At 44.9% G+C, this 144179-nt stretch overlaps 2 long non-coding RNA genes across 3 annotated transcripts in view; both read right to left on the reverse strand.

Moving 5' to 3' along the window:
• Nucleotides 1-47561: 47561 nt before the first annotated feature.
• Nucleotides 47562-115789, reverse strand: LOC139277007 (uncharacterized). Of its 2 annotated transcripts, none has more exons than XR_011596013.1 (3): nt 115709-115789; nt 115076-115186; nt 47562-47961 (listed from the first exon to the last, which is right to left on the reverse strand). It is a non-coding gene; the product is annotated as an uncharacterized lncRNA (long non-coding RNA). The 2 variants fall into 2 exon arrangements; XR_011596012.1 differs by lacking the exon at nt 47562-47961 and adding an exon at nt 113974-114051.
• Nucleotides 115790-131172: 15383 nt separating this feature from the next.
• LOC139277008 (uncharacterized) overlaps nt 131173-144179 on the reverse strand; it is a 17022-nt gene continuing 4015 nt past the window's right edge. The window contains exons 2-3 of the long non-coding RNA XR_011596014.1: nt 132195-132350; nt 131173-131907 (exon numbers count right to left, since the gene is read on the reverse strand). This is a non-coding gene — a long non-coding RNA (uncharacterized lncRNA). The remainder of the gene's footprint in view (nt 131908-132194; nt 132351-144179) is intronic.

The raw sequence follows: 144179 nt of genomic DNA on the forward strand, positions 1-144179 counted from the left end.
CACAGAACTCGCGGACATCTTCCCTGAGTCCCGGCCACCAACCTGCCTGTTCCATCCGTTGCTAAGTGGTCTCAGGTCCGGGGTGTCCTGCTCGTGGGCCAGCTGAAGGAATTCTCTCCGGTGTTGTTGCGGTACTACCCATTGCTCCCCCCTGAACAGCATGCCTTCTTTAATGGCAATTACTGCAGTGCCGTACGGGCCGTCTACCCTTTCCCCTTTAGCTAGCATGTTCAGGACAGTTCTGAGGATGAGGTCTTGGGTCTGAATCATTTTTAGGTCCGGGAGCAAAGCTACCCCTGCCCTCCCTGTCATCTCAAACCTGCCCCTGACTGCTGCAATGGGGCCTGGTTTGTACGGGTCCCAGGGCTTGCCCGTGCGAGCACCTTGCTTGGCCAACATGAGAGCCTGCTGGTTTCCCTCGCTACGGGGTTCTGTGGTGGAATGTGCCTTCACTTTATGTATGTAAATATTCCCTTCCTCCCCTACGGCTGTCATGATCTTTTCCAGTAAGGGCTTAATTGCCAGGGGTCTCCCGTCTGCGGATGTGTATCCACGATGGGACCAGATAGCCAGGTACTCCGTACACAAATTGCATGTGAACATACTGTCCGAGCAAATTGTGTATGGGGTAGGGAATTCTTCGGGTGTGTGACTACGTACACCACCGCAGACAGTTCGGCGTGCTGGGTGCTCATAGTGCTGGGGAGTTTGATCGCCAGGGCAATGCCTGCCTCGGGGTCATAAACTCCGCAGCCTGTGAGTCTGTTCACCCGCAGATACCGTGCTTGAACCGTCCACATAGATCTCTCGGCCTGTGGGGTGAAAGCCTATGTTAATTTCCCATACCTCTTCTACGGAACACTGGTGGGCTATCCCTGGATAGATCATGTTGGCTGCGAGTCTTGGCTCGCAGAGACCCTTTACCCTTAGGTCCATTTGAGAGAGGAGCAGGGTCCAGCGAGCAATGCGGGCACTGCTCACTGTCCCGTCCTTGATTCTCCCGTCCAGGAGCATTTGGGTGGGGGTAAGGAGTGTGATAGGGGACCCCCTGTGAAGATCAGTGATCTTTTCACAGCCCAATGAGTGACTTGGAGGTGCCTCTCACAGTTGGAGTATCCCTTCTTCACGTCCGGGAGTATCCTGGAGGAGTAGACCACTGGTCTCAGCCGGCCGTGCCGCTCTTGGAGCAGTACTGCGCTCAGGCTGTCCCCACTGGCTGCTACCTCCAGGAAAAACTCTTTACCCCCATCGATGGCCCCTAGAGCTGGCGCGGTCTGCAGGTCTTTCTTGAGTTGGATGAATGCTGCCTCGCAACCTTCGTCCCAATCCCACTCCACTCCCTTGTGTAGGAGTCAGAGCAGAGGGGCTGCGGTGGCTGCATAATCCTCAATGAAATCTCTGCAGTACCTGGTTAGCCCTAGAAAAGATCTTACTCCTGTTACTGTGTTGGGTGGGTAACTTCTGCACTGCTTCCCTTCTAGCTTTGTCAATGGCCCTTTCCCCAGCACACACAGCCAGTCCCAGGAATTTTACTTCCTTCAGGCCGATCTGTGCTTTCTTCTTTCAGCAGCTCAGCCAGCAGTGGGCCATGCTCCTCCCCCTCATCGGTGAACAGGAGCAGGTCATCCACATACTGTACTAGCTGCTGGGGTCTGCTGAAGCTCTTTAAACAGTTGGCCTTACACTGGTGGAAAATACTGGTGCTGTTGTGGAAGCCCTGAGGGAGACAGTTCCAAGTGTATTGCTGTCCCTTCAAGGTAAAAGCAAACTTGTACTGATCTTCCCGTTGGAAATATCCAGCACCGGGAAGATTGTCGCGGAAGCTGGGATAACTCCAATGAGGTCGGCGACGGCAACAAAGGTGGATGCACAGGCGGGGATGTTACGGTTGAGTATGCGATAGTCCACCATGGCTTTCCAGGAGTTGTCCGGTTTCTTAACCGACCACAATGGAGAGTTCACATAGGTAGCTATTGGTCTCAATACCCCTTGTTTAACCAAAGAACCCAAGGCTGTTTCCATGTCTGCCTCCGCCTCCCTGGAGAAGTTATACTGTTTCTGTGGTCGGGTCATGGGATCCCCATCTATGTTAACCTCGACCTCATTTATTCTTCCACAGTCGGGTTTGTGAGTGGCAAAAGCTACAAGGTTTGCCCTCACATACTCTTGGTACTCTATCGAAGTGTTACTGACCAGTGATTCAAGGTTGTAACCCTCCTTTGGTTTCATGGTCCCTTTACCCCGTTTTTCTGGGATAACCGTCACCTCATTCTCCTGTCCCGTGCAGGCTGACCCCCAAAGACAGTGGTTTCTTAAATCCACTAAGATCCCGTGGCCTAGGATGAAGTCAGCCCCAGGATCCCTCTCCCTTCCTGGTCCCACTTCATCAGGACACAAGTCCACTTAGTGTGGAGTGTACCTAAACGAATGGAGAGCGGAACGGAGAATGAGCCAGTCTGCTCCGTGCCTGTGAAACCCACCAAGTTGTAGGGGACCCCGCTAGAGAGAGGTGAGGCGGCGGGGTTAGCTGCATAGACAAGGGTGCTTGAGGCACTGGTATCCAGCAGGTAAGTCCCTTTCACCTTTTCCACTTCCATCTGAATGGTCAGTCTCTCCCACGCATCGTACTCGAGGGAACACAGGTGGACAGGCTGTGCCTGTCCTAGTCACGGTTTTGGTTGGGAGGGGGCTGGAGAACTCTTCCCTGTGCTACTCTTCCATGGATTTCTACAATCCTTTCTCCAGTGCCCACTCTTTCCGCACTCGAAGCAGGTACGTTTTGTATCGGAGGGGTTAACCCCCCTCTTATCCTGACTAGGCCTGACCTCGTGGACCCTTCCCTTAGGTGGGTGCTCTTCCGTCCCCTGGCCGTTCCAGTAGGCTAGGGTCAGTTGCCTGACCACCCCCTGATCAGTGGCCTGGGGATCTCTTGGGTCAAACCAGGCCTCAGCCTTGGTTCTTATGCGGGGTAAAGTGTTTCCTACCAGGCTTCGGAGCCAGTGGGCTCTCTCGTCCCGGCTTAAGTGATTCCGGTTGAGGTCCCCTCCACAGGTGCTCTGGTACACAGGCCACAGTCTGTCTGCGAAGGCCTGTGGGGTTTCCCCTGTGAGTTGCACTGTTTTCTCTACTCTGCAGAAGGGACTCCCGTCAATTACAGCTCATGGCTTCTAAAATGTCTTCCGGGATGGCGGCAAATGTTCTCTGCCCCCTTTTGCTCTCGGCAGAGAGGGACTGGTACAGCTTGCCGTCCAGTGAGAGCAGAAGCATTTTTGCTATCTCGACATCATCGCACCCGTTTATATCCCCTGCCTGTTCTACTTCCATAAAGTGAACCGAGGGGTCTCCCTTTGGAGTGAGCTTTCCCAGTGACTTATCATAGCCCTAAGCTGTTGGGTAGAATGGGGAACCACAAACTGACTTTCCAGGGGCCCTTGACCCCCAGCACTGGTGGATGGGCCAAACTTCTGTTGCTGGACCGGGCACATTGGCCCTGGTTCTGGCTCTTCCTGTTCTGGCTCACCTATCCCGCCTCCCTGCTGCCAAGCCGAGCTGAAACTCGGTGCCACAGGTGGTGGTGGTGGTTCGCTATCCCTGTCCGCCCCACAACTCGTTCGCCCCTCCTGCTGCTGAACCGGTGTAGTCACCGGTGCCACAGGTGGTGGTTGAACAGTTTCCTCCTTCTCTTCCAGGTCTACCTGGGCCGTACCAGGGCTTATTAGGCATACCATGCCTTTTGCCTTGGATAGAGCAAGGGTTAAACCTTTGATTTGTTGTTGGCAGGGACCATGGTCTCCTGACTCAAACCCGTTAGTGCTGGCTACTTTATATGCTGCCTGTACATCTCTCAATTTCTCCTCCAGCTCTTTTACTTGAAGGGTGAGGCGAGTGCTTTCCTCCCGCAGTATCTTCTCATTATTTTTAGCCTCGGTAACCTGACACTGAAAATAGTCCTGATTGTTCTTAAACCTTTCCATTAGTTGAGCCTTTCCCTGTTTTAGCTTATGGAGTTCTCCCCATAACCTTTCTTCTGCCATAGCCCTTTCCTGTGAAGTCTCTGCGCATTCCCATAATTCTGCCTGTAGTGACTCAACGGTTTAGTCTAGGAGTTAGACCTGTCGCTGTAGACAGACCAACCAAATTGCCTTTTCTACCGATTCTTTATGGTCCTTGCTTGCTGTCCACTGGGCTGCAGCATCTCCCGGACGCTCAGCGTGCAATAGACCAAGCACCCATTCTTTAGTGACATTGACTTTCTTATACACGTAGGAGGAAACCCTCTCTTCCAACTTGGTTCTTTCTCCCAAACCAACACTCTCTGCATCGCATCCCTTATACCAGAGTCCTGCCGCGGTCTCCATTTTGTAAGGGGTGGTCCCGGGGGTCAGGTTCACCTCTGACCTACTTGAGCGGTTCGAATTGCTCCCACTCCCTTGGGTTCTAGGCTCTGGATTTATTTGCGGGATGTGATAAAGTGCAAAAGACCACTGGTTTGGTGCAAAAGAACTTTGATTTTATTAGGGATAAGAAAATACAATGTCACACTTATAATTACACTAATAAAGAACAGTACATCACACATTCAAAGGGGTTGCAGTGAAAATTACACCTCCCACCTTCCAAATACCTAATACTGGCTAGGTTAGACTCCAGAGCAGACAGGGACTATGCTTCCCAATCCTTTCTGGTCAGTTAGCGGTAGTTCGCGGTTTCAGAGTTCGTTGGATTCTGTAGGTTCTGCTTGCCGTACCCCGAACGTCGGAGAGGACTTCTTACTGCGCAATCTTCAGTTGGGTTGAGTCCGCTGATGCGGTAGGGCGCGTTTTGGATTTGTGGGGTAAGTACCCATTTTCTTTCACTAGAAATAGGTTTCAAAGTCCTTTTAGGTAACGTTTTCACCTGTTGGTAGTCAGGCCTAGATTGTAGAGTGGAAACTTTCGATTCTTCGGCTTCTTCCTTGTGAAATTTTGTTTCGAGGTTGGTCGATCGCGGTGGTTTTTATTGGTACCATGTTGGCTATGGTCGGTTACTGCCGCGATGGTGATGTTCTTCCTTTCTTTTCGATTTCAGGACATCGAGGCTGGAGAAGTTAGTTTACAACTGTCGCGTTGGCTTCTCTCCCTTCTTGATGGCATAGGCATAGTATGGCATACCCTTTGTTAAAACAGGGCCAGTTATACTGTAGGAGCTGTCCTAATCTTCGTGCCAAATCAGACCAAAATTCTTTGTTTAATTTTGGCGGGCTTGACATTGCTTTGTAATATTTTGGCGGGCTCATTAAAAGTTAATATGTCTCAGGTGGGTTGATCTTCTAAATCTGTTTCTTAATGGAAATATTAGCTTGGTAATCACAATGTTCTTTGTGCTTTGTTTTGCATGCAGGCTGAAGTGGGTCTTTTGTTCTTATGCATTGGCTGAAAATGGCTTTCCAGGTTCAGGTTGATGGCTGGCCATCTCTGAGTTAATTGTTGCAATGTTAATGTCTCTTGTGGAGAAGGGTTTTTGAGTATCCATTTTCCAGACAATTTACTTTAGTCTCAATGCCCCAGACAGTTTCAATAATCAAACTGGCTTCTTTAGTTCTCTAGACCTGCCCATAGACTTAATTTGTCTTGTAAAATCCTAAATTCGATTAAAGTTCGTAGTTTCTTCCATGAGCATTTTAGGACTTCAAACTTTCTGGTAGATAGTTCCAAATTATATTTCCTTTCCAATGAGTCCAAACACTGGGGGGGGGGGGGGGGGGGGAGGGTTTCCCACGAATTTTGCCCTTCTCTTACAACATTCAACTTTTCTTTAAATAATTTGTGTTCAAAACGCACAGCTTAGTAACCTGGGATCCCCAATTTATATGTAGAAATGAAAGCATACTTCTGGTAGAAAGGCCAGGAAATAGCACCAATGTCAACATTTTATTGTAATAAGATCCCCATATATTTCTGGCACCTGACACTAACCCAACCAGGAGTGCACACATATTGTCAGCAATTTTTGCAGGTGTTTTCCAGATCGGCCTCCATAACGTTGGCCGAAGATCCACAGAAAGCTCCGAGAAATGACAAACTGCATTTACAAATCATATCCAATCATCTAATTTGTTTTTATAAAAACAACAAGACAGCACAGCACAGTGCTAAATGATACATAAGATATAATTACCAACACAAGCAAGTTGCTGAGGCCACTCAGGATGACATAGCTCCCATTTTTCCTCACAATGAGAGAGAAAAAATCAAAAGACAGAATACTCTTGACCACACCTATTAGCAGCTGACTTTAGCAAGGTACTAAAAGAAGCCTGGCATTACAGTACCCAAATGACCTCTGAGCCAAAGTGGTACACGATGCCCATGGCCTAAAAGAGAGGAGAATTGTCTTTATTTAAATGAAGCACACCTTCATATGGGATATGCATTTTACTTGCCTGGTCTGATCTGTCACAGAAGCTTTATATTCAAACTTGGCATAAAAATGCTGGAGTGTGGATACTCAAGCAAATTGTGTCATGCATAGTGTAAAACATGGGCCAAGAGCTTCCGCTTTGGGTGCAATCGGCAATCAAGGCGCAAATTGCGCCCAAAATTGCGCTAGTCTATATAAATACAAGTTGCTGTTGTAGTTATAAGAAGTGTTTTTTTAATCAAGTTTCTACTCAAACTCATTTGCATATCACCGAACGTAAAATCTGCCATGAACTAACACAATCGGGCAGCGTTTCAGAATACAATTTTTTTTAAATTGCATTAAAAAATGCTCCTTTATATATTTAAGAATGGTAACTTGGTGCGGTTTAATTAAAACTGCTGAAAATGGGATTATCACAAAAATAAGTTTTATAATTAGTGTTTGTTCCACCATGTGAGTAACCCAATGTTAAATAACTGAAACTGACTTTAAAAAAAACTCTACGGAACCATTTACTAGTTACATTGGTGTATAGTAGTCAGTTTCTTAGTAAATTTTTTTAAAGTTTCAAAGCTTTTAAAATGTGCCTGTTCCTGTCCTTGTACCTAAAAAAAAGCTTCATTTTAAGAGCCTTCTTGAAGGCTCGCAAACTGGTGCAATTAGGAGAAACTCACAATTATGATTAATTCGTCCCAGGACGTGGCCAATGTCGTGGGCAGCGCCGTCTTCTAATGTTTTTTAAACTAGCGCAAAAGCTCGCGGAACTCTATTTGCGCTGAATGTAATTTACACTTGAAGTTCCTCAATTTTTTGCGCTGGTTTGGCCGACTTTGAGCGAATTGCGTTGAAGTAGCCAGCACAATCTAACAGAAACTCCAGGCTACGATCTTTTCCATGTCCATTCAATGGTCCTGTTAATAGGTGGAAGCAGCCAAAGACTATTACTATTCACAGTAACAAACATAAAATGAGGCCCTTGATATGAACTGAGGAATAGCTAACACATTTATCAAGAATTGTTCTTATAATCTTATCTCACTAGTATTCTGTTTGTACTCCATCTTGTTTTTCAGAGCACCATCTGCTTGCTTTATGATTCCATACTGGATTGGGCTGCTTGTGCATTTATAGTTAGAATTTAGATGAAATTCCATCTACCTTTCTCACAAATCCCTTTCTTGTTAATGATTACCTCTAGAACACTGTTACTATTAATTCATAATCCTGCAGAGAAACGTTTTGGATTAAATTTTACATTCTGGCACAGGCTGGAGAGAAGTGAATTTGGTGGCCAATTTGGTAAGAGGTGGACATGTTCACCTGCTCACCTCATTAATATTCAGCAAATCAATTCCCGGCATGCATGGCGCCCATATTAGGAGCTCAAGGCTCTGTGGGAGGATGATACAGCTTTAAAAGCTTGCACTGGCTCTTAAATTGAAAGGGTTGTGGAGGCACAATTTATATTGCATTGATGCAAAAGATGGAACAGGCTGACGCAGAAACACCAAGGGGAAAAATTCATTATTGCCCCGTTTGGGGGCGGTAATTTTCAAAGCCGGGAAACTTAGCGCAGGTGCTAATGTTTCCCCGTTCTCAAAAAATTGGCTTTAGCACGTCAAGAAGAAATCAAGCACTCCACTTCCTTCTTGGAGCACTAAATGCCGTGCACGGGGCGTAAACCTCTGCAGCGCTGCACACTGGGCCGTGCAGCACAGCCGCATACAAAAGGCCCTTCCCTCCCTTAAAAAGAAGGACCATCATTGCAGGCTCTGCAATTTAAAATGAACCTACTGGGACCACCAAGGGAGCGGTGAACCCACTCAAGCAGAGTGGCGGGCTGAATGATGGTGGGCACGAACCCGCGAAGAAAACGGCATCAACAAAGGTTTTTTTTTACTTACCTTGGCCACCTCGTCTTTAATCATCGCCACAGTAGCGGCCAGCCACCCAATCCACGCCTCTGCGGCTGCTGGTGCTTTCATCCGGCGCTGTTGCAGGGGGAGAAGGTGAATTTTAAGTCTGGGGCGCTAACAGGGCAATGCACACAGCGATGACATCACGAACTCCGGGCGCAGGAAATCGGGGCGCGACGCCGTAGTGCCGGTGCTAAGTTCCCGCCCAATATGGCGGGAGTCGATGTCAGCGTGTGCCCGGTCACAAAGGCATTTGTACCCGGTTAGCGCCCCCGGGGGCAATTATGGGAGGCGCAAATGCACCCAATTTCTACCCCCAAGTACTTCAAGCATCAAGTTTGGAGCAAGTTTGTTGCATGTAAATATCTTGGCACCGAATGCACAAGCCCCCATAGAAGAGTGGTCCAAAGTGCACAGGAGGGTGTGCTAACCCATGTCAAGATACAGTCACCCCTGAACCAAATGGCTTAAAATGTTCAAATTTAAAGACTTTAGTCGAAGTGCTAAGGTTGGTCCAAGCACATTGAAAAAAAAAGGACACCAAGATATGCATGACATATTGTACTACTTTAGTCCCCTCACTCTATTCTTCACTCATGTCAATTCTTACTATGCATGACTATCTTGCCACAGGGCACCACTGACAGCCTCAACAACTACCTACAAAGCCACATTCACTCAAATCTTTCATGGGAAATGCACCCTATTTTCTTACTGATGCAGCTGCATGATGTTTGTCCATGTAACCACATGCACCATTGCTTGTAAAATACTTATTATATATATCATGCAGGCAAAATACTTATTATATATCATCATCATCATAGGCAGTCCCTCGGAATCGAGGAAGACTGGCTTCCAGTCTTAACATGAGTTCTTAGGTGGCTGTACAGTCCAATACGAGAACCACAGCCTCTGTCACAGGTGGGACAGATAGTCATTTAGGAAAGGGGTGGGTGGGACATATATCATGCATAAACATCAAAAATAGATTTGTACAGGATGTGGCCTGTGCAATTACCAGCCCCTTAGTTCTTTTAACATAAGAACATAAGAAATAGGAGCAGGACTAGGCCGTTAGGCCTCTCGAGCCTGCTCCTCCATTCAATGAAATCATGGCCGATCTTTCAGTTCAACTCCACTTTCCTGCACTATCCCCATATCCCTTGATTCCCTTAATATCCAAAAATGCATCAATCTCTGTCTTGAATATACTCAACGACTGAGCTTCCACAGCCCTCTGGGGTAGAGAATTCCAAAGATTCACAACCTTCTGAGCGAAGAAATTTCTCCTCATCTCAGTCCTAAATGGCCAACCCCTTATTCTGAGACTGTGACCCCTGATTCTAGACGCCACAGCCAAGGGAAACATCCTCCCTGCATCTACCCTGTCAAGCCCTGTAAGAATGTTGTATGTTTCAATGAGATTCACCTCTCATTCTTCTAAACTTGAGAGAATATAGGCCTAGTCTACTCAATCTCTCCTCATAGGACAATCCCCCCATCCCAGGATGGTAAGTATATCCTTCCTTAGATAAGGAGACCAAAACTGTACACAATACTCCAGCTGTGGTCTCACCAGGGCCCTATATAATTGCAGTAAGACGTCTTTACTCTTATACTCAATTCCTCTTGTAATAAAGGCCAACATACCATTTGCTTTCTTAATTGCTTGCTGTACCTGCATGTTAACTTTCAGTGATTCATGTACAAGGTCACCCAGATCCCTCTGAACATTTCCCAATCTCTTACCATTTATAAAATACTCTGCTTTTCTATTTTTCCTACCAAAGTGGATAACTTTACATTTCTCCACATTATATTCCCTTTGCCCACTCACTTAGGCTGTCTATAACCCATTGAAGTCTCTTTGCATCCTCAAAAAACCCTAATAGATTTGTCAAACATGATTTGTTGACTCTGCCAAATCTTAGTATTCTTTTCTAAGTGCCCTGTTACCACATCCTTAATAATAGAATCTAGCATTTTCCCTACTACAATCAGGCTAACTGGTCTGTAATTCCTCGTTTTCTCTCTCCCTCCTTTCTTAAATAGTGGGGTTACATTTGCTACCTTCCAATCCAGGGAAACTATACTAGAATCTATGGAATTTTGGAAGATGACAACCAATGCATCCACTATTTCTAAAGCCACCTCTTTCAAAACCCTAGGATGTAGGCCATCAGATCCAGTCCCATTAATTTCTCCAGTACCATTTTTTTACTAATGCCGATTTCTTTCAGTTCCTCGTTCTCGCTAGACCCTTGGTTCTCCACCATATCCAGCAAGTTTTTTGCATCTTCTTCGATGAAGATGCAAAATATTTGTTTAATTTCTCTGCCATTTCCTTATTCCCTATTATAATTTCTCCTGTCTCAGCCTGTAAGGGACCCATATTTACTTTCACTAATCTTTTCCTTTTTACATACCTATAGAAGCTTTTACAATCTGTTTTTATGTCTCTTGCTTGTTTACTCTCATATTCTATTTTCCCTTTCTTTATCAATTTCTTGATCCTCCTTTGCTGAATTCTAAAATCCTCCCAATCATCAGGCTTACTACACTTTTTGGCAACATTATAAGCCTCTTCCTTTGATCTAATGCTATTTTAACCTCTTGTGAGCTACAGTTGGATCACTTTTCCTGTGGTGTTTTTGTGCCTTAAAGGAATGTATATTTGTTGTATATTACGTATTAATTTTTTAAATGCTATCAATTGCTTGTCTACCGTCATACCTTTTAATGTAGCTTCCTAATGTACCTTGGCCAACTAGCCCTTCATACCTACGTACTTTGCTTTGTTTAGCTTCAGTTTCAGATTCAACTGAATCACTTTCAAACTTAATGTAAAATTCTATCATGTTATAGAATCATAGAGTCATAGAAGTTTACAGCACAGAAGGAGGCCATCTCGGCCCATCGTGTCTGCACTGGCCAACAAGAGGCTATCCAGTCTAATCTCACTTTCCAGCTCCAGTACATAACCCTGCAGATCACGGTACTTCAGGTGCACATCAAGTACTTTTTAAATGTGGTGAGGGTTTCTGCCTCTATCACCTTTTCTGGCAGTGAGTTTCAAACCCCCACAACCCTCTGCGTGAAGAAATGTCCCCTCAAATCCCCTCTAAACCTTCTACCAATTACTTTAGATTTATGCCCCTTGGTTGTTGACCCCTCTGCTAAGGGAAATAGGCCCTTTCTATCCACTATATCCAGGCCCCTCATAATTTTATACCCCTCAATGTCTTCCCTCAGCCTCCCCTGTTCCAAGGAAAACAAACCCAGCCTATCCAAGGTTATTCACTTTGGTAGGAAGAATAAAAAAGCAAATTATTATTTAATTTTAGAGAGATTACAAAGTGCTGCAGTACAGAGGGATCTGGGGGTGCTTGTACATGAAGCAGAAAAATTTAGTATGCAGGTACAGCAAGTAATTAGGAAGGCAAATGGAATGTTGGCCTTTATTGCAAGGGAGTTGGAGCATAAAAGTAGGGAAGTCTTGCTACAACTGTACAGGGTGTTGGTGAGAACACACCTGGAGTACTGCGTAAAAGTTTGGTCTCCTTATTTAAGGAAGGATGTACTTATATTGGAGGCTGTTCAAAGAAGGTTCACTAGGTTGACTCCTGAGATGAAGGGTTTGTTTTATGAAGAAAGGTTGAGCAGGTTGAGCCTATAATCCTTGGAGTTTAGAAGAATGAGAGATGATCTTATTGAAACATATAAGATTCTGAGGGGGCTGGACAGGGTAGATGCAGAGTAGATGTTTCCCCTCGTGGGGGAATTTAGAACTGGGGGCATAGTTTCAGAATAAGGGGTTGCCCATTTAAAATGGAGATGAAGAGGAATTTCTTCTCTCAGAGGGTTATGAATCGTTGGAATTCTCTACCCCAGAGAGCTGTTGAGGCTGGGTCATTTAATATATTTAAGGTAGAGATAGACAGATTTTTGAATGATAGGGTTATGGGGAGCGGGCAGGAAAGTGCAGTTGAGGCCAAGATCAGATCAGCCATGATCTTGTTAAATAGCGAAGCAGGTTCGAGGGGCCAAATGGCCTCGTCCTACACCAATTTCTTATGTTCTTATGAGGGTTGGTTTTTTGAGGAGAAGGGTGATGATGGCAGATTTGAGGGAGAGGGGGACTGTACCTGCACCCTCTTTCCACAGTAATGGTGCCAGTGCCCCATAAACTGAAACCCCTTCCTCCCACACCACTCTTTGAGCCACGCATTTAAACCTCTAATCTGTTTGTCCTGATGCCAATTTGCACGTGGCTCAGGTAACAATCCAGAGATTATTATCTTTGAAATTCTGATTTTTAATTTGGTACTAGCTCCTCAAACTGCCTCAGCAGAACCTCATTCCTAGTTCTATCTATGTCATTGGTTCCTACGTGGACCATGACAACTGGATCCTCCCCCTCCCATTCCAAGTTCTTCTCTAGCCAGGAGGAGAAATCCTTCACTCTGGCACCGGGTAGGCAACACAACTTCCAGACCTCCCTGTCATGGCTGTAGAGAATAGTATCTGTCCCCTGACTATACTGTCGCCTACCACATTCCTTTTTACTCCCCCTCATTTAAATGGCCTCCTGTACCATGGTGTCAGTCTATCCTCCCTGAAGTCGTTGTTCTCATCCATACAGGCAGCAAGTACCTTGTTCCTGTTGGACAAGGTCAAGGGTTGAGGCTCCTCCATCACTATATTCTGGGTACCCATACTGTCCTGACTCACAGTCACACCCTCCTGTCCCTGACAATTGACAAACTCTAAAGTACTGCTTAACCTAAGGGGTGTGACTACCTCCTGGAACAAAGTGTCCAGGTAACTCTCCCCCTCCCTGATGCATCGCAATGTCTGCAGCTCGGGCTCCAGCTCAACAATTCTGAGCCGAAGTTGCTCGAGCTGCAGGCACTTACCACAGATGTGCTTGCTTGGGATCTCATTGGTCTCCACCAATTCTCACATGCTGCAGTTACAACACATCACCTGCCCTGCCATCTCTATCAACATTATTTTATTTATATAATTAGTTACAGTATTTATTCAAACGATTACATTTACTTTTAATTTATAGTTTTAATTAGTTCATTTATTTTAAGCTATTAATTCAATCAAGTTATAGTAATTGATACTCTCCCAGTTCTGAATTTAACCCACTTACCTAACCTTTTGAGAGGGAGCACTTGGCCTACTTGACACAGATGCTGTAGAGCAAGTAGCGGATGGATCCCTCTCATAGGCTAAAGGCTGGTACAATTTTAATCTTCCTCTTTCTTCTCATAATGTCCATTTTCTTAATGGCTATTTATCACTCGCTCACCACCATTAATGCACAAGAACAGGAGTAGGAGTAGGCCATTTGGTCCTTCAAGCCATTCAATAAGATCGATCTTTCATCTCAACTCCGCCTTCTCACACTATCCCCATATCCATTGATTCCCTTAATATCCAAAAATCTATCAATCTCTGTCTTGAATATACTCAATGACCAAGCATCTGTAACACACAGGGGTAGAGAATACCAAAGATTCACAACCCTTTGAGTGATTACATTTCTCCTTATCTCAGTCCTGAATGGCTGACCCCTTATTCTGAGACTGCGACCCCTGGTTCTAGACTCCCCAGCCAGAGGAAACATCCTCTCAGCATCTCCCCTGTCAAGTCCCTTAAGAATTATTTATGTTTTAACGAGATCACCTCTCATTCTTCTAAACTCGAGGGTATATAGGCCTAGTTTAGTCAATCTCTCCTCATAGGAAAATCCCTCCATCCCAGGAATCAGTCTAGTGAACCTTTGTTGCACTCCCCCTAAGGCAAGTATATTAGGTAAGGAGACCAAAACTGTACACAGTACTCCTGGCGTGGTCTCACCAAAGTCCTTTATAATTGCAGTGATTTCTTTACTCCTATACTACAATCCTTTTGTAATGAAGGCCAACATACCATTTGCTTTCCTAATTACTTGCTGTTCCTGCATGTTAACTTGCTGTGTACAAGAACACCCAGATCCCTCTGAATACCAACATTTTCCAGTCTCTCACCATATAAAAAATATTTTGCTTTTCTATTTTTCTTACCAAAGTGGATAACTTCACATTTCTCCACTAGTGGGCCTGAAATTCCGATCGAGGTCTTCTCGCGGCAAACAACTGAAAAAGTTAAAAAAGATATTTGTTCCTGCTGCGCTCGCACGAACTTCCGATCCTGAGGCCTTCACTCCTACGCATCGAAGCGCGTGCATGTCGGGACGTGCGCAGGCCTGGAGCTGGAGTCACATGGCTCTGGGCAGCCAATCAAGGTACAGTATTTTCTGATTCATAATAATAGGAACTCCGTAAGTTGGAGTTCCCATTATGAATGAGAAACACCCCCCAAACACACAAAATACTAATAAAAAATAGAAAAATACACTACATAAGATTCATAAATGTAAGTTCTTATAAAAAAAACATTTTTCCGACTTTTTAAAAAGTTTTTTTAATTATGCCTTAAAATAAACTTACCATTGTGGGGAGGGTTTTTAACAATAAAATGTGTTTTTATCATTTTATTTTAAAAAGTTTTTGTGTCTTTTCAAACACTTATGCCTGTAAAAGTAGGCAAAACGCCTGCTTTTTCAGGCGCAAGATTTTTGAGGACATTTGCTGGGCAAGATATGCATAAATATCGGAAATCTTGCCCTGCAAGTGTCCTCACTCCCGATGTGTGCGAGATCTGTCAAGCCAAAAACTTTTGCACGCTGAAAACTGGCTTTTCCGATGCCTTCCCGGGTCCGTAGAAACTTCGTACGGACCCGGGACATTGAAATTTCAGCACCAATATATTCCATCTGACATGTTCTTGTCTACTCATTTAACCTGTCTATATCCCTTTGCAGCGTCTTTGTGTCCTCCTCACGGCTTACTTTCCCACCTCGTTTTTATAGTCAGCAAACTTGAATAGATTACACTTGGTCCCCTCATCTAAGTCATTGATAGAGATTGTAAATAGCTGAGGCCCAAGCACTGATCCTTGCGGTATCCAACTAATTACAGCTGGCCTACCCAAAAATTAGCCATTTATTCCTACTCTCTGTTTTCTGTCCATTAACAAATCCTCAATCCATGCTGATATATTACCCCAATCCTTTGAGCCTTAATTTTGTATCATATCATCATCATGGGCGGTTCCTCGAACGAGGATGACTTGCTTCCACATGAGTTCACAGATGTTTCAATGAAGGACCCGATGTTCCAGTCCTGAACTCCAATTGAGTGGGTGGAAGATGCCTGTGCGTGGATTTTTTTAACGTGTGATGACCGTTGCACACCAGCCACCACACGGGCTTGACAGAGCTAGGCCTTTATCCAGTGGCAAGGGTTAACCAGGACAACTGGAGACCTGCTCTGCTGCACGAACCCAGTGCACACACATATTGCAGTGTGGGCAGGCCTGTGCTGCCCCTGGGCCCTCGGCTCTTCTGGGCCCCTTACCCTCATTCGCCACACCTCTGCCACGATCTCTCACCACTCCTCCGCCACAAACATTCACCGCACCTCCGCCATGATCCCTCACCACTCCTCCGCCACAAAAACACTCGCTGCACCTCCACACCAAACATTTGCCGAACCTCCGCCACGATCTCCCACTGCACCTCCACACCAAATATTCGCTGAACGTCCGTCATGATCACCCACCAAATCTCAGCCATGATCCCTCATCACTCCTCCGCCCCGATCACTCGTCACAAGTCCACCATGACCTTCCCACTCCTCTGCTTTACCAGGGCCCCACCGATGCTCCTGCCCATGCTCCAAACAACGGTCTGGGTCCTAATGACATCACCCAGTCGCCCACCTCGAAGCCGTCGCACATTTGTGTCAGCTTGCGCTGGATGCTGCAGTGGCACCTTATCAAATGCTTTTTGAAAATCCAAATACACTACATCCACTGGTTCTCCCTTATCACTCAAAACAAGAATGTGAGACAAAGTAGAATCAAAGAATGGTTGTAATACAGAAGGAGGCCATTTGGCACATAAAGCCCATCTCAGCTCTCTGCAAAAGCACTTCAGCTAGTCCCATTCCTCTGCCCAAAGTCTCATGGAACTAATTCTACATTGGATTCAACCTTTGTAAGATATTTACTTTCTTCTCCATAGATGTAGAACATGAGCAATTTCATCAGCCCACTGCCTTCCAATCACTTCACTGTAGCCAGTGATATTTATTACTGCCCATCCAATCATCAGTTCAGATATATCTACCCTGAGGGCTTTCTTTAATGATAGTGATGGCAGTGCACCAGTTGAGTCACGGAGCACAAGTATGAGGAGGAGACAGTGGTGGAGACAGGTGCAGGAAGCTGTCAGTTACTGGAAGCCCTCCAGATTAGTGATGAAGGCTTGCAGCATTGGTAATTCCTAAATTACCTCTCCCCTTGCTGCTCTTCAAATGTTATTACATTTACAACATTTGAGGTTGTTTTTAAGCAACAGAAATGCCTTTAATGTCTTTAAAAGATGAGAAAGTGCTGTATAATGCACAGAAACATAGAAACATAGAAAATAGGTGCAGGAGTAGGCCATTCGGCCCTTCGAGCCTGCATCGCCATTCAATGAGTTCATGGCTGAACATGTAACTTCAGTACCCCATTCCTGCTTTCTCGCCATACCCCTTGATCCCCCTAGTAGTAAGGACTACATCTAACTCCTTTTTGAATATATTTAGTGAATTGGCCTCAACAACTTTCTGTGGTAGAGAATTCCACAGGTTCACCACTCTCTGGGTGAAGAAGTTTCTCCTCATCTCGATCCTAAATGGCTTACCCCTTATCCTTAGACTGTGACCCCTGGTTCTGGACTTCCCCAACATTGGGAACATTCTTCCTGCATCTAATCTGTCTAAACCTGTCAGAATTTTAAACGTTTCTATGAGATCCCCTCTCATTCTTCTGAACTCCAGTGAATACAAGCCCAATTGATCCACCATTCATTGTGCCACCAGCATGATGTTCTCAGTTGGGTTGAAGGCTGTAAAATAGTCAGTGGTACTCAATGCACCATAAAGCAAATCATTTTAAAATTCAACTAGCTCCAAATCAGCCAGGCATTAACTTCAATACCACTGCAAAAAATAGGAATAAAAAGATTATTTTATTCCATGTTGGGTAACAGAATAAAAGTTTTAAAATGTAACCTAAGTAATCAAATGATTCCTTAATTTTATTAATCACATTTTAGTAATTAATTATCTAAGCGTGTGGATTTTACAGAATGAATGTAATGCTGCCCTGAACATTAATTAGCAGTGATTTCCTCTGCCCCTCTCATCACAGCACACAATCAAACTGAGCTTGAAATTGATGCTGTGCTTTTACACTTAGGTCTGGTGTGTCATTTCCTTCTTTCAAATATTTTGCTTGGAAAGAAAATAATTGAAACATGCCTCGATGCCAATATCAGTGGGAGTCAAAGTAGTAAAACATTTGGTTTTGCAAGGGGGAAATACGCACTGTAACTATCTTTACTGTAAGTGAAACCATAATATTACTTTAATTGAAACCAACATCCCATGGGAACTTGTGACGTGTGAAAATAGTAAGTTCTATTAGAAGGTGCTTTGAGATATTAACCATCTGTTTCTCATTTTATGTGAAGATTTAAATTCAGTGTACTTAGTGTAGCAGGGAGGGGACTAGATTGTACAGGATTTGCATGCAGTCTTTTCACTTCTGGGACCAATATTTGAATCTTTCCCAGACAGATGAAAGTCTCCTCTCTCTGCCAGCTGGATTAGCTGTTTGTAAAGGTTTTTTATAAAATGGCTCCAAGGGACTGCCTAAGAAGAGAAGTGTAAAATGAGCTCAGGCTCCACACACCTCCATATAAGTATGGGCCCAGTGTAAAACTACCCACAAATTGCAATCTCATTCAAAAACAAGAACAAGAATGACTATAATATGGGAAGTGGAAAACTTCTTCTCTGATAGTGCAGGGATGATCATCTAGAGGCAGCTATACGATGCATCTATCTCAAGACACAGACTGCAGGCCAAATTCAGTCCTTGAACTCCTGCGATGCAGCCTATAAAGCTCTTTCTGGTTTCTTTCTTCTTTACACTTGGGCACAAAGCCGACTTTAAGAGCTTCTGGACCCGACGGACTGGAAAAGTCTGCTCCTTGATTGCTGAACTTTGACCAATCAAGGAGCAGCTTTTACTGGTCCTCTAGCCACAGGACCTTTAAAGAGCTGAAGTGTTCAATTTTTCAGGTTTCGGGAGAGAAGAATGAGGGAGAGGATGGGGAAAGCAAGGAATTGGATAGATACAGGAAGTGTAATTCTATGTGGCGCATTGGATGGGTATAGGAGTGCAATTCTATGTGGCGCACTCACTGTGTAGCTGGCCCTGAGCTCCAAAAAGATTTGGACATTCCTACTGTCGTCCATCTCTGACCCGTGAGTGCATAATGCTGACAATGACTGATAAATTTAGAGGCCTGTACTAATAATACAGGGAACAGAATTTCAAATCCCACCATGGTGAGAATTTGAATTACAATCAAAAAATCTGAAATAAAAATCTGGTATCAGTAAAAGTGATTATGAAGCTGTCAGACTGTCATAAAAAAAACTGGTTCACGAAAGTCCTCTAGGGAAGGAAATTTGCTATCCTTACCCAGGCTGGCCAATTTATGACTCCAGTCCTACACAAATGGTTGAAGCTTAACTGCCCTCTGACCCACCATCACCTTCTCACTGCATCGAGGATCGGCAATAAATGCCAGCCTTGCCAGCATGACACATCTCGAGAATGAATAAAAAAATAAAATCAAGATTACAGAAAAGGTATAGTAATAAAATATCTTCATATTTACTGTATAATAATATTAACTTTTATTCATATCATGCCTTTAAAGTAGTAAAATGTCCCAAGGCACTTCACAACAGTGTTACAGACAAACAGATAAATTTGACACCGAGCCACAGAAGAAATTAAGGCAGATGATCAAAAGCTTGTTTAAAGAGGTAGGTTTTAACGAGCATCTTAAAGGAGGAAAGAGAGGTAGAGAGGTAAAGAGGTTTAGGGAGGGCGTTCCAGAGCTTAGGGCCCAGGCAGCTGAAGGCATGTCCACCGATGGCTGAGCAGTTATAATGAGGGATGTTCAAGAGGCCAGAATTTGAGGAGCATATGCATGAAGTTCTATCTCAAATAACACAAAAACAAAGATGTGTTAACTATGGAAGCTGCAGCTACACATACCACTACTTCGATGACTAAAGAAAACATCTCTGGCCTTAAAGACTACTGTGCTAAATATAATATTTCACCAACACTGAATTGCATTATATTGCAGTTTAGCAGTGTATAAATCATGAGAAACAGTTTGATCTTCCCATTGTGAGAGTGTAGGGTTGTTTTGCAAAAGTATAAATGCAGTGTTAGAGATGCCAGCACATTCCATTTTATGATTTTGCAGCTTTTAAAAATGACACAGGTGATTCAGATGGGCAGAACTTTCTAATGGGCTGAGTACTGATGGAGTTGGGGGTGGAGAGGGGAGGAGAGGTGGAAAGTTGAGTTGAGAGACCCTTACACCTCCTCAAGTTAGCTACTATTAATTTCCTGATGAAATCTTGCAATTAATGACATTGAATAAAGTTCCCATAGTGATCAAATTATCCTTCCCTGCAGCATTATTACCAACACCAGCAGCACAAAAATGGTAGCAGGAAATGGTATCAATTCTTTTTTTATTGTTTTGCCTTATTTTTGTTCCACAGCTTGGACAGACCTGATGTAAAGATTCAAGTAACTATGGGTAAATTCACTGCATAGGAGATTAAGCCAGCTCCTGGAGGCCAGCAGTAGTTCAATACAGCGGCAGCCATTCATTCCACATTTCCCAAGGGATTGCTGGAAGCTGAAACTGTTCCTATAATAACAAGGTACTTTCACACATTAGCAGAAAGTTTCCACATGATTTGCTCCTGATTTTTAGGAGCAACTGGTGTAGAACGGAATATCTTAGAAATCGGAATTCTCGTCATTTAGTTTGCTCCAGTTCTAGTCAGTTAGAACAGTTTCACTTTGGAACAGAATTTTTTTTTCAAAAGGGGGCAGGTCCGGCCACTTACGCCCGATTTCAAAGTTTTGTGAGTGAAAACTTACTCCAAACTAACTTAGAATGGAGTAAGTGAAGATTTTTGTATGCTCGAAAAAACCTTGTCTACACTTTAGAAAATCAGGCGTAGGTTACAAATCAGGCGTAGGGAATGGTGGGGGGGGGGTGTTTAAAGGGAAGTTTACAAACATTAAACACTTCAGTTTTACAAATAAAGAGCCATCATCAATAATAAATGATAAATACATCAATAAATCAACCAATAAATCAATCAAAAAAAATTAATAAGAAATAAATTTTTTTTTAAATCAATAAATAAAACATTTTCTACTTACCGACTGAAGCACCGGGAGCCCTCCAACAGCGTGCTGGGATGCCCCCCTCAGTGTGTCTCTGTCAGTGTCTCTATCTCTCTGTCTGTCTGTGTGTCTCTCATTCTCTGTCTGTCAGTGTCTGTGTTTCTGACAGTGAGGGGAGGGGGAGGAGGGGGGTAGAGGGAGAGAGGGGGGAGCAGAGGGAGGGAAGGGGGAGGGATGGGAGAGAAGGGGGAGGGATGGGGAGAAGGGGAGGGGGAGAAGGGGGGGAGGGATGGGGGAGAAGGGGGAGGGATGGGGAGAAGGGGGAGGGGGGAGAAGGGGGGGGAGAAGGGGGGGGAGAAGGGGATAAAGGGGAGATGGGGGGGAAAGGAGATGGGGAGGGGAAAGGAGATGGGGGGGAAAGGAGATGGGGGGAGAAGGAGATGGGGGGAGAAGGAGATGGGGGGAGAAGGAGATTGGGGGGAAGGAGATGGGGGGGAAGGAGATGGGGGGAAGGAGATTGGGGGGGAAGGAGATTGGGGGAAGGAGATTGGGGGGGGAAGGAGATTGGGGGGGGAAGGAGATTGGGGGGGGTGGGGGGGGAAGGAGAAGGGGGATGGAGGCTGAACGGGCCGGGCCCGAGACTTCGGGCAGGGCCCGTCCCCAGCACCAGATTTACAGGTAGGTGGCGTTGGGTCGGGTCGGGGGGGTGGTGGGAGGAAGGTCGGTTCGGTTTGGGTCGGGGGGAGAGAGGGAGGAAGAGGGAGGTCAGGTCGGGGGGAGGGAGGTCAGGTCGGATCCAGTCCGGGGGCGGGGGGGGGCGGGGAGCGGGTGTCGGGTCCGGTCCGGGGGCGGGGGGGAGGGGGGTGGAGCGGGTGTCGGGTCCGGTTCGGAGGCGGGAAGCAGGAGTCGAGTCGGGTCGGGAGGAAGCAGGAGCTGGCCGTGGGAGGAGCCTTATTCACGCAGCCCCAGTGAGGCCATTCGGCCAGGGCTAGGGGCTGCATGTTTCGGGCCCCTCCCACACAGTTTTGGGCGCCTGGAACTACTGCACTTGCGTGCCCACTGTAGTGCGCATGTGCAGAGGTCCCGGCACTGTTTTCAGCGCAGGGACCTGCCTCCGCCCCCTACAGCTCCTGCTGCGCTGCGCCGAGGGCCAGAGGACCTGCAGGGAGGTGGAGAATACGGAGATTTTTTTAGGCGCACTTTGTGGCGCGAAAAACGGGCGTCCAGGTCAGGACTGCGCTGTTCTAGGCGCGGCTCGAAACTTGGGCTCATAGATGCCAAAACACAAATGAACCCATGTCTTTGAATCTGTACTAAATTAAGCAATAGACAGCCTTGGACTAACATACATAATTATCATTGTCTGATGGGGCCTGAATCAACAACCGCAGAATAGTAAACCAAACACCTCGACTACTACAGCATCAAAACAACCAGTCACATTACAACTTTATCAGTGTGTCCATCTCGAGTAAATTTGTGGTTTTCTATAATAAAAGATATATAAAAATACTTCTGTTAACTGACCACATGAATAAGTATCATTTAACCAATGCACTATATTTGGTTGCCACTTTTGATGACATTTATTAAAAGATATGACACTGTTACCCTAGACACTGCCTGTGTAGAACTGTTACACAGATTACAAATCAAATGACAACTCAAAGAACTGTAATAAGCTCAGTGACAGCACAGTTTCTGCATTGGACATATGTATTTGAGAAATAATTAATAGGGAAGACAGAGCAGTTAGATGAACCAGTATAACATTGTACAACAGCTTACAGATGCTTCACAAACTCTGAATAGTGTAAAGAAATGCCTCCACTATAAATAGCTTTAAAGAAATGTCAAGGAATCATTCAATACACAATTGATCCACAAAGTGCGAACATCTGGCATTCAGACCAGATGATCAATACATTCAGGACACAGTATCAGAACACCCTCTGGAGCTGAATATTGGAAAAATGTGACAGGTGTCAAGAGTGTGAGGTATTACCCCATTCACAGTACGCTTAGGATTTCCTCACATTTCATGTGCTAGCGAATGAATAGAATGAACACCTGCTCTAGACTCAAGGTGGAAAACATCCAGATACATTACAAGTTTGAATTACCTTATTCATAAAAATAATAAAAAGAGGGTGTTGGAGCCAGCCATGCAGCAAAAAAAAATGATTCCCAATCAAATAACTCACAATTTGAAAGACACAAGTGGACTCTGGTCTCCTCAAAAATGGAGGGATTTATATCACATTGCATTCAATGCTTCTGACTTTTGTTTTGGTATCTTTAGAATTTTTTTTTACTAGTTTTCTCCTTTGTTTCATTTTCCTCTCTTGAAGACTGATACTGGTCGGATATTGGCAGCCCTCCAGTATTTTGCCCAAGTGGTCGTTCTCCATTGTCTGAGCCAAGTCAGTGAACATCAGTAGGTTACTGAACCATGAAGTGCATCACAGCAAAGCCCAATCCTGTCTTCGTGTGATATATGCATACATTTCAGCAGGGTTCACCGGATGGTAATCACAACTGAATTCTGGCTTATTTTTCTCTGAATAACCCAGGGCTGATAAAGCCAAGTGCTGTTCCCAGGTGAGATCAGCTGACCCAACACTGACCAGGAATCAAATCTGGAAGTATATCAGTACATATTCTGAGTAACCACGAGAGGAGCTTCTAGCACATTCTGAGTAGGGGAAAATGATAGCAAGTATTCCAGCCCCCTTGAGATAAAAGCCAACGTTTAGGTTAGATTACTTGTTGTACCTGTACACTTGCTTGTACCTGCACACCCAAATTCATTTGCAACGCCACAGTTCCTAGTCTTTTGCCATTATGAAAATATTCTGATTTGTCTTCCTTGAACCTAAAGTGGATGACTTCACACCTCCTCACATTGAACTCCATCTGTTACAGGTGTGTCCACTCACTAAATCTATGACCCTTTCTAACGTGCTACTCCCATTTACATAACATACTGTGCTTCCTAACTTAGTGCCACCTGCAAATATACTCCTTCATCCAAGTCATTGATTTATAATCAAAAGCTGAGGCCAAGGTACACCTCCCTGGGGAACACCACTTGTCACATCCCACCAATCAGGGAATGTTCCCTTTATCACCTAACTCTCTGTCTCCTATTTCCCAACTAGTTACCAACCTATGTCACAAGGTTACCTCCAATTCTATGTGCTTTTATTTTCCCTAATAAGCTCTGATGTGGAATCTTATCAAATGCCTTCTGGAAGTCCAAATAGACAACATCCATAGACTCTGGTGGGAGCCTCAAGCATAAATGCGAATAGTGGTCCTATGTCCTTAGTAAGACCTCAATTGTATTTTAACTGGGGTCTGAGTGGGGAAGCTTCTGCAACTTTCTCGCCAGTCTAAAGTAGGTCAGCAGCTGGTGAGATGGACGAAGAGGCCCGCATAGAACTCAACCCTTTCCTGCCATTTCCAATTTTAACCTGTAAAGTCCTGTAGTCAGATCAGGCAGCCACCTAAATCAGGTGGGAGCCTCATGAATTTGTACTAACTCAGGGTCTTATTACATCAATACTGCGTTTCCTAACTTAGTGGCTTCCCCGCCAAGCTGAAGCATGTGTGCAGCTGGTCTGCAGACGGAATAGGCTCTTCAAGGTAAGTACAAAACTTCCCTTTGACAGGTCAAGAACAACAGGAGTGCTCTTCCGGGTCCCACATTGAAAGGCACTGCCTCCCCTAACCCCAGCCTCCCACCCGTGAGACCCTCTCAAAACTCCTGCCCCACCACAAATCTGCAATCCAGCAGATGGGAAGGGGGCTGGCATCATTTAAATGAGGCGTGGGAGTTAAAATACCCCAGGCTTGAAACTTAGGCCAGAGAGTGCCATTGGCACTCGCCTTTATCTTCCACTCAGCCGGAGCCCGCTTGGGGTTAAAATCGACCCCACGGTGTGGGTAATGGTTAAAATCGCAAGGGTTGAATAGGGGGTAAGCTGAAGACGGGAGTTAATTTACATTGCAAGTCAAATTGGAGATAGGGTGGGGAAGGAATGTTTATACTTTTTTTATTTATTCATTCACAGGTGAGCCACCTTCTTGAACCGCTGCAGTCCGTGTGATGAAGATACTCCCACAGTGCTGTCAGGGAATTCTAGGATTTTGACCCAGCGATGATGAATGAATGGCCATATATTTCCAAGTCAGCATGGTGTGTGACTTGGAGGGGAAATTAGAAGTGGTCGTGCTCCCATGCACCTGTAGCCACGGTGCTCCGGTGGTGGAAGGAGTGAATGTTTAAGGTGGTAGATGGGGTACTAGCTTTGTCGAGCTTTTGGAGTGTTTTTGGAGCTAAACTCATCCAGGCAAGTGGAGAATATTCCATCACAGTGCTGACGTGCCTTGTAGGTGGTGGAAAGGCTTCAGGGAGTCAGGAGCAATGTTCTCTCTAAGCTGCGCAGCCAGGCAGCTTTCTGCTGGTCCTGTGCAGCCTGAGACCAGCTCTTCCGATGTTAAATTTCGCGCATACAAGAAACTGTGAATGGGCCAAACTTCCCGTTAGAGGGGTCATGCACTCAAAACAATTGGGGTGAAACATTGGTCAGGAGGTGAGTCACTTGCCACAGAATACCCAGCCTCTGACCTGCTCTTGTAGCCACAGTATTTATGTGGCTGGTCCAGTTAAGTTTCTGGTCAATGATGACCCCCAGGATATTGATGGTGGGGGAAATCGACAATGGTAATGTCGTTGAATGTCAACTGGAAGTGGTTAGATGCTCTCTTGTTGGAGATAGCCATTACCTGCCACTTGTGTGGTGCGAATGTTACGTTCCTCTTATTAGGCCAAGCCTGAATACTGTCCAGGTCTTGTTGCACTGCATCATTATCTGAGGAGTTGCAGAACACTGTGAAATCATCAGCAAACATTCCCACTACTGACCTAATGATGGATGGAAGGTCATTGATGAAGCAGCTGAAGATGGCTGGGCCTAGCACACTGCCCTGAGGAACTCCTGCAGCAATGGCTTTGGGATGAGATGATTGGCTTCCAACAACCACAACCATCTCCTTTTGTGCCTGCTATGATTCCAGTCAATAGAGAGTCTTCGAACTGATTCCATTGATTTAAATTTTACTCAGGCTCCTTGATGCCGTACTCTGTCAAATGCTGCCTTGATGTCAAGGGCAGCCACTCTCACCTCACCTCTGAAATTCAGTTCATTTGTCCATGTTTGGACCAAGGCTGTAATAAGATCTGGAGCCGAGTGGTCCTTGCAGATCCAAACTGGGCATCAGTGAGCGGGTTATTGGTGAATAAGTGCCGCTTGATAGCACTTTCGATGAACCCTTCCATCACTTTGTTGATTGAGAATAGCTGCTGGGGCAGTAATTTTCTAGATTGGATTTATCCTACTTTTTTAGACCAATTTTTCACTTGGTTTGGTAGATGCCGGCCTTCAGCATTACAGCCGAAATGTTGTCGGGGCCCATAGCTTTCATTGTATTTAGTGCGCTCAACCGTTTCTAGAAATCCAATGGAGTGAATGTGTGGTGGTGGGAACCGCAGGAGGAGGCACCCCCTCTGCACTCGGCGGTACAATACCACCTTATATGAAATTCTGAATGAGATCCCAAACTGAAAGCATTCTTTTGCCGAGCACAAAATAATTGACCAAAAATGCTGGAAGAATAAATGAATTCATAAGAACATAAGAAATAGGAGCAGGAGTAGGCCATATGGCCCCTCGAGCCTGCTCCGCTATTTAATATGATCATGGCTGATCCGATCAAGGACTCAGGTCCACTTCCCTGCCCGCTCCGTATAACCCTTTATTCCCTTATCGGTTAAGAAACTGTCTATCTCTGTCTTAAATTTATTTAATGACCCAGCTTCCACAGCTCGCTGAGGCAGCAAATTGATTAACAACCTTCTGAGAGAAGAAATTTCTCCTCATCTCAGTTTTAAATGGGCAGCCCCTTATTCTAAGATCATGCCCTCTAGTTCTAGTCTCCCCATCAGTGGAAACATCCTCTCTGCAACCACTTTGTCAAGTCCCCTCATAATCTTATACGTTTCGATAAGATCACCTCTCATTCTTCTGAATTCCAATGAGAGGCTCACCCTACTCAACCTTTCCACATAAGTCAACCCTCTCATCTCCGGAATCAACCTAGTGAACCTTCTCTGACCTGCCTCCAAAGCAAGTATATCCTTTCTTAAATATGGAAACGAAAACTGTACACAGTATTCCAGGTATTTTATACTCATCAATACTTTTATACTCCATTCCCTTTGCAATAAAGACCAAGATTCCATTGGTCCTCCTGATCACTTGCTGTACCTGCATACTAACCTTTTGTATTTCATACAGCGAGATCGGGCGTCCCTTCGGCCTGGGATAGGGGCTGCGAGCATCGGGTCCTGCTCACAGCCCACAGTACGCGCTGGGAGGGCAGGAGCATGCGCGCAGCTCTCACTGAGAATGTACGCAGGTGCCGGCAGTGCTTTGTGCACTGGCCTGTTGCTCCGCCCCCCCCTTCAGCCCCCATGCCACGCCAGGACTCCGGGGACTCTGAAGAGTAGCCAGGATGGGGCCCCTTTTTTCTGCCGCCCTTTCCAGCATGCAAAGTCGGCGCGCTTGAGGTCAGTGCGCCGACAAAACTGCTTGGGGAAAATCTCGCCCATAATGTTGGAAAGTGTGAGGTTATGCACTTTGGCAGAAAAAAATCAAAGAGCAAGCCGGCCGGCCTGCTGAGTTCCCGAGCAGGTAAGGACTTCGCTTTTATTTTTTATTGTGTGGCTGTGCTTTAAATTTTTGATTGGGGTGTGGGAGGAGGAGAGTTTTTTTGGGGGGGAGGAGGAGAGTTTTGGGGGGGGATGAGGAGATTTTGGGGGGAGGAGGAGAGTTTTGGGGGAGGAGAGTTTGGGAGGGAGGAGGAGGAGTTTTGGGGGGAGGAGGAGAGTTTGGGGGGGAGGAGGAGGAGTTTTGGGGGGGAGGAGGAGGGTTTGTGGGGGGAGGAGGAGAGTTTGTGGGGGGAGGAGGAGGAGAGTTTGGGGGGAGGAGGAGGAGTTTTGGGGGGGAGGAGGAGAGTTTTGGGGGGGAGGAGGAGAGTTTTGGGGGGGGGAGGAGAAGAGTTTTTGGGTGGGGCGGGGGGAGAGATGAGACTTCCAGACCCACGAGCTGTGATTCCTCCGGTCGCTCAGTGCCCCCCCCACCCCTCCGAGACTCCCCGGCCTAGCAGCTGTGACTTCTCCGGTGCACGTCTTCCCTCCCCTATCCCAGGCTGAATGGCCTCACACACAGGCCGGCCCGCTGCCTTTCCCAGGCAGCCTTTAAAGATAAGGTAGGATTTACTTCTTTTTTAATTGTATTTTAATGGTTTGAGCTTTTCCTTAATGTTTACTGCTTGGTTGTTGAGGTCCACTCCAGTTCCCTTCCCTGCCCTATCCCTGCCCTAATGTCTGCCGAATGTGCGCTGCTTTTTCTTAACTGCCCACAAGGTTTTTCAGAGCTGGCTACATATGCTGACCTAAGTGGATTTGGAGTATGTTTTTGCTGGCCAAAGTGGCATAAATGGCCAAAACTGTTGTAAGTGTCTGGGAATGCCCACTTTTGAAAAAAAAACTGACCTAAAAAAAAATCGTACCTAACTGACTTACTCTGGAGCAAATTTTGGGGGTAAAATGGAATTTTCTAACTTATGCCAGAAAAAACAACTTACTCCAAAAAAATTGATGCAAGTCATGGCCAATGTTGGGCCCCAAACTCCATCTGCCAAATTTTTGCCCACTCACTTAGCCTGTCTATGTCCTTTTGCAGGTTTTTTGTGTCCTCCTCACATATTGCTTTTCTCCCATCTTCATATCATCAGCAAACTTGGCTATGTTATACTTGGTCCCTTCATCCAAGTCGTTAACATAGATTGTAAATAGTTGGGGTCCCAGCACTGATCCCTGCGGCACCACATTAATTACTGATTGCCAAGCCGAGAATGAACCATTTATTCCGTCTCTCTGTTTTCTGTTAGTTAGCCAATCCTCTATCCATGCTAAAATATTACCCCAACGCCGTGAACTTTTATTTTGTGCAGTAACTTTTTATGTGGCACCTTGTCAAATGCCTTCTGGAAGTCCAAATACACCACATCCACTGGTTCCCCTTTATCCACCCTGTTTGTTACATCCTCAAAGAATTCCAACAAATTTGTCAAACATGACTTCATAAATCCCTGCTGACTTTGCCTGACTGATTATATTTTTCGAAATGTCCTGCTACTGCTTCTTTAATAATGGACTCCAACATTTTCCCAACCACAGATGTTAGGCTAAATGGTCTATAGTTCCCTGCTTTTTGTCTGCCTCCTTTTTAAAATGGAGGCGTTACATTTGTAGTTTTCCAATCTGCTGGGACCTCCCCAGAATCCAGAGAATTTTGGTAAATTACAATCAATGCATTCACTATCCTTGCCGTTACTTCTCTTAAGTCCCTCGGATGCAAGCCATCAGGTCCAGAGGATTTATCCGCCTTTAGACTCATTATCTTATTGAATACCACCACCTTAGTGATGGTGATTGTGTTAAGTTCCTCCACCCCCGCTCCCCATAGCCCCTTGACTATTCACTGTTGGGACATTTTTAATGTCCTCTACCGTAAAGACTGATGCAAAATATTTGTTCAGAGTTTCTGCCATCTCCATGTTCCCCATCACTAATTTCCCGGTCTCGTCCTCTAAGGAACCAACATTTATGTTAGCCATTCTTTTCCTTTTTATATACCTGTAGAAACTCTTGCTATCTGTTTTTATATTTATGCTAGTTTACTTTTGTCATGTATGTAACCTTCATGTAATTGTAACCTTCATAACAAGGTTATACTGTATACACTGCATACTGTATACACTTAAGAAATGCACACCTTGACCACAGGGGGTGAACTTGTGGGAGACACTCCTCACCTGGTTATCCAGGTATATAAGGGGAGGTCCCACGCAGGGTCATCACTTCTTGGTCCTGTGAATAAAGGTTCAGGTCACAGAGTGACCTTGTCTGCAGAATGTGCCTCGTGTGAATTTATAGTAGTGTGCAAGGATAATACATTTGGCGACGAGAAACGGGAATCAACGACTCACGAGAATGGCTACCGGTAGCACAGAGGAACGGTACTGTGTTGGTGAGGACTTGGACGATTTCGGTGAGAGGCTCCAGCAGAGCTTTGTCACGAAGGACTGGCTGGGAGATGCAGCGGCTGATAAGCGAAGGGCGCATCTACTGACCAGCTGTGGACCTTAGACGTACGCGCTGATGAAAGACCTGCTCGCACCCGAGAAGCCGGCGGACAAACTGATCGGTGAGAACCTCAAACCGGCAAGCCGTATACACATGGCCCGACACCGATTCTATACACACCGACGTCGGGAAGGACAGAGCATTCCGGACTTCGTTGCGGACCTTCGGTGCTTGGCCAGCCTCTGTAAGTTCACAGACGCCTGCAGGGGGGAGATGTTAAGGGATAAGGGGTGTGTAAGAACATTACAACTTTCATAGTCTTTCTTCCCTTTCTTAATCATTTCTTTAATCATTCTTTGCTGGCTTTTAAAAGCGTCCCAATTTTCTGTCCTCCCACTAGTTTTGCCCAATTTGTATGCCCTTGCTTTTAATTGGATACCATCCTTTATTTCTTTAGTTAGCCACGGATGGCTATCTTTTCTTTTACACTCCTTCCTCCTCACTGGAATATATTTTTCTTGAGAGTTGTGAATTATCTTCTTCAATGTACGTCACTGTTCATCAACCGTCCTCCACTTTAATCTATTTACCCAGTCCACTTTAGCCAACTCTGCTCTCATACCTTTGTAGTCTCCTTTATTTAAACTTAGTACGCTGGTTTAAGATCCAACTTTCTCGCCCTCCATCTGAATTTCAAATTCAACCATGCTATGGTCACTCGTCCCAAGGGGATCCTTTCCTCGGAGATTGTTTATTAATCCTGTCTTATTACACAGGACCAGATCTAAGATAGCCTGCCCCTTGATTGGTTCTGTTACATACTGCTCAAGGAACCCGTCCCTTATGCACTCTATGAACTCTTCCTCAAGGCTACCCTGACCAATTTGATTTGTCCAATCAATATGGAGTTTAAAATCATTTATGCTTATTGCTGTTCACTTTTTACAAACTCCCACTATTGGTTTATACTCCGACCAACAGAGTTGCTACTGTTAGGGGGCCTATAGACTATGCCCAGCAGTGACTTTTTCTCCTTATTTTTCCTTATCTCCACCCAAACTGTTTCAACATCTTGATCATTTGAGCCAATATCGTTTCTCACTATTGCAGTGATTCCATCCTTTATCAGCAGAGCTACCCCACCTCCTTTTCCTTCCATTTTGTCCTTCCGAATTGTCAAGTATCCCTGAATGTTTAGTTCCAAGTCCTGGTCACCTTGCAACCACTTCTCTGTAATGCTACTAGATCATACCCATTTGTAACTATTTGTGCTGACAGCTCATCTAATTTGTTATGAATGCTGTGTGCATTCAGATAAAGAGCTTTTAAATGTGTTTTCTTACCATTTTCTCCTGCTACGGCCCCAGTTTCTGATACACTCTTATGCTTATAGATTCTGTCCCTTCCTGTCACGCTCTGGGTTTCGTTTCCCCCAATGCTACCCTGCTCTATTGCCTTGTTCTTTGAGCTTTTAGGTTTCTGCTCACCTGAACCGTCCCCCCCACTAATTAGTTTAAAGCTCTCTCTGCAGCCCTAGTTATTCGGGAATGAATCTAGTGTAAAATGTAAGGTATAACAAAATATAATTCTCCTGTGAATTTATTGTTTGGTGAAAGTCTTTTCTTATAAAGTTAGTATGTGATCAAAATGTCTCTAACCTTTTTTTAACATGTGAATAGTAAAAAGAATACTGGATTTTTGTCAGCATTACTTTCACTGAGAAATTCTGAAACAAGGAAGCTTCTCAACTAACCATAATGTACTGGAAAGCATCTGTACACAAAGCAAAACCAGCACTTTTTTATCTTGTTACTGGCAGTGGACTATAATTATACAGTAATTTTCAGAATGCGACTTCCTATTTTTGCTTTTATTCTTAATATTTAACTTGTCATTGTTTCAGTTTTAATGTGCATTATCTTCGAAACACATTTGATTGCAAATGCATTAAATGAAATGCGGTCTGAGTTCAACTTCAAGAAATGTTTTAAAATCCTTTATGCTAACATATATACAGTTCCCCATTTATTTGAGTGGTATTTCATTGCAGCCAAGTACACACATTATTGTACTGAGGTGATTTTGCGCCTTTTTGACCTATATCCTGTATAATTATTATAGTTTCAGACTACAATTTAATCAAAGTAGTTATATACTGGAATAAGCAATATGCAGCTTATTAAAATTTGAGGTAACAGCCCTGTGATTTAATTGATCAGAGATGCACATAGAAATTCTGTATTGCCACATCGTTTGTTGTAATCTACGAAGGGTCGTTTTGCAAGGCTCAGCTCCTGCCATGAAACCTCATTATTGTGGACATGGTTTATAGAATGACCCTATATTTTTAGAGTCCGATTTTCAATCCATTCTCCCATCTGACAAGTCTCCATGCTAGGAACAGAGCTTTGCAAAATTATTCCTATGGTTACGAGGCCCATTAAAAACACTGGCCTTGAAATGATGCTGAAGTAAATTATGCTTAATGTGTTCACCTGAAATTTAAAATGTGTTAACGCCTCCCCTAAAATAGCAGAGAGGAATTATAAATGTATTAAGAAATGGTAGGTGATTACCTCACGGTGCAATTTCAAAGTCATTGTAGTAATGTACTGTTTAGAAACATAGATAGAGAAACATAGAAACATAGAAACATAGAAAATAGATGCAGGAGTAGGCCATTCGGCCCTTCTAGCCTGCACCGCCATTCAATGAGTTCATGGCTGAACATGCAACTTCAGTACCCCATTCCTGCTTTCTCACCATACCCCTTGATCCCCCTAGTAGTAAGGACTTCATCTAACTCCTTTTTGAATATATTTAGTGAATTGGCCTCAACAACTTTCTGTGGTAGAGAATTCCACAGGTTCACATCCTCCTCACAACTTACATTCCCACCTAGCTTTGTATCATCAGCAAACTTGGATGTATTACATTTGGTCCCCTCATCCTAATCATTGATATAGATTGTACCTCACTAGTTACAGCTTGCCAATCCGAAAATGACCCGTTGATTCCTACTCTGTTTTCTGTCCGTGAACCAATCCTCAGTCCATGCTAGTATATTACCCCCAATCCCATGAACCCTAATTTTGGGTAATAACCTGTGACTGGAAAGCTGTATCCAGTGGTGTTCCGCAGTGCTCAGTGCTGGGTCCCTTGCTTTTTGTGATATATATCAATGACTTCAACTTGAATGTTGGGAGTATGATTAAGAAATTTGCAGATGACACTAAAATAGGCTGTGTAGTTGATAATGAAGAAGGAAGCTGCGGACTGCGGACCGGGGAGGGGTTAAACTAATATAGCAAGGGGATGGGAACCTATGCAGGGAGACAGAGGGAAGTAGAATGGGGGCAGAAGCAAAAGATAGAAAGAAGAAAAGTAAAAGTGGAGGGCAGAGAAACCAAGGCAAAAATCAAAAAGGGCCACCTTACAGCAAAATTCTAAAAGGGCACAGTGTGTTGAAAAGACAAGCCTGAAGGCTCTGTGCCTCAATGCGAGGAGTATTCGTAATAAGGTGGACAAATTAACTACACAGGCAGAATTGGCATCATGGAGACATGGCTCCTGGGTGACCAAGGCTGAGAACTCAACATCCAGGGGTATTCAACATTCAGGAAGGATAGACAGAAAGGAAAAGGAGATGGGATAGCGTTGCTGGTTAAAGAGGAAATGAATGCAATAGTAAGGAAGGACATTAGCTTGGATGATGTGGAATCTGTATGGGTGGAGCTGCGGAATACCAAAGGGCAGAAAACGTTAGTGGGAGTTGTGTACAGACCACCAAACAGTAGTAGAGAAGTTGGGGACAGCATCAAACAAGAAATTAGGGATGCGTGCAATAAAGGTACAGCAGTTATCATGGGTGACTTTAATTTACATATAGATAGGGCTAACCAAACTGGTAGTAATACAGTGGAGCAGGATTTCCTGGAGTGTATTAGGAATGGTTTTCTAGACCAATATGTCGAGGAACCAACTAGAGGGATGGCCATCCTAGACTGGGTGATGTGTAATGAGAAAGGACTAATTAGCAATTTTGTTGTGCGAGGCCCCTTGGGGAAGAGTGACCATAATATGGTGGAATTCTTTATTAAGGTGGAGAGTGACACAGTTAATTCAGAGACTAGGGTCCTGAACTTAAGGAACAGTAACTTCGATGGTATGAGACAGACTGATTCCCGGGATGGCGGGACGATATATCAAGAAAGATTGGATCAACTGGGCTTGTAATCACTGGAGTTCAGAAGAATGAGAGGGGATCTCATAGAAACGTTTAAAATTCTGACAGGTTTAGACAGGTTAGATGCAGGAAGAATGTTCCCAATGTTGGGGAAGTCCAGAACCAGGGGTCACAGTCTAAGGATAAGGGATAAGCCATTTAGGACCGAGATGAGGAGAAACTTCTTCACCCAGAGAGTGGTGAACCTGTGGAATTCTCTACCACAGAAAGTTGTTGAGGCCAATTCACTAAATATATTCAAAAAGGAGTTAGATGTAGTGCTTACTACTAGGGGGATCAAGGGGTATGGCGAGAAAGCAGGAATGGGGTACTGAAGTTGCATGTTCAGCCATGAACTCATTGAATGGCGGTGCAGGCTAGAAGGGCCGAATGGCCTACTCCTGCACCTATTTTCTATGTTTCACCACTCTCTGGGTGAAGAAGTTTCTCCTCATCTCGGTCCTAAATGGCTTACCCCTTATCCTTAGACTGTGACCCCTGGTTCTGGACATCCCCAACATTGGGAACATTCTTCATGCATCTAACCTGTCTGAACTCATCAGAATTTTAAACGTTTCTATAAGGTCCCCTCTCAGAAACGTTTAAAATTAAGTTCCTGCATTGCGCTATTCAATCAGCGATTTGCATTTTTCCATTTGATACTCTTCCCTCCATGAAAAACTCCCATTATGGTGGCAAGCATTGCATTAACATACAGACCAATATTATCAGTGAAAATGGTTTGCAATAGCCCAAGAGATGAATAGACTACAAGAACATAACAACATAAGAAATAGGAGCAGCAGTAGGCCATTTGGCCCCTTGAGCCTACTCCGCCATTCAGTAAGATCATGGCTGATTTGATCCTGGCCTCAACTCCACTTCCCCGCCTACTCCCCATCACCCTTGACTCCCTTATCTTTCAAAAATCTGTCGATCTCCACATTAAATACATTCAATGACCCAGCTTCCACAGCCTTCTGAGGTAGAGAATTCCAAAGATTCATGACCCTCTGGGAGAAGAAATTCCTCCTCATTTTTGTTTTAAACGGCGACCTCTTATTCTGAAACTATGCCCCCTAGTTCTAGATTCCCCCGCGAGGGGAAACATCCTCTCTGCATCTACCCTGTCAAGCTCCCTCAGAATCTTATATGTTTCAATAAGATCTAAGTCTTCTAAACTCCAATGAGTATAAGCCCAACCTGCTCAATCTTTCTTCATATAACAATCCCTTCATCTCAGGAATCAACCTCGTGAACATTCTCTGAACTGCCTCCAGTGCAAGTATATCCTTCCTTAAATAAGGAGACCAAAACTGTACACAGTACTCCAGGGGTGGTCTCACCAACATCCTGTACATTTGTAGCGGGACTTCCCTGCTTTTATACTCCATCCCCCATGCAATAAAGGCCAACATTCCATTTGCCTTCCTGATTACTTGCTGTACTTGCATGCTAATTTTTTGTGTTTCATGTACAAGGACCCCCAGATCCCTCTGTACCACCGCATTTTGTAATGTCTCCCCAGTTAAATAATAATTTGCTTTTTTATTCTTCCTACCAAAGTGGATAACCTCACATTTTCCCACATTATACTCCATCTGTCAAATTTTTGCCCACTCACTTAGCCTATCTATATCCCTTTGTAGATTCATTACGTCTTCCTCACAACTTGCTTTCCCACCTATCTTTGTATCATCAGCAAATTTGGCTACATTACACTCGGTCTCTTCATCTAAGTCATTAATATAGATTGTAAATAGTTGAGGCCCCAGCACTGATCCTGCCCTGAAAATGATCCATTTATCCCGACTCTCTGCTTTCTGTAGTTAGCCAATCCTCTATCCACGCTAATGGCCTTTTCAAGATACACAAATGAACGCCTCCGACCGGAGAATTTTTACGAATTTAACTGGTGGTCCCGGAGGCACCTGGGATTCCGTTGGGGAGACCTTCTTTTCCCGCGCTGCAAAGCACGCTCCCGTCTTCCAGGTTCCAACGCACATATGTGACTGCACAACCAATCCGGTACAGAATTTGACAGCTTTCTCATTAATGAGTATCTACGAGTTCTCATTGCTATTAATGAAAAAAATAACCCAAACACACAAAACACTATAATAAAAAAACACACCGCACATAATTAAAATTAATTGAAATTAAAGTTAATAAATGTCTTAGAAAAATAAAATATTTTTCTGATTTTTTAAAAAACTTTTTAAAATTATGGTTTAAAATAAACTTACCATAGTGGGCAGGGTTTTTAACAATAAAATGTGTTATTTTATTATGATTTTGTATGTTTTAAAACTCTTATGCCTGTAAAAGTAGGCTATACACCTGCTTTTATCAAGTGCAAGAGTTTTCAGGACATCCGCTGGGCAAGATATGTGTAAATACCGAATGTCCTGGCTGCTGAGATACGGAGGATCTGTATGCTGAAAACCGGCTTTTACGATGCCTTCCCAGGTCCATACACACTCAGTATGGACCCGGGGAGGCCGGGATTTCTAGGCCGCTAATATATTAACCCCAACCCCGTGAGCTCTTATCTTGTGCAGTAACCTTTTATGTGGCACCTGAGGACATGGTCTCCTTGATCAGGAGTTATGCCGCATTTAAAATTCTTCATAGCTAATGAGATCGAATAATTCATATTTTTCATCTACATAACAGGCTGGGCTGAACATAATGACCAACAGAGATAAGCCTAGAGACCAGAGGTGAATACTTGTGGCAGATACATTTAGTTTTGTAATACAATAATGCAAAAATGTCTAATCTTCTATACCAGATCTGTTACTTAGTGCCTTTACTTTCCACAAATCAAATACTTAATGTAACCTACAAGTATAATCCATTCACTTCTAATTATGAATCACGACTTAAATAGTTTTTCCAGCCTTGGCTGCTGTCTCAACCTGTGAAATTTGTGTATCTTGAAAGTTGGAACCTGACCTACATTCAATCCTGAGATTATTGCCTCCACTGCAGTCTACCACTAGAAAATACCCTTTCGCTATCAGTGATCGGAGACAAACAGCGCCATGAATGGCACTCAGTACAGAATATTAGGAATACTGTTTGAAGATATTGGCCCAGACATTGCAGCTTTGTTGGGTCTGTACAAAGTGTACACACAACCGGCGAGGCCTCGCAAAAGCCTATTCTCGCCGCACAATGCGCATGTGCCGAGAACCAGCTTTTCCGATATATCAAGATTTCTCCATACAGATTCTACGCATCCCCGGAAGAAGGACATCCGCGGGGCAGAGATTGGGCAATTTGCCCCACACTTGCCCAGCGAATGTACTTCAAACATTTACATCTGGTAAAAGCAGGCGTATAGTCTACTTTTACCAGTGTAACACTTTTACAACATATAAAAATTAAATTTAAACACTCATTTTTATATTAAAAATCTTTACCATTAAGACAAGTTTATTTTAACCCTATCAAAACACATTAAAAACAATTCCAAAATGTTTTTTTTCTAAAACATTTTATTAAATTTAATTTCAATTAATTTTAAATATGCGAGGTGTTTTTTTTAATTATGCTATGTTTCGGTGTTTTAGGTTTGTTTTCATTGATAGTAATGGGAGACCAGAGAAACAGCTCCCATTTTTATCAATGAGAATACTGCATAGTGATTGGTGGTCCAGGCCCATATGACTCCAGCTTGTATGTTTGTATGTGAAAGCTATCTCCCCGTACACTGCGTTGCGAATCTAGGCGTCCGACCGGAATCCTACGTTCCTATAGGACCATCAGGTACTTTCGTAGAATTTTTCAGGTCAGAGGCGTTACTACAAAGGAAGCCTTCGACCCCAATATATAGCAGAGGTCCTGATGTGCTCCCTCAGATTTTTATTACAATTTTGTACCTATCTGTATAATGTATTGCAAGACTTTCTCCAATGAGATGAAGCAAGGCTGGAAAGTCACAGGGCTGGAAATTCGGTCACGCCTCTTTAGTGGTGTTAAACTAGGCGGGGCGGTAAATTTTGCACCTGGAAATAGTTTGTGTCTGCAGCCACAAAATTCATCAGTGTGGAGCAGAGCACTATAGGAGGTGTTCCACACCTCTTTTAGAGCACTCGGCTGGCTGAGCAACTGAGAATCCCGAGCTAAACAGCCGGCGTCAGAGCACCCTAAGAGAGGCTTCCTTGGGAAATAAAAAATCGGCAAAAAAACCACCAAAAACATTCCCAATACCTTACTGACGCCACATCAACATAAATGTCAAAAATAAAAAAATAAAATACGCTCACACTTACCTCAGGTAGACATTCCTTCCCTCACTGTGGCTGGTGCAGCTCAGACCACCAGCATTCACAGGCGGTTCCACTAGGGCGCACTACAGATTGCGTACAAAACAAATTTCGAAACGGTGTCGCAACCAGGGATGTTGCACACTGGCTCGCCTCTCCCAGGCAGTACTGCTCTGCGCCCCCTCAAACCAGCACCGAATGTCCCGGCGGGGCAATGGAAGCTGGCCGCCCGCCTGGAAGTCAGGTCTGTTGCCATTACCGTCCCTCCGGGACGTGAACAGAGGCGGCAACGGACGGAAAATCCAGTCCACTGTCGGTTTTAACCCATCTAACACAAACTTCCTCGAGTGGGTGTGCTCTCAGACCGAAAAAGATGTTTCATTTCATGTGTGCACTATTTTAGTATACTCTCTAATGAGTTTGTGTTAAATTCCTGCCTGCAAAGTTTTAATGCACTGTTAACTTGTTTTTAAAATGACCAAGAAAGATAAATATTAACAGGCCAAACCAAATTGCTGTACGTAATTCCAAGGTAGTTTGTCGGGACTAAATGGCTATTCCCTACCTGGGAGACATTCGTCCATCTCTTGTTCGAAAGATCTGCAAAGAAAATCATTCAAAAGAAATCCAACTGATAAGTTTGTCTGTTTAACCCTTTCATGAACTTTTTCAAAGCTGCTGTTATTGGGACTAACAACTCATTGTTACTGCTGCTGTAAATAACTCCATCTGTGAATAAACATATTTCGTCATTTATTCTGTTACAAAAGTGGCATGGCAGATATTGATCCGTCTTCTGAAGTGACATGGGTGGGTAGTGGAAATATCGTGTGTAATCCAGAGAAAATAAATGAATCTATTGTTTGCTTAAGATAAACCAACGCAGATTACTTTGTGCACGAGATCGCACATCAGCTCAAAGGAATTCAGAAGCTGACTTTTGTATTCGGCATGCCAAGAGTATCTGGAGAAACCAGTATGGTCCATTCAATTTGCTCCTTGCACAGTACCGAGACCAGAAAAACAGGATAGGGAAGGACTGAGCTCAAGAGGCAGAGATCTAGGGGACCAATTTTCTATTTAAAAAAATGCTCTTGGGATGTGTGTAACACAGACAAGGTTATGTTCATTGTCCAACCCTAAGTACCTCAATTTTACGACTAAGTAGCTTGCCTTGGTGGGTTTTGAACCACTTGCTACCCAGTATCATGACCACTATAAATGCTACCGTGGGTACCTGGCTCTGGTACATTAAGCAGAGCAAATTTGAGCCTCCTTTTAAATATGTGCTTGTGGAGCATTTACTGGGGCTCCTACCCATTTTAGATGAGGCCTTTAAATTGTGTGATAGTCACACAGGAATGATATCAAAACACCTCTTGCATCATTTTCCTCTGTTTCTGGTTGATGGACACCCAAAGAAAAAAATATCACTAGAGGAAGTGAGCGTTAGAACTTGTGGCTAGCCCCATTAGATTACAGAATCTGTAAATAGGCTGCCAGCAACCGCTTCAGGACTGCAGCAAGGTAAGTTTGACATTCATTTAAGCTGACAAGGCAGATCAATGGGGCTGTAGACCATCTGGCTGTTGCTTTTGACAGAGACTGTGCCCTGCTACAAGGCTCTCAGTTAATCAGGGGTGCACATGTTCCCTACCTGTGGCACCCATCTATTTCTGGAAGTGTTTTTCCACCCGTGTGAAGGCTAGGGTATGAAAATGATCTATTCCTGGAAATTCATACTGGTTCCACTGCATTCAAAATCAAGTGGATTAGTGCACCCCCTGACAAGGCATGGGGGGGGAGGTAAAAAAACCAAATCAGCCTGCGAGTTCGACACAGCCATACTGTCAGGTGACATGACCTCAAAATTTTCCACACAAGAGTCTACACCAGCTTTCCTAAAGCACAACTATTAGCACTGAAAATGATTTCACTAGTGTGCTAAAACAGAGTAAATATTCCAGGACACGACTAAATTAACTAGACTGTCAAAGGGCGTGGCTTATCAGCAAACAAATCAGACTGTGGTTCCATAAAATGAAACTGATTAAATTTCAAGAATATCATACTGTCGCAGCTATTTACATAATCTTTTACTGCTACCTCCTCAGCACACTTTTGTCGCAGCACAAATATCTACATTGTACCTCACAGGTTAAGTGGCTAGAACTTAAGCAGGCTCAAGAAAAACAGTACCTAATTGTTACTCCTGGCTTCAAAAAGTAAATAGTCCATGAGTCTCTCCTACAGTTTATTTTAAATTAAAATAATAATCTCTGCATACCAGTCTTAGAGATGTCCTGAGGACTACCAGCTTCACAGATAAAAACTCCCACTTTAAATCTGCTGGTAGGAATCTTTTCTAGGGTTAATCAATAGCTTTGCCACAGCCAGCTTTGGCTTTGCCCTGTTTTACCACCTGACATATACACATCCATAAATGTAAGCAGCTTGAGTTTAGCATATCTTCTGTCTTTTGCAATATTGAAATTCATGAACACTCAGGAGTGATTACAAGGTAGCAATCTCATTGAGGAAGTTCAGATGATGTCCTAAACTGTATGAGTACAGCTCAACAAATGCAAAATACTGTGGATGCTGGAATCTGGGATATAAATTGAAAAAGCTGGAAATCTCAGCGGGTCAGTCAGCATCCAGTGGCAGCTGGTCATTATCCCACCATTCACACCCTATCTTGACTAATGTTTTTCTAACTCCTGGCATTACCATTTGAATTTGGGCCATCATCCCTTTTGTCTCTCTAATCTCTCCTGTCTTCCACCCTATCACCGACCTTCCCTTTTGTTCTTTCTTCCCCTCCCCCTTTCAGTGCTTGTTAAGAATCTGTTCTTTCCGAACACTCTCCAATTCTGACGAAGGGTCATCGACCCGAAACGTTAACTCTGCTTCCTCTCCACAGATGCTGCCTGACCCGCTGAGATTTCCAGCATTTTTTGTGAGTATAGCTCAAGCAGCTTATGGTTTTTATTGTTATAAATAGTAAGACAGCAGTCAACAAAAGATTATGGAACAAAGACATACATTCAAGACTGCAGTTTGCCTGGAGCACAGAAAACCTTAGGGAAAAATGTTGAAGCATACCAATGAGTTATGTAACAGACTTCCCACAATTTAATAAATGCAGAGCGTTACTGGTTCAGCAAAAGATCTTGGAGGAGAAATTCGGTTGTTTAGTGCCACCATTAGCACCGGAGAGGAGCACTAAGGAGCCCGAGCGCCGTGTTGTCATTTGCTGTCGCGAACTTCAGTGAAGGTTTAGCGGTGGTGCTGACAGCTGACATCACCGAGTGTGCAACACCCGCCCCCAGTAGTCCCGCGTTTTCAAAATATACCCTTTCACCTGCAGTAGGGCCTGGCGCTAACACCAGCAGGGGAAAGCAGTCGGTCCAGTGACGTCCGGATTTCAAGGTAAGTGCTGAAATTTCAGTTTTTAAACTTCTATTTATTTGTTGCAGCAGTAGGGAAGTGTAGGTGAGGTTTATTGAAAGTTTCACCAGGACTTTTTTTTTCACCTTCATGCGCGAAAATGCCGGCATCCTAGTGTCAAAAAATTGAGCAGGCCTCCTGTGTTAACGCCCCATTAGTGCCTTAAGAGGAATGTGGTACACTTCTCTTAGCGTCTACTCTCCTTTTGGGGCGACACAACTGAAACATAGAAAATAGGTTCAGGACTAGGCCATTCGGCCCTTCGAGCCTGCACCACCATTCAATAAAATCATGGCTGATCATTCACCTCAGTACCCCTTTCCTGCTTTCTCTCCATACCCCTTGATCCCCTTATTTGTAAGGGCCATATCTAACTCCCTCTTGAATATATCTAATGAACTGGCATCAACAACTTTCTGCGGTAGAGAATTCCACAGGTTAACAACTCTCTGAGTGAAGAAGTTTCTCCTCATCTCAGTCCTAAATGGCTTACCCCTTACCCCTGTGACCCTGGTTCTGGACCTTCCCAACATCGGGAATATTCTTCCTGCATCTAACCTGTCCAGTCCCGTCAGAATTTTATATGTTTCTATGAGATCCCCTCTCATTCTTCTAAACTCCAGTGAATACAGGCCCAATTGATCCAGTCTCTCCTCATATGTCAGTCCTGCCATCCCGGGAATCAGTCTGGTGAACCTTCGCTGCACTCCCTCAATAGCAAAAACATCCTTCCTCAGATTAGGAGACCAAAACTGAACACAATATTCCAGGTGAGGCCTCACCAAGGCCCTGTACAACTGTAGTGAGACCTCCCTGCTCCTATACTCAAATCCCCTAGCTATGAAGGCCAACATGCCATTTGCCTTCTTCACCACCTGCTGCACCTGCATGCCAACCTTCAATGTCTGATGTACCATGACACCCAGGTTTCGTTGCATCTCCCCTGTTCCTAATCTGCCGCCATTCAGATAATATTCTGCCTTCATGTTTTTGCCATCAAAGTGGATAACCTCACGTTTATCCACATTATACTGCATCTGCCATGCATTTGTCCACTCGCCTAACCTGTCCAAGTCACACTACAGCCTCTTAGCATCCTCCTTTCAGCTCTCACTGCCACCTGTGTCATCTGCAAACTTGGAGATATTACACTCAATTCCTTCATCAAAATCATTGCTGTATATTGTAAATAGCTGGGGTCCCATCACTGAGCCCTGCGGCACCCCACTAGTCACTGCCTGCCATTCTGAAAAGGATCTATTTATCCTGACTCTCTGCTTCCTGTCTGCCAACCAGTTCTCTATCCACGTCAGTACATTACCCCCAATACCATGTGCTTTCATTTTTCACACCAATCTCTGTGGGACTTTGTCAAAAGTCTTTTGAAAGTCCAAATACACCACAGCCACTGGTTCTCCCTTGTCCACTCTTCTAGTTACATCATCAAAGAATTCCAGAAGATTTGTCAAGCTTGATTTCCCTTTCATAAATCCATGCTGACTTGGACCGATCCTGTCATTGCTTTCCAAATGCGCTGCTATTTCATTTTTAATAATTGATTCCAACATTTTCCCCACTACTGATGTCAGGCTAACCAGTCTATAATTCCCCGTTTTCTCTCTCCCTACTTTTTTAAAAAGTGCTGTTACATTAGCTACCCTCCAATCCATAGGAACTGATCCAGAGTCAATAGAATGTTGGAAAATGATCACCAATGCAGCCACTATTTCTAGGGCCACTTGCTTAAGTACTCTGGGATGCAGACTACCAGGCCCTGGGGATTTATCAGTCTTCAATTCCATCAATTTCCCTAACTCAATTTCCTGATTCAAAATGATTTCCTTCAGTTCCTCCTTCTCGCTAGACCCTCGGTCCCCTAGTATTTCTAGAAGATTATTTGTGTTTTCCTTCGTGAAGACAGAACCAAAGTATTTGTTCAATTGGTCTGCCATTTCTCTGTTCCTCATTATAAATTCACCTGATTCTGACTGAACGGGACCTACATTTGTCTCCACTAATCTTTTTCTCTTCACATATCCATAGAAGCTTTTGCAGTCAGTTTTTATGTTCCCAGCAAGCCTCCTCTCATATTGTATTTTCCCCCTCCTAATTAAACCCTTTGTCCTTCTCTGCTGAATTCTAATTTTCTCCCAGTCCTCAGGTATCAGACTTTGAGGCGGTAGACATCGCCCGGCACTAACGGTAGCGCCTCAAAGCAGGCAATAACGAATTTCTAGCCACTTAACTCAATATTTGAATTTCTACATGCTAGGGGATAAAGTTCCAAGGGCTGACACTGCCTGGGAGAAACAGCAGAAGCCAAGACACTCCATTTAGTTACAAAAACAAAATACTGTGGATGCTGGAAATCTGAAATAAAAACAGAAAAAACTAGAAATACTCAGCAGGTCAGGCAGCATTGTGGAGAGAGAAACAGAGTTAACTTTTCAGGTCGATGACCTTTCATCAGAACTCCATTTAGTTGATGTGTGAAAATCCATATTGAAGTTTTATTGCTACAATGCGATTCTTGTAAATTTAATCCACCAATAATTGATACGTGATTACCAAAAATATAATTCTTAGGGGCTGAAATTGATGGTCCTACCACCGGCTGCTGCCGCGTTTTCTCGGCAGTTTCCCCGTTTTTTCGGCGCTCTCCCCTCCATGGGAGATTGGTGAGGCCCTCATGCGGGCGGTTTGCAAGGACTGCTGGGGAATGTCTGCTGGCGGGTGCCAGTGTGCAACGCTGAAAAAAGTCCTCCCACCCACTCCTGCCCGAGGTTCATCCAAGTGGTCCTCCACCCTTACAGGAGAAAAGACCACCTGGTGGAAGCAGGTCTTACCTGGACGGTACGTATGAAGACCTGCAAGAAAAGGTAAGTGAGATTTTTTTTAACTTCTTTTGCAGCAATTTTGTGTTAAAGGGTCCTCTGAAGGTTTTGTGAATTTTTTTGTATTATTTTTTGAACAATTTTTTTGTGCGTTCCCCTTCCCTGGGCCCGACTCCAGCCTCAGTGTAACTATCTCCAGGATTCCATTTGCCGCCGAGAATTCCACCTATCACTCCCTACCGCCCAGAATCGGCGTGTTACGCCCATTATTACCGTCGGGTGCTTTTTCCCTACTTTTTTGACCAAATTTCTGCCCAAAATACCGTCAGGATCTTAGCGGTCTTTTCAACGGTAAATGGGCAGAACTTGCCTTTGATCAATTTCGACCCCTTAATATATTATTTGAAACAACGATCACAACATTTTAGAAGGGGGAGATTAGCAGTTTTTTTCCACTCAGATTATTAGAACTTGGAATACTTTGCCACAGGTGGCTATTGAGGGCAGATTATAACATAATTAAGAGGAAATTAGCTAAGTATTTGAAAAGGAATCTAAACTGTAATGGGAAAAAGGCAGGAAAAGAGCTAGAACTGGAACAGGTGAGATACTTCTGTGCTATAATTTCTATGATTGTCCCACTTTGGTGTGACTTTTATTTTGGGGCTTGTTTTATCTGTTGTATTGCACACGTTAGCGTCCCAAAGGGGCAGTAATGCGTCTCGAAATGCTTACTGCCCAGGGGGCCAGCTTCCAGTCTCGTCGGGAAATTTGGTGCCGGTTTTGCGGCAGTGCAAATCGTACAGCCTCACTCTGTAGTTTCAATCAGATCATGACGTCAGTCGTTAAATTAGGTGGAAATGCTTCATTTAACATCCACCCCAAAAAGACGGCGGTTCCATGGTCAATTGGTGCTATGTGCATCGTACTGGACGAGAGGGAGGAGGATCATAAATCGGAGGCACATTGAGCAGCACGCTGTGATGTCTGAGCACTGATCTGTCATTACGGGGTCCTTACAGCTCGAGTGAAATAATTTAATGGGTGCATAACTAGTTCGCCAGCATTGCCTACTCCATGCTGTGGTTAGGCAGCGTGAAGATAGAAGGGCTGTGGACCATGCAGGGCCATGAATGAGGAGAGGCCATGGACATCTGGACAGGAGCCTTCGCACCACCCCTCCCCCGCCCCACCCCCACATGGTTACAGGAAGCAAAGCTCATACCTCCACCTCTCTGAGGAGCAGTGTGTGAGAAGGATGCGCTTCCGACAAGAAGTACTGAGAGAGACATGCCATCTCCTACAAGCAGACCTGCAGCCTCACATTGGGAGAAGGAGAACGAGGAACAGGAGCCTGGTGAGGCCACACCAGGAGGAGCACCATCCATGGAGGAGGCAGCGTGGCGATGCTGCCAGTGCATGAGTCACACGTCAGCAGCTCATAATGCATCAGGTCTCTTGAATGGAGGAAAATGAGAGATGAGGGATGTGCCACCATAATGCCACATCTCCGTTAAAGTCCACAATCATATTCAAGTAGCCAATGCAAAATTCATGTTACCAACATGGTGGCCGCGAATCCACAACCAAAGCCCTCCCCAGCAAGTAAAAAAATAACAACACAACGTCCCATAGAAACACCATCAATCACAATGAACTGAAATAATGTATGGACAAAGGGAAGCTCCATGAGTCATCCCACAGCAGCATTTATGTGGCATCTTAGGCACACACATTCCAATCAATAGGTTGCGTCAAACAATGCAATGACATATTTACAAACATTATTTACATGATGAGTACATCTGTCCATGGTCCTCAGTCACACAGCCTGACATTTCTCATCCCTCACCTTTACCCTCCTCCCACGCCTAGTGCTCCTCCTCAATGTGGCCTCAGTGCCTACAGCAAGGCTGCTTGAGGGCTGCTGTGTGTGTTGGGCAGACAGTACAGACAGCCTAGCAGGACACCCTGGACCAGCTCTGGGCCTGGAAGGCCCAGCTGCATCAACGGCAGCAGCCTTGGATGGCTCGGGTGTAGACCGCGGCAAGTGCAAAGGTGGAGTGGCAGTGGTATGAGCTGGAATGCTGTCATCTTGAGCAAGAACAACACCTTCAATTTCCAGGGGCCCATTGCCACTCAAATGGGATGGAGTATCAGTATCCGGAGCAATATATGTGAGCACACATTGCTGGCTTGCTTCGGCAACGTCACTTCCCCGTCGGACACAGAGAGGCTGGCAGCAGTCAGTGATTGCATGGCATCAGACTGAGACAAACTCAGAGCAGACTGAGGCTGAAACGCAGCAGTCTGCAGGTTCATGCTAGCAATCACTGACAGCATCACATCACAAAGTTCTTGTGTGGCTTTGGCCTGTGATGTGACTACTACTGCCACGTCAACCCTGGCACGCGCCATCCCCTCTGGGACTCCACTATCACTTGTTGAGCCCATCTCCCACTGTGAGCAGGCAAGGATGGGCTCGTTGGACTACTGAGAGGCCCGGGTCAATGCTTGAGGCGGCCTCCACCACACTCAGAGCAAGTGCGTCGATGCCCTGTGGGACCTTCTTCAATGTACCCATGAGGTCGCAGCGCATTTGCGTGGTCTTCCTGGACATAGGCACCAAGTTCAGGTCCACGTATGTCTGTCTCTCAGCAGGACTCCTGGGCTGATTCACCCTCCGGGTTGGGAACAGCACCTCATGCTTCGGTTAGGCACTTTACAGCCTTCTGGACTCAACATCGAGTTCAACAATTTCAGAATGTAACCACTGCCAATCTTTGGCTCCCTTCCCTACTCCCCCCTCCCACCCACCGCTGCCATTCACACCCTATCTTGACTTATGTTTTTCTAACTCCTGGCATTACCATCATCCATTTTATCTCTCTAATCTCTCCTGCCTTCCACTCTATCACAGACCTTCCCTTTTGTTCTTTCTTCCCCTCCCCCTTTCTGTGCTTGTTAAGAATCTGTTCTGATGAAGGGTCGTTGACACAAAACGTTAACTTTGCTTTTTCTCCACAGATGCTGCTTGCCGCTGAGATTTACGGTATTTTCTGTTTTTATTCCAGATTCCAGCATCCGCAGTAATTTGCTTTTGTATTAGTGTCCCCACTCAGTGGGACTGATGGCATCTTCCGCTCAGTGAGCACACTGTCGCCCCTTCCCTCGTCATCTCCCCCGTTGCCCGATGTTGATGGTCCAGGGACAGGCTGTTGCATTTCTGGCTGATCATCTGTAAGCACAAAGCAATAGACATGTGGTTAGCGGCAGGGGAGGAGGCAGGGAGATACGTGGAAGGTGGTATTTAACATCTATATGTAATGGGGGTAGGCCACTTGATAGCAGGGATCAAGGAACTCACATAAATCGCAAACGCCATTCACGTACCGTCACTACCCTCCATAGGGGGCTCTGCTTCGCTACCTGCCACCGTGCCAACTGGGGTGCACGTGAGGGCCGACACTCACTGCTCGACCTCAGTGAGATCCTGAAGATCAGCCTCTCCACCGCCAATGTGCTGCTGCTCCTGGCAATTATGAGCTAATTTTGCCGACAATAAGAACAAGAAGAAAGTGTGAGTGAGTGAGCAGCTCACTGTGTGGCACAAGTGCCTCCCGTAGTAGAGTAGCTGCTACTGTCTGGAATTGTAAAGATATGCATTATAATCTATGTGGCTGTGCACAGAGCATGTGGGAAGGGCGAGAGCCACCTAGGATTGCACATTTCAAGAGTCAAAGGCTAGTGTGAGGAGGGGTGAGAAAGGATTCTGACCTGGCAACGATGCAGGAAAATAGACTGACTTCATTCAGTTAATTATGACTGTGTTGATGCTTTGTTCTGAATATCAGACTGATAGATTTATGACTCTGGAGTTCAGAAGAATGAGAGGTGATCTCATTGAAACATATATGATTCTGAGGGGGATTGACAGGGTAAATGCTGAGAGGTTGTTTCCCCCGGCTGGAGAGTCTCAAACTAGGGGGCACAGTCTCAGGATAAGGGATTGGTCATTTAAGACGGAGATGAGGAGGAATGTCTTCACTCAGAGGGTTGTTAATCTTTGGAATTCCCTACTCCAAAGGGCTGTGAATGCTGAGTCATTGAGTATATTCAAAGCTGAGATAGAGTGATTTTTGGACTCTAGAGGAATCAAGGGATATGGGGATCGGGCAGGAAAGTGGAGTTGAGGTCAAAAGTCAGCCATGATCTTATTGAATGGTGGAGCAGCCTCAAGGGGCTGTATGGGCTACTTCTGCTCCTAATTTTTACGTTCTTATGTTCTTAAGAGAATTAAACATTCACAAACAACAGGGAACTCTGCATTTGTGCACTTGAAAATCTGCACCTATCTCCACTCCAGAAGGATTGATTTAAAAATGTTTTGGCATCATAGGTAGAAGAATCTCTACTCTCGACACATTCTGGAATATTCTTTGTTGATTTATAAAGTGCTTCGGAGGTGCAACGCCATATTATAAGCACAGTCTGTTTGTGGATAGGAGTTACACTTGAGTAATGCCCAAGTGGTGTGAGTTATTCTCCACAAGGGGATTTATCACCGCTCCACTCTGGAGTCAGATTCAGATCTAAATCTGGAGTTAAAAGCTTTGATTTTAACTCCCCCTGCCTAGCGGAACATAGGAAGTGGGGGAGCGGGGGTGGGGCGTGGCGGCGGACAGTTAAAATGGAGCAAGGAACTTTACCCGCTCCTTTCCTGTTCTGATCTGATCAACTGTAATTTTTAATTGCGTACAGCAAGGCACCCACCCCACGCTGGTGGACTCCTCATTAAATACAACGCTATTAGAGCCCGATCCACAGTTTCAATCTGAGGCCTGAGCGGTCAAACCTGCCCGGAGCTGAATTGGGCCTCCCTGACCCCAGCTTTCATTCCGCTTCCCCGATCAAAATCACCACTAGAACCCCTCCTCCCCACCCCCCCCACCACACCCCATCACCACTTACCCAGGAGCTGTTCCCGCGGGTCTCCTGCTGCTGGAATTCCCACTCTCACTCACCAACCAGGCAGTGATTCCTGCTGGGTTTGGGTGGGAGTTGTAACCTAAATATTTAAATGAGGCCCTGGAGTCCAAGGGGCCAAAATTCAGGCCCGCCAGAAACCTAGTACACCTACCGTCTTTTTGGCGACATTACCGTCACGATGTTTGCGGCGGGCACTCGATCAATTTTCACGGATGTTTTTGAAAAAGCAGCGTCCAGCGGTAATGACCGGCGGGAATTGGGAGTTTGCAGCGGTGTGGGTGGGTTGGATCGGCATTACCAAAAGGAAATTCACACTTGTGGTCATTTGCAGCTAACAAGCCAGCTGCTCCCTGGACTTCTTAAAGGCCAGAGTTTGCAGCTAAGCCCTGAGGGGGGAAGGAGTTGTGTCCAATGATGGCTGGTGCTGCTGGAGCAAGAAGGGCAAGTAGAATTTTCAGTGTCGAGCTGGACACCCTGATGTAGGGTGTGGAGGGAAGGAAGCGAGTCCTTTAGCCAGACACGGGGAGACCCACTCGCGAGGTGTTTACCAATGTCTGGAGAGAGATTGCTGTGGAGGTCTCAGGGACCTCCGTTCATAGCCTGGAGGAGGAATTTATAGAATGCATATGGGATTGTTTCTTAGAACAGTATGTTACAGAACCTACAAGGGAGCAAGCTATCTTAGATCTGTGTAACGAGAAAGGAAAAATAAACGATCTCCTAGTAAAAGATCCTCTCGGAATGAGTGATCACAGTATGGTTGAATTTGTAATACAGATTGAGGGTGAGGAAGTTGTGTCAGAAACGAGCGTACTATGCTTAAACAAAGGGGACTACAGTGGGATGACGGCAGAGTTGGCTAAAGTAGACTGGAAACACAGACTAAACGGTGGCACAAGTGAGGAACAGTGGAGGACTTTTTAGGAGCTCTTTCATAGTGCGCAACAAAAATATATTCCAGTGAAAAAGAAGGGTGGTAAGAGAAGGGATAACCAGCCGTGGATAACCAAGGAAGTAAAGGAGAGTATCAAATCAAAGACCAATGCATATAAGGTGTCCAAGGTTAGTGGGAAACTAGAAGATTGGGAAAATTTTAAACAACAGCAAAGAATGACTAAAAAAGCAGTAAAGAAAGGAAAGATAGATTACGAAGGTAAACTTGCGCAAAACATAAAAACAGATAGTAAAAGCTTTTACAGATATATAAAACGGAAAAGAATGACTAAAGTAAATGTTGGTCCCTTAGAAGATGAGAAGAGGGATTTAATAATGGGAAATGTGGAAATGGCTGAGACTTTAAACAATTATTTTGCTTCGGTCTTCACAGTGGAAGACACAAAAACCATGCCAAAAATTGCTGGTCATAGGAATGTGGGAAGGGAGGACCTTGAGACAATCACTATCACTAGGGGGGTAGTGCTGGACAGGCTAATGGGACTCAAGGTAGACAAGTCCCCTGGTCCTGATGAAATGCATCCCAGGGTATTAAAAGAGATGGCGGAAGTTATAGCAGATGCATTCGTTATAATCTACCAAAATTCTCTGGACTCTGGGGAGGTACCAGCAGATTGGAAAGCAGCTAATGTAACGCCTCTGTTTAAAAAAGGGGGCAGACAAAAGGCAGGTAACTATAGGCCGGTTAGTTTAACATCTGTAGTGGGGAAAATACTTGAAGCTATCATTCAGGAAGAAATAGCGGGACATCTAGATCGGAATAGTGCAATCAAGCAGACGCAGCATGGATTCATGAAGGGGAAATCATGTTTAACTAATTTACTGGAATTCTTTGAGGATATAACGAGCATGGTGGATAGAGGTGTACCGATGGATGTGGTGTATTTAGATTTCCAAAAGGCATTCGATAAGGTGCCACACAAAAGGTTACTGCAGAAGATAGAGGTACGCAGAGTCAGAGGAAATGTATTAGCATGGATAGAGAATTGGCTGGCTAACAGAAAGCAGAGAGTCGGGATAAATGGGTCCTTTTCGGGTTGGAAATCGGTGGTTAGTGGTGTGCCACAGGGATTGGTGCTGGGACCACAACTGTTTACAATATACATAGATGAGCTGGAAGAGGGGACGGAGTGTAGTGTAACAAAATTTGCAGATGACACAAAGATTAGTGGGAAAGCGGGTTGTGTAGAGGACACAGAGAGGCTTCAAAGAGATTTAGATAGGTTAAGCGAATGGGCTAAGGTTTGGCAGATGGAATACAATGTCGAAAAGTGTGAGGTCATCCACCTTGGGGAAAAAAAACAGTAAAAGGGAATATTATTTGAATGGGGAGAAATTACAACATGCTGAGGTGCAGAGGGACCTGGGGGTCCTTGTGCATGAATCCCAAAAAGTTAGTTTGCAGGAGCAGCAGGTAATCAGGAAGGCGAATAGAATGTTGGCCTTCATTGCGAGAGGGATGGAGTACAAAAACAGGGAGGTCCTGCTGCAACTGTATAGGGTATTGGTAAGGCTGCACCTGGAGTACTGCGTGCAGTTTTGGTCACCTTACTTAAGGAAGGATATACTGGCTTTGGAGGGGGTACAGAGATGATTCACTAGGCTGATTCTGGAGATGAGGGGGTTACCTTATGATGATAGATTGAGTAGACTGGGTCTTTACTCGTTGGAGTTCAGAGGATGAGGGGTGATCTTATAGAAACATTTAAAATAATGAAAGGGATAGACAAGATAGAGGCGGAGAGGTTGTTTCCACTGGTCGGGGAGACTAGAACTAGGGGGCACAGCCTCAAAATACCGGGGAGCCAATTTAAAACTGAGTTGAGAAGGAATTTCTTCTCCCAGAGGGTTGTGAATCTGTGGAATTCTCTGCCCAAGGAAGCAGTTGAGGCTAGCTCATTGAATGTATTGAAGTCACAGATAGATAGATTTTTAACCAATAAGGGAATTAAGGGTTACGGGGAGCGGGCGGGTAAGTGGAGCTGAGTCCACGGCCAGATCAGCCATGATCTTATTGAATGGTGGAGCAGGCTCGAGGGGCTAGATGGCCTACTCCTGTTCCTAATTCTTATGTTCTTATGTTCTTATAGGGGACAAGAGGGTCTGCACTGCCTGAATGCGCAGGAAACTGAGCCTCCAGCATTCAGGTGGTTTCACCGACCCACACAATAGCCTGGAACACATAGAGAAGGGGCGGGTTCCTCAAAGATTTTACATTGTTTGTCACAGTGATTTTGCAACCATGGCAGTGGTGCATTAATGTAAAGGGTACTCACCCTGACGACCCTCGTGAGGTCATTAAATTTCTTGTGACATTGGGTCGCAGTTTGTAGCATCGTGTCTCTAGCAGAGATGTCCCGTGCCAGGTCCCTCAAAATTCTTAGGAAAACTCTTGGCACGGGCCTCCTTCCTCCAGGAAGTTGCAAGGCATGCCATGCTCTTTGGCGTTCTTCCTGTTCCTCCATTTTCCCACTCTGCCCAAAGTGCATAGGTGGAACTGCACATACGCAAACTTATAGCCCCGTGCCTTAAACATTCAGCTGGGCTTGGGATCTCTCGCGGGCCTCTGCACATACGCATTTAACCTTACTTTTTTTTGCGCTGTGGTTTTCACTTGGAGCGGCCGAGCACAGGTGTGGAACGCCTGATTTAGTGCCCCCAATCAATGTAGCTGCAGTTCGGATGAATTTCCTAGTCGGAGGAGCAAACTTTTATAGGGTGCTATACTTATCGCCCCACCATGAATAATGCCGCAAATTGACCGGAATCGAATTTCCAGCCCAAGATCTTTGACTTGTTTCAGATTTGAATCTGGCAAAATGAAGTGTTCAGCAAACAGTATTTAGTGAACTTTCTTATTCAATTCATTCACTCTCTGATGTTACAGCACCACCACTGGCAACAACAGTTGAGTGCCACAGAAATGTAACTGTAAACCTTGAATTCTATAATTACTGAAGATTCACTGGTACTTCAGGCTTCATTAAATATCAAGGAGCCGAAATTGCACTCCGCCCCAAACAGGGTGCACCTTCCGTTTTTTAAGTGGTACCCAAGAGTGGGTGCCGGACTGCCTGTTGGTGGCCCGGCCGAACCTGTGGCCACCATTGTCAGGACGACCTGGCAGTCGGCCGACAATTAAAATAAAATGGCAGCCACGACAGTGCGCGGTCCCCTTTAAGGGCGAACACAACGCCCAGCCACAAGAAGCTTCTTGCCAGGGAAAGCTGTCGGGGGCACTGAGCAGCGGTCGATCCGCTCCCGCAGGGCAATTTCCCGCGCGGGGCGGTAAGGGAGTCGCCACCGGTCGATAAGGGGTCGGTGCATGCCCGGGGCGGGAAGACGGCCGAGGTGGTCCCGTACACCGCTCCAAGAAGGAGGGCAATTTTCAAAATGGCAGCCCCTCTGCACCGACCAAGCAGTGAGTCCATACCGACCCATGGCCACCTGTTCAAAAGGGGAAATTTTGGCTCCCAAGAACATGTTTTAAATCTATGGGCCAGACTTTCGGCTTCTTTGTCGGCGATTTTCTTGGCATTACAGCTGGTTTTCCATCCAGTGAGAGTTTCCACGTAAGTTTTTCAACGTTATCACCCAAATCTGAAGTCGCCCGCCGGGACCAAACCGCCCACATACAACACCGAAAACAACGGCCAGGGCATAAGTTTGGCCTCAACCGCCGACGCCCAGATCGCCGAGAGACCCGCCCTGTAAAAGCTGCTTAAACAGGGCAGTAAGGGGGGATCCTGCAAAGAAAGATAAGTTAAAGGATCTTTAATTATTTTTTTTAAATTTTAACGTGGCGATTAGGGTTAAAACTATCTTGGGAATGCTTTGTACATTTTTCTTTTTCTTTTTAATGACATTTTTTTTTCAAAGTTTTCCCCCCTCCCTAGGCCTAATCGCAGCCTCGGACTAAATTTTGCTACTTACCGTCTATCCCTGTAACGACCGCCCATTTTGCTAACTTTGCACTTACCCGCTGAGAAAACCGCCGACAATGAGTGTGCATCGCCCATTTTCTCGCCGGGTGATTACTTTTACTTACTTTTACCTTTAAAATCGAAATTCTGGCCAGCTTTTTTCATCGAATGTTAGTGGTGTTTCATAGCGGGCAATCGGGCATTGAGGGCCTTTAGGGAAAGTCTAGCCCTAAATCTCATTTACTGTATCTCTCATTTTGTGAATCTTAGGACTCGATTCAAAACTGCCTCTAATCACACATATTAAAAAAAATTCTGATGGCCATGTGAGATCATCAGTATTGATGTTATGGGATCACCATACCCATGCTGCAATGCATTTGTGAAGACACATTCAGGTATCATTTTAATCCATCCTGTTATTCTTTCCTACTTTGTATTTGTTCCTCTTCTCTGAGGTTTAGGAATCTAAACTTTAAAACGTACAAAACACCAGTAAACAAGCAGTAAATAACAATTTGTATTTGCGTTTGAACATTTTTTGTAGGTTGCTCAATGCGAGTTATGTATTGTGATTGTTGGGATTCTGGAAGCAGTTTGTTTGTCTTTACATTGATTGAAGTCTACAAATAACAATTTTCTTTTTATAATTTACATTCACATTTTTAATATTGTGTTTCAAATATGGCCTTTTTAAAATTCATTCACAGGATGTGAGCGTCGCTGGCAAGGCCAGCTTTTATTGCCCATCCCTAATTGCCTTTGAAAAGGTGGTGGTGAGCCGCCTTCTTGAATACAACTGACTGGCTCCACGGGCCTACTCAGATGGCAATTAAGAGTCAACCACATTGCTGTGGGTTTGGAGCCACATATAGGCCAGACCAGGTAAGGACGGCAGATTTCTTTCGCTAAAGGACATTAGTGAACCTGATGGGTTTTTACAACAATCCAGTCATTTCATCATCACCATTACTGATTCAGGTACAACATCTGAAATCCAGCAACCTCAGAACTGAGTCCATGACGGTTTTTGGGTTTTGCCGGATTTCGGATGAGAAAATCAATAGTCCAAAATCCAGCAACCTCGGGTTCCGAATCCGTGCCAGTTTTTAGGTTTTGCCAGATTTCAGACCTCACCCACCGCTGATCCTCCGCTCCTCACTGCGCGCCGATTCCTGCCGCTGCATTTTTTACCGGTTTCCTCGTCCCTCGCCGCCTGATGTCACTATCTTGGCTGCCTCAAAAATGTCAGGTTTTTGGAATTCCAGAATTGGGACATTGTACATGCAATCAATTTTTGATTTTATTCCAGATTTATTTAAGTAATTGAATTTAAATTACCCCAGCTGCCGTGCTGGGATTTGAACTCACATCTCCGGATCGTTAGTCCAAGCCTCAGGATTACTAGTCCACTAACATAGCCACTATGCTACCGTATCCCTATGTACTACTTGTAATCAAAATTGAGATATTCATTTTATAGCAACCAACTACATTGCATTTAATATATGGCATTTTGTATAATGGCCACTACAGTGCTACCAGTGGACTACAGACATAATAAAGAACAGTTCACTATCCACAAGTTAGCAAGGATGTGGTCGACCAACTCCATAAGTTTTGAAACAGAGATTGCACAACCTTGTTAGTAGTAGTGCCTAGTTAATAACTTGCACCAATGATGTCATTATACTGTTAGGTAGTTGACAATATTTAGCAAAGGCAATTTTTATACTTTTCCTTAACCTGTTGCAATGGTATGTGTTTATATTTTTGGGTCCAGACGTTATCCTTGAATAAAGTGCCTGTGTAAATACGGACCGCGCTGTAACATCTGATTTACCTCTCCTGACTGGTGTCACCTAGTTGAATCTTCTTTAATGTTACTCGCAAGATCCAGACTCCTCTGGATAGTCAGATCCCAAATGATGTTTGGCATATTATTGATCACTGCTCCATCGGGTGGGGTGTATAATAGACGGGCCATCTGCTGGCACTTGCTTTAGGCCATTTCTAGAGTTAAAACCAGCCCTATTGTGTCAGAAAGCTCCTTTGTCTGCCACACGTTCATAGTGACCATTTGTACGAACCGTGACAACTTTTCCACGTCGACGGTCACTGCACAATTAGCAGTAGTCTATGAACACATTCAGCCTTACAGCCATGCCACAAACACTCCAAAGACCAGTGGTTACTGGCTTCATGGCCAGCTCTGGCACCTTTAAGACAATTGGCGGGGGGGGTGGGGGGCGGTGGAATTGTGTAGCGTCCCATTTGGAGGCAGTAACAGCCACGAGGTGGGATTTCCTGGCGCAGCTTCGGGGGTCGTTCCTGAATTTTCACTCCGGGGTGAAAACGGATCGTTGTGCACGATGATGACATCATCATCGCAGGCGCAGCAGCGCGGGGCGCTACCTGTTACCGCCGCCGCTAAACTCCCGCGGGCTTGGTTAGTGGCGCCGCGCCCGTGAAAAGACATTTGCGCCACGTTATTGCCCCCAGGGAGTCAGAAACAACCCAAATTTCTCCCCCTTAATATCCCTGGCATCTCCCTTCTGTATTCTGCTCAGGCTTACTGTCATGTATTCAACCAGCATTGTAACCCATGTATAATCTGACCTAAGTTGTACACTGTGAGAACAATGACCACAAGGTGGCGAACTTGTGGGAGACACTCCTAACCTGGACCTTCAGGTATAAAAGGGGAAGCTCCACCCACTTTCATCACTTGAGTGCTAAGGAATAAAGGACAGGTCACAGACTGACCTTCTCTCAAGCATGGGCCTCGTGTGCATTTATACTGTGTAGTAAGGACGTAACAATAGCGACGAGAAACTGGGATTTAAACCACGCGAGCATGGCCACTAGCAGAACAGACGAGAGGTACTGTGTTAAGGAATGGTTGGGACAGAGAGTCAACATTGTTAAAGCAGCACACAGTTCTCCAGGCAGGCAAGGGCAATCGAGCATGCCCCAACATGTAGTCGAACCCAGAGGGGGAATTCGACAGAGACAATGGCAAGCTGAACAGCAATTCACACCATTGCAAGGGACAATGCGGCCAGTAATGGAGCCATCAACACCTGTTAATGGTGCACTCAAGGACAATAACAGGGGCAGTCAAGGACGATCGACTGGCAAGGGACCTTTTGTTTCAAACCGCAACTCATGCTGGAGGCTTGGAGGCATACATTCAGCCGGAGTTTGCAGAGATGAGCAAAATACCTGCAGAAATTGCAGAAATGAACGCTGGGGGAAATTGCTGGAAGCTGAAGTTCAACGAGTTCATGTGGAGCACGTATACAGTTCATACACCAGGACGCCACCGATAATGATGAAAGTGCTCCTCAATGGCATCCCAGTATCAATGGAGCTAGACACGGGGGCCAGCCATTCCCTGATGGGTATCAAACAGTTCGAAAAGTTGTGGGCGTCCAAGGCCAGGAGGCCAAAATTATCGCCGATTGACGCACAGCTACGGACATACACAAAGGAGATCATTCCGGTGCTAGGCAGCGCCACAGTAGTCGTGACTCACAAAGATTCGGAGAACAGGTTGCCATTCTGGGTTGTCCCGGGGGATGGTCCCGCACTACTGGGGAGGAGTTGGCTTGCTGACATGAACTGGAAATGGGGCGATGTCAATGCAATTTCCTCTGTGGAGCGAGTATCATGCTCAGAGATCCTTGACAAATTTGACTCATTATTTCAACCCGGCATTGGCACTTTCATGGGGGCCAAGGTAGTGATTCACATAAACCCGGCGCCAGGCCAGTACACCACAAGGCCAGAGCGGTGCCGTACGTGATGCGAGAAAAGATAGAAGGCGAATTGGACCGCCTGCTGAGGGAAGGCATCATCTCGCCAGTCGAATTCAGTGACTGGGTGAGCCCGATTGTGTCGGTGCTCAAGGCGGATGGGTCGGTCAGGATATGTGGTGATTACAAGGCCACCATCAATCGGGTGTCACTCCAAGACCAGTACCCGCTATCGAGAGCGGAGGACCTCTTTGCGATGCTATCCGGTGGCAAACTCTTTTCAAAATTGGACCTGACCTCAGCTTACATGACCCAGGAGCTGGCGAGTGAGTCGAAGAAGTTGACCACCATCACGACACACAAGGGGTTGTTTGCGTACAACAGATGTCCATTCGGGATTCGCTCGGCCGCCGCGATTTTCCAACGAAATATGGAAAGCCTCCTCAAGTCGATTCCAGGGACGGTGGTCTTTCAGGACGACATCCTCATCACGGGTTACGATACTGAAGAACACCTCCACAACCTGGAGGAGGTGCTACGCAGACTGGACCGGGTAGGGCTGCGACTGAAAAAGGCAAAGTGCGTCTTCCTAGCTCCAGAGGTAGAATTCTTGGGGATGAGGGTAGCAGCAGACGGGATCAGCCCTACTGTGTCCAAGACGGAAGTGATCCAGAGAGCACCCAGACCCCATAACATGACGGGGCTGCGTTCGTTCCTGGGGCTCCTGAACTATTTTGGTAACTTTCTTCCCAAATTGAGCACGCTGCTAGAGCCGCTACACGTGCTTCTACGCAAAGGTCGCGAATGGGTTTGGGGGGACAGCCAGGAAAGGCTTTCAATAGAGCACGCAATTTGTTATGTTCCAACAATCTGTTAACGCTATATGACCCATGTAAGAAACTTGTGTTAACGTGTGATGCGTCGTCCTATGGTGTCAGGTGTGTGTTGCAGCATGTCAATGTCAAGGGTCAGTTACAGCCGGTAGCTTATGCCTCCAGAAGTCTGTCCCAGGCAGAAAGGGGCTACGGGATGGTAGAAAAGGAGGTGCTCGCATGTGTATATGCGGTAAAGAAAATGCACCAGTACCTGTTTGGCAGGAAATTTGAGCTGGAGACAGCTAACGTCCCTTTTGGCCGACAACAAGGCCATAAATACAAACACATCGGCCCGCATACAGAGGTGGGCACTCACATTAGCCGCCTATGACTACACAATTCGGCACAGACCGTGCACCGAAAACTGCGCCGATGCACTCAGCAGGCTCCCACTAACCACCACTGAGGGGGCTACTGAGCATGCTGCTGAGATGGTCATGGCTGTTGAAGCTTTCGGAAGCGAAGGCTCAGCCGTGACAGCCCGTCAGATTAAAGTCTGGACAAATAGAGACCCGCTATTGTCTCTAGTCAAGAAATGTGTCCTGAATGGGGACTGGACAGCCATGTACAGGGCATGCCCTGAGGAATTTAAGCCATTTCACAGGTGCAGGGATGAACTATCGATTCAGGCCAATTGCCTACTGTGGGGAAACCGCGTAGTCATGCCCCAGATGGGCAGAGAGGTGTTCATCAGAGAACTCCACAATGAGCACCCGGGCATTGTCATGATGAAGGCAATTGCCAGGTCACATGTTTGGTGGCCAGGGATAGACGCAGATCTGGAACTTTGTGTTCGCAGGTGCAACACGTGTGCCCAGCTGGGCAATGCGCCCAGGGAAGCCCCCCTTAGCCCCTGGTCCTGGCCCGCCAAGCCATGGTCACGCATCCATGTGGACTACGCAGGTCCTTTCATGGGAAAAATTTTTTTGGTTGTAGTAGTCGCCTACTCCAAATGGATCGAGTGTGACATTTTAAATTCAAGCACATCCTCTGCCACGGTAGAAAGTCTACGGGCAATGTTCACCGCCCACGGTCTACCGAACATCTTGGTCAGCGACAATGGCCCGTGCTTCACAAGCACTGATTTCCAGGACTTCATGGAAGGCAATGGAATTAGCCATGTCAGAACGGCACCATTCAAGCCGGCCTCAAACGGCCAGGCAGAACCAGCAGTGCAGATAATCAAACAGGGGATAATCAAACAGGAGATGCTCAGAATCCAAGAGGGTTCCCTACAAAGACGCTTATCACGCCTCCTGTTGGCCTACAGATCCAGACCACACTCGCTCACAGGGGTTCCACCCGCCGAGTTGCTAATGAAAAGTACGCTCAAAACCCGTTTATCCCTTAAACACATGAAAGAAATTGTCGAGAGCAGGCGCCAGTCACAATATGACTACCATGACAGGAATGCGAGATGGCGATGTATTGATGTAAATGACCCTGTTTTTGTCCTCAACTACGCTGCAGGGCCCAAATGGCTCGCAGGCACTGTGATTGCCAAAGAGAGAAATAGGATTCTGGTCATTAAACTTACCAATGGACAAATCTGCCGCAAGCATGTGGATCAAACAATAAGGAGATTCAGCAACCCAGAGAAGAAGCAGAGGAAGAACACAACGTAGAGTTCACTCCTTAACAGGTGACCAAACACAGGAACCAAGTGGAGGACAGCCCAGTCACTGTGGGCAGTCCGGACAGGCCTGAGGCACCGCAAACAGCGGACACTCAGGCCAGCACCCAACAACCGGAGCCCCAACTCAGGCGCTCTACAAGAGAGCGTAAACCACCAGAGAGACTCAACCTGTGATCCCAATAAGACTTTGGGGGGGGGAGGTGATGTCATGTATTCAACCAACATTGTAAATCATGTATAATCTGACCTAAGTTGTACACTGTGAGAACAATGACCACAAGGTGGTGAACTTGTGGGAGACACTCCTTACCTGGACCTTCAGATATAAAAGGGGAAGCTCCACCCACTTCCATCACTTGAGTGCTAAGGAATAAAGGACAGGTCACAGACTGACCTTCTCTCAAGCATGGACCTCGTGTGCATTTATACTGTATAGTCAGGACGTATTATTTACCATCTGACTTTGCATCAGTGTGACAGTTTCCCAGTGTACAAAAGACCACAAAACAATTATTCAGCTAACTGTTTGCACTCCTGATCTAACAATCATATCCTTAGATCATCTAGAACTATAACCACTTCCAGATCCCATAACATTAATTTGACTTGTAATCAGTTACATTATCTCTATCTGACTACAATTTCCAAACATGCTCCAGCTCTATCACTAATTCTACGTAAAATCCATATACAATTTTCCACAACATCTTAAATTTCTGCCTGTACGCTGCAGACAATAAGTTCTAAGCAGTAGGATTAACCTCATACTTTATCATTTCATACTCAGCAGAGTGCATCAAATTCATAGAACAAATTGCTGTGAGCATTTTTCCATCGTGTTGCATGAGTCTTTCAGCCTAAACATCCACACGTGAGGGCCAATTTTCATCCCCGTTTGAGGGAGAATAGGGCAGTAGCACCATGAAAATCAGAACACAGATCTTAACTGCCCTTTCCTGCTGCCAATCCACTACTGCCATTTTAATCAGGATCAAGACACAAAGAGCCAGAAGGGCTGCTGAAACAGGTGGGAGCCTCATAGAAGTATGCAAATCAGGGCCCTATACCATTTTCATGCACCTTAGCATGATGAGTCTTCAGTACTGGAAGCACCCAGACTTGTACGGGTCAGAAACAGACATTTAAAGGGACACTCACCTGAAAATAGTCAGAGCCCTGGCAACGATCTGGAGAGTTATAGGAAGTTTCCGAAGAATGTGTTGTGGCTGAAATTATGTTTTTTTCCTTTTGCAATTTTTGCCATTTCAACCATTCTGTTAGCACAGAGAGGTGTTTTCACAACTGATATTGGCTATCCCTTACTGGCTGCAGGAAGAGGCAGAACGGTCGCAGCAGCAACAGCGGAGAGCTTCAAGGAGCACAACATGGCCCTGTTGAAGAGTCCAGGAAGGAGGAGGACTACTCTCGGCGATCCGTCCCCGGTTAATAGGGTCTATAGGCCAAGGCTGAGCTACCTGAAGCTAAGTGAAGATTAGTGTAGGAAGAGATTACGCTATCATGACAGGAGATATACAGAATGTTACAGCAGGAGCTGCAGCCCACTACCAGACTTGCATTGCTTTGCCTGTGGCAGTTAAGTTCACCATATCCCTGAATTTCTATGTAGCAAGATCATTTCAGGCTGCAGCTGCAGACATCTGTAACATAACAGTCTGCAGTACAATCCTCCATAAAGCAGGTCACAGATACCCTGTTTATCTGGACTACTGATTTCATGGAGTTCCCCATGACTCCCAAGAGCCAACAAGAAAGAGCTATGGGGTTTGCAGTCATTGCAGGTTCTCCACAAGTGCACACATGTGGCCATCAGCTGTCAACGTGCCTGGTTTCTTCAGGAACTACAAAGGGGTTCACTCCCTTACGGTCCAGCTGGTCTTTGACCACTGGCAACAGTTCATGCAGATGTGCAATCTTTCCAGGCAACTCTCACGATATCTGAATCCTGCAGCAGTCCAGCAGTAACTCTCTCTTTAACGAGGAGCAACACCTCCCAGGCTGGCTGCTGGAGATGAGAGATTTCCTCTGCAGACTCGGCTGATTACCCTGCTCCAAGATCCAAGTTGCCAGCAGATATCAAATAAAACAGCAACCGCAACTCAAAAAGAGCACTCCACGGGGAAACGGTGATTCTTTTGCCTGAACTGGTCTACAGTACAGCCCTGGGAGCGTGTTGAAGGTAGTGGTGGTGTACTATCTCCTGCATAACTTTCTCCTGCAATGTAGAGAACTACTGCTGGCAACAGATGAAGAAGACCATTGATCACATGAAGAGGAGGAAACCGATGACCCAGAGGGTGCAGCAGTGACAGGAGGTCTGCAGCCAGAGCTGTACAACAGCGAGTCTTTGTCCATCGCTTCTTCTACATTATCCTTCCCCCAACAAAACCACAACCCTCATTTCCTTCGGTCTCCATCATCTGAACCAATCCATGTTACATCCAATAAAAGAACTACCACCCCACTGACTGCCTTTTATATACATGTCACAGCTGCTCCAGAGCTACTCTGTAGACATCATCAAATGAAAGGGTGTTACTGTTTATTTTGCCAATTGTCAATTAAATTAAACCATAAGAACCCAGGTGTCGGACCATAGTGCTTTTTTCACCTAATCTGCTCCTACTTTGAGTGCTCTCCCCACCTCCCCCAGAGGCTTTAGGATGGGAAGTTGCCAGAATGCTACACAAGCTGGAAACACGTTCCTTCATACTTTCCGACATAGTGCGGCAGCTCTTAGGCAGGGGGGCTAACCTCTCAAAGCAATTTCAGTTGCATATGAAGTCTGCATCTCTGTCCTCTTTAGTAGCGCCGAGACCCAAGCTTTCCCCCTGGCTAGCCATCTCTTGGTCTGTCATTTCCACTCTCACCAGCTGCTGCTCACTGGTGCTGTGTGATTCACTCTATGCAGTCCACCCCTCCCACCGCCTCCAGCTCAGCGTCTATCCCACCCGGGGGTGCTGATTTCTGTGCTGGCGCTTCAGAAGGACAGAGCGAATGATGGTGCATCTTCATGAGGGCAATCCCCCTCCATCTCTTGTGCAGCAGAGCTCTGAGTCATCGGGTGAACCTGAAAAAAGGTGAGCGAACCAAAGGACAGCAAGTAAGGGGAAGCGGAAGTAGTGGTGTATAAGTGGCAGTGCAATGTAGCATAAGGTTTCCATGGTGCCAGTAAGTGTGATTGCTTGAGAAAAGGTAGGTGAAATAGGCAGACACCTGCTGTAGTTGGGCCCCAGCCTAGCCAACCCCAATGCTTCTCCTGCAGCCTACCCCAATGGTTTCCACATCTTCCCCTTCCACTCAAGTGAAGGCTTGTATGGAGGCTAGCCTTTCCCTGTTTCTGGTCCTCTCCCTTGTGTTGTGAGCCAGTTTGTTCTACAGGCAGAATAGGAGTGTGGCTCTTGGAAGGTGTTGTGCTGATGTGTGAGGCAGCTTCATATAGTGTGCATGCTGAGAAGGTGAAGCAGCAAGCAAAGAAAGATTTGCATTTATAGAGCGCCTTTCATGACCAGCGGATGTCTCAAATTACAACCAATGAAGTGCAGTCACTGTTGTAATGTGGGAAAAGCAGCAGCCAACTTGCACATAGCAAGCTCCCACAAACAGCAATGTGATAATGACCCTTTGTTATGTTGATTGAAGGATAAATATTGGCCAGGACATCAGAGATAACTTCCCTGCTCTTCTTCGAAATAGTGCCATGGGATCTTTTACATCCACCAGAGAGAACAGACAGGGCCTCGGCTTAACATTTCATCCGAAAGTACAGCACTCCCTCAGCAGGAGTGTCAGTCTAGATTTATATACTCAGGTTCCTGGGGTGAGACGTGAACCCACAACCTTCTGGCTCAGAGGCGAGTGTGCTACCCACTGAGCCACAGCTAACAGGCAATGAGCAAGATGGAGAGGTAGTAATGGACAAAAAAGTCGCCCCAATTTAAACTGTGAAAATAGTTAGTGGAAGAGTAAAATGCTCCGAAGTTGTGACCAGATCAAAACTGAAGAATGTTCGTGCCTGTTTTAAGAGCTGCACTAGTTGAGTGTGTGCTAGATTGAGAAGGTTGGTCCCATGATGATTTAAGGGGAAGGATGTGGCGTGGGGTGGGCTCTGACAAGGTCTCATCTGAGCACTGATAGGAACACACATCAGGAAAGGCATAAGGTGAATAATCTGTGCTGAGCACGCCAATTTGAGTTTGGTGGCAGTGGAGAGGATACAGATAAGGTTATCACCAATGTGCTTTAGAGGAAAAAAATCTGGTCTCGAGTTCTGCTCTTCATTGCCATCCAACCAAGGAGATTGGAGGGGGTGAAGCTTGAACTGCGCCTGTGCAGAACCAAATGATGACAACATTAAACTTGGTTGTGGTCCACGGTTAAATAGCCTGGCAGTGTTCAATTCATTTGGCTGAGATGCATGAAGATTGCAGCTACTCATTAAATCACACGCTATGATTAAATGTTGCCTACAACAGATAGAAGAATATTGAGAATTTTTTTCAATCAAATTAAATGTCTAACTGGTTTTGGGGGTGAGAGCCCAATCTCTAGTTATAAAAACATAGGAATTGCTAGACGAAAAAAGACAACGGTCCATCTAGTTCGCCTTCTAACAATGATAATGGATTTGTTGATTAATCATAGCAATCGATCTCTATCGATTAGTCTACTACAGATCCAGGCATGACACGAGGAAAACCCCATTGGGGAGAGCTTTGGGAACCAGAGGTCCAAGGTCATCTGTTCTTCCCAAGCAACCTACACTTACCATGTCATGTCTCAAATTACTCATATAATGCATCCCAAAATGTACTTTATTGAAAGAAATCTGTCCAATTTGTATTTGAATGAATGAACAAGTATCTGTTTCCACCATCTTCCTAGGGAGCCCCTGTTCTACAGAAAGGCCACTCGCTCAATGAAATATTGTTTCCGCAGATTAGTTTGGAATTTACGCCTCTTCAAGTGCATGCTGTGTCCTCTGGTTCTACTGTTCTGTCATGGTCTACAATATCTACTTGTTTTAGAATCCTAAAAACAACAATCATATCATAGAAACATAGGAACAGGAGGAAGCCATTGAGCTCCTCGAGCCTGTTCTTCAATTAAATGAGATCATGGCTGATCTGTGACCTAACTCCACATACCCTCCTTTGGTGCATATTCCTTAATACCTTTAGTTAACAAAAATCAATTAATCTCAGATTTAAAATTAACAATTGATTTAGCATCAATTGCCATTTTGCGGGAGAGAGTTCCAAACTTCTACCATCCTTTGTGTGTAGAAGTGTTTCCTAATTTCACTCATGAAGGTCTGGCTCTAAATTTTTAGGTTATAACCTCTAGTCCTAGACTCCCCAACCAATGGAAATAGTTTTGATCAATCCACCCTATCTGTTCCCCTTAATATGTTGAAAACTTCGATCAGATCACTCCCTAATCTTCTAAATTGCTTGAGGACAGAGATGGGAGATTCGCAAGCAGAGTGAGGAATTCTCTGAGTACAGGAATTTTGTGGAGAGGAGGAACCTGCTGGAGACGTCTGACTGAAAAGGAGGAGTGGAGCTACAGAACCCACGGTCTCTAAGTTAATAGACACAAAAGCAGACCTGTGGGACAATGAGAGGAGCGGCCGCAGATAAAGGTAGGCCCAAGAGCCCGGAGGAGGCACAAGTGTAAGGGAGCGAGGTCAGTGACAGCAGCACAAGGGAAGGAGCTGATTGGTGAGTAGCTGGTGATTGATTTTTTTTTAAGTCTTAAGTTTATTTCTGTTAAGTTACTAAAAAAAAAAGAAGTTAGTTAATAGTCGACTAAATAAAGACATGGCAGGGCAGCTCGGTCCCGTAGAATGCACATCTCGTGCCATTTTGGAACTCCAGGATGCTTCCCGTGTCCTGGACAACCATGTGTGCAGGAGGTGGAATGGATGACTGCCAGACAGAAGAGGAGGACCAGGCAGGAAGTGCAAGAGTTCCCTGAGTTCATCTCCAACCAGTAATCTGTTCTGAGCACTGGTGAGGGTGATGACTCCTCTGGGGAGTACCACCAGAGCCAAGTCCATGGAACCACGGCTGGTTCAGCTGTACAGGGGGTGGGGGTGAGGAGAAAGTTAGGGAAAGCAATAGTGGTAGGGAAGCAGACAGGCTATTCTGCAGCCGCAGACATGATTCCAGGATGGTATGTTGCCTTCCTGCCAGGGTTAAGGGCGTCACTGAGCAGCTGCAGAACATTCTAAGGGGGGAGGGTGAACAGTCAGAGGTCGTGGTCCATAATGGTACAAATCACATAGGAAGAAAAAGGGATGAGGTCCTGTAGGCAGATATTAGGAAGCTAGGAAAGAGATTAAAAATTAGGACCTCAAAGGTTGTAATCTCTGGATTACTCCCGGTGCCTCGCACGAGTGAGTATAGAAATAGGAGGATAGAGCAGATGAATGCATGTCTGGAGAGATGGTGCGGAGGGAGGGCTTCAGATTCCTTGGACATTGGGGCCGGTTCTGGGGGAGGTGGGACCTGGACAGGCCAGATGAGTTGCACCTCAACAGAGCCGGGACCAATATCCTTGCAAGGAGGTTTGCTAGTGCTGTTGGTGAGATGTTAAATAAAGTTGGCAGAGGGATGGGCACCAGGATGTAGCATTAGAAAGGAGAAATAAAGGGCACAAAGGATAGACGGATAGAACTAAAGCAAGAAATAGTAAGGTATTAGGTGGGGTCAGTCTAAGAGAGAACACAGGATTGATTTACAGTGTATGTATGTGAATGCACAAAGCACAAAGCTGCAGTACAGCGGGACCTGGGGGTACTTGTGCATGAAACACAAAAGGATAGTATGCAGATACAGCAAGTGATCAGGAGGGCCAATGGAATCTTGTCCTTTATTGCAAAGGGGATGGAGTACAAAAGCAGGGAAGTCTTGCTACAGCTATACAGGGTATTGGTGAGGCCACACCTGGAATTCTGCGTGCAGTTTTGGTTTCCATATTTACGAAAGGATATACTTGCTTTGGAGGCAGTTCAGAGAAGGTTCACTAGGTTGATTCCGGAGATGAGGGGGTTGACTTATGAGGAAAGGTTGAGTAAGTTGAGCCTCTACTTATTGGAATTCAGAAGAATGAGAGGTGAGCTTATCGAAACGTATAAGATTATGAGGGGGCTTGACAAAGTGGATGCAGAGAGGATGTTTCCACTGATGGGGGAGACTAGAACTAGAGGGCATGATCTTAGAATAAGGGGCTGCCCATTTAAAACTGAGATAAGGAGAAATTTCTTTTCTCAGAGGTTTGTGAATCTGTGGAATTCACTGCCTCAGAGAGCTGTGGAAGCTGGGACATTGAATAAATTTAAGACAGAAATAGATAGTTTCTTAAACGATAAGGGGATAAGGGTTTATGGGGAGCGGGCAGGGAAGTGGAATTGAGTCCATGATCAGATCAGTCATGATCTTATTGAATGGCAGAGCAGGCTCGAGGGGCCGTATGGCCTACTCCTGCTCCTTTTCTTATGTTCTTATATTAAACAAGATTGGTGAGCTGTAGGCACAAATAGCCACATGGGAAAATGATTTTGTGGCATATCGGAGATCGGATTCAAAAAAGGGTAGGATTGGGTATTAAATATTCCTGCTTATAAGATATTCAGGAAAAATAAGGAAGGAAAGATAGGAGGGGGTGTGGCAGTATTGGTTGAGGAGAATGTTACAGTGCTGGAGAGAGAGGATGTCCTGGAGGGGTCAAGGACAGAATCTATTTGGTTAGAGTTAAGAAATAATAGAGGTGGCATTATACTACAAGGTGTATTCTATAGGCCACTAACTAGTGGAAAAAATATGGAGGAGCAAATTTGCAGAGAAATTACAGAGAGATGCAAGAACTAAGATGCAAGAGTAGTGCTAATGGGGGACTTCAATTATCCTAATATAGATTGGGATAGTAATAGTGTAAAGAGCAGAGAGGGAGAAGAATTTCTGAAGTGTGTTCAGGAGAATTTTCTTGATCAGTATGTTTCCAGCCCAACGAGGAAGGAGTCATTGCTGGATCTGATTCTGGGGAATGAGGAAGGTCAAGTGGAGCAAGTGTGAGTAGGTGAGCATTTAGGAAACAGTGATCATAGTATCATAAGGCTTAGATTATCTATGGAAAAGGGCAGGGCGCAATCTCGAGTAAAAATACTTAATTGGACGAAGGCAAATTTAAGTGGAATGAGAACACATCTGGCCCGGGTAAATTGGAATCAAAGATTGGCAGGCAAATCTGTAGTGGAACAATGGGCTACCTTTAAAGAGGAAATAGTTTGGGTACAGTCAAAGGTACATTCCCACTAGGTGGAAAGGTAGGGCAATGAATGTCAGAGCTCCCTGGCTGTCGAAAGAGGTAGAGAATAAGATGAAGCAGAAAACGAGCGCATATGACAGATGTAAGGTCAAGAGTACATCTGAGATTCAGGCTAAATATAGAAAGTTCAGAGGAGAAGTGAAAAAGAAAATAAGAGGGTCAGAGAGAGTATGAGAATAGAATAGCAGCTAATATAAAAGGTAATCCAAAAGTCTTCTATAGGTATATAAAAAGTAAACGGGTAGTAAATGGTGGGGTGGAGCCGATACAGGATCAAAAAGGAGAGCTATGCATGAAGGCAGAGGGTATGGCTGAGGTACTAAACGAATACTTTGCATGTGTCTTCACCAAGGAAGAAGATGCTACCATATAGTAAAGTAGGAGGTAGAGGAGATACTGGATAGGATAAGAATTCATAAAGACAAGGTACTAGAAAGGCTGGTTGTACTTAAAGTAGATAGCTCACGAGAACCAGATGGGATGCATCCTAGGTCACTGAGGAAAATGAAGGACAAAATCACTGAGGTACTGGTCATAATCTTCCAATCCTGCTTAGAAACAGGGATGGTGCCAGAGGACTGGAGAATTGCAAATGTTACACCCTTGTTCAAAAAAGAGTGTAGTCAAGGATAAAATTAACAAAATTAACAGTCCCTTGGACAAGTGTGGATTAATTGAGGAAAACCAGCACAGATTTATTAAAAGCAAATCGTGTTCAACCAACTTGATCAAGTTTTTTATGAGAGAACAGAGAGGGTCGATGACAGCAATGCAGTTTATGTGGTGCACATGGATTTCCAAAAGGCGTTCGACAAAATGCCACATAATAGGATTGCCAGCAAAGTTAAAGCCCATGGAATAAAAGGGACAGTGGCAGCCTGGATATGAAGTTGGCTAAGTGACAGGAAACAGAGAGTGGTGGTGAACGGTTGTTTTTCAGACTGGAGAAAGGTGTTCCCCAGGGGCCGGTACTAGGACCACTGCTTTTCTTGATATATATATTAATGACTTGGACTTGGGTGTACGGGGCACAATTTCAAAATTTGCAGATGACACAAAACTTGGAAGTATAGTGAATAGTGAGGAGAATAGTGATAGACTTCAAGAGGACATAGACAGGCTGGTGGAATGAGCGGAAATGTGGTAGGTGTAATTTAATACAGAAAAGTGTGCATTTTGGTAGAAAGAGTGAGAGGAAATATAACCTAAAGGGTACAATGCTAATGGGGGGGGGGGGGGGTGGAGGGAGGGGTGGTGTGCATGAACAGCGAGACCTGTGGAAAATGTGCAAAAATCGTTGAAGGTGGCAGGGCAGGTTGAGAAAGTGGTTAAGAAATCTCCTGAAATCCTGGGCTTCATGAATAGAGGTATAAAAGCGTGGAAATTATGATGAACCTGTGCAAACCACTGATTCGGCCTTAACTGGAGTATTGTGTCCAATTCTGGGCACCACACTTTAGGAAGGATGTGAAGGCCTTAGAGAGGGTGCAGAAAAGATTGATGAGAATGATTCCAGAACTTCAGTTATGTGGATAGATTGGAGAAGCTCGGGTTGTTCTCATTAGAGCAGAGAAGATTGAGAAGAGATTAGATAAAGGTGTTCAAAATCATGAGGGATCTGAACAGAGTAGATAGAGAGAAGCTGTTCCTATTGGTAGAATGGTCGAGAACCAAAGGACACAGATTTAAGATGATTGGCAAAAGTACCAAAGGCGACATAAGAAAAATCTTTTTTACACAGCGAGTGGTTAGGATCTGGAATGCACTGCCTGAAAGGGTGATGGAGGCAGATTCAATCACTATCAAAAGTGAGTTGGATAAGTACCTGAAAGAAAATAATTTTCAGGGCTACGGGGAAAGGATGGGGGCTTGGGACTAGCTGAAGTGCTCTTGCAGAGAGCCAGCATGGGCTTGAGTGGCCGAATGGCCTTCTTTCGTGCTGTAACCATTCTATGATTCTATGATTCTAGGAAATACAACCCTAATTTGTGTAAATTGTACCACGGTCATCATCATAGGCAGTCCCTCGAAATCGAGGAAGACTTGCTTCCACTCTAAAAATGAGTTCTCAGGTGACTGTACAGTCCAATACGGTAATTACAGTCTCTGACACAGGTGGGGCAGACAGTCGTTGAAGGAAAGGGTGGATGGGGAGTCTGGTTTGTCGCATGCTCCTCCCGCTGAATGCACTTGATTTCCACATGCCCTCAGCGATGAGATTCGAGGTGCTCAGTGCCCTCCCGGATGCTCTTTCTCCACTTAGGGCGGTGTTGGGCCAGGGATTCCCAGGTGCCGGTGGGGATGCTGCACTTTATCGAGGAGGCTTTGAGGGTGTCCTTGAAATGTTTCCTCTGCCCACCTGGGGCTCGCTTGCTGTGTCGGAGCTCCAAGTAGAGTGCTTGCTTAGGGAGTCTAGTGTCGGGCATGTGGACAATGTAGCCCGCCCAATGGAGCTGGTCGAGCGTGGTCAGTGCTTCAATGCTGGGGATGTTGACCTGAGTGAGAACACTGACGTTGGTGCATCTATCCTCCCAGTGGATTTGCAGGATCTTGCAGAGGCAGCACTGGTGGTAATTCTCCAGCGCTTTGAGATGTCTGCTGTATATAGTCCACGTCTCTGAGCCATATAGGAGGGCGGGTATCATTACTGCCCTGTAGACCATAAGCTTGGTGCCAGATTTGAGCTCCTGGTCTTCAAACACTCTCTTCCTCAGGCGACCGAAGACGTCATCGATGTCTGCCCTTGCTGATCGTAGGCTCCCGAGGAAAGTGTTGGTGCGATGATGCAGCCCTGCTTGACCCCGATCCGGACGTGATTTGGGTCTGTGGTGGATCCGGTGGTCACGGCTTGCATATCATCATGGAGCAGGCGGAGGATGGTGACAAACTTTTGGGGGCAGCCGAAACGGAGGAGGACGCTCCACAGTCCCTCACGACCTTTGTGAGGTCAAAGAAGGCAATGTGCAAGGGTTGATGCTGTTCCCTGCATTTCTCTTGTAGTTGTCGCATGTCAAAATGTACTTCATTGGCTGTAAAGCACTTTGGGACATCTGGTGGTTGTGAAAGACACTTTATAAATGCAAGACTTTTTTTTAATTTCAAAATATACTTTATTCGTATAAAAAATTTGCACAATACATTGGAAGACAGTTCAGTACATTTGGATGCGGTCAGCAATTCCATACAATACATTTGGATGCTAACGGCAGTTCTGTTCAATTCATTTGCTTGCTTTACATTTCGAGGTACATTTCAGTACAATCCAGGATACATTGTAATACAGTCATCAAATTACTTTACTAGTGGTACTATACAGTACATGGAATGGGTGAGGGTACAGTTACATTTCTTTACAACATACATTACTAAACAGAACTTGCATTATACATGGCACTACATAGGTTTTTTCAGATCTCTATGTGCTCTATGTATACAGAAAGTTTACAAGTACAGCCCGAGGGGAGTTTTATACTGATTCCAGCCCCTGGATTTATCGTGGCAGAAGGGCTTTAAACTGTGGCTCTTCCCCACCGTGCCTTTGCGGCGACTGCACCAATTTTTAGTGCGTCCCTCAGCACGTACTCCTGGATCTTGGACTGCGCCAGTCTGCAACACGCAGACATGGACATCTCCTTGCTCTGGAAGACCAGCAAGTTTTAGCAAGACCAAAGTGCGTCTTTCACCGAGTTGATGGCACTCCAGCAGCAGATGATGTCTGTCTCGGTGTGTGTCCCTGGGAACAGCCCATAGAGCACAGAGTCCTGTGTTACGGAGCTGCTTGGGATGAACCTCGACAGCAACCACTGCATCTCCTTCCAGACCTGCCTTGCAAAGGGGCAATCCCAAAGGAGATGGATGACTGTCTCGTCCACACCACAGCCAACTCGGGGGCAGAGTGCTGTGTCTCTGAAACCCCGGCTGTGCATGAAGGATCTGACGGGTAGGGCCCTCCTCACCGCCAACCAAGCTACGTCTTGGTGCTTGTGTGAAAGCTCTGGCGATGAGACGTTCTGCCAGACGAGTTCGACAGTCTGCTCGGGGAACCACCCGACAGGGTCCACCCTCTCCTTCTTTCGTAGGGCGTCTAGGACCTTACGTGCCAACCACTGCTTTTTTATAAATGCAAGAGTTTCTTTCATCTCTCCTCATAATTTAACCTTTGGAGTCTGGCTATCATTCTGGTAAACTACACCCCAAGGCCAATATATCCTTCCTAAGAAGTGGTGGCCAGAACTGCTCACTGTACTCCAGGTGTGGTCTAACCTGGACTTTGTATAGCTGCAGCATAACTTCTACCCCCTTGTATTCTAGTCCTCCAACTATAAAGGCCAGCATTCCATTAGCCTTTTTGATTATTTTCATGACATTTTAATAATATATGTATGTGGATCCCTAAGTCTCTTTGGACCTCCACTGTTTTTAGCTTTTCACCAATTAGAAAGTATCCTGTTCTATGCTTTTTAGGTCCAAAGTGGATGACCTCACATTTACCTACGTTGAAATCCAATTCAATCAGTTTTGCCCATTCATTTAATTTATCGATATCCCTTTGTAATTTTATGCTTTCATCTACACTGCCTACAATGCCGCCTTTCTTCATGTTTGGCAAATTTGGATATATAGCTTTCCATGCCATCATCGAAGTAGTTAATAAATACAGTGAATAATTGAGGCCCCAACACAGATCCCTGCGGACACCACTGGTCACATCCAGCCAATTTGAGTACCTTCCCATTATCCCTACTCTCTGTCTCCTGCCACTCAGCCAATTTCCTAACCAGGTCAATAATTTACTCTCAATTCCACGGGCTTCTATATTAGTTAAAAGTCTCTTATGTGGGACTTTATCAAATGCCTTTTGGAAGTCCATATAAATAACATTCATGAACAATCCCCTGTCCACTACTTTAGTCACCTCTTCAAAAAATTCTATCAGGTTTTTCAGGAATGACCTACCTTTCACAAATCCATGCTGACTCTCTCTGATCAACTGAAAATTTGAGGTGTTCAGTCATCCTATCCTTGTTATAGACTCCAGTGATTTGCTGACAACAGATGTTAGGCTAACTAGTCTATAACTCCCTGTTTTCCCTCTCTCGCCATTCTTAAATAGCGGAGTAACATGCGCAATTTTCCTATCTAAAGGACCAGTTCCTGAATCGAGAGAACTTTAGAAGATTATAGTTAGGGCATCTGCAATGTGTTCACCTACTTCCTTTAAATCCCTGGGATGGAAACCATTTGGTCCTGGGGATTTGCCACTCTTTAATGACATTATTTTCTTCATTATTGTTATTTTACTTATGTTACTATTATTGGGCCCAAGTTTCGGGCCGCACCTAGAACGGCGCAGCCCCGACCTGGACGCCCGTTTCTCGCGCCACAAAGTGCACCTAAAAAAAACTTACAGATTCTCCGGCTCCCTGCAGGTCGTTTGCAGCTCGGCGTGGCGCAGCACGAGCTGTAGGGGGCGGAGCCAGGTCCCTGCGCTGAAAACAGTGCCGGGACCTCTGCACAGGCGCGCTACAGTGGGCAGGCATGTGCAGTAGCTCCTGGCGCCCAAAACTGTGTGGGAGGGGCCCGAAGCACGCAGCCCCTAGCCCTGGCCGAATGGCCTCACTGGGGCTGTGTGGATAAGGCTGCCTCCCACGCCCAGCTCCTGCTTCTTCTGGACCCGACCCGACCCAACTTGACTCCCGCTCCCACACCCCCCCCACCGGAGCGCCTCCCCCCCCCCACCCCCCTCCCCGACCTCCGCTCCCCCCGCTCCCGACCTTCCCCCCCCTCCCCGACCGTCCTCCACTCCCGCCCGATCTCCCCTGCCCCCCTACCGATCTCCGCCCCCCCCCGACCAATCTCCGCCCCCCCACCCCCCTGACCGACAGACCCCACTCCCCTCCGCCCCGACCCGCGCTCCCCCGATCCGCGCTCCCGACCCCGGACCCGAAGCCACCTACCTGTCAATCCGGTAAGTCTAAGCTCAAAGTCTTGGGCCCGGCCGGGCCCGGCCCGTTCAGCCTCCCTCTCCTTTCTCTCTATCTCTCTCTCTCTCTCTCTCTCTCTCTCCCTTCTCTCTCTCTCTCTTCCCCCCCTTCTCTCCCCCCTTCCCCTCCCTCCCTTCTCTTCCCCCCTCCCCTCCCTCCCTCCCTTCTCTCACCACCCCTTCCCTCCCTCCCTTCTCTCACCTCCCCTCCTCCCTCCCTCCTCTCACCCCCCCTCTTCTCTCACCACCCCTCCTCCTTCCCTTCTCTCACCACCCCTCCTCCCTCCCTTCTCTCACCCCCCTCCCTCCCTTCTCTCCCGCCCCCCTCCCTTCCCCTCCCTCCCTTCTCTCCCCCCTCCCCTCCCTCCTCCTACCACTCCTCCCCCTCCCCTCCGTCCTTTCTCACCTACTCTCCCCTCCCTCCCTTCTCACCCCCCCCTCCCTTCTCACCCCCCCTCCCCTCCCTCGCTTCTCACCCCCCCTCCCCTCCTTCCCTTGTCACCCTCTCCCCCCACCCCCTCTTCCCCCCCACCCCCTCTCCCCCACTACACCCCCTCTCTCCCACTCCACCACCCCTTCTCCCCCTCCCCTCCACCCCTCCACCCCCCCCCCCATCCTCCACCTCCCCTCCACCTCTCGCTGTCAGAAACATAGACACTGACAGACAGAGAGTGAGAGAGACACACACAGGCAGACAGAGAGATAGAGACACTAACAGAGACACATGGGGAGGGGGGGTGGGGGGGCGTCCCAGCACACTGTTGGAGGACTCCCGGTGCTGCAGTCAGTAAGTTTTATTTATTGATTTTTTTTTAATTTTTAATTAATTTTTTTGATTGATTTATTGGTTGATTTATTGATGTATTTATCATTTATTATTGATGATGGCTCTTTTTGTAAAATTGAAGTCTTTAATGTTTGTAAACTTCCCTTTAAACCCCCCCCCCCCCATTCCCTACGCCTGATTTGTAACCTACGCCTGATTTTCTAAAGTGCAGACAAGGTTTTTTCGAGCGTACAAAAATCTTCACTTACTCCATTCTAAGTTAGTTTGGAGTAAGTTTTCACTGCCGAAACTTTGAAAACAGGCGTAAGTGGCCGGACACGCCCCCTTTTGAAAAAAAAATTCTGTTCCAAAGTGAAACTGTTCTAACTGACTAGAACTGGAGCAAACTAAATGCCGAGAATTTGAATTTCTAAGATACTCCGTTCTACACCAGTTGCTCCAAAAAATCAGGACTAACTGAGGCCGAAACTTGGGCCCAATGAGTCCCAGTCCCTGATTCAATATTAGTTTCCTTGGAATATCCGGTGTGCTATCATCCTCTAATGTAAATACAGACACAAAGTAATTATTCAACATATCTGCCATTTCCTTATTATCATTGACAATATCGCCATGTTCAGTTTTTAAGGGGCCAACATTGTTCCTGACTACCCTCTTTTTCCTTATATAATTGTAAAAATGCTGTGTGATGATTTTGATATCCCTTGCAAGTTTATTTTCATACTCTCTTCTTGTAGCTCTTATTATCTGTTTTGTGACCTTTTGTTGTTTGTATCTTTCCCATTTGCCAGGATCTGTGCTATTTTTTTGTATTTTTGTATGCTTTTTCTTTTAGTTTTATGCTGCTGCTTACCTCTTTAGTCGTCCATGGCTGGTCCTCAGGGGTATAAACTGATTCTGTACCACATTAAATTCTTTTTTGAACATTTGCCACTGATCTTCTGTCGTTTTACCCAATAACAGATTTTCCCCATTTACTGTGGACAGTCTCTGTCTCATCCCATTGAAGTCGGCCTTATCCAAATCTAGAATGTTAGTAGCTGTTTCATGTTTCTCCCTTTCAAATGCTCCCTTTAACTCGATCATGCTATGATTACTATTGGATAAATGTTCACGCACAGTTAATTAAATCTGGCTCATTACTCATTACTAAATCGAATATGGCATGCCCACTTGTTGCTTCTAGGACATATTGTTGTTGAAAACTTTCTTGGACACACTCAAGAAATTATATCACTTTTCAATCTTCTCTTTTCCAGGGAGAACATGCCAAATTTACACAATTGCTTCTCCTAATCCAATCCCTTTCTTATTCTGGTTGCTCTCTTCTGTATCCTTTGAATTGCTGCAATGGTCTTTGTGTACTGCAGGAACCACAACTGCAAACAGTATTCCAAGTGAGCTTCCACCAATGATTTATAAGGTGACAGAATTACGTCACTGTTTCAGCTCAATACTGACCAACATCTGACTAGCTTTACTCACTGCCATCGAGCATTGTTAATTGTCAATCAGGAACCCCAGATCTCTTATTTTTCATGCACATTATTTTCTTTCCATTTAAGTGATGGCCCCTTCCTGGAATTTGTCCCCATTTAAAGCACTTTGCATTTCTCTACATTGAATTTCATCGGCTACCTGTCTGCCTAATTGCTAAGTATGTTAAAATCCTCAATTCCTCCTGTAGCTTTGGAGTGTGGCACCTTAATTAACTTTGTATCATCTGTGCTTGTGAATCCTAGTTGCAGATCATTTCTGAACATATTAAACAAAAACATTTTAGAAGGCTGATGATAATCCCTGTCCCACCACCCACTGGGTTTGATCAGTCAACCAATTACAGATCCAACGTGAAATATTTCCACCGATTCCCACTTTCTTTATTTTCAATACCAGCACTTTCCAGAAGAACTGTACCAAAAGCCTTACTGAAATTCAGGTACACCACATCTGTTACCTTACCCCAATCATGCCCATTTGTCACACCCTTAAAGAAAGTTAGTTAGATTGGCAAGACCTCTCCTTCATGAACCCACATTGGCTATCTTTTGTGATTTTATTTCTATCCAGATGCTCCATGATCTTATTATAATAAGGGTTCATATGGGCTGGAAATTGCCCTCCATCCCATTTATTCGAATGATCACCCCCCGGCGGGAGTCAGAGGGAAGAGTCAGAAAATTTGGCTCTTTAACTCTGACACTGCCTCCAGCGCTTTGGGGCGCTGTTGGAGGCGGGATCAGGGCAGTGTCCATCACTGCCACACTGACCATGAAAGCGCAGCGGTGATGACATCAGCGTGACATGGACATGCTGTGTTGCGCTGATGCGTCGCAAAGTCCCTCCCCCTTTCTTAAAGGGGGTGGACGCTGCAAGGCCTACGTGGAGCCCACTCAGACGTCGGACAACAATTAAAACAGAATGGCGGCCACGGTGGTGTGTCCACCCCTTTAAGGGTGGCCGCATCGCCCAGCCACTGGCAGCTTCCCGCCGCGCAAAGCTGTCGAGGGCACCGACCGCTGCCAGCTGCGCTCTCGTGGGCAATTTCCCCCATGGGGCAGAAAAGGGTTCGGCACACCGGGCAGGGCAGAAACATGGGGCACGATGGAAACCGGTTCCTGCGGCCCCCAACCCGGGGGCAACTGCGGATGGGTCGGTTCCGCCGCTTGCCCCCAGCAGAAAGCCCTTACTGCCCCATTACGGTGCTAATGGGCCTTAAAGAAGGGGGCAATTTCCCCCCTTTAACTTTTCCGATAATTGACATCAGGCTCACAGATCTATAATTTCCTGTGTCACCTTTGATCCATTTTTTAACAATAGGAGTAATATTTGCCTTTCTCCAGTTCCCAGGCAACTCTCCAATATTCAGTGATTTCTGAAAGATTTGTACCAGAATTCCTGCAATTTCCTCCCTTATTTCCAGAAGAATCTGCAGATGCATCTTATCTGGCCCCCTGAGGTTTATTCACCTTAAGTTTGCACAGCTGTTCGGCAACCTTGCTGGTAGTAATGCGAACAGTATCACAACTTATCCCTGCAACACCTTGTAGTCACTTCACCAGCTCAAATAAGTTACCTGCCTCCTCCTTGGTAAAAACAGAGGCCAAAGAAACTTATTTAGCACTTCTGCGGCCTGTGTAGCATCAGTTTTCAAACCCTTACCCACTCCCACATACAGTGGCCCCAACAGCAGAACTTTGCATTTGCTGAGAGATTCTGTGTGCACAATGCTTTTACTGCCATCTGTTTAAAAAGGGATTGGTTCATCCAACTTAATTAGGCCCAATTCAAAATTCATTCAATGTTAAAGAACAGAATGTTGGGGTAAAATACTTAAATAGAAATAAAAAAGGACAAATGCATAGAAATGAAGAACACATGGAATGAACTTCACGATAGAATCACCATCATCATGATCAGAATAGTGGCGGCAAAAATCCTCAAGTCTATTAAGAAAGCTGTGTGCTGTGGTGGGGGAGGATTGTGGGTTTTGGTCTTTGAATGGATGGATAGGATGGGCCAAACTGCTTTCCACATCCACATCTATTTTGTGACCTTGAGTAAAAAGGCAAAGATTTTGTTCATGTTAAAATTACTATAGCAATATGTTTGCTTCACCCCAGCTGGTTTTATTGCTGGATATTGTGGAGAAGCATTCCAAAAGATCCACGAAGGTTAGGATAGAAGTCTTTGAGTTATTAATAAACAAAAGTATGTCATGATCATAGCATGTTATTTTACGTATGTGGCCATATTGGCATTGCCAGATATTCCAAGGGCAACACGAGGAGAGTTGAACATTGGTTATTTTGAGCTTCAGCTTTAACCTCAGAGCACCTAGGTTTGGATACATGCAAAGGCAAAGGGTTGATTACGCCAGCAAGCATGGACACATTTCCACCTTCCTAATACTACTGCTATAATTCTATGAAAATGCTACTACTACTCTAAAATAACAACCACCTCACATTTATATATCACCTGTAACAAAGAAAAACACACAAAACCATGTCAGCGGATGCCAAGCTAAATAAGGAAATATTAGGAGTGAACAAAAGCTTGGTCAAATAGGTAGGTGTTATGGAGGGTCTTAAAAGGAAGAGAGGGAGGGTGAGAGGCAGAGGAGTTTAGGGAGGGAATTCCAGAGTGTGGGGCCTCAAGAGCTGAAGGTGCAGCTGCAATAGTGGGGCAAAGGGTGGGGGGAATGCACAAGAAGCCAGTCAGTGGACTGGAGAGTTGGGGATGGTGGGGGGGAGGGGGAGAGAGGGGATGTTGTGGAGCTGGAGGATGTTAGAGAGTGGCATGGTCATGAAAGGGTTGCAAAACAAGGGTGAGAATTTTAAATTTGAGGCATTGGGAGATTGGGAACCAATGTAGACCAGCGAGGACAGGGTTGATGAGTGAGACGGTGCAGGATAGGATAAAGCCAGTTTTGTTTTCAATGAGCTGAAGTTGAGCTTGGGGATGACAAAGGGGTGGCTGAAGGTTTCAGCAGCAGATAGGCTGAAGTAGGGGCAGACTTCGGATGATGTTGCCAAGGGGCAGCATGTAGATTAGAAAAAAGCGGGAGTCAAGGACAAAACCCTGAGGGACTCTGATGGTAACAATGTGGGGGAGGGGAAGATAAGTTATTGCTGGAGTTACACGGCTGCGATGAATAGGTAAGAATGGAACCAAGCGAGGACAGTCCCACTGACAAGATGTGTTATTAGTGTTGGTGTGATCAGCCATGTCAAAGGCTGCAGAGAGTTTTCACAATTGCCAGTCATAGAGAATGTAATTTGTAAGTTTGATTAGAGCTGTTATGATGTTGTGATAGGCACAGAATCTGAATTGAAGATTCAAAAAAGGAGTTGTGGGAAAGATTGACTTTGGAGATGAGATTGGAAATGGTTTAGTAGTTTGGAAGAACAGAGAGTGGGTTTTTCAGGAGGCAGATGATGACAGCAGTTTTGACAGAAGTGGGGCAGGGGAAAGAGTACATGAGGAAAGGGAGCCTTTCCCATGAGGTCCAGGAAAGGAGTTAGGTAGTCAGCAGTTACATTCTTACCAACCCATCAGAAACAAGAGTGGTGTGGTGTTGTTCTGTAGTTTAAATTGCTTCAAGGTATTCACCATTGATCAAAACTGATGGTGGGGGATGGGCGGAGGAGAAAGGGTGTTGCCACAGCAGCAGTTACAGAGGCAGGTCAGAGCAATAATGGATTGCCGAAGAAAAAGCCTATCTTAAATCAATTACCTTAACTATAATGACTAGGAGATCGGCAGTCTATTCTAGTTAAAATGCCTGAACAGTAATGAGAACAGAATACCTGGAATCAACTTGCAGAAGATAAAAGCAATGCATTTTCATCAACACCTTCAACTATTTAGCAACAGCTATTATGCTAATGACAGTACTGCAGAAGTGAGCTCTATCATGTCCACCTCTCAATAGAAGAATGGTTTGTCTGTTAATGAAAATGTTGCACTGTAGTGTGGGGCTAAATCTTGGATTCTGATTTAGGCCCAGCTGCAGTGACCATCAAGCTTTGACCTGAGATGTCAATACCACCTATTTCATATCAAGTGGCACCGAATTTCACAAATGCCATCATCAATGGACTGATGTTTTTCAACAACCCCTGGAAGTGCTCATCAAAGCAGATGTTTTCCAGCCTGTGACGGCACTTTATTCTGGGTGACAAGCTCAAGATCAGATACCCCGACAAAATTTCAAGTTATGAGCCACTTAAATGATGTGACACATAACCACAGGAGCTGACATTATCTAGTTTGAGTGCGGTTTATTAGCCATATGGAATTGACTAATTACATGTACTAAAAAAGTAAATCATTCAATCGATCAGTCTGAGAGAACAACCAACATTAATAAGCTTGACTTATTAGAAACAATGCAACCTAAACCTTAGAGAATGACAGCAGCCAACACATCTTCACAGTAGTGTGTTGGGCCCAATACAGCAGGGCAGTATGTTGTCTTAATCTGGGTGGAAAGGGAAGTTTGGCAAGGAAATATCACACCTGTTACAAAGGCCACCTGATATTCTTTTCATTTTAAATTAAAGACAAAAATCACACAGACAAAAATGAAGTGGGCACATTATTCCTTTACTGGAGTTTATGGTTTTAATTACCTCCATTTCTATTAACTTAAGGGGCAGCAGGTTGAGGGAAGAACAGGGCAGACAAATTTAAATGAGACCTGAGAGTTAAAATGGCCTGGGCCTTCCACCGAGGAGTCTGTGAAGGACTCCCGCCCACCCTGGCCCACCCTGCCCCACCCTTCCCACCGAATGCACCCACAGTTAAAATCAACATTAAAATTACTGAAATAGCTTACATTTAAAACTCAAATCAGCAAGGTTATTTTGAATCTCAGAAATTCAACACCACAGAACACTTCAGGTTATTACCAATCCTGCAGAAAAATCCTCTGAAATTTTAAAACACCACAGAATAAATTCTAAACAATAAAGGGATGCATTTGAATTTCAAATACAATACTAACAATTCAAATCTGAGACAACTCAATGCAGATTAAACTCCACTTCAGTCTATTTTTCCAAAGCAAAAAAAGTCATGTCAAATTAGGATGGTGTATATTCAATAAAAATCTGAACCAAGCACGGAAAGTGGGTTTGATTTTTAAGTAAGGTTTCCTTAAATTCTCAATCTGTATACTTTATGATATAGGCGCTTTCATTCACCTCGTCATTCTTAGTGATACCCCAGGGATGTTCATGCCAAACAAGCACTTTACACCTAAAGGAGTCATAGAATTAAACCATCTTTGAATTTATATACATTTTTAATCCCCATGTTATTTGAAGATTTTTTTAAATAAGTGATTAACTTTTGTAATGGCTTTTATTGGTATACCTTAGTCACAATTCTGAAACTCTGGGGGAGATTTTGAAACTTCCCGCCTGGTGTAAACTGGGCAGTAGTGCCCCGGAAATGGCAGAAATGACTTTGCTTCCCATTCCCGACAACGTGGCTTTCTCCATCTTCCTGGGGGCTTATTGTCAGTTTGGCCAGAGCTCTCGCCTACTGCTTGGCTATGTAAATCGGTGTCATGACATGACATGACATGACCCTAATCACCATTTTAGGATAGTACTAGTAGCACACAGTATCAGTCTGCACTCCAGCCAATAAGGAGGCCAACAGGCAAGTTTGAATTCATTTTGTGGGGCTGGATGAACAGGAGTGCTCCCCTGGATTTCTCAAAAACAGCCTTGGTCACTGTGACACTGCATCCCCCCTCTTCCCGAGAATGGACTCCCCCACCCCCAGCTGAGCGTACTATATTCCAGCACCTGCTGTCCGATATTGCGGTGGCCTAGCGCCAGAGACAGCTCTGGGACATTCACTTGGCCACCTGCAACCCACCGGCCCTAAGCTAACAAGGCTTGGCCCTCAAAGTGGACTGGGCCACCCGTCAGGATTATCAGGCAATCGCCAGAAGTGCTCCGCCGGCTGTGTAATGTATGTATGTCTGGCTTTACCTGCCACCAGGGGGAGCGACCGTCGGAGGTCATTGGGCCACAGACACACACGGGCAGCCCTTGTATATAAAGAAAGCCTCCATATTTAATCCTCACTTTGAGAGCTAATAAAGTAGAGTCAGGTTGCACCTGATTGAGTTCATGGTACTAAGCCGAAAACAAAACTGGTTGCACAAGGGACACATGTCTATCAAGGATTGCAAAAAAAGCAAATGTTCATCTCTGATGAGAGATATTTAAGTATATCCCACATAACTGTGCTGTTACTGAAAATTTTCAAACAGATTTGGTCTAAAGTTTAGATATAATTATTGAGTTATTGCATACGCAACAGGCTGGCATCCCAAAAATCAGCCCACAGTCACAATCTACCCCCGTGACATCGAAAAAAACATTCAATTCCTTCAAATCACAGCAGCAAAAACATTGAAAAACAAAATTTAATATTTTGGTTTCCAGATATTGTTCCAAAGCGTCACCACATTGAAACAACTGCATCCAATGCTTTATGCTTTACAACTCTGTATAAAGTTAATTAGCATTCAATGCGAATCAAAATACATTGCATAAAGGTGTGGAGCATATAGTGAATCAGAAAATACCAGCGGGCAAGAGCCCAGAATTGATTGCACTTCACTCCTTCCTAGCTTTGAAATGGCTGTAGAAAGAAACAAGAAAATAGCCTTGTGTGCCGCACCCCTTCCGCTGGAAGAAATAAGCTCTCACTTGTTGTCTACTGTTTGCATTGCCACCCTTCATTTAGAAATATAAGATTGTTATTTCTTGCTGTTATATTCCAAACATAAAAACAAGCAATCAATTCATTTTAGTGTGCTCTGTATTGACTTTAGGTGTGCATCATATAATGGATGCTTTGATTGTAAAGTATACCTCCTTAGGCCTCAGGGAACAACATCTATTTAAAAAAACATTTTGAATAGCAAAATGTCAATGTGACATTTTCCAATTATTAAAACAGATGGGACATGAATTTGTCCATGCACAGGGAACGATAACAGTGATCAGAAAATAATGTTTTGCTTCAAAGTGTCTTACTGACGTCTTCGTTTCTGTATTTTATTAATAACTAATATCAGGCAAAATTGTTATTTTTCATCTATTTTTTGTGGGGTGAAGGTTGGGGCTTGTAAACAAAAAGAAGTGAGTGGATCCTCAGTGCAACATGTAATGGTGGAGAGATCCAGAGTGCAATTCTGTTCTTGGGTTATCTTTTTCCTTTAAAATTGAACATATATATATTTTGACACTTAGTTATTATCTTACAAGAAAAGTTCTGACATGTTACAAGAAGGATTCTGCCATAGTCTCGGAGCTGAGTGTGATTCGAGCCAATTTTGCAATTCTAGCACAAGAGACACAGAGACTGCTACTACTGGGCCTGTGATCATACTGCGAGCAAGATGGGTGGGGCTGGTGACAATTTGTGAGGTCAGCTCTTTCTGATCAGCTCATATTTGTCCAAATACTCAGTCCCTCAGACCCTAATGCTCAGTCACTCAGACCCTAATAACTCCCGAAGACTCTGTCAACATTGACACATTCCCAAGGACCCTGTCAATATCGACACACTCCTGAGGAACTCCTGTCAACATTGACATACTCCCGAGGAACCCCCATCAACATTGACACATTCCCAAGGAACCCCTGTCAACATTGACACACTCCTGAGGACCCTGTCAACATTGAAAGACTCCTGAGGAACCCCCGTCAACATTGACACATTCCCAAGGACCCTGTCAACATTGACACATTCCCGAAGACCCTGTCAATATTGACACACTCCCGAGGAACTCCGTCAACATTGACACATTCCTGAGGACTCCGTCAACATTGACACACTCCCAAGGAAGCCCTGTCAACATTGACACACTCCTGAGGACCCTGTCAACATTGAAAGACTCCTGAGGAACCTCCGTCAACATTAACACACTCCCGAGGAACCCCAGTCAACATTGACACACTCCTGAGCAACCCCCGTCAACATTGACACACTCCTGAGGACCCTGTCAACATTGACACACTCCCGAGGAGGATGCTAAGAGGATCGAGGGTGACTTGGACAGGTTAGGTGAGTGGGCAAATGCATGGCAGATGCAGTATGATGTAGATAAATGTGAGGTTATCCACTTTGGTGGCAAAAACAGGAAGGCAGAATATTATCTGAATGTTGACAGATTAGGAAAAGGGGAGGTGCAACGAGACCTGGGTGTCATGGTACATCAGTCATTGAAAGTTGGCATGCAGGTACAGCAGGCGGTGAAGAAGGCAAATGGCATGTTGGCTTTCATAGCGAGAGGATTTGAGTATAGGAGCAGTGAGGTCTTACTGCAGTTGTACAGGGCCATGGTGAGGCCACACCTTGAATATTGTGTACAGTTTAGTTTCCTAATCTGAGGAAGGACATTCTTGCTATTGAGGGAGTGTAGTGAAGGTTCACCAGACTGATTCCCAGGATGGCAGGACTGAGATATGAAGAAAGACTGTATCGACTAGGCTTATATTCACTGGAATTTAGAAGAATGAGAGGGGATCTCATAGAAACATATAAAATTCTGACGGGGTTGAACAGGTTAGATGCAGGAAGAATGTTCCCGATGTTGGGGAACCAGGGGTCACAGTCTAAAGATAAGGGGTAAGCCATTTAGGAACGAGATGAGGAGAAACTTCTTCACTCAGAGAATTGTGAACCTGTGGAATTCTCTACCACAGAAAGTTGTTGAGGCCAGTTAATTAGATATATTCAAAAGGGAGTTAAATGTGGCCTTTACGGCTAAAGGGATCAAGGGGTATGGAGAGAAAGCAGGAAAGGGGTACTGAGGTGAATGATCAGCCATGATTATATTGAATGGTAGTGCAGGCTCGAAGGGCTGACTCCTGCACCTATTTTCTATGTTTCTATGTTTCGAGGTTAAATTGACCGGCCTATAGTTGCGAGGTTTACCTTTACAACTTTTTTTGAACAAGAGTGTAACATTTGCAATTCTCCAGTCCTCTGGCACCACACTCGTTTCTAAGGAGGATTGGAAGATTATGGTCAGTACTTCTGCAATTTCTTCCTTCACTTCCCTCAGTGACCTAGGATGCATCCCATCTGGTCCTGGTGACTTATCTACTTTAGGTACAGCCAACCTTTCTAGTACCTCATCTTTATGAATTCTTATCCCATCCAGTATCAACTCTACCTCCTCCTTTACTATTTATATGTCTTCTTTCTTGGTAAAGACCGATGAAAAGTACTAATTTAGTACCTCAGACATACACTCTGCCTCCATGCATAGCTCTCCTTTTTGTCCCTAATTGGCCCCACCCGTCTTACTAACCATTTACGTTTTATATGCCTAAAGAAGACTTTTGGATTACCTTTTATGTTAGCTGCCATTTTATTCTCATACTCTCTCTTTGCCCCTCATCTTCTTTTTCCCTTATCCTCTGAACTTTCTATATTTAGCCTGATTCTGAGATATATTCTCAGCCTGACATCTGTCACACGCGCTCTTTTTTTGCTTCATCTTACTCTCTATTTCTTTTGTCATCCACGGAGCTCTGGCTTTAGGTGCTCTACCTGTCGATGAGGTTCAACACTGCCTCCGGTGCACCAGCGCAACCTTCGGCCGCCTGAGGAAGAGAGTTTTCGAAGATCAGGCCCTCAAATCTGGCACCAAGCTCATGGTCTACAGGGCTGCAGTGATACCCGCCCTCCTGTATGGCTCAGAGACGTGGACCATATACAGTAGACACCTCAAATCGCTGGAGAAATACCACCAACGATGTCTCCACAAGAACCTGCAAATCCCCTGGGAGGACAGACGTACCAACGATCAGGCCAACATCCCCAGCATCGAAGCACTGACCACACCTGACCAGCTCCTTTGGGCAGACCACATTGTTCATATGCCTGACACAAGACTCCCAAAGCAAGCACTCCACTCGGAATTCCTACATGGCAAGGGAGCCCCAGGTGGGCAGAGGAAACGTTTCAAGGACACCCTCAAAGCCTCCTTGATAAAATGCAACATCCCTACCGACACCTGGGAGTCCCTGGCTAAAGATCGCCCTAAGTGGAGGAAGAGCATCCGGGAGGGTGCAGAGCACCTCGAGTCTCATCGCCAAGAGCATGCAGAAAGCAAGCGCAGGCAATGGAAGGTGTGTGCGGCAAACCGGACTCCCCACCCACCTTTTCCCTCAACAACTCTCTGTCCCACCTGTGACAGAAACTGTAATTCGCACATTGGACTGTTCAGTCACCTAAAAACTCACTTTTAGAGTGGAGGTAAGTCTTCCTCGATTTCGAGGGACTGCCTATGATGATGATGATGATGCTTTCCCCCTCGTGGGAATGTACCTCGACAACCTGAACTATTTCCTCTTTAAAGGCAGCCTATTGTTCCACTACAATTTTGCCTGCCAATATTTGATTCCAATTTACCCGGGCCAGATCCATTCTCACCCCACTGAAATTTGCCTTCCATCAATTAAGTATTTTTACCCTGTCCTTTTCCATAGCTAATCGAAACCTTATTATTCTATGATCACTGTTCCCTAAATTGTCACCGACTGAAACTTGCTCCACTTGACCTACCTCATTCCCCAGAACCAGATCCAGCAATGCCTCCTTCCTCAATGGTCCGGAAACATACTGATCAAGAAAGTTCTCCAAAACACACTTCAGAAATTCACCCCCTCTCTGCCCTATACACTATTATTATTCCAGCTTGTATTAGGGTAGTTGAAATCCCCCATGATCACTACTCTATGGTTCTTGCATCCCTCTGTAATTTCTCTGCAAATTCGCTCCTCCATATTTTTCTCACTAGTTGGTGGCCGAGTCGTGTAATGGCACCTCTAATCTTTCTTAACATTAGCCAAATAGATTCTGTTCTTGACCCCCTCAGGACATCCTCTCTCTCCAGCACTGTAACATTCTCCTTAACCAATATTGCCACACTACCTCCTATCTATCTTTCCTTTCCTATCTTCCCTGAACACACTATATCCAGGAATATTTAATACCCAATCCTACCCATTTTGAGCCAGGTCTCCACTAAAGCCACAACATCATATTCCCATGTGGCTATTTGCGCCTGCAGCTCACCAACCTTGTTTACTATGCTTTGTGTGTTCACATACATACACTGTAACTCTATCTTAGACCATCCTGTGTTCTCTCTTAGTTTGACCCCACCTAATACCTTACTATTTCTTGCTTTAGTTCTATCCGTCTCTCCCAGTCCTTTGTGCCCTTTGTTTCTCCTTTCTAATGCTACATCCTGGTGTCCATCCCCCTGCCAACTTAGTTTAAACCCTCACCAACAGCACTGGCACACCTTCCAGCAAGGATATTGGTCCTGGCTCTGTTGAGTAGCAACCCGTCCAGCCTGTCCAGGTCCCACCTCCCCCAGGACCGGCCCCAAAGCCCCAGGAATCTGAATCCCTTCCTCCTGCACCATCTCTCCACACGCATTCATCTGCTCTATCCTCCTATTTCTATACTCACTTGTGCGTGGCACCAGGAGTAATCCAGAGATTCCAATCTTTGAGGTCCTGCTTTTTAATCTCTTTCCTAGCTCCCTAAAATCTGCCTATAGGACCTCATCCCTCTTTCTATCTATGTGATTGGTACCATTATGGACCACAACCTCTGGCTGTTCACCCTCCCCCTTTAGAATGTTCTGCAGCTGCTCAGTGACATCCTTAACCCAAGCACCAGGGAGGCAGCATACCATCCTGGAATCACGTCTGTGGCCGTAGAATCATCTGTCTGCTCCCCTACCACTATTGCTTTCTCTAACTTCCTCCTCACCCGCTACCCATCATACAGCTGAGCCACCTATGGTTCCATGGACTTGGCTTTGGTGGTACTCCCCAGAGGAGCTATCGCCCTTGCCAGCATTCCGGTTGGAAAGTGAGATGCACTGAGGGGACTCCTGCACTACCTGCCTGGACCTCCTCTTTTCTCTGGCGATCACCATTCCCCCTCTGCCTGTGCACTACTTAGCTGTGGGGTGACCACCTCCTGAAACATGCTATCCACATAGCTCTCAGCCTCACGGATGCACCCCAGAGATGCCAGCTGCTGCTCAAGCTCCAAAACCCGGAGCTTGAGCTCCTCCAGCTGATGACACCTCCTGCACACGTGGTTGTCCAGGACACGGGACGTGTCCTAGTGTTCCCACATGGCACAGGATGTGCATTCCATGGGATCGAGCTGCCCTGCTATGCCTTTATTGATTCAACTATTAACTAACTTTACAGAAACTTAAGACTAAGATGTATCTAATTCAAGTTATTAATATAATATAGTATTACAGTTACTATCATCGTCATAGGCAGTCCCTCGGAATCGAGGAAGACTTACTTCCACTCCTGAAGTGAGTTCTTTGGTGGCTGTACAGTTCAATACGAGAGCCACAGACTCTGTTGCAGGTGGGACAGACAGTTGCCGAGGGAAGGGGTGGGTGGGACTGGTTTGCCACACGCTCCTTCCGCTGCCTGCGCTTGACCTCTTCATGCTCTCAGCGTGAGACTCCAAGTGCTCAACGCCCTCCCGGATGCACTTTCTCCACTTAGGGTGGTCTTAGGCCAGGGATTCCCAGGTGTCAGTAATGATGTCGCACTTTATCAGGGAGGCTTTGAGGGTGTCCTTGTAATGTTTCCGCTGCCCACCTTTGACTCATTTGCCATGAAGGAGCTCCGCATTAGAGCACTTGCTTTGGGAGTCTCGTGTCTGGCATGCGAACTATGTGGCCCTCCCAGCAAAGCTGATCAAGTGTGGTCAGTGCTTCAATGCTGGGGATGTTAGCCTGGACGAGGACACTGATGTTGGTGCGCCTGTCCTCCCAGGGGATTTGCAGGATCTTGCGGAGATATCGTTGGTGATATATCTCCAGCGGCTTGAGGTGTCTTCTGTACATTGTTCATGCCTCTGAGCCATACAAGAGGGCAGGTATTACTACAGCCTTGTCGACCATGTGGTATATTTGAAGGCCTGGTCTTTGAATACTCTTTTCCTCAAACAGTTACTAATTGAATATGTATACTGACACAGTTACTAATTGAATATATTATTAACAGTTACTAATTGATTATAGTACCTATATTAATAGTTACCAATCTCCAAGTTTCTGCTTAATCCATAACCAGCTATTTAACTCTGGCCCCTAACTTGAAGAGCTAAATTAACAATGTGACCTCTACCAACCAATCAGTTACCAGCTATCCTGCGACTCCTTGTGTTTTTTTTAAATCTCGCCGCTGCTCCCGGTGAATCTGGCCTCTCTCTCGCTCTCCTCCATTCTTTATTCTCCCGGTCTCCACTCTGTCCCAGACTATGCCTGCACTCACCACTGCTCCCGGTGAGATTTGTCTATCTTTAATCGCATTCATTTTTCCATCACCATTGTTTATTGAATCTAGTTAGTTCCCCATGATATCAAACAAATCCCAATCTGCTGCTACAAAAATAAGGCAGCTTGGAAGCACTGGCACTACCTTTCAGTTCTGTACTCACAAGCTCCTGTGTGATGTATGACTGGCATTGAAATAGGCATGTAATTGTGAATCTGATTTTACCATGAGGCTTCCCAATACACACTGATATCAGAAATTAATGGCATGGTGCTTCATCCTAGAGTCACCTAAGCACAATATCAGCCAATCACTGGGCTGGCATCTGTCCTCGTCCAAAGTTCAGCATCCATAATTCTCTATTTCGAGATGAAGTTGGCCCATAATCACCAGAAAGGAAAAAGATCAAAGGGGGACCCTTCCTCAACCCAAGGCCCTTGAGCAGCATGAAGGATAAGAACTATGGATAGTCAGGGTCAAACACATTGAAGTGATTAAAGAAGAGCTTCAAGGATTTGCACAAATGTTATCCTTTATAAAAACATAAGAAATAGGAGCAGGAGAAGGCCATACGGCTGCTCGAGCCTGCTCCGCCATTTAATATGATCATGGCTGATCCGATCATAGACTCAGGTCCACTTCCCTGCCCACTCTCTATAATCCCTTATTCCATTATCGTTTCAGAAACTGCCTATTTCTGTCTTAAATGCATTCAATGTCCCAGCTTCCACAGCTCTTTGAGGCAGCGAATTCCATAGATCCACAACCCTCTGAGGGAAGAAATTTCTCCTCATCTCAGTTTTAAATGGGCGGCCCCTTATTCTAAGATTATTCCCTCTAATTCTAGTCTCCCCTATCAGTGGAAACATCCTCTCTGCATCCACCTTGTCAAGCCCCCTCATAAGCTTATGCATTTCGATAAGATCACCTCTCATTCTTCGGAATACCAATGAGTAGAGGCCCAACCTACTCAACCTTTCATAAGAACATAAGAAATAGGAACAGGAGTAGGCCATATGGCCCCTTGAGCCTGCTCCGCCATTCAGTAAGATCATGGTTGATCTGATCATGGACACAGCTCCACTTCCCCACCCGCTCCCCATAACCCCTTATTTCCTTACTGTTTAAGAAACTGTATTTTTGTCTTAAATTTATTCAATGTCCCAGCCGCCACAACTCTCTGAGGCAGCGAATCCATTGATTAACAACCCTCTGAGAGAAGAAATTTCTCCTCATCTCTATTTTAAATGGTCGGCCCCTTATTCAAAGATCATGCCCTCTAGTTCTAGTCTCCCCCATCAGTGGAAACATCCTCTCTGCATCCACCTTGTCAAGTCCCCTCATAATTATTACTACCAATACGAAATCACCCACTCAATACAATGCTACTGAACTTTGCAGATTATATGCATGGCACACAATGGACCCAATATTTACGGGAAGGAAGCATGTTTGCACAGGGGGGTGGTGGCAAGGGAGAAACCCGGAAATTCCAGGAATGCAGAGCTCCTGCTGAATTTAACGGCAGGACCTCATTATTAATTTTTTACCTCATTTCCCACCTAGCAGCTGGCCAAAATGATCGGCTGGCCAGCTGCCAGGTGGGAAAGCCAGCAGAAGATGGCCGCAGCCGGAGGGGGGTCCCGGCAAACGGGAAACATCGCAGGTTGGTGGGGTTCTGTCAGACTGCCAATCACAAGGGAGTGGGGACCAGGAAATATTGCATTGTTGCTCGGACCGGCAATCAAGAGGAGGGCGGCATCAGACCAGAAGCATTCTTCGCATGTGTGGAGTTGGGGGTGGGGGAAGGGGGAGGGAGAAACGGCCAATCACGGCAGACGATTTTCTTCAGGGACCGGGGATCATGCCCCCCCTCTCCTGGCCCACAAGCAGTGCTATGAAAATCACTTACCTGCTGGAGCCATCTGCTCCTGCCTTCCATTAGCTACCGGGTTTCCCGAATATTGGGAAACCCATTCAGGAAGTGTTACATTCAAATCGCTGCCAAAATATCAGGAATTGAGCCTCATTCAAATATTATAATTATGGACCGCCTCTCCAGAACAGGTTACGAGGACCCAACAAAACCCTCCACGGTTAAAATGGAAGCAGGTGCGTTCGCAATGGTTTCTGCTTAGCTTTCACAAATTTTCCAATTTAACCCCCACCCCTAATCCTCTTGGCCCCCTTAGTGGGGGCAGGGTGGGTAAAATTACCCCAATGTCTTAGAATATTACCCAAATCAGAAACCTTCATATTGCTACCACTGGAAGACATTTTCTTTCTTCCTTCTATAGGGGTCTCTAAAGGGAGTCCCAATTGTGCACAAGACACCACCTCATCAGAGCAACAGACATTCACTTCATCTCATTCAAGCACCAGTTCAGAGATACTCAGCTCATGGGAGAGAGAACGAGAGAGAAAGAGAGAGAGAGAGAGAGAGAGAGAGCGTAAGATGCCAGGGACGGATTAAGGGTGCCTCGGGCCCTGGGCAGTACCCCGGTCATGGACCCCCTACTCCCATTCACATCCTGCAGGAAAGGACATTAGTGAGCTAAGTTACAGGGCACTATACTGAGTATGCATCAGGTCAAGGTCAGGTCAGGTCTACATCTTAGGTTATGTTCTCATTGATACTATGACGACACTCATTTAATATTTTATTATGTATCCAAACAATCAAACCAATGAAACCTTGATGAAACCTTGTATAAACAGTAAATACACTTTAATTTTTTTAAATCCTTACATTTTTAAACTAAATCAACAATGACAACAATTTAGAACAAGACAGCGCAATTTTTTTGGAAGACACCTCATTTGTCATTTGCATTCCATTTTCTCCACCAAGGCAACTACAAGTATAACATTATATTGGTCTTTTTGTCGGCTAAACTCGTCACTGATTTTCGAGAAGTCATGTCCTCTCAGTTCTTCGTTCTCGATGCTCATGATTGAAAGACTATTAAGTCGATCTTGTTCCATTTGGTTCTTGACCTCAGCCTTGATGCATTTTAGTTTTGAGAAGGACCGCACACCACTGCAATTTGATGCCATCGTTGACAGATATATCTGAAGAGCTATTTCAATGCTAGAAAAGTTTTGGGTGAGGGCTTGTGTATGGAGGAATTTGTACATTCTCAGCTCTGCTGACTTAGTTTGTTTGTCACAAATTGAGGTTTGAAGTTCTGTGAGGGTGCCACCAAGCTAGAAAAGTGGACAAATTCACTTTCAATCATAGGTTCTAGATCTTTGGGTATAGGAGCGGGCAAGATCTGCTGCAGCTTGCTTGTTCTCATGAGTCGAGAGAGCGGCTAGCTTGGACAGGAATCCAAACTTACAGTTGATTTCCTTGTATGCTTCAAGGCAGAGTTTCAAGGTACTGATTAGTTGATCAATGATGACAAGGAACACATCAGTTTTGAATTTCTCCTTGGGTGACAGCACAGTGTTTTCAGCATTTCCATCGTCATAGTGGCAGTTGCGTACCTGGACATGTCTCTGAGCTGAATTGTACTCGTTGTGACCACTCAGTTTAATCCCTAGGTCTTCGAAATCCTCACACTCTGTCCGCTGGGTCCTGACAAAATTGACAAGGGACTCAAGTAAGGACACCATGACATTCAGATTCAAGCTGGTCTCTTGAAGTGAGAGATTGGTCAGGTGAAAGCGCTTCAAGACTGTGTTCCAAATAACAATGAGAATAGCTGAATCCAGTTCGCTCAGTTTATCAAAGATCAACTGAGTTTCATTTCGGCATTCAACTTTCTGTTCCACGTCAGTTGTCGAGGATTCCAACACTTCACATGTGGGAGTGTAACGTTTGAGCAGGGCTGGCACTGCTTCATACCTCCGAGTAGCAGAAAGCTATTTGACAACTGACAGCCCTAAAAGCTTCAGTTTTTCAAAAAGCAGTCATCAGCGATACATCGATGCAGAGAGAATACACTGTCAAAAAATCTGACGATCACTGGGCTGCAGTCGGCACTGTTTTTCTCCACAAGGCTGAGTGAGTGCGCTGCGCATGGTATCAACGTTGCATATGGGCATTGCTCTTTGATGATAATTTGGACACCAATGTATTTCCCATTCATATTTGAAGCATTATCATAAGATTGTCCGCAACAATTTTGTATGTCGATCCCGTTCTCATCCAGAAAGGCCAGTATTATTTCTGCTATTTCTTGTCCAGTCTGACCGATTATTGGCAAGAACTTTAGGAACCTTTCCTCAGGACCAATCGGTAAAACATAGCAGACGACAAATGTCAGCTGATCTGAGAGTGTGATATCTGGCATTGAATCAAAAGATATTGAATAGAACTTCGCTGATTTCAATTCCTAGATAATCGTCTCAAGTACTTTGTCACCTATCAGACTAATCAGTTCTTCACAAGTGATGGAAGACAAGTATGAAGTATGCCCCTTGCCTTTGTTGCAGAACCGCTTGATGTGTTCAGCAAGAAATGCATCGTACTTTGCGATAACCCAGATAATTACCATTTCTTGGAGACCCAATGATTTCATCTCTGCCTCACAATGAAAGATCTCATTCACAGAGAAACATTAACACACAGATAGTGCTCTAGCACCTTGTGCCAGTACTGCCGATCATTTTCAAATTGGAAGACAATATGACCATCCACACAACCAGTGCCTGCTTGTCTAGTGCACATTACTACCATGGCTTCTCTATGCTGGTGGCTGTTTTCATGAGATGAAATCCTCTCATCTCTATGGGCTGTATTTTTGAGAAGTTTGCGACCAGGTTTTCGCTGCAATTTGACCATCCGCGATAAAAACCCGGTCGCAAAGCCCGGGCGGGATCCTCAGGTACCTGTCTGCGGCGGCGCTTTCAAGTACCACTCGGGAGAGGTACGCCGACGTGCAATGACTCGGATTGCATTTGTGTCCGAGTTTTGGCACTCTCCTGACCCGTACACCACGCCCAGAATAGTTGCAACCTTGCCAGCAGCGGTAAGTATGAAAATCTGCAAAAAAGGTAAGTTAAAGTTTTTTTTTCAGCGATTCAATAGATAAGGGTCTTGTAAATGGTTTTGGAATCTTTTTCATGTTTTTTGGATTTATTTTTTCCCCTCCTGCAGCGCTCCTGGCCCTGGACTAAAGTTGCCGAAATTCGCGGTTTGCGCCACGAATGAATGTGCAACGCCTCCCTTACCGATGTAAAGGCCGAAAGATCGGTCTATAAACAGTAGCACAGCAAAAACAGTAAGTTTCACGTATTGCTGCTGTTTTCGCCGAAAAGCCGAAAATCCGGCCCATGCATGCTTCCAGTCATTAAACCAATGAGTAAAGTGGTTACCTGTTCGTGCTGTGACCTTGCAAGCAAAGCAGTATACTCTATCGTTTGAAGGTGAATAACGTTCGCTCCACGCGTTCCCCTGTCAGCGGGTGCACACGTGTGAAGAAGGGCTTCACGCAGTATCGGCGACATCCTTCCTTGGCATGAATCACGCCGGAGTTTTTGGAAGTCTTTATCACAGTTTTGGCAGTCCTTACTACCCTTTGCAATCCAATGGCTTTGCATATCTTCTGAGACATTGTCTCCCCACAGCCCAATGTCATTCGTAAGTTGCGCCTCCTTCAGCTCAGTATGCGCCAGTTGGTTTTCAGCTTCTTCAACTTTTTGGACTTGGAGCTCCAACTCGGCCAACTCCGGGTCTGGTGCCACTAGTGGTTTTGTTGTTGAAGTTGACTGCAGTGTCATCTTGACCTTCATCTTCATGATCTTGAGTTTTTATTTGGAAAAAATGATCAAGTTTAAGCAATTTAGCTACTTTTCGTCTCTTTTGCTCCTCGTGTAGCTGGTGCTCTTTCCCTTTTTTTGCCCCCGATTTGTGTGTTTACATCAAGTGGAGAATAACATGCAGCTGAGCCCTCGCGGCTTCGCTCCACTCTTGCTACGTCACTTATGTCAATACTGTTTACCCTTACCCTTAATCCGACCCTGTATGGGCCCTGGGCAAATGCCCCAACTGCCCCCCTCCCCCCATCTTAATCCGTCCCTGTGAGAGGCATGAGCATTGGGTAATGCACAAATCACAAGCGAGGAGGAAGAGGTGAAAGCATCAGCTGAGAAGTGGCCACAGGGTTAGACTCCTTGATCAGCAGAAGTTCTGATTTCAATCCTTAGAAAATGTCCACAACACTCTGCGAGGCCTGTCAGACAATGAGAGTGGTGTAATTTGGACGTTAGTGCAGCAGTGAAAAAAGATTTCAGAGAATTGCACTTACAGTCCCACAGTCTATAGCCCAGAGGCAGTTTTCCTCATGAAGTCCATGGCTGCGACAATGGCGACCAGGGGCTCCCATTTACAGGGGGCACTTAGCTCCATATTTGACAGGCTAGATTGAAACCTCTCAGCACCATGCAGATCCCTAGATATTCTGAAAGGGAGGCCAGACCATGGTTAGAGGAGGTATAGATTAGGTAGTTGGGTCAGGCTGATGCCACATCCAGCGAGACACCTCTACAAACAGAAGAAATGGCAGGAGCAGGTAGACAGCACACTTTCAGAAGGACTGCCAACAGTTGCAGGGTTGTCTAGCAACCTACCAATAGGAGGTATAGCTACATATGCATCTCCAGGAAATGACTCCCCTCCCTTGAGCCTGCTTAATCTTCTAAGTGGGGCAGCATTTAGAAGAAGCACAAGATTAGGAAATAGAAGACACCCAAATACTGTCACTAAGGTAAAGGACTTAGATGCCAATCATTAGAAGCTCCTACATAATTCACTGGTAAGGCAATACAATTATAGCACACAAGCTTTTAACTTAGAAAGGCTACATTAGGATTGCAGCAGATGGGAATTCCCATGTGGAAAGCCTCACAAGAAGCTAATTGCCAAGTTAAATGACGGCAAAATTGCTGTGTGAAAAGCAGTTGTAAATTGCAAGTATTTTCATGCAAAAGATCCCCATAATCAGTAAATAAAAAATACTTGTGAAGCTTATTTTCAAAGGTCAGAGAATTAGATCTACAATGCATCCACATTTTAGAGTAAGAAATAGTATGGTATTAGGTGGGGTCAGACTAAGAGAGAATACAAGAAGGTCTCAGATAGGTTTACAGTGAATGTATGAAGATGCATGAAGCGTAGTAAATAAGGTTGATGAGCTGTAGGTGCAAATAGCCACATGGGAATATGATGATGTAATGATATAGGAGATCAAAAAAGGGCAGGATTGGGTATTAAATATTCCTGGATATAAGGTGTTCAGGAAAGACAGGGAAGGAAAGAAAGGAGGTGGGGTGGCAGTATTGATTAAGGAGAATATTACAGTGCTGGAGAGAGAGGATGTCCTGGAGGGATCAAGGACAGAATCTATTTGGTTAGAGTTAGGAAACAATACAGATGCTTACACTACTAGGTGTATTCTTTCAGCCACCAACGAGTGGGAAGGATATAGAGGAGCAAACCTATAGGGAGATTAGAGAGGTGCAAGAACTATAGAGTAGAGATAATGGAGGACTTCATCTATCCTAATATAGATTGGGATAGTAATAGTGTAAAGGGCAAAGAGAGGGAAGAATTTCTGAAGTGTGTTCAGGAGAACTTTCTTGATCAGTATGTTCCCGGCCTAACGAGGAAAAAGGCATTGCTGGATCTGGTTCTGGAGAATGAGGTGCGGCAAGTGGAGCACGTGTCAGTAGGGAAACAGTGATCATCGTATCATAAGGTTTAGATTAGCTGTAGAAAAGGACAAGGAGCAATCTAGAGTAAAAATACTTAATTGGAGGAAGGCCAATTTCAGTGGGTTGAGAATGGATCTGGCCTGGGTAAATTGGAATCAAAGATTGGCAGGCAAAACTGTAACTGAATAATGGGCTGCCTTTAAAGAGGAGATGGTTCGGGTAAAGTCGAGGTACATTCCCACGAGGGGGAAAGGTAGGACAACCAAAGTCAGAGCTCCTTGGATGATGAAAGAGATAGAGAGTAAGATGAAGCAGAAAAAGGGGGTGTATGACAGATGTCAAGTTGAGAATACGTGAGAACCAGGCTGAATATGGAAAAAGTGAAAAAGGAAAAAAGAGGGGCAAATAGAGAGTGTGAGAATAGACTGGCAGCTTACATAAAAGAGAATCCAAAAGTCTTCTATAGGCATATAAATAGTACTTGGGTAGTAAGAGGAGGGGTGGAGCCGATTAGGGACCAAAAAGGAGACCTACACATGGAGGCAGAGGGTGTGGCTGAGGTACTAAATGAGTACTTTGTATCTGTCTTTACCAAGAATGAAGATGCTGCCAAAGTCATAATGAAAGAGGAGGTAGTGGAGATACTGGATGGGCTAAAAATTGATAAAGAGGCTGAGTGTCTTAAAGTGGATAAGTCACCAGGACTGAATGGGATGCATCCTAAGATGCTGAGGGAAGTAAAGGTGGAAATTGCGGAGCTACTGGCCACAATCTTCCAATCCTCCTTAGATACGGGGTTGGGGCCAGAGGATTGGAGAATTGCAAATGTTACACCCTTGTTCAAAAGAGGGTACAAGGACAGGCCAGTCAGTTTAACCTTGGTGGTGGGGAAGCTTTCAGAAATGATAATCCGGGACAAAATTAACAGTCATTTGGACAATTGTGTAATTAATTAAAGAAAGCCAGCACAGATTTGTTAAAGACAAATCATGTTTAACTAACTTGATTGAGTTTTTTGATGAAGTAACTGAGAGGGTTAATGAGGGCAACGGGTTTGATGTGATGTAAAGGCATTGATAAAGTGCCACATAATTGGCTTACCAGCAAAGTTGAATGGAATAATAAGGACAGTGGCAGCATGGATACAAAACTGGCTAAGTGACAGGAAACAGAGAGTAGTGATGAACGTTTGTTTTTTGGACTGGAGAAAGGTATACAGTGGTGTTCCTGAGGGGTCGGTTCTAGGACCACTGTTTTTCTTGATATATATTAAGACTTGGATGTGGGTTCAGGGCACAATTTCAAAATTTACAGATGACACAAAACTCATAAGTATAGTGAACAGTGAGGAGGAGAGTGATAGTCTTCGAGGGCATGGTGTAATGGGCGGACACGCGACAGATAAAATGTAACGCAGAAAAGTGCAAAGTGATACATTTTGGTAGAAAGAACAAGGAGGGGCAATATAAACTAAAGGGTACAATCCTAAAGTGGGTGTATGAACAGAGAGACCTGGAGGTGTATGTGCACAAATCATTGAAGGTGGCAGAGCAGATTGAGAAATCGGTTAAAAAATGCATAGAGGCATTTATAAATAGAGGCATGCAGTACAAAAGCAAGGAAGTTATGGTGAACCTTTATAAAACACTGGTTCAGCCTCAACTGTGTCCAATTCTGGGCACTGCACGTTAGCAAGGATGTGAAGGCCTTAGCGAGGGTGCAGAAAAGATTTACAGGAATGGTTCCAGGGATGGACCGGGACCTCGGTTACGTGGATAGACTGGAGAATCTGAGGTTGTTCTCCTTAGAGTAGAGAAGGTTGCGAGGTGATTTGATGGAGGTGCTCAAAATCATGAGGGGTCTAGACAGAGTAGTTAGAGAGAAAAGCAGCGAATAGTTATGAACTGGAATGCACTGCCTGAAAGTGTGGTGGAGGCAGATTCAATCATGGCTTTCAAAAGGGGATCGGATAAGTACCTGAAGGAAAAGCATTTGCCGAACTGCGGGGAAAGGGTGGGGCAGTGGGACTAGCTGAAGTGCTCTTGCAGCGACCCAGCCCAGGCTCGACGGGCCAAATAGCCTGCTTCTATGCTATAACTATTCTATGATTATTAGACATGAACTTTTGACCTCATAAAATTGCCATTTCTATTGCATGGTCACAGATTCTACAGCAAAATGCTTGTCATTATGGTTCTCAGCCCATAACAAGGTCAGCCTGACATCGGTAGTGGGTAAAATGATGGAATCAATTATTAAGGATGTCATAGCAGTGCATTTGGAAAGAGGTAATATGATAGGTCCAAGTCAGCATGGATTTGTGAAAGGGAAATCATGCTTGACAAATCTTCTGGAATTTTTTGAGGATGTTTCCAGTAGAGTGGACAAGGGAGAACCAGTTGATGTGGTATATTTGGACTTTCAGAAGGCTTTCGACAAGGTCCCACACAAGAGATTAATGTGCAAAGTTAAAGCACATAGGATTGGGGGTAGTGTGCTGACATGGATTGAGAACTGGTTGTCAGACAGGAAGCAAAGAGTAGGAGTAAATGGGGACTTTTCAGAATGGCAGGCAGTGACTAGTGGGGTACCGCAAGGTTCTGTGCTGGGGCCCCAGCTGTTTACACTGTACATTAATGATTTAGACGAGGGGATTAAATGTAGTATCTCCAAATTTGCGGATGACACTAAGTTGGGTGGCAGTGTGAGCTGCAAGGAGGATTCTATGAGGCTGCAGAGCGACTTGGATAGGTTAAGTGAGTGGTCAAATGCATGGCAGATGAAGTATAATGTGGATAAATGTGAGGTTATCCACTTTGGTGGTAAAAACAGAGAGACAGACTATTATCTGAATGGTGACAGATTAGGAAAAGGGCAGGTGCAAAGAGACCTGGGTGTCATGGTACATCAGTCATTGAAGGTTGGCATGCAGGTACAGCAGGCGATTAAGAAAGCAAATGGCATGTTGGCCTTCATAGCGAGGGGATTTGAGTACAAGGGCAGGGAGGTGTTGCTACAATTGTACAGGGCCTTGGTGAGGCCACACCTGGAGCATTGTGTACAGTTTTGGTCTCCTAACCTGAGGAAGGACATTCTTGCTATTGAGGGAGTGCAGTGAAGGTTCACCAGACTGATTCCCGGGATGGCGGGACTGACATATCAAGAAAGACTGGATCAACTGGGCTTGTATTCACTGGAGTTCAGAAGAATGAGAGGGGATCTCATAGAAACGTTTAAAATTCTGACGGGGTTAGACAGGTTAGATGCAGGAAGAATGTTCCCAATGTTGGCGAAGTCCAGAACCAGGGGACACAGTCTAAGGATAAGGGGGAAGCCATTTAGGACCGAGATGAGGAGGAATTTCTTCACCCAGAGAGTGGTGAACCTATGGAATTCTCTACCACAGAAAGTTGTTGAGGCCAATTCACTAAATATATTCAAAAAGGAGTTAGATGAAGCCCTTACTACTAGGGGAATCAAGGGGTATGGTGAGAAAGCAGGAATGGGGTACTGAAGTTGCATGTTCAGCCATGAACTCATTGAATGGCGGGGCAGGCTAGAAGGGCCGAATGGCCTACTCCTGCACCTATTTTCTATGTTTCTATGTTTCTATTAGAATAGTCCACAATATTATGCTAAAGAAAAGTTTATACCCCGACCTCAGCTCCAGTCCCCAGCTCCAGTCTCAGTTCAACTGGAGATTCTACACAAGCAATTGGACAACCCCAGGTATCTGCAATTACTTGCAGTTTCACAAAGAGTCACTGATTAGACCGCTGCCTTTTCTTCTCCACCCAAAAATCGATCTCTCTTTGTGAAATACCTTGGGATATTTTTGCATGTTAAAATCACCATATACATGCAAGCTGTTGTCTGAATTGAAGCCAGGTGAATCAAACTGAACCAAAGACAGGCAAAATAATAGAAAATACTATGAGGTAGGAAACAGGGTACAGGCTGCAGGGGTCCTTTTAAATCCTGGGTATGCCCTTTTGTTGCTTTTATGGTTTTTTGGCTACATTGAGATACTTTTCTTGTGCTTGACACCAAAGGCAATACCTTACTCCCTATGAACTTCAATGTTATACACACAACATCTAGCCATGTAGCATTGCCCAGGGGTTGAACAGAAACTAGCTACTTTAATTAGCTCACTGAGTTGGCGTAGTCAGCACCAACATCAGTGTCCTCGTCCAGGCTAACATCCCCAGCATTGAAGCACTGACCACACTCGATCAGCTTCGCTGAGCGGGCCACATAGTTCGCATGGCAGACACGAGACTCCCAAAGCAAGTGCCCTATGTGGAGCTCCTTCATAGCAAACGAGCCAAAGGTGGGCAATGGAAACGTTACAAGGACACTCTCAAAGCTTCCCTGATAAAGTGCGACATCACCACTGACATCTGGGAGTCCCTGGCCAAAGACCGCGCTAAGTGGCGAAAGTGCATCCGGGAGGACGTTGAGCACTTGGAGTGTCAACGCCGAGAGCGTGAAGAGGTCAAGCGCAGGCAGCGGAAGGAGCGTGCGGCAAACCAGTCCCACCCACCCCTTCCCTCGGCGACTATCTGCCCCACCTGTGACAGAGTCTGTGGCTCTCGTATTGGACTGTTCAGCCACCAAAGAACTCACTTCAGGAGTGGAAACAAGTCTTTCTCGATTCCGAGGGACTGGCTATGATGATGATGATGATGAGTTGGCATCAGCCCTTTTGTGCTCTCCTGATGTACAAATAGTGGAAGAATAAACACCATCGGATCAAGCAATTTAGGCTATAAACTACCAATCAAGTGTATTACATGCAACAAGATGACTAAATGCATACAGCAGATTTCACTTGATTGTAAAATTATAATTCCTTGGGTACAAAAATACTGTAACAGGTTTGCCTCACTCAGGGACACCAAACCTACAGTAATACAAATTTAAAGTTACCACTGACAGTCTGCAGGTACATTATCAAATATATGGGCTCTGACCCTAGCATATACCGGGGCCCTCCACTGCTAATCCCACCAGACTATGAGGCATTAGGGAAAGCACCTAATTTACATGGGGCCAGTAAGCACCTAAACTATCAGGAAATGGGAACTCCTGCAAGATCTGGGGGATAAAGGGTGACAATTGTGCCCAAGCAACTCCATACATAAATAAATAAATACAAAATGAGTTAAAAAAAAAATCTCTCAATAATCATTGGGGGTCCAGGCCACAGTCACTATTTTCACTTGACATACCAGCCTCACACCAGGCAGGTTCTCTATTGTCTCCCTCTGCCCCCTTTATAAAAGGATGGATGGAGTACTGGGCCCCATGAAACCCCCTGCAAGACATGCCCAGGTCCCTGGAGAGTTTGCAGTGAAGTTACGGTGGGAGGCTGCCGGAACAGCTGAGGAATTTCAGTTCCATAAATTCTGTTATTTGAAATGTGACAGAACTCCTATTAACCGCAGTCGAATTTTCAAATTGAAACACCTCCCACTAGTTTGGAGCACAACAATAAAGTACCACTGACTTCCCATTACACTCGGGCTACTTCACAATTATTCAGCATCCAATACTGATCTTGCCATTGCATGATTAAATGAAAATCAAGGACAAATGACTGGCAAAATGAATTTTAAAAATTACAATGTAAATTATACTGCAACGTCTGCATTTGTCCACAGTTTCACATATTAATATCTCATTTTGGTTGCTCATTTGTTTTAAAGAACCTCCTACTTGTGACCAAACAAAAAGTTGCCTTTAATACAGAGAATTGCACATATTGATATTCAGCCGACATCTTATAATCATCAACAATTGAGAGGTAACGGTAGTAATTGCACACAGCCTTGAGATTGAGGGCACTCAACTAGAGCTCTACTGAATCTGCACTTCTTCATTTCAAATTATAATTGCCATACAAACTGTAGAAAGACCTTTTGGTCTCTCAGACTTACTCCTTTCACAGATCGAGTGCAATATGCTCTACTGTGGATTCTACTCCAGCTATTCAATTTCATGAAATGTTCAGTGTAAATAATCCTCGATCTATACAAAGTAATTAACTGAACCCTAGAGGAACTATTCATTCTTACCTTCAACCCTATCTAACTGCCCTGTGCAGATGATAAGCCCCAGTACCACAGTAACCATTCAACATTTGATTATTTCTGTCTATATTAATCCCTATAACCTCAATCCCATGCCCTGATATTTATCAGCTCTATTTTGAAGAACTTATTATAGTACATCAACTAATTTCGTTTGGAATTTGTTCTGCATAAATCACTACTTTGTGGGGTGGAAAATAATCTACGACCCTGAAATACCTGGGGGACCATTCTATCAGAGCAAGTATGATGGAGTGCAACCATGGCCCCAAGCCAGAGACCACATCCTAAATCCCAGGGACGGGATCTTTTATTTGACTGGAGTCGGTGGATCGTGAAAACATGCTTTAGTGGTGTCCACCCCAATCCACCTGCTGGAAGGTGGAGCCACCCAAACTTCACCACAAGGAGAACCCCTGCTAAGGTCCATCCCGGGGGCCAGTAAATAAAAAGTAACAATGTTCCTTCTAGGATCAATAACTTTTCCCTCAGGAATTTCTGAGGCCTTTACTGGCAGCAATACCATTGAAACCTGGGAACTTCCTCAGACATTCCCGCTTGGCACGGGGAGGGGACCCAGAAGGGCTGCATAGAGCCCCCATCCATCTGAATTTAAAAAGGTCCAGTCTTAATGGGGTGGAATTTGAATGAACCACGAGAGGGAGAGTAGGCCACGCCACAGGTGGCTCATAGTAGTCTATACTCCCTGTGATGGGAGCAGTGCTCTGTCTACCTTCCAATCATAAAATCTCTATTATGTCTTTTTCACATGAAATTTTAGATAGGCCTATTATTTTGGTTTCAGAAACAGTTTCAAGTAATGCGTAAGCCAGCCATTGTACTGTACATTATCTACTGTATAAATATTTTACTTCTGTGCATTACATTGGGCTCAATTTTCCTCAAGCCCTTTTTCTGGCGTATTGTCAGAGTTATGCCTGTTTTTCTAGGCCAGAAATGCGCCAGAAATATTTTGCCAAAGTTTCCCCGATGTATAATTTGAATTTGGCACCGCGCATTGTGTCCAGTCACCTTGGGCGGTGGAGCCTGCTGTCTGCGCCGAAAAACAAAGCCGCACCTTCTGCACATGCGCCGGGAAAAAAAGTTACATTTTTGGCGTTGTTCTATTGGATGTACATGCGCAGTATAGCTCGGTGTTGACAATCGCCAAGAGCCAGTTGTTTGTGAGAGGAGTGCTGTGTGTGAGCATTGGGAAAATCAGAGCTGCAGCAATACAAGATGCAACGCAGTGCAAGGACCAAGAATTTCTTACAGGAAGAAGTGGAGACATTAGTTACTGTGATTGAGAACAGATGGTAGGAGCTGGATACCAGCAGAGGTCACATAAAGATTCCACCCAAAGAAATGAAGAAACGCTGGAACCAAGTTGCAGAACCAAGGTGCAGTGGTGACCACCATGAGATCTGGAGGCCAGTGTAACAAGAAATGGCAGGACCTTGGTCAAGTAGTTAGTGTAAGTAATATTTTCAATTATTCAATAGAATTGTAATTGCAATTGTAAATGTGACCAGCTGTATATGTCCCACCCAGCAGAAAGACCCCTTTCTAAAAAGTTGCAATTTCATCTTTGCAGAGGAAGGCAGCACATATTAAAAGGGAAAGAACTTGAACAGGAAGATGCCTGGCAAATCTTCACCCACTGATACCCTTGGAAGAGAGGGTCGCTGCTTTGATGGGTCCAATTCATCGTGGCCCTTCAAATCAACCTGCTGCCTGGCCTGCAATGTTTGAGCCTATTCATGCCACCTATCCTGCCCCCTCCTCTGCTGCTAACCATTTGACTGTTTTGTTATATTTTGCAGAACTTGAGGTCAACCCTGACAATGCAGAAGAAGATTCAGACGCGGCCAAGCCTGAAGAGAACATCTTCCAATCCATCCACAAGAATGAGGGGGAGGGGATGTAGCTGGATGAAGCTCCCACTGTTGTACTGATTTTGGAGGAGGTGCCGCTCATTGAGGTGACAGCCCCTTCCATGACTAGTGGTTTAAGTGTTGGTGGGACATTCCATGGTTTCACACCTTCCGAGGTTGCGGTCCCAGTGGTGTGGTACAGTGAGGCACACCCAGAGCCGCACTCAAGGTTGCGAATTCCAGTGGTGTGGTGCAGTGAGGCACACCCAGGGCCCCATCTTCCGAGGCTGCGGGTCCCAGTGGTGTGGTACAGTGAGGCACGCCCAGGGCCCCACTTGAGGTTGCGGATCCCAGTGGTGTGGTGCAGTGAGGCACACCCAGGGCGCCAACTTCTGAGGCTGTGGGTCCCAGTGGTGGGGTACAGCGAGGCACGCCCAGGGCCCCACCATCCCAGGCTGCGGTTCCCAGTGTTGGGGTACGAGCCACACCCATGGGGAGGAGGGGAAGGAGAGCCTGACCATGCTCTCCTGAGGTGCAGGATCTAACAGATGTGGTTCAGATGATGTCATTGAGTGCGGAGAGCAGTGACCTTAACCGATCACTCCTGGACGCCATCAGTGGGGTGAGTGATGAGGTAGCGGGACTGTCGAGAGAAGTAACAGCAATGACACGAGAAATGGGAACAATATCCGGGACCATCAGTGAGGGAATAGTGGCCATGAGGGAGGGAATGTCAGAGGTAGTGCAAACTATGTCACTGACTATGAGGGAGGGAATATTGCAGGTAGTTCAGACAGTTTTGCTCAACATGAGGGAGGGAATGTTGCAGGTCGTTGAGACACTGGCAGGGGCGCATGAGGGACGACATGTTGGAGTTAGCTGCTGCAATAAGGGAACACGCCCAGACCCCGTGTCCACTGACAGAATCAACTGTCACTCCTACTCCAATCTCTGAAGAGCCCAAAGCTGGGCCCTCCAACTTGCCACCTGGGCTCTCCAACTCACCGCCTGACACTGATGCACTCTACCCTCAAGAGGTGCGCAGTATCCGAGATGTTAGAAACAATAAGCTTGGTACCAAGCCCAGAAACACTGCGCCACCGCCTGTGGGCAGGGGTGGTAGAGTGTTCAAGCGCAGCGGGCGGTCGTAGAATAAGGGGGATGAGAGATGGGTGAGTGCAGCCTTTCTTTGCTGCTGTTGTTATTATTATTGTTACTGTTGTAACTATTCTCAAATTAAAAGTTTTTTGTAAGTTATGTAAATTTACAAGTTTATAAGTGATCTTAAAGTTTTTAAGCGATCTTAAAGAGTGATAATAAAATAAAGTTTGATGCAAGAATAATTTTATTAAAGTTAAGTACATTGTAAACTTTTGAATAAAATATATTTTACATTAAAACTGAAACATGTTCCATTAACACAACACAACATGACGGAACAGCTCCAAACAGTAAACATGTTCACGTGGAATAGTTGTCGCTGAGCCCTCAGACATCAGTAAAGTGTTCATGGATGAGCTGCTGGTGCAAGGCTTGAGCAATCATTAAAGGGGCACGATGGCCCGCCCTCCTCTGCCGTCATGTTCCGGTCACAGGCACTTGCATGGCTTCCTCATCCTCCTCCGCCTCCGCCTCCTCCTCGTCATCTGCATCTTCCACATCATTATCATCAGCCACTCTTACCGCAGGTGGGTCTTCCATTACCAGGTGCTGCTGCCTCATGATGGCTAAGTTATGCAGCATGTGGCACACAACAGTGAACTGACCGACAATCTCAGGGGAGTACAGCAAGTAGCCTCTGGAATGATCCAGGCATCATAAACGCTGTTCCAATGGTCCTCTCAATGATTCTGCGCATCGCAATGTGCGACATGTTGTATTGACGTTCAGCTTCCATCTGGGTTATGCGTCGGGGCATCATGAGCCAGGTGGCGTGGCTATACCCTTTGTCTCCCAGCAGTCAATTCTGCCCTTCTGGCTGCTGCTGAAACCTGGCAGATATAACGCTGTCGCGTAGGATGAACACTCCCAGGGTATCTTGCATTGACTGACATGATATGATGCATGTCGTCACACACGAGCTGCACATTAATGGAGTGGAAGCCTTTTCTGTTCCTGTACATCTCGGAATCCTTCAAAGGTGCTCACAAGGTGATGTGGGTACAATCAATGCAACCCTGTACCTTTGGAAATCCTGGAGAAGCCCACAGTCCTGTCACGCATTGCTTGGGCGGTCATGGGGAACTTTATGAAGTCATTCCTACGCGTGTACAGTGCAGCCGTGACCTGGTGAATGGAGACATGTGTTGCATGTTGAGAGATGGTGCACACAACCCCAGTTGTAGCCTGAAACGATCCGGAGGCATAGAATGAAAGTGCAGCTGTAACCTTCACTTCAACTGACAACACAGTGCTTCTAGGTTACAGGTCTGCTTCGGCCAACTCACAGATCTTACTTACAACTTCTTTGCGGAAATGCAGCCTTCTGACACAGTCTGCATCACTCAGGTGGAAGTACGAACGTCTGTCTCGATATACCCGAGGTGGGTAAGGCCTCCTGCCCAGCACCCTACAGGCTCTGATGTTCCTGATGCGATGAAGTCGAATCAATTGTCTCCTACATAGCATTATGATGCAGAAGGCTCACACAATGTATGGCATTGTCTGTATTGCCCCCATACATGAATACCCCCAGACCTTTGAAAGAAGCTCTAAACAGCAGAAAAGCAGGCAGCACAGGTTCGCAGTTGTATCTCTCCAGGTCTGTATGGAGGGACCACACCCAAAGGTCTTATGACTTATCCTCTCTCCGCCCCCGCCCTTGAGTCTCATAATTTCTCTCTCTCCCTCCCTCTCCCCAGGCTCCAAGCCTTCCAATCGGCACCTCTCTCTCTCTCTCCTCTCCTCTCCCCCACTCCCCTCCCCCCCCCCAGCCTTTAATAATTGGAGTGACTTCTCTTTCCCCCTCCCCCTCCCTGGGCTCCAAGCCTTCCGATCGGCACCTCACTCTCTCTCTTTCCTCCCCCCTCACAGCTTGTTTTGTAGCCAAACCCCTAGCCGCTGTGGCCAGGCGCGAGGCCGATTCTGCCAGCCAAACCTACGACCCTCCAGCCCTGCTTCAAGACATTTGGTGGTGAAGTGTGAGTGAGTAAAAAAAGAGAAAACTTCTGAAATCCAACAAATTTACAATTCTACATTGACAGGTTAAAAAAAAGTTGAACTTTATTATTGATTTTCAAACTGTTCTTGCCTCCCTCCAAAATCTTTGTTTTAAAAACAATGCGTCTTTCAGCGCAGGTTTGTCAATGTGCGCTGGTTTTCTTAACTCACCAGAAGCTTTTTCAGGAGTGGCCAGATACGCCGACCTAAGAGAAAAAAATGTTGGCCAAAGTGCGAACAACTGAAAAAACCGGCGCAGACATGAGGAAACGTATGACGTAAAAAAAAAACTGGCCTAGAAAAATCGTAACTAAATCAGTTACGCCAGCGCAGATCTCAGGGGAACATAAGAACATAAGAATTAGGAACAGGAGTAGGGCATCGAGCCCCTCGAGCCTGCTCCGCCATTCAATAAGATCATGGCTGATCTGGTCGTGGACTCAGCTCCACTTACCCGCCCTCTCCCCGTAACCCTTAATTCCCTTATTGCTTAAAAATCTATCTATCTTTGACTTGAAAACATTCAATGAGCCAGCCTCAACTGCTTCCTTGGGCAGAGAATTCCACAGATTCACAACCCTCTGGGAGAAGAAATTCTTTCTCAACTTGGTTTTAAATTGGCTCCTCCGTATTTTGAGGCTGTGCCCCCTAGTTCTAGTCTCCCCCACCAATGGAAACAACCTCTCTGCCTCTATCTTGTCTATCCCTTTCATGATTTTAAATGTTTCTATAAGATCACCCCTCATCCTTCTGAACTCCAACGAGTAAAGACCCAGTCTACTCAAGCTATCATCATAAGGTAACCCCCTCATTTCTCGAATCAGCCTAGTGAATCGTCTCTGTACCCCTTCCAAAGCTAGTATATCCTTCCTTAAGTAAGGTGACCAAAACTGCACGCAGTACTCCAGGTGCGGCCTTACCAATACCTTATACAGTTGCAGCAACACCTTCCTGCTTTTGTACTCCATCCCTTTCGCAATGAAGGCCAACATTCCATTTGCCTTCCTGATTACCTGCTGCACCTGCAAACTAACCTTTTGGGATTCATGCACAAGGACCCCCAGGTCCCTCTGCACCACAGCATGTTGTAATTTCTCCCCATTCAAATAATATTCCCTTTTACTGTTTTTTTTCCCAAGGTGGATGACCTCACACTTTCCGACATTGTATTCCATCTGCCAAACCTTAGCCCATTCGCTTAACCTATCCAAATCTCCTTGCAGCCTCTCTGAGTCCTCTACACAACCCGCTTTCCCACTAATCTTAGTGTAATCTGCAAATTTTGTTGCACTACACTCTGTCCCCTCTTCTAGGTCATCTATGTATATTGTAAACAGTTGTGGTCCCAGTACTGATCCCTGTGGCACACCACTAACCACTGATTTCCAACCGGAAAAGGACCCATTTTTCCCGACTCTCTGCTTTCTGTTCGCCAGCCAATTCTCTATCCATGCTAATACATTTCCTCTGACTCCACGTACTTCTATCTTCTGCAGTAACCTTTTGTGTGGCACCTTATCGAATGTCTTTTGGAAATCTAAATACACCACATCCATCGGTACACCTCTATCCACCATGCTCATTATATCCTCAAAGAATTCCAGTAAGTTAGTTAAACATGATTTCCCTTTCATGAATCCATGCTGCGTCTGCTTGATTGCACTATTCCTATCCAGATGTCCCGCTATTTCTTCCTTAATGATAGTTTCAAGCATTTTCCCCACTACAGATGTTAAACTAACCGGCCTATAGTTACCTGCCTTTTGCCTGCCCCCTTTTTTAAACAAAGGCGTTACATTAGCTGCTCTCCAATCCGCTGGTACCTCCCCAGAGTCCAGAGAATTTTGGTAGATTATAACAAATGCATCTGCTATAACTTCCGCCATCTCTTTTAATACCGTGGGATGCATTTCATCAGGACCAGGGGACTTGTCTACCTTCAGTCCCATTAGTCTGTCCAGCACTACCTCCCTAGTGATAGTGATCATCTCAAGGTCCTCCCTTCCCACATTCCTATGACCAGCAATTTTTGGCATGGTTTTTGTGTCTTCCACTGTGAAGACCGAAGCAAAATAATTGTTTAAAGTCTCAGCCATTTCCACATTTCCCATTATTAAATCCCCCTTTTCATCTTCTAAGGGACCAACATTTACTTTAGTCACTCTTTTCCATTTTATATATCTGTAAAAGCTTTTACTATCTGTTTTTATGTTTTGCGCAAGTTTACCTTCGTAATCTATCTTCCCTTTCTTTATTGCTTTTTTAGTTATTCTTTGCTGTTGCTTAAAATTTTCCAATCCTCTAGTTTCCCACTAACCTTGGCCACCTTATACACATTGGTCTTTGATTTGATACTTTCCTTTATTTCCTTGGTTATCCACAGCTGGTTATCTCTTCTCTTGCCGCCCTTCTTTTTCACTGGAATATATTTTTGTTGCGCATTATGAAAGAGCTCCTTAAAAGTCCTCCACTGTTCCTCAATTGTGCCACCGTTTAGTCCTTGTTTCCAGTCTACTTTAGCCAACTCTGCCCTCATCCCACTGTAGTCCCCTTTGTTTAAGCATAGTACACTTGTTTCTGACACAACTTCCTCATCCTCAATCTGTATTACAAATTCAACCATATTGTGATCACTCATTCCGAGAGGATCTTTTACGAGGAGATCGTTTATTTTTCCTATCTCGTTACACAGGACCAGATCCAAAATGGCTTGCTCCCTTGTAGGCTCTGTTACATACTGTTCTAAGAAACAATCCCGTATGCATTCTATGAATTCCTCCTCCAGGCTACCCCCTGCGATTTGATTTGACCAATCGATATGTAGGTTAAAATCCCCCATAACTACTGCCGTTCCTTTTTCACATGCCTCCATTATTCCCTTGATTATTGCCCGCCCCACCATGAAGTTATTATTTGGGGGCCTATAAACTACGCCGACCAGTGACTTTTTCCCCTTACTATCTCTAATCTCCACCCACAATGATTCAACATTTTGTTCATTGGAGCCAATATCATCCCTCACAACTGCCCTGATATCATCCTTTATTAACAGAGCTACCCCACCTCCTTTCCCTTCCTGCTATCTTTCCGAATCGTCAGATACCCCTGTACGTTTAATTCCCAGTCCTGGCCACCTTGCAACCATGTTTCTGTAATGGCCACCAAATCATACCCATTTGTAATGATTTGTGCCGTCAACTCATTTACTTTATTTCGAATGCTGCGTGCATTTAGGTAGAGTGTTTTCATCCTAGTTTTTAAACCATGATTTTTAGTTTGGAAAACTTGGAAAAAGATAAATACGCCAGAAAAAACGACGCACCAAAAAAAACGGCGCAAATGACCGGGGAAAATTGAACTCATAATAGAATGTACAGCACAGAAACCGTATCAGCATATCCTTCTATTCCTTGCTCCCTCATGTGCTTATCTAGCTTCTATGCTCTGTGCCTCAACTATTCCTTGTGGTAGTGAGTTCCACATTCTTACTACTCTTTGGGTAAAGAAGTTTCTCCTGAATTCCCTATTGGATTTATTGATGACTATCTTATATTTATGGCCCCTAGTTTTAGTGGAAACATCTTTTCGACATCTACTCTATCAAACCCCTTCCTAATTTTGTAACTAAATATGGCATAAATGAATGTATTATTTTTAGCCTGAATGATGCAATCTGACAGTATGGAGTTTTCCACCTTTTGGAGTCGGCAGGACGGCCCAATGGGCAGCCAAAGCAACCTCAGGTGTGAAATATCAAGGTGAAAGGGCAATTATTAACCCGTTGACATGCTACTCCCATTTGCAGCATGCATAAAGGGGTCAGTTTTAGATCCTAGCAAGCTGTCTGTGAAAACTACAATCTACTGTGACAAGAAAAAAGAGTTTGGAGAAAGCTCAAGTTGTCAAATACGCATATCCTGGTTTCTATTGTCCAAATGTATTTTTCAACCTGGATCTGACAGCCTTATACACAGCCTGAATTCTACCACCCTCTCACCATCATCTGGTAATGTATTCATCCTCAGGATGGGCAGGAGGGGAACCACCAACCTCATAGCTGTTTTACTGTATCACAATCACAGGTTGCTATGGCTCCACACTACTCCCCAGCTCAACTGTTAGTGGAAAACCTACATTACAAAATAAAAAGGGCAAAATACTCCAGCATTTACTTATAATGTGAAACAACTTTAAATTGCATGCCACATAATAAAGCGTGCTTTTCTAAAACTTGCTGTGTGAAAAGCAAGAGGTAATTACTGATACATACGTAAAGCATATATGTTGGCCTGACACCATCATCATCATAGGTGGTCCCTCATATCGAGGATGACTTGCTTCCATGCCAAAAAGGAATGAGTTCACAGATGTTTCAGTGAAGGATCTAATATTCCAGGTCCCGAATTATATCCTGAAGGGTGGAAGGCACCATGCAAATGTTCGCACACAAAGTATAATCCATTGGTATGCAATGCTTTTGTCTGTTATTTTAACAGAGGCATTAACTTGTCAATTGGGGGCCATTTCTGGAAGGGTGGGACTTCTGTCTATCCTGCAGATACCTCCCTAAGCCAGCCATAGTTCCTGCCCTGGGGCAATTGCCACATGCCTCTATTGCCGAATTACGCCAGGCGGGGATAGAAACCTGCTGCAATAGATCTTGGGAGGTCGGCCACAATGGGAGAATTGTTTTTATATTGGCAGAAATGCTTTCCTATGGCTCAGACCCCTGTTTGCACAGGCCCCTCTTTTACTGAAGCCCCAAAGCTCCTTTATTAGTGCTAGCTTCCAGAGCCCAGTAGCCACAGAATCCAACCTTTGAACTAGGCCAAATCAGGAAACACTGCCATCTCCGTGTTTTCCTCACTATCATAGGATTTGAATGTGCCTGCCACATATGGGTGGGCAAATGTATTCTAGAACTTTAAAAAAAAACACAACATTTTCTGACTCCCTCATTCGAGAAAGTAATTCCCCCACTGGAATACAACATGTCTAGCCAGGAGGACAGAGGGGCGGGGGGAGGGGCAATACAACATATTAGCTGCTATGTGTAGATATTTCAGATTGTTATCGATACAGCTGCTATATATTTTGCTTTGCCAGCCCAAATCAAAGTAGCCTACCTTAAACATACATCATCATTGCCTCGGTATTTTAAAGATTTGGATCGTGCCTCTCAATCTTTTACAAGAGAACGTATGGTTTCCATTGTGTCTTGAAAATAGTGAGCACTGCCCCCGTAATTTTCCATTGTGTGTCAGCAGTGCGTGAGGTTTCTTTATTAAGTCATTGGCATGACAACTTTCTAGCGCAATCAATTCCCTGTTTAATCCCATGATTGCTTGATACCCACACCCATGTATTTTGAAAGTAGTTGGCTGACTGCTTCATATTGAGGCACTCAATTCAAGAAAAGAAATAAAAAGACTTACATTTATAGAGCCCCCCATTCGCCACATCAGGATGTCCCAAATCGCTATACAGCTAATGAAGTATTTTTGAAGTGCAGTCACTGTTGCAATGTAGGAAACATGGCAGTCAACCTGTGCACAGCAGGATTCAACAAACAGCATTGTGATAATATTGAGATAATCAGTTTCAATCATGTTGGTTGAGAGATAAATATTGGCCAGGACACCAGGGCGAGGACGACTGGTTCTGCATATTCTCCCCTGTTGGTATGGCAAGAAATACAGTCATCAAAATTTTGGATGACTCATCTTATTTACCCTCCATTCTAGCAAGTATGCCCTGTGGAAAATGGTAAATAATCATTTTGAAAGATTTCCATAAAAAGGCACCATGATGCGTAAAACAGCTTTGGCTCTAAAATGAACTATGTGGCAAAAATGAGCTAGTCATTTGCACTGCTTTTTCCCTTTCAAGTACCTTTAAGAAACTTATGCTTTCCTTGCAACCCTTAGAACTAAGCACTGACGTAAAGTCTGAATGGGGAGAGCGGTTAAGGAGATTGATAGCAGCTCAGTCATTTTGATGACAGACTAAAGAAGAGCTTGGCTTTTTAAATAAAGATGTCAGTCTTAGCTCAGTGGTAGAACTCTCACCTCATAAGTCAGAAGGTCGTGGGTTCCAGCTCCACTTCAGAGCACATAACCGAGGCCGACAACAAGTACTGCACTGTCTTTCGGATGAGACGTTAAACCTGCCCTCTCAGTATAGATGTAAAAGAGCCCACAACGCTATTTAAAGAGAAAGAGAGTTATCCCCTGTCCCGACCAATATTTATCCCTCAACCAACCCTTAAAACAGATGATCTGGTTATTTTCATTCTTTATTTCCCGATGAGGTTCCTGCCAATTCCATTTGGCTCACAAGTTAACAAAATAACATTCCGCTGGAGAAATAATTGGTTGCTGACTCGCATCTGCCCACTTGAGATTAAGTATCAGGAATCTACTGATGCAAAACCTATACTCGTGATATCAACTATGTACAAATACCAGTAAATACAGAAAGAGTTCAAACAATAGTTACTGTAATATATTACGCATCAAAACCACAAGCAATAATATTTAACAAGCACTCATTGGCAGCCAACAGCTTATGACGCTATTGCATGTTTTCCCAAGGAGTATCTATGGAAAAAAGACAGAGGTTTTGGCACAGTACTAAAGTGCTTGATGGGACTAGTATTTTGTACCTTGTATCACAAAATAATGCAACCAGGATACAATTCATCAGTGAGCATGTATTAATACCTTATACAAAGTGAATATATCTCAAACTAAAAAAAACTCTTTCTAAAAGAAAAATACACATTCATGGCATTACTGTCAGATTTTTGTTTCTAGTAGATACAACTAAGACTATACTCCCACTTATGTAACACATATTTGCATAAATCACATAATTGCTAGTGGACAAAGAACTGATTTTTTCCCCCCATTGTTTACTATGTAAATGCACACTGTCCAACTAAATATGCTTGTATGTATAAACTGCACATTTGTATTAATGTTTATGTTCAAATTGTCTGCAACTTGTGATATAGTTTATTTTCTGTTCCATTATTAATGGTGGGTTAGCATTAAAGTGATTTGGCAGCAAGACCAATACCTCTAAGTTTACTTCCTGACTTGTACATATATCACCATTCTTTTACGTTCACTCTCAGAATCCTGGAATTCCCTACCTAACAGTATCATGGGAATATAAGCACAAGGACCGTAATGGTTCAAGGAGAAGACCCACCATCACCTTATCAAGGTGACCAGAGTTCGGCATTAAGTGCAGCCGTGCCAGTGCTACCCACATCCTGAGAACAATTGTTTGCGCTGTTCCCCACCACGCACGATATAATCGTAATGAAGAAATGATTGAGTTTATACCAAGAGTTTGTGATGCTAGGCTGACCTTTTGTCCATTTCAAGACAGATTATGATCACATAATTGATTTGGTTGCTTAAACAATGTCCAGTTCCAATATTATGCAGTTATGGGAAAGGTATTGTGTGTGTAACTTTGGAACATCAAATCACATTAGAGTGTGTTTTTAAGATTATAAGAAAAAGGTCAAAGGCCTTGCACCAGTGAAATCCTAATCTAAATTGGGAACATTTCAAGTATCTATGAATTAATCTGAAATGGCTAAATTCCTGTCAGTTTAGTTATGAATTATCCTCAGAAAACTCCTTGTAACATGCATCTCATAACCATAATTCACAATGCATCAAACTCATGATTTCAGCTGGGTACTGAGCGGGTGGGGGAGGAAGAGAAATAGAGTCATGAAGAGAGCCTTGGCATTCTTGCTCCATCCCAATAGCGAGCTAGTAAAAATTTTCTTTGGAGAAATAGTGGCAGCAAGGATAAAGTCTTAAGTGGGCAAAAATAGCTAAAAGAAAGTCAATAAAAAAAATGTTTTGGGAAGAGGTCCAGGAAGGTCTGAATGACCTTTTGTTGGACGTACAGGTGTATAATTGGTCTTCGCAGAGCAAAGACAGGCGATAGCAAATCAGCAGCCTCCATTTAACACCCCGCCCAATTTTCTTCTCCATTGAAGTCAATGGGGTCGATTTTAATGCATGGTGGGATTGGTGTGAGAGGGGCCCAAAGTCGGCGGCACGCCCGGAAGTTGGAAAGCAGTGAGGCACAGCCAATAAAAGCATTTTAATATTTTACTTCTGTCTCCTGCCCGAGGGAATGACATCGAAGCCAATGGGCAGGAGCAGGAATTGGGGCAGGTGCCATAGACCACTGGCAAGATGAGGGAATGGTCCTCCACATATATGTGCCGGTGTGGGGAGAGAGGGAAGGCAGGGGCAGTGCCAGCCCGAGGATTCCTTCCATGGCACTCTTGGCCCTCCAGGAATCCTCCTGAAATTTCTTTTTTGTTTAAATGAAATTTACATTGTTCATATCAAGGCTACACCGCTGCCTCCCGCCTGGTTTATCTTGTGAGTTCGCCACCAGGCGCGCCTCCCCCGCCAAGTTCTAGTTGAAACAGTATTGTGGCACCAATGGCATTATTGGGCTAATGCTTTTACATTTCAATTAGTCCCCTGCACGCTTGTAGCAGTAGCCTAGGCTGACTTCAAGGCCATCGCCGAGCAAAGGGCATCAGATGGGAACAGAGCTGATTTTAACCACGCCCACTCACCATTCTCAATGGGTGGGTGGATTAAAATTGACCCCAATTGAAAAGAAAATCATGCAATGTATAAAATGGGCTGCAAATTCGGCATCACCCGTTTGTGTGACCGCTAAAGACCAATTTCACCCCCCGCTGTTACACAGGGTTCAGTCTGAGAACTGTTGTGATATAGGCTGCGAGAAGCACAAAAAGCTAAAGACAAATTGTACTAAGGCAATATCACCCGCTTTCTGCAACAATTATGACCTGATCTCAGTGCTAAGAATAACACACCATTTGTGTACCCATTGACTAAATCTAAGTCTAAGCTCTCCTCAGGGGATCCAAGATAATTGTTGCCTGAAACAAATATCACTTTACTGTGATCCAGTGCTATCATCTAATTCAATAGCTCAAATATGTTGCGAGAGCCAACTTCATTAAACCTTCTCAGAAGCTTGTTATGATGAACTTTGACAGGGCTGGCAGTAGGGATACTGGTCTGAAGTTATAAGGTTTGACTTTGAACCCTTCTTTTGATACCATTCAGTAAATTTAAGTAACTAAAACAGATGAATCTAGTGAACAGCTGTTCAAGGTTTTCCACATGATTTGCTCCTGATTTTTAGGAGCAACTGGTGTAGAACGGAATATCTTAGAAATCGGAATTCTTCACATTTAGTTTCCTCCAGTTCTAGTCAGGTAGAACAGTTTCACTTTGGAACAGAATTTTTTTTTCAAAAGGGGGCGTGTCCGGCCACTGATGCCTGATTTCAAAGTTTCCACAGTGAAAACGTACTCCAAACTAACTTAGAATGGAGTAAGTGAAGATTTTTGTACGCTTGAAAAAACCTTGTCTACACTTTAAAAAATCAGGCGCAGGTTACAAATTAGGCGTAGGGAATGGTGGGGGGGGGAGGGGGGGGAAGGGAAGTCATTAAATTCTACAATCAATCCTTAGTTATACTTATACAAATATTATACAAATAAATCCAATCTGAATAAAAATTTATAAGCAAAGAAAAGATAAACCATGTTCCTACCTGTGTGAAAGTGCTTCAGGCAGGCCTTTCAGGCAACGGTGTGGCGTCAGTGTCTCGACGGCCACGGCAGCAAGCAGCCTTCGAGCTGAGCTGCAGTGCTTAAGGCAGGGGTGTGGCGTCAGTGTCTCGTCTCGACGGCAGCGGCAGGCAGCAAGCAGCCTTCAAGCTGAGCTGCGGTGCTTGAGGCAGGCCTTCATTCCCCGCAAAGATGCAGCACCCGGACGGACTTGAGGCCATTCGGCCATGGGATTGCAGCGGCGTCAGTGGCTGGCCGGGAGCCGAAGAATGAACACAGGACACACGCAGCTGCAGATTTAAAATTCTTTAGGCCGTTCGGCCACGCCTATGGGGTGGCGTCAGTGGCTCGAAGACAGCCGAAGAATCAGGAGCGGACGTGAGGCCATTCGGCCATGGGATTGCAGCGGCGTCAGTGGCTGGCCGGGAGCCGAAGAAAGAACAGCAGCAGCCTTCGAGCTGTGAGGGGGACTGACTGAAGCCATTTGGACAGGGAGAGGCAGCCACATCGACATCTTTATATTTAAATTTGCAGAATGGGTGCTGCATTGTCAACACCACATATTATGCAATGGTTTGCTTCCTCATGCAAGAAATTCTTTGTTCTTGGTGGACGTTGATCCATTGCAAAGTTGAATTGGCACTTTTATTTCTCCAAACACACAGTCCTTAATTTGCAGGCACCGGTTCTGCAAGTTTAGCAGTGAAAAGCTGAACTCACTGATTTCAGCAGGTGATTTATTCAGCAGTGCTGCTAAAAGCACTCCCTCACACACAGAAATATCAAGAAAATTAAAATACAAGCCTTTGCAGGGGTCCAAGAAACAAATCTTCACTTTTTCTGCAGTACTTTAAAAAATGGCCGAGTGCCAATGTTTACTTCAGACTGCGCGTGCACGAATGCTCCAACGCGCACGCGCAGGGTTGCCGGCACCAAGAAGCCTCATTTCAATTGTACCCGCCCCCTGTGCACCGCGCCAAGCAGACATCGAGCTCCAAGGAGCTCGAGAATACCGCACTTTTTTTCCGGCACCGTTTTCAGCGCGAAAAACAGGCGCCCAGCTCTGAGGTGCGCCTTTTTCGCCGCGTATGGAAACTTGGGGCCTAGAGATCCGAATTACCTGTGTCATCAGGACCAGGAGCTGTTTCAAGACCAAGCTTTGTAAAAATATTTAATTTTTTGTGTCTATTTTGCTTCAGCTAATTGGGCTGATTTAGTAACGTTTGAATCTGACCTTGGACTTCAGATGGTGTTTCTGCAAAAGGCATTTACCAACTCTGCCTTCTTCCTCACAAGAGGAACAATGGTGAGATTACACTCAATGCTGTTAATAGATACTTAAAAGAAATTATTAGAAGTTACAGCACATGAACAGGTCTTTCGGCCCAACTGATCTCTGCTGGGGTTTATACTCTACACGATTCTCCTCCCACCCTTCTCATCTAACCCTAGTGTCAGCTGTGGCTCAGTTGGTAGTACACTTACCTCTGAGTCAGAAGGTTGTAGGTTCAAGTCCCACTCCAATGCAGTGCTGAGAGGGTGCTATACTGTCGGAGTTGCCGTCTTTTGGATGAGATGTTAAACTGAGGTCCCGTCTGCTCTCAGGTGAACATAAAAGATCCCAGGCACTATTTCAAAGGAGAGCAGGGGAGTTATCCCCAGTGTCCTAGCCAACATTTATCCCTAAATCAACATAACAAAAAGAGATTATCTGGGGTGGCGGAAGAGTGTTCCCGATTTCTATAAGCCTTTTTGTGAAGAAATGTTTCCTGTCATCACTCTTGAATGGCTCCCTTGTTCTGGACTCACCCCACCAGAGGAAATAGTTTCCCTCTCTATCTACCCTACCAAATCCATTAATCATCTTAAAACATCTCAATTAGATCACCCCTAATGATCTTCAAGGTAACTGATGCCCTTTGGGATTGATACATTTGTTTCGGTCCACCTCGGACCTTCCGACAGCCCGAAGGAACTCAGCATGAAGGAACACTTTTCCATCTTGCAAGCCATTTCTGCTTTTTGGTAAATACGGCAGAATCAGACCAAAAAAATTGACTTCCATTGCTCCCAGTACAGTCACACCAAGAATCTTATATGTATGTATCAATGCATTCCTCCCACAGGCGCCACGTAATCAAAACGTACAATGGTTTGATAATATATATATGTAAATGTACACTTAAACATAAGTGTATACTTAAACATACAATAGCTTCTTAAAATATATGTGCTTATACACTTGGCTTCAGAAAATATATATGGGAATGTCAATAAAAATACCGCAGAACATTTTTTTATTGAGCTTGAGCTAATGCCAATGCATAGCTGTGTGGGTAGAACATTGCAATCTGAATTGATACTCGTATGAATTGATAACTTCCTGTTTAAGACAGTTCCAAATGCCTTATCATACACCAAGACCTTATGCATGAAGGGAATACCAGCCAGCCTGCATGATGCAGACCAAGCGGTGGTCAGTCGGCCAAATGATGTCTTCAGGTGATCAGTAGCGGCGATCACTGCTAGATGTAAGTGAGCATCAAGAGAAATCCAGTTGAAAAAGGACTACTTTCTATTCAAGAAAGAAGGGAGAGAGAAAACAGAGAACCACAGGCCAGGCCTGACATCAGTCATCGGACAAATGCTAGAATCTGTTTTGTTCATACTCTATTTATTTGTTACAGCTCACTGGATGGGCATTAGTACCCTGCGGGAACTAGTCACAGTTGATGTACTCAAGCTAGTTCATGCAAGTTTGGGGACTCCATTTTGGGTTGTATAAAAGCAAAGTTAAGTTATATTTCTCCTGGCTCAGTTTGTCAGTTATTTACACGTACTTAACATAGAAACATAGAAAATAGGTGCAGGAGTAGGCCATTCAGCCCTTCGAGCCTGCACCACCATTCAATAAGATCATGGCTGATCATTCCCTCAGTACTCCTTTCCTGCTTTCTCTCCACACCACTTGATCCCTTTAGCCGTAAGGGCTATATCTAACTCCCTCTTGAATATATCCAATGAACTGGCATCAACAACTCTCTGCGGTAGAGAATTCCACAGGTTAACAACTCTCTGAGTGAAGAAGTTTCTCCTCATCTCAGTCCTAAATGGCCTACCCCTTGTCCTAAGACTATGTCCCCTGGTTCTGGTCTTCCCCATCATAAGGAACATTCTTCCCGCATCTAACCTGTCCAGTCCCATCAGAATCTTGTAAGTTTCTATGAGATCCCCTCTCATCCTTCTAAACTCCAGTGTATAAAGGCCCAGTTGATCCAGTCTCTCCTAATATGTCAGTCCCGGCATCCCGGGAATCAGTCTGGTGAACCTTCGCTGCACTCTCTCAATAGCAAGAATGTCCTTCCTCAGATTAGGAGACCAAAACTGAACACACTATTCCAGATGAGGCCTCACCAAAGCTCTATACAACTGCAGTAAGACCTCCCTGCTCCTATACTCAAATCCCCTAGCTATGAAGGCCAACATACCACTTGCCTTCTTCACCGCCTGCTGTACCTGCATGCCAACTTTCAATGACTGATGAACCATGACACCCAGGTCTCATTGCACCTCCCCCTTTCCTAATCTGCCACCATTCAGATAATATTCTGCCTTCATGTTTTTGCCACCAAAGTGGATAACCTCACATTTATCCACATTATACTGCATCTGCCATGCATTTGCCCAGTCACCTAACCTGTCTCAGTCACCCTGCAGCCTTTTAGCGTTCTCCTCATAGCTCACACTGCCACCCAGTTTAGTGTCATCTGCAAACTTGGAGATATTACACTCAATTCCTTCATCTAAATCATTAATGTATATTGTAAAGAGCTGGGGTCCCAGCACTGAGCCCTGCGGCACTCCACTAGTCACTGCCTGCCATTCTGAAAAGGACCCGTTTATCCCGACTCTCTGCTTCCTGTCTGCTAACCAGTTCTCTATCCACATCAGTACATTACCCCCAATACCATGTGCTTGGATTTTGCCCACTAATCTCTTGGGTGGGACCTTCTCAAAAACCTTTTGAAAGTCCAAATACACCACATCCACTGCTTCTCCCTTGTCCACTCTCTAGTTACATCCTCAAAAAATTCCAGAAGATTTGTCAAGCATGATTTCCCTTTCATAAATCTTTGCTGACTTGGACCGATCCTGTCATTGCTTTCCAAATGCGCTGCTATTTCATCTTTAATATTTGATTCCAACATTTTCCCCACTACTGATGTCAGGCTAACCAGTCTATAATTACTCGTTTTCTCTCTCCCTCCTTTTTTAAACAGTGGGGTTACATTAGCTACCCTCCAGTCCATAGGAAATGATCCAGAGTCAATAGACTGTTGGAAGATGATCACCAATGCATCCACTATTTCTATGGCTACTTGCTTAAGTACTCTGGGATGCAGACTATCAGGCCCCGGGGATTTATCGGCATTAAATCCCATCAATTTTCCTAACACAATTTCCTGCTTTATAGGGATATCCTTCAGTTCCTCCTTCTCACGAGACTCTCAGTCCCCTAGTATTTCCAGAAGGTTATTTGTGTCTTCCTTCATGAAAACAGAACCAATATATTTGTTTAACTGGTCCGCCATTTCTTTGTTCCCTATTATAAATTCACCTGAATCTGACTGCAAGGGACCTATGTTTGTTTTCACTAATCTTTTTCTCTTCACATATCTATAGAAGCTTTTGCAGTCAGTTTTTATGTTCCCAGCAAGCTTACTCTCATACTCTATTTTCCCCCTCCTAATTAAACCCTTTGTCCTTCTCTGCTGTATTACAAAATTCTCCCAGTCCTCAGGATTGCTGCTTTTTCTGGCCAATTTATATGCCTCTTCCTTGGATTTAACACTATCCTTAATTTCCCTTGTTAGCCACGGTTGAGCCACCTTCCCCGTTTTATTTTTACTCCAGACAGGGATGTACAATTGTTGAAGTTCATCCATGTGATCTTTAAATGTTTGCCATTGCCTATCCACCGTCAACCCTTTAAGTATCACTCGCCAGTCTATTCTAGCCAATTCACGTCTCATACCATCGAAGTTACCTTTCTCCAAGTTCAGCACCCTAGTCTCTGAATTAACTGTGTCACTCTCCATCTTAATAAAGAATTCTACCATATTATGGTCACTCTTCCCCAAGGGGCCTCGCACAACAAGATTGTTAATTAGTCATTTCTCATTACACATCACCCAGTCTAGGAATGGCCAGCCCTCTAGTTGGTTCCTCGACATGTTGGTCTAGAAAACCATCCCTAATACACTCCAGGAAATCCTCCTCCACCGCTTTACTACCAGTTTGGTTAGCCCAGTCAATATGTAGATCAAAGTAGCCCATGATAACTTGTACCTTTATTGCACGCATCCCTAATTTCTTGTTTGATGCTGTCCCCATCCTTATTACTACTATTTGGTAGTCTGTACACAACTCCCACTAGCATTTTCTGCCCTTTGGTATTCCGTAGCTCCACCCATACAGATTCCACATCATCCAAGCTAATGTCTTCCTTACTATTGCATTAATTTCCTCTATAACCAGCAACGCCACCCACCTTCTTTTCCTTTCTGTCTATCCTTCCTAAATGTTGAATACCCCTGGATGTTGAGTTCCCAACCTTGGTCACCCTGGAGCCATGTCTCCATGATGCCAATTACATCATATCCGTTAACTGCTATCTGCGCAGTTAATTCGTCCACCTTATTCCGAATACTCCTCGCATTGAGGCACAGAGCCTTCAGGCTTTTCTTATTAACATCCTTTGTCCCTTTAGGATTTTGCTGTAATGTGGCCCTTTTTGCTTTTTGCCTTGGGTTTCTCTGCCCTCCACTTTTACTTTTCTTCTTTCTATCTTTTTCTTCTGCCCCCTTTCTACATCCCTCTGTCTCCCTGCATAGGTTCCCATCCCCCTGTCATATTAGTTTAACCCCTCCCCAACAGCACTAGCAACCACTCCCCCAAGGACATTGGTTCCGGTCCTGTCCTGGTGCAGACCATCCGGTTTGTACTGGTCCCACCTCCCCCAGAACCGGTTCTAATGTCCCAGGAATTTGAATCCCTCCCTTCTGCACCACTCCTCAAGCCACGTATTCATCTGAGCTATCCTGCGATTCCTATTCTGACTAGCACGTGGCACTGGTAGCAATCCTGAAATTACTACTTTTGAGGTCCTACTTTTTAATTTAGCTCCTAGCTCCCTAAATTCGTCTTGTAGGACCTCATCCCATTTTTTACCTATATCGTTCGTGCCTATATGCACCATGGCAACTGGCTGTTTACCCTCCCTCTTCAAAATGTCCTGCACCCGCTTCGAAACATCTTTGACCCTTGCACCAGGGAGGCCCCAAAAATGTCTATCTCTTCTCCTTACAATAGAATCCCCTATCACTATAGCTCTCCCACTCTTTTTCCTGCCCTCCTGTGTAGCAGAGCCACCCACAGTGCCATGGACTTGGCTGCTGCTGCCCTCCCCTCAACAGTACCCAAAGTGGTGTATCTGTTTTGCAGGGGGATGATTGCAGGGGACCCCTGCACTACCTTCCTTCCACTACTCTTCCTGTTGGTCACCCATCCCCTATCTGGCTGTGTAATCTTCACCTGCGGTAAGACCAACTCACTAAATGTGCTATTCACATCATTCTCAGCATCGTGGATGCTCCAGAGTGAATCCACCTGCAGCTCCAGTGCCGCAATGCAGTCTGTCAGGAGCTGCAGCTGGATACATTTCCCACATATGTAGTCGTCAGGGACACTGGAAGCGTCCCTGACTTCCCACATAGTATAGGAGGAGCATAACACATTTCCGAGCTCTCCTGCCATGACTTAACCCCTAGATTAACTTAGTTTTGCAACAATAATGCTAAAGGTTACTTACTGATAAAGAAAATAAAAAGAAAAAACTACTCACCAATCACTAGCCAATCACTTACCCCCTTGGCTGTGACGTCACCTTTTGATTTCTTTCTACTTCTTTTTTGCCTTCTCTCCCTGCTGCAGCTGCACCAGCTGGGCCTTTATAGGCAACTCCGACGTCCCTGAACCTCTTACTGTGACGTCACACTTTGTTTTCTTTTCCTCTCAGGTCGGGGAGTCAGCACTGGTGGGGAAAACAAGACAAAGCAACACCTCTTGCTCCCACTTGCCCGACCTCTCCCACTTATCAAACTCTTACCTTTGCACTCTGACCTGCCGCTGCACTCCAAGCAAGACTGCACCAAGCCCACTCTTTTTATACTGTTCCTGGCTGACTCACCACTGGCCTATTTAGGGAACCAGTTTTTACTAGCTGTCCAATTAACTAAGCTAGCTTGCTTGTTTGTCTCTGCTTTAACCTACAAGAATCCTATCTGTTTAATATTGCAGTTTTACTTAAACTTGTAATCTTATTTTACTTTTAGAAGCTACTAGAAATTGTCACTGGTAATTTACACCAACCTTGAAATGGTTTAAAAGGGAATAACCCTTAAAGTTCTCCCACTTACCAAACTCTTACCTTTGCACTCTGTTAAGGGGTAAGCCATTTAGGACCGAGATGAGGAGAAATTTCTTCACCCAGAGAGTGGTGAACTTGTGGAATTCTCTACCACAGAAAGTTGTTGAGGCCAATTCACTAAATATATTCAAAAAGGAGTTAGATGTAGTCCTTACTACTATGGGGATCAAGGGGTATGGCGAGAAAGCAGGAATGGGGTTCAGCCATGAACTCATTGAATAGCAGTGCAGGCTCGAAGGGCCGAATGGCCTACTCCTGCACCTATTTTCTATGTTTCTATGTTTCTATGACCCACCGCTGCAATCCATTATTAAGGAAGTGGTAACAGGAAATATGATTATGCAGAGTCAATATGGTTTCATGAAAGGGAATCTTGTTTGAAAAATGTATTAATGTTTTTTGAGGATGTAACTGATGTAACTAGCAGGGTAGGTAAAGGGGAACCAGTGGATCCAATAAGGTGCCACATAAAAGTTTATTACACAAGATAAGGGCTCATGGAAATGCGGTAATATATTAGCAAGGATAGAGGATTCGCTTTTTACAATCTATATTACTGACTGAGATGAAGAAACTGAGTGTAATGTATCCAAGTTTGCTGAGGATACAAAGTTAGGTGAAAAAGTAAGCTATAAGGAGGATACAAAGAGTCTGCAAAGGAATATAGATAGGTTAAGTGAATAGGCAATAAGATGGTAGATGGAGTATAATGTGGAGAAATGTGAGGTTATTCACTTTGGTGGGAAGAATAGAACAACAGAATATTTTTTAAATGGTGAGAAACTTTTAAATGCTGGTGTTCAGAGAGATTTAGATATCCTCATAGAGGAAACGCAGAGAACTAGCGTGCAGGTACAGCAAGCAATTAGGAAGGCAACTGACTTATTGATATTTATTGAAAGGAGGTTAGAGTACAAGAGTAAGGAAGTCTTGCTACAATTGTACAGAGCTTTGGTAAGATCACGCCTGGAGTACCATACACAGTTTTGGTCTCCTTATCTGAGGAAAGATAAACTTGCCATAGAGTGCAATGAAGCTTCACTAGATTGATTCCTGGGATGAGAGGGTCGTCCTATGAGGAGAAATTGAGTAGATAGGTCCTGTACTCTCTGGAATTTAGAGGAATGAGAGGTGATCTCATTGAAACATATAAGATTCTGATGGAGAATGACAGGGTAGATGCTGATAGGTTGTTTCCTCTGGCTGGAGAGTCTAGAAACAGGGGGCATAGTCTCAGGATCAGGGGTTTTAGACTGTAGTGAGGAGAATTTTTTCACTCAGACAGTTGTGAATCTTTGGAATTCTCTACCCCAAAGGGCTGTGGATGCTGAATTGTTGAATATATTCAAGGCTGAGATAGATAGTCTTTTGGACTCATGGGGAATCAAAGGATATGGCGATCGGGCAGGAAAGTGGGGTTGAGGTCAAAGATCAGCCATGATCTTATTCAATGGTGGAGCAGACTTGAGTGGTCGTATGGCCTACTCCTGCTCATAATTCATATGTTCTTATGACTGCTACCACCTTTCAGCGTAAAATATGCTGATTGCGCTCTCATATTTGCTTTTATTCTGTCTTCAAAGTAGAAATTGAAGTCACCAGCTGCAGAATCTGCACCTAGATAAGATTCGGTCAACAGAATCTGACACATGAATGAAAATACTTAATCTGAAATTAGTGGATAATAAACTGTTCCCAAAAGACCTTTCTTCTCTTTGCAAGTGTTCCTGTCCAAAATCATGTCTCTAACTGTGGTTACCAAAACAAGCTTCATCTGTTCTATGACCCGTTAAATGAGATGGCTGCAGCCTCATTTACTACCTCGTCCATTAAAAGCAAAAAAGGTTAGCCAGAAGATTATATTTTTGCAACACATAATAAAATTTATGAGCCCTGAACATAAATAGCTGACAGTTGCCAACAGTACCCAACTTTTCTGGCTGGAAGATCCATAAAGTCTTTCATTCCCCAGCACTGACATCCCACATCATGCACAGCATTAAAAAAAATCACCTGGAAAAGCTTTTTGACAAATCATTAAAGTAGTGACACAGGTTAATAAGGCCATAAAAAAGCAAACCAAGCAGTAGGGTTTATTTCTAGAGGGATAGAATTGAAAAGTAGAGAAGCTATGTTAAACTTTTATCAAACCTTGGTTGTACAACTAGCGACCCGCAATTCTGGTCGCCATATTATGCAAAGTATAGAGCGGCGCTGGACAGGGTGCAAAAAAGATTTACAAGGATGAAACCAGAAATGTGAGGTTATACCTATCAGGAAAGGATGAACAGGCTGGATCTCTTTCCTCTTGAAAAGAGAAAGCTGACGGGTGATCTAATAGAGGTATTTAAAATTATGAAAGGATTTGATAGAATAGACAGAGAGTGTTTCCACTTGTGGGGAAGAGCACAACTAGAGGTCATCAATATAAGATAGTCACCAAGAAATCAGATAGGGAATTTAGAATAAACTTGTTTACCCAGAGATTGGTGAGAATGTGGAACTCGCTACCAAAGGGAGTGGTTGAGGCGAGTAATATAGATGCATTTAAGGAGAGACTAGATAAGCATATGAGCGAGAAGGGACTAGAGTGTTACGCTGATAGAGTTAGATGAGGAAAGACTGGAGGAGGCTCAAGTGGAGCATAAACGCCGGCAGGGACTGGTTGGGCCGAATGGCCTGTTTCTGTGCCATATATCCTATGTAATCCTGTGTTTAACATTGGCATAGAGGCACAGTGTTGGAGCAAACTGCAGAAATCTTAATAAAACCAACAAATAAAACTACTTATGGCAATATGCAAAACTGCAAGGTCACATGGAATTAAACATTTCAAGGTAGACTTCTCAGTACGTTTTGGTTTGGTTGTTTCTGTCAAAGATAAACACAAACAAGCAGCTGAATGATGTCAGTATTGAACTGTAGTTTGACAGGAAATATAACCCACAGCCCAAAAACGGGCAGCGTCAAGCCAAGTAATTATGTTTATCAAAGGCAGATAAATAACTTTGTAGTGCCCTATTTATTTAAAGGGTCAGTGGAAGCCACAAATGACGTTCTACACAGCACAAATTTTTTTTTAAATCACCACAAGGAAGGAAATCATTTTTTCAGCAGGGAATTGTATATGTGAGCTTGGCACAAAAGCAGACAGGAAAAATGAGAGGAGGAAACAGTAAAGTTCAAAAACTTTCCAAAATTTTGGCAGAAAAAGTTTGACATTTGAAAAATGCCTTTCTCTCTCAGTCATGTTGAACAATGTGACAAATAACAATTTATTCATTGGTTGGTATATATTGCAAAGTTTTTCTCTCTTTAAAATGTAACTGTAAAAAAAAATTAAGTATAGAATTTTTTTCCCCTGTCTGGTGGGTGAATCCAAGACAAGGGACCATAAGTTCAAAATCAGAGCCAGGCTATTCAGGAGGGAAGTTAGAAAACATTTCTTCAAACGGTGCTAGAAGTGTGGAACTCTCTCCCACATAAAGCAGTAGCTGCTAGCTCAATTCATCATTTTAATCCGAGATCGGTAGATTTTTGCTCGACAAGGTTATAAAAGATATGGGGCTAGAACCTCCACTTTTTTTGCCTACTTAACACTCACTTAACACCCATTTAACCGCTGAAATGACGTGTAACACCCAGATTGGCACAAAATGGAAACTGACGGGCTCTTTTAGGAGACTTATCGCCGAGCGTTACTTTCCCCATGTGCTTAATGCTGAGAAAAAATATTACTGCCCGCCCACTTTTTGTGGTAGAATCAGCAGAATGGATGATTTCAATGCCCATGTTATCACCCAGCGTTACTTTTCTCACGGACTTAACGCCGAGATTCAATAATAACGGCCAGCGACTGTTTTTTGTCGTAAAGAGCATATTTACCCAAACTAGCGGCCATGGAGATCGCCCACCGTCAATTTCACCACCTCGCACACATATCGCCCAGAATATCGCCTGCTCAAAAAAATACCCACAAAAAACGGAACTAGCCAGTTAACGTTTACGTTGATTGATGTTAAGTTGTATTTAACCCTTTCATGGTAAGGAATCACCAGTGTGTAACGGTCCAGCTATCTGAGACAATGCGCAACAAGGTTATGTTCAATAACAAAAATTTAATACCAACATTGGTCTGAAATCATAAGTAACACAGCCAATAACACCCAACCCCCACCCACATCCCACTTTTTCTACCATTGACATAAATCACGTGGTCAACATGTCCACCAACAGAGAATAAAAAGGCAATGCAGTAGCGTGGTCCCCAGCCCCCATACATTGCAACAAATTGCATACACCCAGATGGAGATATAACATAGCCATCGCCTGCGCACATGCACCTCACTTTCCTTCCCCCCTCCCCACCTCTACACCCTTCCCCCCCTTGCTCCACGGCACCTGGCCGAGGAGCTCCTCAGGCAGTGCATTATTGGGAGGGATGAAGGTAGATGCATTGGTTGAACGGGTACAGGAGTGGGGAGTGTCGAGGGGGCAACATTCTCTGATGCAGAAGCAGGATCTTGGTCCTTGCTCGCATCTGTCATTTGCAGGGGTGTGCAGAACCTAGGGGTGGAGTGCCGTGCTCTGGGACCACTGGGAGGGCTGTGGCAACAGTGTTCCTGGCTATCGCTTCCATGGACTCCGACATGCATGGAATGTACTCAGACATGGTGGTCAGGTGTCGGGATATGCCCCCCAAAGCTTTAATAAGCTGGTCACCAATGTCTACAGTCCCCCTGGACAACTGAACCATCTCTCTGCTGTCAAGTCGCGCTCATGGAACAGACCTGCCATGTCCATGAGGCCTCCGCGTGGTTGGCACTGTCCTGGGGACAAATGGGGTGCCCTGTGGAGAGGTGCTTGGGGCCGCCACCACCAGAGTGGAGGCGGGAATGACCAGAGGACCAATAGATGGCCTTGGGGTGGAATGGGTTCTGTAGCGTGTCGATGTAGGTTCCTCGAAGTCCGCGCACTCATCCGTCAAGAAAAGACCCAGCGGATTGACGGGCGACAATCGGAGATCATCAGCACCAGATGTAGTAGGATCATCCACCGATTCCTGCCCCGCACCCCACCTTCTGGTCTCTGTGGCCTTGCCTGGGGCCGTGCTGCTGGCTGAGCTGCAAGACACAAATGAGGTTGTTAGAGGGGAAGTGGGTGCTAAGGTGACAAGGTGAGTCCAGCGCTACCCACAGCATATGCACGACAAAAGCACCACCGCTCTCAAAATCATTGCAGATATCACATTTCATGACCTTCAACACATTGTGGATTGCAATGATTTTCATTAGGTCAGCATTATTTCTATGACACTTTTAGAAATCATCTATCATATATGATTGGTCGGATATGAGTTGGTGTGGCATTTATTGACTGTACATCACACAATGGTGTAAGCTTTACTCACATGGCATCACTTCAGGGTCTGCAGATGCGTCCGTGGCTGTCCGAGGGTGCTTCCCCACAAGTGCGAGCACTCGCTCCTCCATGTCAGTGATGTCGCTAGGGACTGGTGGTCCCCCACATGTTCGCCTCTGCATGGACCTCATCATTGCTAGCTCTTCTGTAAAAGGTGACAGGATGACATGGCATGAGATCATTGCTTGATATCATTGCTAGGTACTGTCCCAGACACTGATACAACACATAACTGACAGATGTAATCATGATTACTATGATTATCATTCTTTACCTAAGGACGTACACCGTGACCGCAGGCTTTGAGTAAAACATTCCCAATAAAAGTGCAAGACCTCACATCTGGTGATAGTCACTCATGACTGTTACAAATCAAATTATATAAATACATAAGTCCATATAAATCAATGTAATATTTACTCTTGCGTATCCCACAAGGTCGTTCCATCGTTTGTGGCATTGGTTGCCCTCACGCACCTCATTGGTCGCCGACAAGACCATCTCTGCTTCTCGATCCATATCCTCTGGTAGACCTTTGGGATGGGCTTCCCACGCCCTCCCTGTGTCAAATCACCCTAGTGTGACTCGACCTCCTGCAGGAGGGAGGCATTTGCCTCATCCGAGAACCTCCTGGCTCTTTTGCAACCTCCAAGGTGCTCCTCTCCCACCTCACTGCTCTCTCTAGCATCAATCTCCACAGTGTGCTGTGATGCCTCCTCCTCTCCTTCCATTATAGGGCAAATTCAGTCAAATATGTGGCTGTTATCAGTTACTTTTTGTTTGCCTACTTGCTGTGAAGCTCTAAAGTCTCCCTCCTTCCACCCAAAGCAGCCACACCACACCCAGCCACGCCTTCAGTCCCTCTGAGCTCCCCCTCTCTCTGTCTCCTCTTCTGCACATGTCATGGTGACCCTTGACCTCCTGAATCACGGGAATTGAGCATTGCCATGCCGTTGCTAAGGAAGGCCACACTTTACGGCAGAAGGTCAAAAAAATTTAACGCTACCGCCCATTTGATATCGCTCACGGTAACGCCCATTTTCAAAAATGTAAACTAGGTGTTTTGAGAATGGGCAAAAAGCTGGCGATCTGAAAACCCTTTTTTACCACCTACGCCGGAAATAACGCCCATTTTTAGGCGATAAGCTCAAACGTGGAGGTTCTAGCCCCATGGAGCCAAGGCAGGTGGATGGAGTTAAGATACAGATCAGCAAATGAATGGCAGAACAGGCTCAAAGGGCAGAACAGCCTACTCTTATTCCTATGTCTCCAAAACAATTATCTTCCCTCTTGTCCTATTAGTGCTAACTTATGCTGAGGTATGGTTTTCATGCTCATAAGGCACGCAACTGTAGGAGGTATCATACTCAATCCTTCAAGCACTTAATGGTGCATATTTCTAGCTAGAATCACTGGATAGTGATCACAGGTGAAGAAACCACATTCATTTTCCCCTTCCTAACCTTGGGAAATTAAAGCCAATTGTAGAACCTCAACAGCCGCCCCTGCAAAGATCTGCCAAGTCAGCAGAGTTTGAAAATTGAATCTGGAATCTATGCTTTTTTGCTGCAACATATATGGATATTTGTAAGAACACAAGAACATAAGAAATAGGAACAGGAGTAGGCCATACGGCCCCTCGAGCCTGCTCCGCCATTCAATAAGATCATGGGTGATCTGATCATGGACTTAGCTCCACTTCCCCACCCGATCCCCATAATCCCTTATCCACTTATCGTTTAAGAAACTGTCTATTTCTGTCTTAAATTTATTCAATGTCCCAGCTTCCACAGCTCTCTGAGGCAGCGAATTCCAAAGATTTACAACTCTCTGACAGAAGAAATTTCTCCTCATCTCTGTTTTAAATGGTCAGCCCCTTGTTCTAAGATCATGCTCTCTAGTTCTAGTCTCCCCCATCAGTGGAAACATCCTCTCTGCATCCAACTTGTCAAGCCCCGTCATAATCTTATACGTTTCGATAAGATCACCTCTCATTCTTCTGAACTCCAATGAGTAGAGGCCTAACCTACTCAACCTTTCCTCATAAGTCAACCCCCTCATCCCCGGAATCAACCTTGTGAACCTTCTCTGAACTGCCTCCAAGCATGTATATCCTTTCGTAAATATGGAAACCAAAACTGCACGCAGTATTCCAGGTGTGGCCTCGCCAAAATCTTGCATAGCTGTAGCAAGACTGCCCTGCTTTCATACTCCATCCCCTTTGCAATAAATACCAAGATACCATTGGCCTTCCTGATCACTTGCTGTACCTGCATACTATCCTTTTGTGTTTCATGCACAAGTACCCCCAGGTCCCGCTGTACTGCGGTACTTTGCAATCTTTCTCCATTTAAATAATAACTTGCTCTTTGATTTTTTTTCTGCCAAAGTGCATGACCTCACACTTTCCAACATTATACTCCATGTGCCAAATTTTTGCCCACTCACTTCGCCTGCCTATGTCCTTTTGCAGATTTTTTGTGTCTTCCTCACACATTGCTTTTCCTCCCATCTTTGTATCATCAGCAAATTTGGCTACGTTACACTCAATCCCTTCTTCCAAGTCGTTAATGTAGATTGTAAATAGTTGGGGTCCCAGCACTGATCCCTGCAGCACCCCACTAGTTACTGGTTACCAACTAGAGAATGAACCATTTATCCCGACTCTCTTTTCTCTGTTAGTTAGCCAATCCTCTATCCATTATAAATAGGGACATAGAACAAGGGGAAAAACACTAAGAACATCAGCTGCCATTTGAAGTATCAGAAGCAGTGTACAGCCAATTTGGTTCACTCCACGTTAACATTCAGAACATGGGCTAGACTTTTCATTTTCTACCATTGGCGGTATGAACTTATCGAGCTTTCAATTCCGTCTGAATACTGCCGCGATCAAAAAACACTATTTTCGGCTTTTTTTCTCCCCCGGCGGTAGCAGTAGTGGGGATACTTCCCTCGTGTAAGGCCGGCTTCTGTTGCAACGGCCTTACTGGCAATGCACATTTTTTTTTTCTTCCCGCGATTCGGGGGTTAGGGGTCAGCTCATGCATGCACAGTTGAGGAAGGGAGGGGTAGAGAGAGGGAGAGGAAAAATCACTCAGCAAGCAGCCTGTTTTGAAATCTTTTGATAACTTTTTGTGTGCTAAATATATTACATACTATAATATTCAAAACATACCCTTATATTATCATAAATAAATAATAATATTACTATTTATAAAAGTTATAATGGAAGATCAGTTGATGGTCGAGGTCGAGGCTGAGGCAAAGGTAGGAGGGAGGAAGAGGGCGAAGAGGTTCACCGTGGACGCCCAAGCTGCCTTGGCCCACGAAGTGGAGGCACAGTGGGACCAATTGACCCGGGGTGGTTGTGGCAAACCCAGCCCCCTCGTTTATCAGCAAATATGGGCACAGATTGCCGAGGCGGTGTCCTCGGTTGCCCAGGTCTGTCGGGGCCAGTCCAGTGCCGCAGGCGCTGGAACAACCTTGTTTCTGCTGCGAGAGTCAGTAATAACTTTAATCATGCACTGACTCATTACTTAAAATGTAAAACTGCCATATTGTGATTTTGTAATGTGGTGTTACACATTATTACTATAACCGATGATATATGCTTTTCCTGTAAATTAATAAGATGTGTTCATCATGCATCACTTGCATGCTAACAGTGCATTAATGGGACATTGTTGAAAGGCATTGGGGGTGAGTAATTGTGGATGTCTATCTGTGTGCTGCACCACTTGCATGCTAACACTGCATTAATGGGACAGTGCTGAAAGGCATTGGATGGGTACTAGTACCTGAGCAATTATCTTATACTTTCAGAAAGTTATCTTTTCAGAAAAAAATTGCTTTCAACAGAGGCGAGCGTCGGCGCACGGGAGAAGGGCCGGCAGAGCTGGAAGAGCTCACGGACCTGGAGCAGCCCTCACAGGGGCACATGATCGCTTGGCCACCCATAGGGGTGCAGATCCGCTGTTGGCGCCATGTAAGTCACGTATAATCCCCGAGCCGTGCATAGTCATGTGAACATAATGCATAAATGATGCCAAGTGATGTAATGTAATGCTGGGGCCATCATGAAATATTATTATAATGCCATGTAGTCTCTGTAAATTCTGTTCATGTTCATTGCATGTAGCGTCTCTCGGTGATGTATAATGCAGTAATGTTGCTCCTATATGTCTGCGCAATGTAAGCGTTAAAATGTCATCATGACCCTTCCTCTCTCGCCCTTCTGCTAACCTCTTCTGTTATGTTTTCTAGCTGACCAGGAGCACTCAGTGCTGATTGTCGTACTTCTGACCGGAGGTGACACTGAAGAGAAGGACGATAATGAAGAAACTATCGAGCTTTCCGACCCACCCCAGGATGTACCGTTGGAAGTAGAAGAAGGGGGGTGGGGGGCGGAAGCTGAAGGGTCCTTTATTCCTGCGATCACCTCTTCCTCAGCCGAATCCATATTTCATGGAAGTATAATCCGTGGAGGCTGATTCAGCAGGGGAGGCATGCTTGAAGACAGGCAGGTGCCGACCTGGACATGGTTGCTCTGTCTAGGGAGAGCGTTGACATTGGTCGAGAGCTCCTCCAGGCAATTGATGGATTAGCAGTCTACCACCTCCTTGATTGGGCACATAATTCTTTTCATTTAACCTTCTTCCAGCTGTATTCTGCAGCATGTAATTAGTTAGCAGTACTGGCTGAGAAATTGCAGGCCCCATTCCTTTAAATGTCCTCTAAACTGTCAAAAATTATTAAATTTTCCTTAAACAACTAAGAAATTAATCCAGATACTCTACTATACCATCAGATTATAAGCATTGATTTCAAACACATTTAAAGTACACTCAAGAATTATTTTAATGCTACCTACAAGTAGAAGCAGCCTTTTCTTCAAGTACATCCGCTTTAAAACATGGCGTCCATACTTCTGGGTTAAGGTCAGGTAAGTGTAGCTTTTTCAGGGTGGTACATTATGCCTGTGGTAATTTGAGCGGTATTTCGGCGAAATGCCGAATTTAGGGCCCGGCAGTAATATGGGCGGTATTTGTGTGGTGCACGTTGAAGTGCATGGAAAATCCACCTGCAGCTGATGGACAGGCGGTTCTGTTTACTGTTAGTGGTAATAGGCTGCCGAAATTACTGCCAGCGGTATATGGCCGATAAATGGGCGCTAATTTCAATTTAAAGCAAATAATGGGCGATAATGGCTTAAAAAACAGAAAATGGGCGGTATATGGGTGGAATGTTATCGAAAGTCTAGCCCTAAAGGCCAACGTTTCATTTGCCTTCCTGATTACTTGCTGTACCTGCATATTAACTTTTTGTGTTTCATGCACGAGGACCCCCAGGTCTCACTGTACTGCAGCACTTGGCAATTTTTCTCCATTTAAATTATAATTTGCTTTTCTATTTTTTCTGCCAAAGTGGATAACCTCACATTTTCCCACATTATACTAAGAGATTGAGTAAACTGGACACAACAAAGTGCATGGGCCCCAACAACATCGCAGATGTCATGCTGAAGACTAGTGCATCAGAGCTAGCCACACCCTTAGCCAAGCTCTTCCAGTACAGCTGGCATTTACCAATTGGAAAATTGCCCAGGAGTGTTCTAGTCACAAAAAACAGCATAAATCTAATCCTACTAAATTACTGTCCTGTCAGTCTCCTGCCAATTATAGGTAAATGAAGCAAAGAGTCATCAACAGTGCCTTCAAGCAACACCTACTCATTGATACTCAATTTGGGCTTCATCAGAACCAATTGGCTCCAAAACTCATCGAAACCTATTCAGAAATGATACATGAGCTTAATGCCGGAGGAAAGGTAAGAGTATTTCACTATCATAGAATCATAGAATGTTTACAGCACAGAAGGAGGCCATTTAGCATGTCGAGCCCGATTATTGCAATTAGTCTGCAACAGGAAGTACAATTTAAATAGGGGACAACAGCTTTTCTTTTTCAGCTTTTAGTCTCTAAACAAAAGCATTTATTTCTAAAGTGTATCCATTGTGGTTCACAATGGTCAACCACATTGGTTAAATAATTCACTGTGCCAAAGGGTGATAGGACATAGTTTGATAGCCAAGATTCCTCATATGATGAATATCTCAACTTGACTGTTAGGAAAAGATTTAGACTGTGGTGAAAGCTGTTCCCCACACAGAGTAAGGAGAAAGTGGAGACCAGGATGTCACTCTGGTTTGTTCCATCGCAGCTTCAAGTGTCCACAGAGACCACAGCATTAGCAAAACCTGAAGATAAGTCATGTGTCCAGCCCAGGAATAAAATGCAAAATAAACACCACGATGGAGACTGAACATACACATTTCTCTTGATTGTATACGCAGAACTATATACAACCAAATAAGCTGCTTGCCACAAGATTGGATTCAATTAACAAAACCTCAGATTAAGATACTAGCAAAAAATACTGTTCTTCGATTACTTGTACACAATTATAATGACATTTTACATATATTATTCATTTGCTGTATTTTGAGTTGATAGCAATTATAGAAATCATGATGATTCTTTAAAAGAAAACTTCAATGTGGGCTATAAACATGCCAAAAATAAATGCTTGACTTTGATATCATTATGCATTTCAAAATCCAGTGATTTATTTTTATTACAGTATTTAAGGTACCCAACACCTGTCACTACAGATTTTCCTCCGTGATGGGTTTGCCACCAAAAGTGTGACAATCCTAGTAAGCTATGTGAGCCCAAATTCAATATGTAGGGCGGGATCCCAATACTATGTGTGCCTATGATCAGGAGCCTATCTCTGGGGGCAGGGGCAGAGCAGGATAAGAGAGGTTCAACCTTACTTAAATTCTAGTTAAGACGCTTAAAAGCAGGCACTTACAATTTTACCAATCTTTTGACGAGTTTGCCGTCCCTTGGGTTTCACGCCAGGTAAGTGTGTCGGGTTCTCAGTGACTCTCTCTTGCTTTGGCTCGTTGACAGCTACAGAAATGGTATAAAAATTACCATTTCACAGCTATTCACTTTCCAATGTCAGAAGCTAAAGCCTTCAGGTTTGGAAGAGACTTGAGCTATATGCACTTTGGAAGTGTTTGCAGTGAACTCTCTATTCACCGTCACCTCCTTGCAGCAACCTCTCTCATCTTTGACCGAGCGCTTCTGTCATCTCGATCTCACCTGCCATCTATTCCAGCAGCATCGGTGCCCTTGAAAAAATCTCACCTTGGTCCTTAGAATCCAACCACGATCAGTCCCAAAACTAACATCACTAAACACACCAGCATTACTACCAACAACACCAACCTTCTCCACAATCACCTGATGCTGCACAGGACACAGGGCATCAGCACCCAACCACATTGCTGCCCGGGAGGCCAGGGTAGGCCTCACCATGACCACATTTACTTCATGTCACGCTGTGCGCCGTAACTGCCACATGTTGTGCCAGGTTGGCACCACCTCACACCAGCTCCATAAAACATCCCTGCAATGTCCAACTCATTCCTTTTTGTTATATATGCCGACTATAGATATACTCTCTGTGTAGTCACTGTATAGTTGCATAAGATGGAGACATGTTACCTGATATACTATCAATAAGGTTTACATTGTGCATATATTATGCTGGCACCACTAGAGGGTGCAAATGTTGGAGACCGGGGTTTCCTGTCCCTGTGGCAGAGGCTGTCCAACAGAGGGCACTGTGGTGGGAGACCTGAGGGTCACCTGCATAGGTGTACAGGGCCCAGTATAAAAGGCTGCTCACCATGCTTGTGCCTCACTCTGGAGTTACGAATAAAGGACCAAGATCACTAACAGTTTGAGTACAACACATTGCCTCGTGGAGTCATTCATAAGTGCATTACAGACATAACAACTGGCGACGAGAATACAGACTTTCACGCGATTATTGCTACCTTTGGCACACTAAAAGACTTCGCAGAGGGTGATGATTGGTATGCCTTCACGGAAAGGTTCAAACAATATTTCGAGGCAAACGACCTAGCAGGGGAGATGGACACACTGGCAGAGAAGCGCAAGGCTATACTGCTGGCCAGTTGTGGGCCTGAGCTCTACCGACTCCTCAGGGACTTCCTGGCACCCACGAAGGCCAAGGATAAGACATACGATTAGCTGACTGAACTACTTCGCGACCAACTAAAACCAAAACAGAGCATTCTCACGGCCAGGCACAGATTCTGCACTCACTGCAGACTTGAGGGCCAGGAGATTGCAAAATATGCTGCTGACTTCAGGAGACTTGCAGCACCATGAGATTTCGGCACACACCTCAACGAAGCATTGCGAGACATCTTCGTTATGGGAATTGGCCACGAGGGCCTCCTTCACAAGTTATTATCTGCCGACACCATAGTCAGCCTACAGAAGGCCATCAGCATCAGTTAGGCGTTCATAGAAACATACATATAGAAACATACATAGAAAATAGGTGCAGGAGTAGGCCATTCGGCCCTTCTAGCTTGCACCACCATTCAATGAGTTCATGGCTGAACATGCAACTTCAGTACCCCCTTCCTGCTTTCTCGCCATACCCCTTGATCCCCCTAGTAGTAAGGACTTCATCTAACTCCCTCATAACCTTGACCTGCAGCACCAAGCAAATTATTCATCCTGTGGACTCAAACCCGGCAAGTACTGTACACAGAATGGTGCCTTTCACAGGCAAGACTATAGAACGTGGCTCTGCCTAGCTCAGAAAGCACAGAACTCAGGATTCCAGAGCTCAGTGTCCGCCGAGGGGTGCTAATCGAGTAGCACCATGCTGGCGTTGCGGAGGAAACCATAGGGCTCATCAGTGTCGGTTTGCTGAGTACGTATGCAAAGCCTGTAACATGAAGGGCCACCTCCAGCGTATGTGTAAAAGAAATACGACTCACCGTCTAGCAGAGGAGTCGGTAGATGACTTTGAATCCAGCGGGGAGTATGATGATTTAGCCAGAGAGGCAGCTCAGCCCCAAGAAGAAGTGTATGGAGTGTATACCTGCACCACCGATTGTCCTCCAGTCAGAGTAGGAATCGCAGGATAGCTCAGATGAATACGTGGCTTGAGCAATGGTGCAGCAGGGAGGGATTCAAATTCCTGGGGCATTGGAACCGGTTCTGGGGGAGGTGGGACCAGTACAATCCGGACGGTCTGCACCTGGGCAGAATCGGAACCAATGTCCTCGGGGGAGTGTTTGCTAGTGCTGTTGGGGAGGAGTTAAACTAATATGGGAGGGGGATGGGAACCAATGCAGGGAGATAGAGGGAAACAAAAAGGAGGCAAAAACAAAAGACAGAAAGGAGATGAGGAAAAGTGGAGGGCAGAGAAACCCAAGGCAAAGAACAAAAAGGGCCATTGTACAGCAAAATTCTAAAAGGACAGAGGGTGTTAAAAAAACAAGCCTAAAGGCTTTGTGTCTTAATGCAAGGAGTATCCGCAATAAGGTGGATGAATTAACTGTGCAAATAGATGTTAACAAATATGATGTGATTGGGATTACGGAGACGTGGCTCCAGGATGAGCAGGGCTGGGAACTCAACATCCAGGGGTATTCAACATTCAGGAAGGATAGAATAAAAGGAAAAGGAGGTGGGGTAGCATTGCTGGTTAAGGAGGAGATTAAGGCAATAGTTAGGAAGGACATTAGCTTGGATGATGTGGAATCTATATGGGTAGAGCTGCAGAACACCAAAGGGCAAAAAACGTTAGTGGGAGTTGTGTACAGACCTCCAAACAGTAGTAGTGATGTTGGGGAGGGCATCAAACAGGAAATTAGGGGTGCGTGCAATAAAGGTGCAGCAGTTATAATGGGTGACTTTAATATGCACATAGATTGGGCTAACCAAACTGGAAGCAATACGGTGGAGGAGGATTTTCTGGAGTGCATAAGGGATGGTTTTTTAGACCAATATGTCGAGGAACCAACTAGGGGGGAGGCCATCTTAGACTGGGTGTTATGTAATGAGAAAGGATTAATTAGCAATCTCGTTGTGCGAGGCCCCTTGGGGAAGAGTGACCATAATATGGTGGAATTCTGCATTAGGATGGAGAATGAAACAGTTAATTCAGAGACCATGGTCCAGAACTTAAAGAAGGCTAACTTTGAAGGTATGAGGCGTGAATTGGCTGAGATGGATTGGCGAATGATACTTAAGGGGTTGACTGTGGATGGGCAATGGCAGACATTTAGAGACCGCATGGATGAACTACAACAATTGTACATTCCTGTCTGGCATAGAAATAAAAAAGGGAAGGTGGCTCAACCGTGGCTATCAAGGGAAATCAGGGATAGTATTAAAGCCAAGGAAGTGGCATACAAATTGGCCAGAAATAGCAGCGAACCTGGGGACTGGGAGAAATTTAGAACTCAGCAGAGGAGGACAAAGGGTTTGATTAGGGCAGGGAAAATGGAGTATGAGAAGAAGCTTGCAGGGAACATTAAGACGGATTGCAAAAGTTTCTATAGATATGTAAAGAGAAAAAGGTTAGTAAAGACAAACGTAGGTCCCCTGCAGTCAGAATCAGGGGAAGTCATAACGGGGAACAAAGAAATGGCGGACCAATTGAACAAGTACTTTGGTTCGGTATTCACGAAGGAGGACACGAACAACCTTCCGGTTATAAAAAGAGTCGGGGGGTCTAGTAAGGAGGAGGAACTGAGGGAAATCCTTATTAGCCGGGAAATTGTGTTGGGGAAATTGATGGGATTGAAGGCCGATAAATCCCCAGGGCCTGATGGACTGCATCCCAGAGTACTTAAGGAGGTGGCCTTGGAAATAGTGGATGCGTTGACAGTCATTTTCCAACATTCCATTGACTCTGGATCAGTTCCTATGGAGTGGAGGGTAGCCAATGTAACCCCACTTTTTAAAAAAGGAGGGAGAGAGAAAACAGGGAATTATAGACCGGTCAGCCTGACATCGGTAGTGGGTAAAATGATGGAATCAATTATTAAGGATGTCATAGCAGTGCATTTGGAAAGAGGTGACATGATAGGTCCAAGTCAGCATGGATTTGTGAAAGGGAAATCATGCTTGACAAATCTTCTGGAATTTTTTGAGGATGTTTCCAGTAGAGTGGATAAAGGAGAACCAGTTGATGTGGTATATTTGGACTTTCAGAAGGCGTTCGACAAGGTCCCACACAAGAGATTGATGTGCAAAGTTAGAGCACATGGGATTGGGGGTAGTGTGCTGACATGGATTGAGAACTGGTTGTCAGACAGGAAGCAAAGAGTAGGAGTAAATGGGTACTTTTCAGAATGGCAGGCAGTGACTAGTGGGGTACCGCAAGGTTCTGTGCTGGGGCCCCAGCTGTTTACACTGTACATTAATGATTTAGATGAGGGGATTAAATGTAGTATCTCCAAATTTGCGGATGACACTAAGTTGGGTGGCAGTGTGAGCTGCGAGGAGGATGCTGTGAGGCTGCAGAGCGACTTGGATAGGTTAGGTGAGTGGGCAGATGCATGACAGATGAAGTATAATGTGGATAAATGTGAGGTTATCCACTTTGGTGGTAAAAACAGAGAGACAGACTATTATCTGAATAGTGACAGATTAGGAAAAGGGGAGGTGCAAAGAGACCTGGGTGTCATGGTACATCAGTCATTGAAGGTTGGCATGCAGGTGCAGCAGGCGGTTAAGAAAGCAAATGGCATGTTGGCCTTCATAGCAAGGGGATTTGAGTACAGGGGCAGGGAGGTGTTGCTACAGTTGTACAGGGCATTGGTGAGGCCACACCTGGAGTATTGTGTACAGTTTTGGTCTCCTAACCTGAGGAAGGACATTCTTGCTATTGAGGGAGTGCAGCGAAGGTTCACCAGACTGATTCCCGGGATGGCGGGACTGACCTATCAAGAAAGACTGGATCAACTGGGCTTGTATTCACTGGAGTTCAGAAGAATGAGAGGGGACCTCATAGAAACATATAAAATTCTGACGGGGTTAGACAGGTTAGATGCAGGAAGAATGTT

Source organism: Pristiophorus japonicus, chromosome 12, assembly GCF_044704955.1.
Source record: "Pristiophorus japonicus isolate sPriJap1 chromosome 12, sPriJap1.hap1, whole genome shotgun sequence".
NCBI classification, from domain to species: domain Eukaryota; kingdom Metazoa; phylum Chordata; class Chondrichthyes; family Pristiophoridae; genus Pristiophorus; species Pristiophorus japonicus.